This window comes from Nuphar pumila, chromosome 15 (genome assembly GCF_984573655.1).
Source record: "Nuphar pumila chromosome 15, dmNupPumi1.hap1.1, whole genome shotgun sequence".
In the NCBI taxonomy this organism is placed as follows: domain Eukaryota; kingdom Viridiplantae; phylum Streptophyta; class Magnoliopsida; order Nymphaeales; family Nymphaeaceae; genus Nuphar; species Nuphar pumila.
The window spans coordinates 2,981,336-3,118,930 of record NC_143263.1 but is presented as its reverse complement, the minus strand read 5'-3'; the positions used below and the strand labels follow the sequence as shown (position 1 = coordinate 3,118,930).

At 36.3% G+C, this 137,595-nt stretch overlaps 3 protein-coding genes across 6 annotated transcripts; 1 reads left to right on the top strand and 2 right to left on the bottom strand.

Moving 5' to 3' along the window:
* Nucleotides 1-10,393: 10,393 nt before the first annotated feature.
* On the top strand, nucleotides 10,394-11,084 carry LOC149814144 (acyl carrier protein 1, mitochondrial-like). The gene is made up of 2 exons (XM_089989076.1): nucleotides 10,394-10,626; nucleotides 10,728-11,084. Exons 1-2 carry the CDS (start codon nucleotides 10,402-10,404, stop codon nucleotides 10,902-10,904), a joined length of 402 nt encoding a protein of 133 aa, XP_089845202.1. The 5' UTR covers nucleotides 10,394-10,401; the 3' UTR covers nucleotides 10,905-11,084.
* Nucleotides 11,085-16,034: 4,950 nt separating this feature from the next.
* On the bottom strand, nucleotides 16,035-26,093 carry LOC149814143 (microtubule-associated protein 70-1-like). Its single transcript, XM_089989075.1, has 11 exons — nucleotides 25,329-26,093; nucleotides 24,279-24,364; nucleotides 22,951-23,016; nucleotides 22,666-22,836; nucleotides 22,382-22,552; nucleotides 22,107-22,262; nucleotides 21,836-21,982; nucleotides 21,644-21,715; nucleotides 21,020-21,553; nucleotides 20,734-20,921; nucleotides 16,035-16,455 (listed from the first exon to the last, which is right to left on the bottom strand). Exons 1-11 carry the CDS (start codon nucleotides 25,516-25,518, stop codon nucleotides 16,437-16,439), a joined length of 1,800 nt encoding a protein of 599 aa, XP_089845201.1. The 5' UTR covers nucleotides 25,519-26,093; the 3' UTR covers nucleotides 16,035-16,436.
* Nucleotides 26,094-38,027: 11,934 nt separating this feature from the next.
* Nucleotides 38,028-129,265, bottom strand: LOC149814142 (plant/protein (DUF810)). Of its 4 annotated transcripts, none has more exons than XM_089989074.1 (29): nucleotides 129,192-129,264; nucleotides 128,885-128,992; nucleotides 128,722-128,800; nucleotides 128,194-128,284; nucleotides 127,907-128,082; nucleotides 127,725-127,814; nucleotides 126,018-126,312; nucleotides 125,549-125,615; nucleotides 120,502-120,655; nucleotides 117,984-118,151; nucleotides 117,799-117,909; nucleotides 117,397-117,606; nucleotides 117,198-117,299; nucleotides 116,449-116,679; nucleotides 114,686-114,760; nucleotides 92,208-92,285; nucleotides 88,568-88,753; nucleotides 88,279-88,437; nucleotides 72,819-72,911; nucleotides 71,555-71,626; nucleotides 59,033-59,150; nucleotides 53,833-54,011; nucleotides 51,180-51,264; nucleotides 41,244-41,357; nucleotides 41,062-41,168; nucleotides 40,406-40,483; nucleotides 40,234-40,329; nucleotides 39,256-39,351; nucleotides 38,028-38,400 (listed from the first exon to the last, which is right to left on the bottom strand). In XM_089989074.1, the coding sequence occupies exons 5-29, from the start codon at nucleotides 127,961-127,963 to the stop codon at nucleotides 38,236-38,238; spliced, it is 3,186 nt and encodes a 1,061-aa protein (XP_089845200.1). In that variant the 5' UTR covers nucleotides 127,964-128,082; nucleotides 128,194-128,284; nucleotides 128,722-128,800; nucleotides 128,885-128,992; nucleotides 129,192-129,264; the 3' UTR covers nucleotides 38,028-38,235. The 4 variants fall into 4 exon arrangements, with proteins under 4 accessions (XP_089845200.1, XP_089845197.1, XP_089845198.1 ...); XM_089989071.1 differs by having other exon boundaries at nucleotides 127,725-127,789; XM_089989072.1 differs by lacking the exons at nucleotides 128,722-128,800; nucleotides 128,885-128,992 and having other exon boundaries at nucleotides 127,725-127,789; nucleotides 129,192-129,265.
* Nucleotides 129,266-137,595: the final 8,330 nt, after the last annotated feature.

The window sequence follows — 137,595 nt, the reverse complement described above, 5'->3', positions numbered from 1 at the left end:
AACTTTTTTTTTATAGCTTACATAATTTTAAAATGTAATAAATTAAGACCCATAATTTACTTATTTATTTTATTAATAAATAAAATTAATAGATATTAACATTTTATATTAGAGTTGAGACTCTTGTATGTGTTCATCTATAAATAGAGACCCTCATAGAGAGGATTAACAAGGTTAGTTCTCTATATTTCTTCTATTATTTTTTCTTCTTCCTTTTTCCTATTCATTTTTTTCTTTCTCATTTTTCCTTTCTTCCTTCTTAGAGCTTTTTCAGCAGTCATTGAAGCAACTCTAAGGTTTTAATATATAAGACAAAGGTTGGTCTACGTTTGAGAACCCGATTAAGGTATGGAGTTATATATTTTACATATAATTCAAAATTTATGAGTATAAATTCCTTCAACTTTTCATAAGTATAGACCCTAAATCATGTCTTCCACACATGGGTTTTGTTTATGGTTGTCGAATCATGTGGTTGGAAGGGGTTTTCGAAAGAAAACCCCTCTAAAAATAATTTTCTATCAAACTGATTTTCATAAAAAATAAAATCATAAAAACTATAAAAGGTGCATGTTCTTTGTTTTTTTTTAAATATCTTTTTATTTAGGTTAGTATATTATTATAATATTAATGTTTTATAAAAAATTAAAGGATTTTTATGGTCATTCTCATAAGAAATCATGTGTTTTATATTTCAGGTTTCTTAGAAAAGTTTTTTGTATTGTATTTTTGACATGACACTTGACCGGTGAATCGCTCGTATCTTCATCATCTAGAGAAGTTTTAATGAGCGATTTATTGTGTTGGAAAGCTAACAAAATTTTGCACATACTGTAAAATTTTGGACTCTGTTCATGAACTAAGCACGGATCTATTAGTCAAAATAAAAAAGTATAGGTTTGCACTGAAACGTTTGTATATCACTTGTACGGATGAGTTTTTATAAATAGTTTATGGCATCAAAAAGCTAACAAAAATTTCTATGATCTAAAAACATTTTAAGTCTGCCCACAGTACAAAAAACTTTTGATAGCATTTGTAACAGTCAGACAGAGTTGGGGTTTTCGCATAATCCAAAACTTTTTGTTAAGAACCTACTCTCAATATAGGGTTTGGATCGTTCTTGTTTAAGAAAAAATATTTGAGCATATAGGGTAGATTATTTTATCTTTAGCATGATTAAACAACATGTTAATGTATAAAGAATCTATATTTTCATGATTGCTTAAGGTTTATTATGATTCATGCATAGATGTAATCTTATTCGAGTTATTTCTTTATGTTTTACGATTCTTGAATGTTACATGTTATTGTTTTAGCAAGGTTTGCATGGATATGAGCAAATATTCATTGTATGATAATGTAAATATATTTAGATCATAAAAAATCATGATTAGTATGGATCTTTATCTTGAGCCTTGTTCTGTCTTGATGAATCTTGCATGAGTTTGAATCTTGTTCTTTTTTGTCATCATTTTTTATCTCAACTTATTTAAAAAAAAATCAATATCTCAATATTAATGAAGCCAATAAATTCAAATAAAAGTACTGAAATGTTCTACATATCCAGGGCTTGAATTTAGAGTTTTATTTTGCTTCGTTTGGTTCAGTATTAAGGCAAAATATCATTTGTAATAGAGCATAATTTTTCTGCCATGTCTGAAGGACTGTTCTGACCTACAATTTTGAGGGTTATAAAGACCCAACCAAGACTGATCAAAATAAATCAAAACAAAATTTGGGTGATTCTTAACTTATATAAGATGATCCTCTAAAAAGGGTTTTGTGAAAAAATTTATCTGAAAGTCTGGAGAAATTCCCCAACCTAAAAAATAATTTATGTAGAAAACAAGGAATATCTTATATTTTTTCTGAATAGGGTTTAGTACTGAAATTTTCCTGATTTATTTTTAGTTTTGTTTTGGATCGTCTTCTTGAGACATATATGTATTTACAAAAAAATTAAGATAGTGCAATTTATTTTCTGTAATTCCCAGTGGATTTTCCAAAACCGGGTTAATAAAATTCCAAAGGTGCAAATTGTTATATCTATGATTTTCTTATTGAAATTGATGCTATGCATGCAAAAATATGAAAGCTTGTAATGATGATTATGTGCACTTGTTTACTGGTTTAAGAAGTTTGAATCATTGATTAGATGTCTATTCAAAACTTGCAATCAGTGGTCCTAAAATGGTCGAGTATGCTTTCATGAATTTTGTTATGTTACTGCATTAAAGAAATGAATGCAAATAAGTGAAACCATAACACTAAATCATTAGCTTACTAAGAGAGGGTAAGCGGTACATGTTTGGCTTCGTGGAAAATTGTTTTGAGCACAAAAAGTTGCTCCTTCTTCACTCACGAAGACAGGAAAAAACTCTGCATAGGCTGCAACGTAGATAGTATAAAACTCATGAGGGAAATATGATGCATCGAGATAAGTGTTGTTGGGAGTCTCTCTCGCTCTTGTTGTCTCGCACATAGACCGGTGAAAGTATACTCGGCCAGGCCAAAATCACCTTCGTATGAAAACACTCATGCCCCATGTCCTTCACCAGATAACTCCTTGTGTTAATACTCACAGGGCTAACACGTAAAACCTAATTGTATGTCTCTTAGATGGGCATGACATTCATCATATAAGAAAGAAAAGATAATCAAAGATAATAATTGATTCAAGCATAAGAAGAGCTTTTGCATTGGTAAGTTTATACATTTTTATTTGTTTATGCTTTTTTAATAGAATGAATGATGAATAAATGTTAACTGTTGTAATTGTCTGCTTACTTGAGATATTTACAATACTTGTTTAATATTAGCATATTTAAATTATAAATACATGAAAGTCCAAAAAGATTTATACTTATGGATTCTAGATTACTTGTTTAGTATAGCTCGACAATACTGAGACATGTTTGTCTGACCCTATGCATTTATAATATTTTTCAGGAAGTGATTGAATTCATATGCGATAGCTGGAGGTTGCGATGGGAACCAAGCCACACATTTCTCGAACCTCCATAGTTAATGAATAAGAGCATATTAGTTGCTTAAGGCTCTTATGTATAAATTGATTTAATTTTTTATTTTTATTATTAAAGATGGACATGTGAAATCGCTTATTTCAATTATGAATATTTAAAATTTATAAATTCAAATGCTTGTTTGAATGTAAATGTAAAGGAAAGGTAACGTGCCAGCTTTTACTCCTAATTGATTTTACTCTCCTGCAATTTTATAAAGAAGATTTTAAAAGTATTAAAAAATTCATATTTTTTGGGACTTAAAATTTGAAGTGTTATAATAAGAATTGATTTATGAACTATATTAAAAAATAACCTATAAATGGGTTTGGGCCAAGCTGAACTTACCCGCTAAACATTGGTTCATTGGGCAATAGGCTGCACTTAAAACCCAAGCCCATTAAGAACCAAGCCAAAACCCGGCCAGTTAGTAAATGGGACAAGCCATCTTCATGTCAGGCCACACTTAGCATTGACTTGGATGGAGGCCGATCTAGGTGGACATTGGTCCTACATCCAGATTTGCTTCATAGATGGATATATACCCAATCAACATCTTTGATGTATAATTAGTTTGGTACGGATGGAACCTATGAACTTTGGTATGGGTGAATTACTTGTGCTTGCCTTGCAAATGGGCACATGCATTGGATCATTGCCAAACGATGCACATGGAACTCATGAACTGGTCTATATACGGAGGGATGTTGAAGGTTTGAAACTTATCTGATATATATATTTTTAATGATGAGCAACCCTCATCGAAGCAAGGAAAACCCTGAGTGGGGCCCTATGACCACCTAGCCTCATACCTCTGAAAGCTACAAACACACCTGATGCCAATGAGGTTTGATCTAGTGTCTTCATTTCAGCACCCTCACAACCACCCCATTGGCCTTGTCGGCAAGGGAAGTCAGCAAAATAGATATGTAATTTCGGAAAATGGATTGGCATTGAGGACTGGGCACGGGAGTCCCTACTTTGAATCCGTGCAAACTGCTCGAGCTTCTCTTGCAACAAGAACGGCCACTGCATGTCGATTGGGGGATAGATCGGGAACGGCCCTCACCGGGCCTTCCCCAGTCATTGAACAACCAACTCATAACTGGTACATACAAGGAGAATATGACTGTTTAGTTAAAACAAAGCATTGTGATTATCCCTCCTGAACTTATATGGTATTCAACCCAATTAGACTCCATTTTGGATTTTGTAAGCCAATACCATATCTGATTATGGTTGGATACATATACATTTTGAATTTTTGCTACTGAATATGATAAATATTTAGATTCCATGGATATTAAATCTGGATAACACATGACTTGTGTTGTATTTCTAACAAAATATGGACAGTTTTAAGCAGATATAGATCAAAATCAAACTAACAAAACAGTGTTTGATTCCTAATCAAATAATATAGTAACTCAACCTGACGTATCATATTCATCATGAAAATCAATAGATTTTATCCACTTTCAGCTCATCCATGCTCGGGGCAGAGAGGACACTCGCCATGTCTCCTAAGAATGAGTTAATAAGTTCGGGTGGAGTGTGGAACCTGGAGAAAACAACTTTGACATAGTGGAACAGGGTTCATACTATAACCAGATATGAGTTTATAATATATTACATGGAGTAATGTATAGGTTCCATCCCATACCGTTTCAAACCTCTTTAAAAATATGTACTTGCATGTGTTTTTTGCTTAATGCAAACATATAGCTCGTTAAACATTACTTATCTACTAAAAAACATGTTTTGAATCAAATCGATTTACGAATCCTTGACTTTAAGCTAATTAAATTATTCGCTTAATATGAACCATGGTTTTAATGTTGAGCTAAAACCATTCCAAATATAAAAAATATATATTCAAACTAATACATGTTTTTTACCAAATAGAGCATAGAGATCACACTCATGGGTTTAGATTAAGTAAAAACACATGCAAATATGTGTTTTAAAGATATCTAAGACAATATGGAAGATAAATGGTATGAAACTTACACATTACTCATGATATAAAAGTCATACGTGAATATGTAATTACATAAACTCTTCAAAGGTTCGGCACCATGTTGGATCAAGCAAGTCACACCAACAAATGTTGATTCAACCAATCACTTGCTAACATTAATAGATTGTAATCATACAAATTTTACCCTAATCGGCATATGCTTAATGGGATTAGTTCATAGATAGACCTTGATTCAAATAATTGGGTTAAATCTTGTAAAGCCCTGAGATTTTCTAACCCTTGAAAAAATATATGAAAATTATAAATTTTCTTTAACAATTTCAACTTGGTTTCAAAACCTCGGATGGGTTACATCTAAAAAGATCCAATAACCATCTTGATAAAAATACCATATTATTCAAAAAATTCATTTATTTTTTAACAAAGTATTTGATTGAAAACCTTCACAAGATTCTCAATCCATTTACAAAAAGAGCAGTTTGAAGATAGTCATACTCAGGTCAAATGCTCATTAAAAACTAACAAAAGGGTAAACATTAAATTATTAGTATAGTAGAGTTAAATCATTAAATTGTTAAAATAAGCATATGACAAACACTTACTTCGCCAGCCACACCATTTTCCACATCTTGTGTGATTCGAGAGTCAATTGTATTGTCTAAGAAAATATTGTCCAGTGACAGAATTGGAGTTTCCAACACTCAAGAGTTGCTTCTCCTTGAGTCTCAGGTTGTAATGAACATAAACTAGATCATTCAATCGTTTTTGCTGCTACCTATTGCACCTATTTGTATGCACTTCTCAAATGTACTCCGATTGCGCTCGCATCCACTGGAGGAACAAATTTGGCTAAGGTTGCGTATTGCAATTTTTTGCAATTCCAGAGTACATCCCCCATGTTCTTCCCACCATATTGCTGAAAAAATGAATAATTAACTATAAATCAATACTTTTATGAAACATTGAAACAACCATCAAATTACAATCTTACTACTTGGTGGAAATTGAAAAATTAATACCAATATAAAATTACAAACACAATATCTATGCACCTGATAGTTCTTTGTTTACCAAAATTTGAGGTAGCACGTGTAAATTTTTTTTCTAAAGAAAATTATTAAATCAACAAATAATTTTCAGATTCATGTTTTATGAATAATTGAATAAGTTTGAACTTTGAAGTTATATACAAAACCAAAAATGTACTTGAAAGGTTGCAACCGAATGCAGGTTTGCTTACTTGTACATCTTGATGAGAACCGGGTCTCATTTGGACTTTTGATCACTTAGCATTGCCTTACATAGCATAATAATAGCGTAAACAAGTCCAACTCTTCTTTGAGTTTATTCGCTTGAATCCCAAGATTTATTGCTTTTACTCAACATAAAAAAAAACAAGGAACTACCCTTATATGCCAATGAGTCAACTATGTTGGAAGCAAAGGGTTGACTCTAGTGGCAAAGTGTTATAACACATAGAGGAGGATGGACTCTTTGTGTGCAAAGGGTTGATTTATTCAGAAGGGTCGACTCTCCAAATTCTAGGAGTCTTCTAATTGCAGAAGCACATAAGGGTCAGGGTTTTCAACCCAATGAGGGTCAACTCTTTTTTTTTGAGAGTCGACTCTACTGAAGGCAAAGGTCTATAAGCGAAGCGGGTTATATGTTCCCCCCGACCAGGGCATCTGATGCTCGGGGGTCCAAAAAAGCACCACATATTTAAGCATGTGTGTCTCGTATCTCCATGTTTGTCAGCATTAATTAGCGTTTGAGTTTGATGCGATTGCAAAGACTTAAGTACCCTCTCCTCCATTGGTGCAAAAAAAAATGACGATTCTAGAAAAGGAGTGGTTGTTAAGACTTAAGTGCCCCGAAGATGATTATTTAAGAACCAGTCTCTGCAATGCAGGATTATCCAAGAAAGAAATCTCTCCTGGAGGAGGCCATGAACATCAACCCTCTCACTCTCTCTCTCCCTTCTCTTTCTGCTTCTGTGCACATCCAGCAGAAAATCCTACATTGCTCCATCAAGAACCGACTGACCTGCACATTGACTGTTGTGGAGCCTGATTCAGAGTTTTTACCTTTACAGGAGGAGGGTTTGGGAGCTCCTCCCAGTGTGGGTGACATCGTTTAATTAAATGAGTTATGGATCCTGATTCAGAGTTTTTATCCTTACAGGAGAGTGGTCTGGGGGCTCCTCCCAGTGTGGGTAGCATCATTCAAGTTGATGAGTTGTGGAGCCTGATTCATAGTTTTTTGCCCTTACAGAAGAGGGTTTGGGGGCTCCTCCCAGCGTAGGTAGCATCATTCAACTTGATGAGTTGTGGAGCCTGATTTAGAGTTCTTGTCTTTACAGGAGGGGGGGGGGGGTCCGGGGGCTCCCCACGGCGCGATCAACGGGCGGGGGTCCAGGGGGGGCCATGCCCCCAGAACCAAATTTTTTTGGGCCTTGTATAATTTTTTTATTTTCTTTCCCTCTTTTAACTATCGAAAAAGAGCAATAAAGCATTTTGTTTAATCGTGGGGCTCATGTTTTCTTCGGTTGTTTCTTGCTCGAGGTTTTCGTAATACCCCTTCTCACGATTTTTCTATTTTTTTTTTCTGTTTCTTTTCCACGATTTTTTCAATGACTCTGCTACAACGATTTTTAGTGTTGTCGGGTCTCCAACGAACCTCGACAATACTAGAAATCGTTGTTGGAAGACCGAACAACACTATAAATCGCTGTGGGGCTCGTTGAAGACCCGAAAACACTAAAAATTGCTGTAGCAGAGTCATTGAAAAAATCATGGAAAAGAAACAGAAAAAGAAAAATAGAAAAATCGTGAGAAGGGGTGTTACGAAAACCTCGAGCAAGAAACAACCGAAGGAAACATGAGCCCCATGATTAAAAAAAATGCTTTATTGTTTTTTTTCGATAGTTAAAAGAGGGAAAAAAATAAAAAAATTATACAAGGCCCCCAAAAAAATTTGTTCCGGGGGCACGGCCCCCCTGGACCCCTGCCCGCTGACCGCACAATGGGACCCACGCCTGGGGGAGCCCCCGGACCCCCCCCCCCCCTTCCTGTAAGGGCAAAAACTCTAAATCATGCTCAACAACTCATCAAGTTGAATGATGCTACCCACGCTAGGAGGAGTCCCCAAACCCCCTCATGTAAGGGCAAAAAACTATGAATCAGGCTCCACAACTCATCAAGTTGAACGATGCTACAGTCAGTGTGCAAGTCAATCGGTGTTTGATGGAGCAATGTAGGATCATCTGTTGGATGTGCACAGAAGTAGAAAGAGAAGGGAGAGAGAGTGAAAGGGTTGATGTTCTTGACCTTTTTCAGGGGGAACTCTTTGCCTCCCTTGATTTCTTCTCTAGAGATAGAGAGAGAGAGGGTTTTACACTGTTTTACGAAGAAGGAAGAAGAAGAAAATGACGATGAAAAGTTCAAACAAATATTTTTGATGGATCAGGTTCGTTTCGCCGAATGACCATCGGATCGTCGGCTAAGGTTTGTTTCGCTGTGTAGACTTTGAAGAGTCAACATTATCCTCGACTTTCTGGATGAAGGACATGTTTGTCCTTTTTTTGAACCGTTTGTTTTCTTTTTTTAAATGAATGATATTTTTGTCATTTTCTCAAACCGTCATTTTATGGCAAAAATAACAAGAAAGGGTACTTAAGTCTTTGCAACCGCACCAGACTCCAATGTTGAGTGATGTCAACATACACGGGAATACGAGCCCCATGTGCTTATATACGTGGTGCTTTTTGTGACCCCCGAACACAGACGTGGGAGTCAGTGAATCATCGAGGGCGAACATACACCACCCTCCTGTCTATAAGAACCAACCAAGGTTGACTCTTGACAAGGGTTGACTTTTTCATTATGAGAGTCGACTCTCTGTTTAGAAGGTCTACTCTCTATCAGTTTCAAGGTTCCAGGCTTATAAGGGGTTGACTCCTATTTACATGGGTCGACTTCGACTTTCGGGCCTTCTCTGTGGCTTGATTTTGCTAGGGTTAACTTCTGCTAGCATTACGGGCCTAGTTCTTCAAGGACTCAACAAAATTGCTTGATTTCACTATCCGCTGGTTAGGTCAAACCCCAACCGTAAGTCAACTCTTTAAAGGGAGGGTCGATTCTCAGGCTGCTAAGTAGATCTCTTTTAAAACAAATAATGCAAGGGTCGACCCTAGGGTCTCTTTTCCTAAAACAAGGGTTGATCTCTTTTGGGCAAAGGTCCCCAAGACCTTGTTAGGGTGTTCCATTTCAAATTTGTTTTTGATGAAATAAACACCATCCTCTTCAAAATTTTGATATGAACCACAACCATATACTTTGAAAGTTTTAAAATATGCCATAAAAATTTCATTATCTCTAAAAATTCATGAGCATTACATACCTAGTTCTACAACGGGTCAGGTGCTTGACCTATTAGGGTGTACCCAAACTCATTCAAATAACAAAATGTCGGGTTCGAATTTTTCCAGAGTCACGAAAATGAAAATCGTAACCCAAATCTCTATGATTCTCGAAGCTTACTTTTACATAAAATACATATAAACCAGTTGAGTTATGTTTGTACTGGACAAAAATCATAACCCAAACCCCGAATGTTATTTGGTTCAGTACTTTTTTGCCCGCAATAGTAATTCAGGTTGCGTCAGAGGTACCTGATACAAACCTGACCAGATGACAACGCTAGTCGGATCACAATTTTAGTAATTTATTGAAATGTTAGGCATCTATCTTAAATACTTGAAACTTGAGGTGGCTAAACATAAATTTGATATACGTTGTGTGCTTATGATTAAATTACTATTTATCTTAAAGTTGTGTGGATGGTTTTGGTTCTTTTAATAAATGGTGCTTATGTGATGTTACCTGGTGGTACACACTTATTGACATTGATCTAAGCTCTAAATGCAAAATTAAATCTTTGGATCATGTTTAATATGTTCTGTTTATCATTTTCTTGTGTTGATCGAAATAGGTATGTCATAGACCACCCTTAATGTTTTAAAAATAAGATCTTATGATGAAACTTTTAGCATTAGAAAATAAATCATGCTAAACACATTTGTAATGTTAGATCTACCATTTGGTGGCTAGATACATACAAACAAAAACAAGAGTGTGTGAATGATATCAATATCATGGTACCGAATCACCTTACATTTATTTCTTTAATAAATAACGGTAATTCTAACGGTGATTGATTTGGACTTTTGGAAGTCATTTGCTTAACTGAAAAATTGTAAAACCTAGAAGTTTGGGGTACACATGAATTAAACCTGAGCATCTGGTGGGCATTTGAAAAATTCTCATTCATATTTTTTTTAATAATCATTTCCCATTACTCAAATGGTAAACGCCGTTAAAATTTTTCACTGGCCAAATGATAGTGGGTGGAGAGAGAGAGAGAGAGAGAAGCACCGAGAAAATGGCAGCGAGGGCGGCGATTCTCAGGCACCTCCGCGTCCCGATCGCGGCCGTCCACCGGCCGGTGTGGGGCCTCTCGGCTGCCCGATGGTATCACTCCGACGATCATCTCGACAAGCAAGAGGTCATCGACCGCGTGCTCGACGTCGTCAAGTCCTTCCCCAAGCTCGACCCGTCGAAGGTACTCCCCCCAACACCCTAACCCTATCCCTGATTCCAGATGGGAAAAGGGGGAAAAACCCTAAACCCTAATCCTAATTTCGGGTACTGTGCCTGATTTAGGTGACCCCCACGTCCCATTTCCAGAAGGATTTGGGGCTGGACAGCCTGGACGGCGTCGAGATCGTGATGGCGCTGGAGGAGGAATTCAAGCTCGAGATCCCCGACAAGGAGGCCGATAAGATTGATTCGTGCGAGTTCGCGATCGAGTACATCTTCAACCACCCCATGGCCAGTTGACGGAGTCCTCGGGTTCAGAAACTAGGGTTCTCCAGTTTCTCTTCTTTTTTTGTTGGTTTTATGTTCGTGATTTGGTGTTTGACAATGAACCATGGCGAAATTCTCTCCGATCGATGGTGTCGGTGAAATTCGATAAATTGAGTTCGAGGTTTGCTCGGATAAGAGGACCTTTCTGTTTCACAATCGAATGCTGAGGATTCTGAATCGAATGGATGGCTAGTTTTGATGGAATTCGTAGTTTAGACTGAATTTTAGGTACAATTTAGCTGTTTTTTCCCTATGTTGTTCAGAAAGCATGTGAAAGCTTGGTTGATGTCTTATAAATCGAATCGGTTGCTCGAAGTTTAATTGTTTTTTTTTTCGATGCGTGCGTGCGTGCGTTTAAAGCTAAATTTAGGCATGTAATGATTGTTTGCTGTTGGTGATGTTTGAAACATAGGTTGGATACTTGAATTATTTATTCTTTTTCTTAATTTACTTATTAAGTGCAGAAATAAAAGGGAAAAAATTGCATCTGTTTGTGAATGGTCAGTGCGATTGAACCTTGAAATTAAGGTTGTCATTGTTCTCAGTTGTCTTGTGATTTTTGTTTCAATTGGGTTTTCCTTGCTTTCAGGTGAAGTGCAAAACAGAATTCCTCACCTCGTTTCATCATCTACTCAAGTATGAAAAATGTCTAAACCCTTCCAATCAATAATAAGCTTCAACTGTGGTGGATGCTTCAGAGGGCACCGTAGCAATATTTGACTGTCGCTTCACATTTATGCTTAACATTGACCAGCTATTGGTGGAAACTGAAAACCAACCATTAACTGAACACTTGAACTGTTTTTAGTCCATATGAATGCGACTGGAAACATAGATAGGGAGTTCCTACTGGTAGCTGGAGCCCATTCTAGCCCCACAAGATTGGAAAACGGGATGTAAGGGATCTCTCTAACGGACGTGATCTCCTGCAAAATTCAAACAGGCCCTTCCAAATTCTTACTCTTTATCAAATATTAAAATGCATTTAGGAATATAATATCATTTCTTTACAAGTATATTACTAGTTTTTGAAATGTTGCAATGGTGTTCTATTATATATAGGCACATTAATATATTTACTCTTCACGATCCTATTATTTACGTTTTGATAAACACTTCTGTTAGCTGATGTAATTTAGTTCCCCATTTCTGGTTAATTTGGTCTAGTACAACATAATTTTTTGTGGAAGCTTAGTGAAAAAATTCCAAACGTGTTTTCCTTCTTAAGATAGAAGTGTTCTTTCCTTCATTTTCCCATTGAAAACATGCTTATTAAATTAAAAAGGGGCAATTTCATCAATAAACTGAGTATTTCTTAATCATATTTGGCATGGAAAAAGAATGAAGAAAAGCATTCATAAAATGGAAGTGTTTTATCCTCCATTTTCCTTTAAAGATCATCTTATAAAATGGAGGGAAACAAAGTTCGTGGTTAAGATCTCATTTGGAGAGTAACTTTTATGACTTTTTCTTCCCCTACTTAGGAACAGTATCTTCATTAGTCCTCGAGTTTCCTGACCTAGTATTTATGCTTGGAATGGTCTTGACAAGTTGTTTTACTGTACTCACTTATCTTCCATGTAGTGTAAAAACTGCTAAACTGATACTATGACATGATTTTTATGTGTTAACCTAGTTTCCTTTTTATGATGCTGTTACACTAAATTGATTATTATTTTTTTCTTTTCCTCAAGTATTTGGACTGTTCTTGATCTTTTTGTCATTGTGAAGTTGTTTCATATCAATCTTATGTTGGAATTAACAAACACAATGACTTACAGTTTTAGTGTCTTGTAGTCATACATGGTTTTCTATATTATGATGCCAAGTGGATAACTTTGGTAAAACTATTTTATCCAACATTAGCTTGGTAGTTTTAAGTTCTAATATAAATCAGGATCGCCTTATGCTAGAAGAAACTCCTGTGAGTTTTTCATATTTACCAAAATTTCTGCATCAGATGCATGACATGGACCTGCTTGCGCTTCTTTCAGTGTAACACTGGCTTGGCCATGTTGGATCACTCTATGGAAATTGTCCAGTCACTTGATTTTGGGACCAGTAACGCTCTAGGTCAAGTTCTAATTCGGCTTTCTGTGTTTTGTTTGGTTTGTAGCTTTGAAGGGTTGTGTTCTATGTGTGTTATTTTAGCCCATTATCAACTTGTCGCCTGCAAACTTGCTATGAGGTGTAGTAGTTTGGATTTTTCTTTGCTTACCAAATATCCTTTATATATGCTTCAAAGGAAACTAGACATGCCTAGTAACCTATAACACTACACACACAGAGAGAGAGAGAGAGAGAGAGAGAGAGAGAGAGAGAGAGAGAGAGAGAGAGAGGCAGTTGCATGGATAAAATCATGAGATTGTAGTGAATTTTTCGCTCATTATAAAATTACATAACTGCCGATAATCATATTTCAACGCCAACTTCAACCTGCCCCAACAATTTTCAAATAACTACCAATAAAAAGCATATTTCAACCCCAACTTCACCCAGCCCAACAATGTTCAAAAACGAATACAGGAAAAAAAAACGTAGACAATTTACAAAATGCAAGTCAACACCCTATGTTACACATGATCAATGCCTAGTAGCCTATAACACCTGCTCCTCAATGCTAGGAGCAGTTCCAGATGCCACTCAAAACACGACGGAAGTCGAGCATGGTACTGTAGCAACTTTTCTATCCGCAAGCTCAACTTTTTCTGCTAAGGTTGAACTAATGCTTCATTATCTGCACAAGGTGGCTGAGGTTATGGCTGGATACAAAATAAGATGAAAGCGATGTGTCCGTTGCTTTAAGAGGTGGACCACGTAGGGCAGGGTGGTCATGGGCCTCACTCGGGGTTTTCCTCGCTTCAGAGAGGATTCCTCGTCATAAAAAGAAATATTACACTATAATTCTCATCCAAATTTTATGTTCTTAAAAGTTTTAGAATTCTAGTTAACTGGAACACAAATTGCAAAAGTAATACCAGAATAAGCTGATCTCTATCATAAGTGAGTGGCGTCAAAAGTTTTTTCCCATACTATGATCAATTAAGTTACAGCTTTAACAAAATCTTCCCAGTGGAAAGGCGTTGTCATACAGTCTTAGGGAAAAAATACCAAATTTAGATGACTTTGAGAGAGAGAGAGAGAGTACTTAATGTTGAGAGGATTTTTTCTCTAAGCACACGTGTGAAACTGTATGATATAATTTTCACTTCAACACATTGGACTGACAATTTGGTAAAAGAAACCAAGTCAAATATTTTTATAGTAAAGGAAATTGAGAAATGTCAAATTGTCAATAGCCAAAAAATACATAGATTGAACACCAAACACGGAGGCAGGAAGAAGTTGCCTAGCTTTTTCTTTTCAAAACTCCAACTATACTTTCCCACCAATTCCCCAAAAACCATGGACACAATCAGATAGAGAAAAAGGGACTTTCGAATTCAGAAAGAAAGAGGCTACCGTTATCATGGTTTAGACTATTTAAGATGACCAACTTTGGTTCTTCATTGCTGGTTTAAGCTGCCAGAGTGTCTTCTTCTTGTGGCTATGGGCTACTTCGCATTTTTGGCTACTGTATATAGTTTTCTGTTTCTTAGTATGCCAAGAATTTCTTCAGCAACAAAAAGTGCATATAAGTTACCAAAATATCGCATCATAGTTGCATGAATCAGTGGCGTAAAGTGGCTCAGTGGCGTGGACATGAACGATTTCCTCTTGTCTGATCTGCTCATTGTCAACAAATTAGCCAGAAGTTCACCACTCAAAGGTTTTCATGAACTAGAGCTCCATTATCATGGTGTGCTGGTTATCGTTGCTTACAGGTTATCATACAGTATCTCTATGCCTTGAATTGCTTATCACAGGTAGCTTCAGATTTTCTTTCCCCTATAAGTTTGACGGTTTGTTTGACCCCAGGGTGTTGCCTACATGGCCTTGGGCTCATGGATAGGAAGATGGCATATCTTGAGTTCGAGCCCCCTTGTAGGCACTCCCATAAGGCAAAGCTGGAGACTTCCTGGGGGTCAATGTGGGTGTCACGGTTTTAGGCCACCGGTATGGCAGGCAAAACCAGCACAACCAGTTCTCTGATTCCAGAAACAGTTTCTCTATTCTGCATGGAGAAGAGAAAAAGTTTGGGGGTGCATTTGTGTGCTATGAAAGGAAGCTAGAACAGTGTTGAGCCGCCCTGTTGAAACTCCCAGGTTTGTTTATACCACGTGTGGCCTGTTTATGGAGGAACGGCTCCTTTCCAATGCACGCAGATGCGCCCTGAATCACTTGGAACTCGAGGAATTGCTTCAAACAGGATGCTTCAGCATAGATTTGCAAATCCCGTTGCTGCTGCTGCGTACCATGCGCTAAATTTTCACTTGTTACACCAGGGCTTCCATTTTCTAGCTTGGCATATTGACATACTAAAGCAATCCAGTAAGATCGCTTCTTGGGGATTATATGATTTAATCACCCACCTATTGGTGTTTTATCGGAACCATGATACCATATATGGTTCGGTGCACACTCTTGTTTGTATGGATCTAGTCACCAAATGCTAAATGTAACCGTGCAGATGTGTTAAGCATCATTTATTTACTGTGTGGGAAGGCCTCATCATATCTAATACACTATAAGATTATTTTTGGGAGGGTGAAAAATCAATGGCTCACAATTCATGAAGATAAAGGCTGGTTTAAAATATTATGTTTGAATCAACTTTAACACATGAATATAACAAATAAAACATGCTAAACATGATCCAAATGTTAGATTTTATTTTTTGGCGCTTAAATCTATGTAATTATACACATTTCCCATTTCACATGAGCCTAAAAATGTCTTGTTTGTTGTTTCCGTCGCCAGACATTTCCTATTTTGATATTTTCATTACCTTTTATGGCAATCTTGGTTCAAACGCTGGTATGGAGGTTTGCTTCAGGAGTTTTATCCCAGCAGACTCGGCTTGAGGTTTGGCAACCTGGCTCGTGATTGGGAAATCAGATTTTTTTGGTACTGGTTTCTGGTTTAGATGTTTGGCAATCATCCCTTTCCTCTGTGTGTGTGCACTGCGCTCCTGATGATTGACCCTCAAGGTCTCAGAATCACTCAGAAACAACTTCCTACTGATATTAGTACAGCATATTCACAAATAGAACATTTTTACATGCATGTTAGCTGTTTGCATATCAGACCGGTCGGCGGCTAACCAGGCATGCAACCCAAAATAACGAGCAGAAAACACACACACACCACCACCACTACCACCACCAACATTACATACCCGTTACACACCCAAGGAACAGGCCACTATGTCAACCCAAACGAAAGAACAGAACCTAAAAACCTGCCAAACTCGAGCCACCCCGTTTCTTGAAAGCCAGGCAGACGTGAGCGAGTGTGTATAACAAATTAGAGGGAAAAGGAAAAGGAAAAGAAATAATTATGTAAGAATGAAACAAAGCAGCCATTCTGCCCAAATCACAATTGAGCCATGGCCGTGCTTGCTGGTTATGTATTTCTCATGCTCCTGTTAAAATTAAAAAAAGAAAAAGAATTTGAGTAAAATCCCAGTCAGGCAGCTATTACTTGCTAGGAAAAAGGAACTTGAAACAATAATAATAATAATTTTAATAGCTTGTATGAGAATGGGTTCCTCACCATCTTTCTTTTAAATAGCTAGACAGTAATTTATTAAACGATTGATTCAAAGATGCAATCTGTGGTGCTTTGTAACAATCAACTAACACTTCATTTGAAAGGAAAAGGAAAAAGAGGGATATCTTAGCATGATATCCAACCAGTTCAGAAATATCTAGGCTTGAAGTCTTCCACATCAGTTGGCGGGACTGGACGACAGCACACTAATTTCTGGTTGAATTTTTACCAGAATTAAAGTTTAGTTTCTTATCAACCATTGATGTACAACCTGCCAGAAGGATATTCTGTACTGCGGTCCACATTCTATAGCATATCTAATATCTTGGTCATTCTGCATTGCTTGCTCTATTTTTAAAATTTCTTCCTAAAAGGTCTGAGATCTACTTTAAACTTCAAAATTGGATCTGGATAACTTGGATCAGCTGGCCATATCCATTAGAAACTTCCTGATTCTGAAGTTAATTGTGTCTAGACAATGCTAATTGGACATGTGCCTTGGGGATATGTGTTATCCTTTGGTGGTAAAAGCACCTACAACAACAACAACAACTACGCCTTCATCCCAAAACAATTGGGGTCGGCGATATGAACCAAAAAAGAAAATCATTCTGGGTCTTCCACATGAATCCTTCTCCTCCAATCCTTTCTATCCAATGCCATGTCCTCAGTGAGGTTCAAAGTATTCATATCCTTTCCTATCATCTCCATCCAAGTCTTCTTAGGCTTACCCCGACCTCTTTTAACTAATATTTTCCCATTTCTCCATCCTTCTAACTGGAGCATCATTAGGCCTTCTCCAAATATGTCCAAACCACCGTAAACGATTCTCCCTCATCTTATTTTCAATGGATGCAACGCCTACCTTCCTACGTATCTTCTCGTTTCGAATCTTATCTTTTATTGTATTTCCACGCATCCATCTAAGCATACACATCTCAGCTACACTCATTTTTTGAATATGATGTCTCTTAGCAGCCCAAGATTTTGTACCATATAGTAAAGCGAGCCTAATTGTCGTCCTATAAAACTTTTCCTTCAACCGCAATGGCATTCTACGATCGCACAACACTCCAGTTGCACTTTTCCATTTCATCCATCCAACCTTTATCCTATGATTTACATCTCCATCACTTTCTCCATACTTTTGAATGATAGATCCCACATATTTGAAACAGTCATCCACCGGTGTTTCTTGCTCACCAAGCTTCACTACACTCCCATTACTACTTCATTGCTTACTAAACCGACATTCCATATATTCTGCCTTACTCTTACTCAACTTAAAACATCTTGCTTCCAATGTTTGTCTCCATAATTCTAACTTAGCATTAACCCCAACTCTAGACTCATCAATCAAAATCATATCATTAGCAAACAACATACACCACGACACATTTTTTTGAATTGATCTCGTAAGCTCATCCATCACTATAGCAAATAGGAAAGGGCTTAATGCAGCTCCTTGATGTAACCCAACCGTTATAGGAAAATTGGTTGTCACCCCTTCACAAGTGCAGACATTGGTTACTACTCCTTCGTACATATCTTTAATTATACTAATGTACTTGAGAGAAACACCTTTCTTCATCATTGTCCACCAGAAAACATCCCTAAGTACTCTATCGTATGCCTTCTCCAAATCAATAAAAACCGTATGCAAATCTTTGTTCCTCTCTCTATATCTCTTAATAAGTTGTCTAAGAAGATGTATAACTTTCATAGTTGATCTTCCAAGCATAAAACCAAATTGATTCTCCGATATCATGACAACCTTCCTCAACTTATACTCAATCACCCTCTCCCAAAGTTTCATAGTATGACTCATGAGTTTTATACCACGATAGTTTGTGCAATCTTGTATATCACCCTTATTCTTATATAGAGGCACCAAAGTACTATTCCTCCACTCATTAGGCATCTTATTTGTCTGCCAAATCTTGTTAAAAAGATTTGTCAACCATTCTAAACCTTTCTCACCCAAGCATTTCCAAGCCTCGATAGGTATACCATCTGGGCCAACTGCCCTTCTTGATTTCATTTTCTTCAAAGCCTCTGCAATTTCTTTCTTTTGAATCTTGCGCATGAAGTCACGATTCATCTCATGAAAATGAATGAAGAAGTCTCCAAGATCCTGAGCATGACTTCCATTAAATAGCTTATCAAAATAATCTTTTCATCTCTCCTTAATCTCCTCATCTTTGACTAAAACCCTTTGCGTTCCATTTTTGATACATCTAACCATACCCAGATCCCTCGATTTCCTATCTTTCATCTTTGCAAGACTATAAATATCATTCTTGCCCTCTTTGGTATCCAACTTGTCATAAACTTCCTTATATACCTTATCCATCGCGTTTGAAACTACTTTTTTAGCTTCCTTCTTTGCTATCATATACTTCTCCAAATTCTCATTATCATGACTCTTAGATTTCTATAACACTCTATTTTAACCTTAATAGTTAATTTGACATCCTCGTTCCACCATGATGTATCCTTACCTAGCGGTGCACTGCCTTTAGACTCACCCAATACCTCCTTAGCCACCTTTTTCATGCCACCCGCTATCTTACTCCACATTGATTCTTAATCCTCCTCGAGACACCAATCAACTTCCTTAACTACCTGCTCTACAAACATTCTTTGTTTAGCTCCTTACAGTGCCCACCACTTAATTCTAGGATCTATCCTATGTCTATCCCTTTTGCGGCATTTTCTAATTCTAAGATCTAAAATTAAGACTCTATGTTGTGTAGCTACACTTTCTCCCGATATAACCTTACAATCGATGCAACAACCCCTATCTCTCTTTCTAAGTAGGAAAAAATCTATCTGACTCGTATTAACCCTACTTTTAAATGTTACTAGGTGAGACTCGCTCTTCCTAAACCAAGTGTTTGCCAAGATCATATCATAGAACAAACCAAAATCTAAAATCCTTTCTCCACTTTCATTTCTTTCTCCTATACCATAGCCTTCATGGATGCTCTAAAATCCATCTCTGCTAATGCCTACATGTCCATTAAGGTCACCGCCGCTGAAAAGCTTTTCTCCATAAGATATCCCTTGTACTACTCCATCTAAATATTTCCAAAATTGACGCTTAATGAAATCATCTAAACCTACTTGAGGTGCATAAAAACTAATAATATTAATAATATCCATACCTAATACTAATTTAATAAGTAAAATCCTATCACCCTTCCTACGAACCTCAACTACATTATCTATAAACTCATGACTAATAACAATCCCTACTCCATTCCTATTCCTATTTATTCCTGTATACCAAATCTTATATCCCTAAGGTTCTATCACTTTTGCTTTCTCATCTACCCATTTGGTCTCTTGTAGATATAAAATATTCATCTTTCTCCTACACATAACATCTACTAACTCTACCAACTTACCGGTTAAAGACCCTATGTTCCAAGTGGCTAACATAATTTTATGGTCTTGAACTATCTTCTTTACCCCCACCCGTCCAACAAAGTGAGGGAACCCTTGCCTATTTGACACCACACCCAGGCGTCGGAGTGACGCGTCGCTTCTGGGTGACGACCTAGCAACCCTTGCCCATTTATCACTGCTTCCAGGCCTATAGAGTAAAGCACCTAAATATCCTAAAATAAAAACATTAGCTTAGTCAGGGTTTGACTAGATTTTGGTTCAGCTCAGCCATAGACTCGATGGTTAATAAATTAAAAATGGAGCATTAATTTTCACAAAAAAACATGCAAAGTACCATATTTCATCTGAACATTCTGTAAACAATGGGAGACAAGTTAATTGACACCATCATCCAACAAACAATGGGATAAATGTTAAAAGAACAGTATATCTCTTTAGCAGTTCATAAGGACAACTTCAACCTATAATATATGATGATGTAGGTGAATATTTTCAAGACCAGTTATCTCAACAATGAATACCAAACAAGTGAATACCGTCTGATTTCAAAATTTGACATTAACCAACCAGCAATCAATATGAACTTCTAGACTAGATTTAGTCCACACTCTATAATTTTGGAATTCTAGGAGATGACTTCAAAATGAGACTGTAAAAGCTATTCTACCCATAATAGAAAGGATTTCAAACCTACAACGAAGTGAATTATAACAAAGTCAGCATGGATAGTATATTGTACCTCCCAGGAAGCAGTTGGGAGCTATTTACAGGTCCTTTTAAACTCCCAAGGCGATGGGCCCTTAGATCACGTCCCTTCTCAGTTCTAATCGCAGCTACTTCCTTTTCCATGGCAGCTACTTCTCTTCGCATTTTCTTGGCCTCAACCTCCATTGCTTTTGTCAAAGTCTCCACCTTTTTCGCTAGCATCTGTTTGAAGATAAAGTCCAAGAGACTGGCATCAGGGGTAAAGAGACAGCTTATGGAGGGAAAAAAAGAAAGGATTACAATATAAACAAATCAATAACCTCAATCGCATCATCCTTGTCCTTGAGGCTTTGATCCTTCTCATGACTAGACTTCCTCAAAGTTATGACCTCTTTTTGCAACATATCATACAGTAACCCAGGTACATAATCATCAGGATCTGTATTTGCTGTCTCACTTGGTTTCCCATCTGGGTTGTGCTTCCAAGTGGTATGGGTCTCATTATCCCTAACCCCATCAACTTTGTTAACTGGAGAGTTGGACCCTGTACCATTTGACAAAAGCTTGGCTCGGTCCAACGGCCGACTGCCTCCATCAAATGACTTTGAAGAACCCTTGGCATGCTTCAATACTGTGGTGACACTGTTTGAAGTTGCAGAACCATAATGAGCTACAGGGGTTCTCCTTGATGAAAAGCCATTTGAAGATGTTCTCGCCAAATTTTCTGCTCCACCAAGTGACTGTCGTCGTGAAGGACCATTACTCACAGTTCGTCCATCAAATATTCGGGCATTAACGTTTGATGAAGCCCTCAAGCTTTCTTCCAAAACTTTGAGTCGTAATAGATATCTCTCCTTTGCAAATAGCACACAAGAGAAACAGAAAATAATCAGAAAATTTCATGCAGAACAAAATAGAAACACCACTTGCAAAATAATACCCACTTTCAGCTGGGCTTCAGACTTTGCAGTTCTTTCTACTATAGCAAGTTTGTCACGAAGCTGCTGCATTTCCCCCTAAAGAGAAAGAATAAACTTATAATTCACGAGTAAAAAATGAATCCTAAAGGAATTATTTCTTATCAAGGGGGGAAAAGTATTTACAAGGGAAAACTTTTTGAAAATTTCATTTTAGACCTGCATAAATCTTCTTTCTTCAAGCCATTGTTTTACAGGCATTACTTTGTCATTGGAATCTTTCCATTCATTTGCAACTACCACCGCTACCCGATTTGCTGTAACCTTTGCACGAGCCAATTCCCGGTCGAGAGTTTTTCTCTCTTCCTGTAGAAATAGGAGAAAGGGAAAAAGGGGAACTGCTATGACCATTTTCTAATCAACTTCTAATAGTGAAAAAGAAGCGATATTTCACGTGCATAACATTTCAAGAGGAGCAAGACATTCTTACATTCATCTCCTGAACCTTCCGCTGGTAATCACGCACAGCATTTGCAGCTGCACCACCAGAAAGAACAGCCTCCTCAAGCTCTCGAACAGTTTGACTCAGTTTTTCAACCTCTGCAACCTTCTGCCTGAGCAATTTATCCAGAATCTTATTTTCCTCCTGGCACATGGGAGGCCAAGAAGTAAGACAATAATGGACCATAGGTTCAGTATGGATGGACTCTGCTAACCAATGGAATCAATGTATAGATCACACAAAAAGGGAAATAGGAAGAACACCTGGCAAATCTCAATTTGTTTCATCAGTTCTTGGTTCTTGTTTTGCAAATCATCAACCAAAGAGGCCTTTGCCAATGCTATCTGAACAGTTCTCTCTGCTTCAAGCAAAGCTGCTTCTTTTGATTTCGTAAGTCGGTCAAGTGCACGGTTGTCATCCTGCAGCTTGGCAGCCTGGAACGAGGACATTTATTAACCACTACACTAGAACAAATACATTTCTATATGCCAGAATTGGTGGCATACAACACCAAGAAGCAAGAACAATTCAAAGCAATGCAACCCACCTCCAGCCAAGCAAGTTTAAGTTCTGCTTCCAGTGGTGTGATGATGGCCTCAATTGGAGGCATTTCATCATCCTTCTGAGCAGAATGGACTCTTCGAAGAGTTGCTTCCGCCGAAAACTGTGCTGCCAATGCTGCTTTCTTCTCATCATTTAACTTCTTGATCTCAAGATTCTGCAGGAAATGAAATGCATATTATGTAGGATTGAACATAAACTGAAATATTCATCCAAATAGATAACAGACAGTTTCCATCAAGAAACAAACAGAAATCAAAAGATCACTTACCTTGTTTTCAAGAAGAGCTTCAGTTGTCTTCAGCTTATCATCCACCTTTTTCAGCTCATCTGTAAGCTGAAAGCAAAAAATGAGAAGACAAAAACGGGAAATTGTTATGCATATTCAAAGTGAAAAGGTTAAAAGAATCAATGATTCAAGACCTAGAAAAAATCTTGATAATAATCACCTTGAATAACAAAGACTACTCTCACAAGAGAATGTAAAAGATTTTATTGTTGAGGTTGGGGAGAATCAAAGAGACAAGAGATTTAGAAAAACATGATGACTCAAAGCTATAAATCATTAACAAATATCATGAGTCTGTCGCCCTCTCTTTCAGATGTTAATGAATGGTTAAAAACTAAAAAGTATAGCCAAACACGTAGGACATTTTGTGGAAGCTGGCTGTTATTCAAAAGAGGGGACGATGGAGGAAAAGGAATGGAGGGGATGACGGTTGATTTTACAGATTTTTAGCCAAGAGACCAGTATTATGATTGAATCAGAAAGACCAGACCTGGTGCATAAGGTGTGGCGGTTTCTGGAAGGCCAAAACAGGGTAGGAGATATTCCTGTACAGCTAGGTCAAATTTTGTACAGTTACAGAAATGTAAAAATAGCAAAAGGAAACAGTTATACCAATTTTTTGGCCAAGTAGCTAGCGAGATTAGCTAGGACGGGGATGAGGAAAGTCTGGAAGACCATCCCCCTGATTGGTGACCCCATGTAGAGGGTTGATTTCAGTTGTAATGTTAATGATGTTTAAAATTCAATGAACTGGTAGGGGTCTGCCAAACCTCAGCTTGCTTACCGAAAAAATAAAATAAAAAGTATAACCAAACAGCTGAATGAAGAGAAATGTGTGCCTCTAATTGCAATCTGTTATCTAAATGGAAAACTTCCATAGTTTGATTGGTCTGATCCCAGGAATCCAGGGCAACAGTATGTTCCATCTCCCCAACTAACCAATAGTTAATTATTCAAAAATATCATCAATATAAGAAGTCAGATATTTCAGGTAAGATCAATTTGGTTCGGACAAAGAACAACAAAAAGTATTTGATGTTCTAAGAAGTATAGATATCTTGAATATTTTTACAAAAACAGAGGTTTAATGGTTTCTACTTGTAAATCTAGTTCTTTATAAAATGATAATATTAGCAAATAACAAACTACTACAACAAAAGGAAAAATAATGACATTAGTTGGTGATGTTTTCAGTGGTAAGAACTAAGAACAATGGTTGTAGCCATAGTAGTAACAGCAGCAATAATAAAAAATTAACAATGATAATGATGGATAATAACAACAAAATGACTGTAAAAAATAAAACCTACTTCTTCAACAGCTTTTTCCCTTAGACGTTCTGATAATTTCAATGCCCTGATTTCTGCCTGGGCTTCTCCCAACTCCCTATCCTTATCTGCACAGAAAGGAAAGTCGGGGCACAGCATTAAAATCAGATGCAACACACGCACGCACACATGCAAACAACCCAAAATACGTGCAATCTGTGAACTGTGACAAAGAGACAACTAATCTTCGTCATGAAATGTGCCACACGAAATTCGAAGACCCACTGGCCCTAACCTGTGCACAGTTTTCACCCAAAACCTGCGCAACGAATACAAGGCCAAAATATGAAGACCCAGTGACCCTAATCGGTGCAAGTTGATCAAAAAATCTGCGAAACCTGACATGGGACCTATCCATCCAACGTCCACCTACCTGACACTGGAACCTATGAATTCCAATCTATTATTTGGATAAGAAATACCAAAGACAAGGATCCGGTTTTATTTAAAACAAAAAAACAAAATCAGATAATGCAAGTAACCACTAAAAGTCATTTTTTGGAAAAAAAAAACCGAAAAACAGGAAAAGAGAAACCTAGCAACGTCAAGAAATTGAAAAACAAAGAAAACGGCTAAAAATAGCAACAACCTGCGAAAAATCCTTCAAAATAAAGAATTCAGAACTGCAATTAATAATAATAGAAAAAAGATAAATCAAACCTCAAAATAAGAAAATCCCCCTAAAAACTCGACAGTTGAAACCAATTCAAAATAAGATATTGCAAAAATTCGGACCTACCTTGAATTTCAAATCAAGCTCACATCAGAAACCCTAAAATTCGCTCACAGACTGACACTCAATCTCTAACTACACAAAAGGGGGTAGAAGCAGCTGCATTTGGACGAGCAAGGAGGGAAACTATGAAACCCTGAAACTAGATCTATCTAAAAAGTAGAGGAAGTCTAAAAAAAAATCCACAAACCAGACAATGTAATTAGGAAAACAGAAAATGCAAGTAAATTCCTTCAGAAAAACGAAAACAATCGGTTAAAAAATACGTAAGCAGAGCAAGAGCCCAACGAAAATGGCACCTTTAACTTCGTTCTCGAGCCGATTGAGCTCCATCTTCACCGGATCCGAGCCGTGCAGCAAATTGATGAAGTCCTCCGCCTCGGAGCCGGATCGCAGATGCTGAGTCTTCTTCCTGCTCCTGGAAACACTGAGGAACGGCTTCGGCGTCTCGACACCCCGATCGTTCCCTCCGTTCTGCAAGTCCGCCATCGGAAAACCCACACAGAACCACGCGGAAACCCGAAAAAACCCTCGAACCTCACTTAAAGCATCAAAATCGAACCAAAAAACCCTAACAATCCTATTTACAAAAGATGTTCTTTCTAAAGAGATTCGGCAGTACGTAAGAGGAGTTGTATCGATGAAGTAATGCGAAGCTAGCTTATCTAGCTAGCTCGCAGAGCATCCACAGCTGGCGAACCGCCATCTCGATCCACCCGCACGCAGAACTCATCGGAAATCGAAAACCTCCAGAAATCCCGATATAGTACCGGAAGGAACCCCAGAAACCGACGGAGAAGCGGGTCGGGAACCGGAAATCTTAAAGGATCAGAGGGAGGGAGGGGCGAAGAAGAAACCGGCGATCAGATTCGGCATTCTACCGGAGAGACGGAAACCCTAGAAATCCAGAGAAGCCCTAGAAAGGATTACGGTTCGCAGGAGAAACGGAACCCTCTGCAAAAATTTTTACAAACGGAGAGGGTGGGGAAAATGCAGTTTTTTTTTTTGTTATTTTTTCTTTCCCGCAAACAGGAAGAGAGAAAAAGAGCCAGCAAAAATGAAAAGCGTAAGGGAAGAGTGAGTGTTATATTTAGCGGGGAAATTTGAGTGAGTTTAAATCGGCATATATATATATATATATATATATATATATATATATATATATATATATATATATATATATATATATATATATATATAGAGAGAGAGAGAGAGAGAGAGAGAGAGAGAGAGAGTAATGCGATGGTGCTGCACTTTTTGTCGTTCTCCGCTCTTTCAAAACTGTTTTTTTTTGTTTTTTTTGAGTTTTTATCATCAAAGACCATAAATGTGATATATAGGTTTTGTGTAGTGGATACGGATTTTTCCGATGATTCAAAACCAATGCCTACGAAGGCATCAATTTTTCTCGGACACATAAAAATATATTTTTTTGTTGAAAACATGAACCGAGTGTCGATCATGTTAAACACATCTAGCACCTCAGATCTATAATAAGTCTAACGGGAAAAAGGGGCATAATATGTTCAATTCTTTTATATATATATATATATATATATATAGCACACTACAAAGGAGGGTTGTATGCTGCATTCAAGAATCCCATAAAAACTTCATTCGAGGAATGGGACAGACCCCATCATTTCTCAAAGACAATAGCTTAGGGCCTTAATGGTATCACTTGGATTTGGGACAATTGCTTAGGGCCTTAATAGTACCACTTGGATTTGGAATGGCTCACGATTTCGATAGCTATACCAGTGTTTTGGAGGAGATCTCCCGAAAATTATTTAGTGCTCATTTTGGTCAACTATCCATCATCTTTCTTTAGGTGAGTGGCATGTATTTTCATAGAACCCATTTTTCCAATTATGAAGCACGACTCGGCGACCGTACTCACATCAAACCCAATGCCCAGGGTGGTTTGAACAACAATGGGTCAAAAAATATTGAATGGCGATATACAAATAACTTTTGATTTTTTTTTAGATTTGGCGAGCATCAGGAATAACTAGTGAATTACAATTACTAGGATATTAAGATTTTTTTTGTCCAAACATAGTTTGCTGGATAGCATATGGATTTTTGTGGAATGTTTCAAAACTGATGTGCATCCTTCCTTTTTTTTAATAGATTAGACAAAACACTTTTGTTTTCTTTTGATATCTCAAGTACGATGAACCTAATTTTTAAGAATTGGATGGAGGAGAAAAGCCTAAAAATTCAAAATAAAAACATCTGATTATGCGAGCAAAGGGGTAAAAGAGAAAGAACATGAAGAATATAAAAAAAGTATAAAAGACAAGAGGATGAACGGATAACAATAGCAAAAGCTTGGGATACTATTCTATGTGCTCAAGCAGTAAAGAGCTCCCTGTTAGTAACCTACTTGATTATTCAAAAATATATCGTATTACCTTCGTTGATAATAGTTAAACATATTGGTCATATGTTATTATTTCAATTCCCTGAGTGATATGAAGATTTTAAGGAATGGAGTAGGGAAATGCATATCAAATGCACATATAATAGTGTTCAATTATTGAAAACAGAATTTCCAAAAGGCTGGTTAACAAGCTATATATAAGAACGGAACATATTAGACCTTATTTTCTCGTTCTTCCTCGTTAGGCTCTATAGTTTGAAGTGTTTTATGATAAATCTGATCCGTTAGATATGTTTAGCATGCTCTATTTAGTGGGAATTGACTCTTGAATCATGTTTTTTTCGACAAAAAAATATGATCATGTTTTTTCTACTCCCACATAATAAAAACTTTAGATTTTCAAAATTTTAAAATTTTTTATCAGACCCTCTAAATATGATCTATAAACATTATTTAGTAGAAAACAAGTTTTGGATCATGTGATTATAGCATACATGTATGTTTTTTAAGACCTTTAAAAATAAATGACATCAAAATTTTGTGACTTAAAAACATCCTATTTTTATGTCCAAAAAACCTGTTAAATGAACTATGTTGAGTACATTCATAAAGTTTAATTAAGAAGATACAACCATGATTTTAGTACGTGGGAGTAGGTACTCCCTGAGCACCCTAGCATTACTCTCTCTCTCTCTCTCTCTATATATATATATATATATATAGTTATTACTGCTCAATTAAAGACTGGTAAGCAAGCCCAAAAAAGATCAGGTGCAATGTGATTGTGCACTTTTAATGTACTGCTGCAGCTGATCAGGTAGGCTTGTCAGCTGTGCAGCCAAAGAAACGATGGAGGGCAATCAGGTGCAGCGGCACACTAAAAGTGGTTCTTCACATTGCACCTGATTTGTTAGGGGTATACTTAGGCTTGAATAGATATATAATGTATCTATATAGGAGGGCTCACTTACTTAAACGAGCTGACTCATAGATCAGCTCGGCAAGCTCCCAGCTGTGCCAAACAACAAGTTATCGTCTCTTTTCCCAGCACTAAAGCCAGTATAATTGTTTATGGGTGCACATCAAACCGGATATCTGACCCAGATATAGGGATGCAAATTACTCAGATTTGGGTTGAAAATATCCATGTCCAGTTTTACATCCAAATTTGAACCAAAATCCAAATGAAGTTGAATATATATGATAGATATCCAAATCTGGTTACATGTGAAATGTATAACTTATCAACTATTTAAGGCTTTAAGCAGTTCAGATTTGAATTTGGTATTACCCTTTTTTTATCTAAATCCAAATCTGAATAAGCTGAAGCAGCTTGGTTTCATATCAATTTTTGGCCGATACGATGTGGCCGATTCGCAACGACAACATTGGCTCATACCAGATGGTCCAGATCCCGCTTTTGCAAACAGTTATCACTCTAGATTTGAACATACACCACCTGGCTCTTAATACACGAACTCTTGCCCGAGAGGAGAGGGATCGCACTAGAGATCCATGTATGACAGAACCTAGGATCTCATATTCGAGGCAATTGAACACACTAGGATTTTCCTTATCATTAGAATTGTACCATGGTTCCAAAAGTGATTCACCATGGGAAGACAATAGGGAGCCAAGGATAACTTGAATACGTCCTACTGAAGTCAAATCTAAATGGGTAGCCTTGTAATCTCAAGATAACACACTAGCTAACAGGGTGCTAGGAAGATAAGACCCCCCCCATCAATCGTGTGCTTTTTATGTGCATCATAGTTTTAGGAAGCACTTCCTTTCATGCATGGCATGGACCCCCCATCAATCATGATGCTTCTTATGTCTATAGTTTTAAGAAGCAATTCCTACCATAACCGACAGTGCGATCTAGAATAGGTGTTGGACAAACAAAAAAAATGCAAAATTTTGTTGAAAATATGGCACGTGTTTTATCTTTTTATTGTATATTTTTTGAAAGGCAAGCTGGGGTTAGGCAGACCCCTACCAGGTATCTCTTAAGCTCCATGTGGCAGAGGGGTTCGAACCTGAGCCTTCAGCTTGGTACAGGACCCCGTTTACCACATGGGATACCACCTCGGTGGCTTTTATTGTTTTTCATGAAACTTTTACAGATGTGATCTTCATGTAGAAAATCCCGCTACAATGTGCATGCAAGATTTTATAAAGCTTAAAAAATCAATGGCCTATATTGTGGAATATTTTCTTAGGTCATAAAATTGTATATAATTTTTTAAACACAAATCAAAAGCCAATCCCTTCTATTTTGAACATGTTGAATCCATTTCTGAGGTCCAATTAGATCAAAACAACTTTTCAACATGGAAATCTAGAAGCCTTTATAGGTACAAACATTAGTTGAAAACATTTTTTTAGAGAGAGAGAAGGATGTATTCTTCTTGAAGCAAGAGGATTAGACAGATTCTTCATGGAGTCGACAAGATCCAAGTAGTAGATTTCCAGACCAGCTGTTTAGAGCTTTAGGACAATGTTTTGTCTCTTTTGAGTCATTATATTCATTGGTCAGCTTAGATATCATATCTCTGAATGACATACCGGTAGAGATAAATGACTTCCATCTTGGATCAAGATGATTGCTTTTTCCATCTTCAGCAACATCAATCTCACTTCTCTGCTAAGACAAATCTCAATCCAGGAAGAGTTTAATTATGACATAGAAGTTGTAGAAGATCCTCCTACCTCAATAGGAGGAAGTGGCCAGTCTAACATTTTTATTTTATTTTATTTTCCAGTTCTTTTTATAGAATTTGACTATATCGATGTGATCTACATGGTTTACTTAGTAGGATTCAGATTTCAAATCATGAGATTACGTCATGTGAATATGTTTTTATAATGCTTTAAAAATCAACAGCTAAAAATTTTCACCAAAAAGAACAAGATCCAATAATTGTTTCCTAGCAAATAAATCATGTTGAACACATACATGAGGTCTGATTTATAAAAGATTTCCTAGAACATTGAAAATCAGTACTATCCATATCGTATGGGTAGTAAGGACGAACCTATATATATATATATATATATATATATATATATATATATATATATATATATATTGGCTACTAATGAAGGTACAAAACTAATGAGTAGAAATCACTTTTTTTTCAAAAAATTCTAATTTTTTGTAGATCAAATGTTACGGATGTGATCTACATGATTTGTTTAGTAAGAAACTTGCTTTGAATTATTTGATTATGACAAGTAATTAGGTTTTTAAAGGGGTCCAAAAATCAATGGCCTACAATATGCCAAAAATTCTGAACTCAAAAGACATTTTTACATCAGAAAAGCATGATTCAATGCTTGATCCTTAGCAAACAAACCATGTGGAACACATCTATGTGGTTAGATTAAATCGATATGACTTGCACCTATGACTTCTAGCTCATTAGTTCTGTACCTTCGTTAGTAGCCAATTACCCTATATATATATTGATGTGCATGTGTGACCAACATATGGGTGAGAGAAGGGTCTAGGTTGGATCTATGTTTGGTGAATCAACTAGACCCATCAAGGTTGCTCCAAAATTCATATTATCAATATATATGCTAGCACATGGGTTATCCTGTCATTAAAAAGTTAGGTCACTCATCAAGACTTAAAAATTCATAGGTTAATGTGTTTTTTTGCTTGATTTGAACCTGGTAGATAAAAACTACCTTTTGGATCAAATTGAATTAGTGAAAATACTTGAGTATTTATCATCAAATTTTGTTGCAATATGGGCCATACTTTTTTTAAAAACAATATTGGCAAGAAAAATGCCTATCTAACACAGACTGTTTACACACTATACTCTGATAAGCACACATCTACAAGTTTAGATCAAGCAGAAACCCCTCCAATTATGATTTTCAAAGGGCCTAATGAGTGATCTAAATTTTTTGATGATTGGATGATCCTCTCTCTCTCTCTCTCTCTCTATATATATATATATATATATATATATATATATATATATATATATATATATATATATATATATATATATATATATATATATATATATATAGAGAGAGAGAGAGAGAGAGAGAGAGAGAGAGAGAGAGAGAGAGAGAGAGAGAGAGAGAGAGAGAGAGAGAGAAGGGGGGGGGGGGTAACCGTCCAACCAAAAGAAAGTTGCATTTATTATCAATTTCTCTCGTTTTTAGTCTTTTTAACATGCAATAGCTTTTTGAATCTCTCTATCTCTCACACTCCTAATTCTTCACTTGTCCCAAAACTGTCTTCACTCACGAGAAAGGCCAGCAAATGGTAAAACATAAGTGAGAATTTTGTAAACAAAAAAGAATTGGGGCTCATGTCGGCTTCTATAATATATTGATAGACATTTCGATTGCATGTTTAAATCCATGTTATTCTGTTTAAGTAGTTTATTTGTGAAATGATCGATACAGGAGCAGAGCAGTGTACAGACTGGGTCCAAGAGATCCATTTGGGTTAAGTTCTAGTTTAAGGTTTTTATTTGGATTTTATTTAGATTTTGAATTTTTAATGTAATGAATCCATCTCTCATCCGAAATAGGCTTTACTGTTTCTTGTGTTCTCCTATAAATATTCATTATAAGGAATTCTCAATTGGAGTTGTTGGATTGAGTTATTGTTATTTTCCTAAATTCTATGTATTAGTTATTTGATTATTTTCTATTAATCTTGTTTTTGGTAGTATAATTAGTAGGAGTAGAGTAACTTGACTGTTTCTTTGCGAATTAGGCAACCGGTTTGCATCAATAATACTACAAACTAATCTGGTTTTGGTTCAAGATTAAGAGAATCACCCCTAGTCCTGGACTTTGTTGGGTCCATGCCAAGACTGACATTTGGCACTTTTAATCCTTCCATCTAGAGCTATGTTTGAAATGTGTTTTGAGTTAAACCAAGATCTTTGTAAGACATTAACCTAAACTATGTTTGGGTTTTGGATCCTTTTCACTTACTAGTGCTAATCAATGCTTCAAAAATCCAAGCCTAAACAGTTGAGGTGAACGATGTTGTTCAATAGAGATACGGCTCCCAGCTCAACCAGTTTGAGTTGTGATAACATCATGATATCATATTTTTTTGTGGATAACCGAACTAAAACTACTTTAAACTAGTACTCTCCTCATGAGCTCCTTGGTGTAAAAATCCCGAGTCCTCCTTGTCGACAAGGGAGTATACCCAGCTTCGAACCAGACCGGCATTACAATGAGATCACGGTTAAGCCAGTTTAACCAGATTGTTCAATCCGGTTCAATTTCTAGTTTGGCTTTGGGGGGACTTGTGAATCATGCCAAAAATGAGAAAACTATAGCTCACATGCTGATAAGAAGTAGGGATGGCAGTGGACCGGGGGAAAGCGAGGCCCCGCCCCGCCTTGCCCCGTTTGGACCGGGGATGAAGGGTATGAAACGGGGATGGAGGCGGGGACGAAGGTTAAAATCCATCCCTGTCCGGGGATGGAGGCGGGGATGGACGTGCACTTTTTCCCGCCCCGCCCCATCCCCGCCACGATCCCCGCCTCATCCCCGCCCCAACCACTTTTCCCCGCCCCGCCCCCCTCATCCCCGTTTGAACCGGGGATGGAGGACATGAAACGGGGATGAAGGCGGGGGTGGAGGATAAAATCCATCCCCGCCGGGGATGGAGGCGGGGGTGGAGGATAAAATCTTGAGGCCGGGCAGGGGTGGAGACCTTGCCCCCCCCCCCCCCCCCCCCACTGCCATCCCTATTAAGAAGTGATTGTTGTGGGCCAACAATTTTCCAAATCTTGGTTGCTCCTAATTTCAACCAAGCATGATACGTTTGTCCCTTGTAGCCCAATAGCTCCAAGAAGATGCATTTTGGCTATACTACTAGGAAATGAACTAGCCAAATTTGTCTGGTTTGCAACATTATTGGATTTGTGGAAGATTCTTGCCGATTGAGTCGAATGTGATAGCTAGATTGGTAGATTAAGACTATGAGTGGTCTCGTGATAGTAAGTACGATAGGCAGAGCCAGCGCGACTAGGTCTCTGATCCTAGAGTGGTTTCTCCGAGTAAAAAAAAAAAAAACCATGCCTGCTTTTTGCAGCTAGGGAAGATCATGTTGCAAACGGGTTGAGATATGGGCTGGCTCATGCTTGACACCACATTGTATCTATTTTTTTATTAGGTCAGGTATTTTTCAAAGTCGACGTATGGGTCAACTCATGCTTGACATGACACTGTATTTATTTTCATCAAACAAGACCTTTTTTTTTTCAAAATCTGAGATACAATTTGGCTCATGCTTGACCTGACACTATTCTTTTAGATAGGCAAGCTGGGGTTAGGCAGACCCCCACCAGTCATTCAAAGTACCACTGGGTTTTGAACCTGCAACATCCTACCACAAGCTGACGTGCACTGACAGCGTCTACCAACCAATGGGAGCGCCCGTTGGTGACCTGACCTGACACTGTATTTGATTTCATTTAGTAGGGTCCTTTTTTCAATTTCAAAACAGACTTGGGCTTGCAAGTGTTTTGGAAGGATTGCAAATTTGATAATTGAAAAAGTCGATTCAGAGCTAATTGGCCCAAAGACGATTCAAAAGGAGCCGGTTCAATTCATCTTTTTTAATATTTTTAAGGGAGTTAATTGTTCTTAACATTTTCTTAATGACACGTGTCATCCAATGGTAAAAAAAAGGAGCCGATTCAATTCATATTTTTTAATATTTTAAAGGGAGTTAATTGTTCTTAACATTTTCTTAATGACACGTGTCATCCAATGGTAAAAAAGGACCGATTCAAAGATGGAATCGATTCAATTTTTCATTTTTTTAAGAAACCGATTCACTAAGTGAACCAATTTTAACAACATTGGCTGGGGTTCAATCTGACATCCTCAGCATCTTAATGCACCCCCAGCTGGCCAGGTGTACTCAACCCGTGAGAGTTAAATGTATTATCAAAATGTGTATTGGAATTTTTTCTGTTTTTAGGTTATTCTGTGTATCTCAGCCTACCAAAATAGAAAAGCAAGCATATCCAAAGGACCACACCTAACTTTTGCAAACTGATTAAAGCAAACTCTCTCGAGTCCATCCAAACTCGACCCACATCAACAAACAAAGCAGGACAATATGACAAATAATGCACTCACAAGGAAATCTTTGCTGATTGAATCCCTCAATCTTGACCTAGAAAGATATGGTAAAAAGAAAAATAAATACAGGTATCAACGTCCACACAACACACATACACACATAGAAACCCCCCATCATCGACCAGATCAGATCAGGTGATCTGCCAAATCACTTTGGAAAAGTGAATTGACATCCTCACCGTCCATTATGGTGATCAATGGCTACTATTATGATTGCTAATGATGACATCATCCTTAACTTTTTGGTGGGCTCCACAACTTGCACAAGGACCATGGGATTGAAGCAATGGACGGTGAGGATGTTAGATCAATTTCTTAAAGTGATTCGACAGATCATCTGATCAGTTCTCATCACCGAGCTGGGCTCCGGTTGGTAAAACTCTTAAGGCCCCTTGCCCACTGGAGAGTACACCCAGCTTCAACCTTGAGGCAAGGGATGCCACCCGGGTGTTTCGAACTTGTGACATCCCATCAATATGGTAACATTCACAAGTCATGAGCGTAACCATCTTATCTTGTTGAATATTATAGATGTAAGCTGTATCTGCTCAATCTAACACCATAGATGTGATTAGCATGATTCATTGCTAGAGATCATACTTTGAATCATTTTCTCTTTCAATTAAAAAAAAAAGCATGATATTTTGAATTATAAAATTTTGGTACACTAGGAGGCAGTTGATTTTTGAATTTCATGAAAATACCTGTGTGCACGTCACACGTCATCCAAAGCATGTCTTCTACTAAACCAACCATGTAGATCACATCTGTAGAGTCTGTTTCTTACAGTAACTTGATTTTTTTTTTTTAAGTTGGTTCTATTAGCGTGTCCAGTTGATCCAAAACCAGAGAACTGTTGGTCAAGGGAAAACACATGCAGTACTTGGGACCAAGTACTTAGCTAAGTACTTAGCCCAACTGGGTGACATCGAGCATCCTGGAGAGAAGAACCCAGTTGGATCGAGACTCGAGTGCTTTGTGAAGTACTTGGCTCGAGTACTGGATCAGGCCTCCAGCCAAGGTGGACTAGTTCTAACCATTCCAGAGTGGATCTCATTATACCCCAAATGATAGCAAAGAGGATAAAAAACTTCCATCGCTAGCCAGAGTTAAGTCACCCTCTTAAACACTTCAAGCACAAGACTGCAACCCTGCAGATAGCAGTGACACGTCCAACTCCAAGAGAGTCTTGTCATGTTTTGTCCATCAATGCTGTAAAGAAGGGGTCTATCGTATTCTACATCTCTTTCAAACGCTACAAATGCTCCACACTAAACGTAAAGCAGTCAGAGAACATCTTTTGTCTTACTGGAACAGTTGGAAAGTACTGCAAAAACCCATTTTCAGCAGAGGGATTTAAGTTTTATTTCTTTCCTTGCCTAAAAGATAGAGCGAAGCAACAGATAAAAAAAGGAACTGAACGAGCAAAGGAGTTATTTGTTGTTTTACCTTTAAAAAAACTTTAAACAAAGAGGGAGCACATCCAACTTTATAAAGGATAAAAAGGAAAGGCTGTACATTACTTTCAAATATCCCAACGCCCTTCAAGTTTATGGAAATGTGACAACTACTGTCATCCAAAGATGTTTCTCTTTTTCTTTTTTATCCGTAAGAAAGGCAGTTGCCCTAGAAAGTTAAAGAGGGTTTGTGCTTCAATGGCTATTAGGTAACCGACTTTAGGCTTTAATTCACAACTAACTCACAAGGATACTGGTACGACACGATACACGACTTGAGTTCAACATGTGAATTTGAAACTTTTTTGAAGAGTAAGATGCCGGGACCCGGAACTCCAATTTTTTTAAATAAAAAATTCCATATTGGTAAAGATGGGGATGACTGCTAATGGAGGAATAGGAAAATCGTTTTGAATTAAGGGATACTTGAGGCAGTTAGGTCAAATTCTTATGCTTAAATCAAGGCTAATTCAAGTTAAATAATGGAGTTAACGATGGGTATCTTTTTAATATAAAAAGTTAGGCCAAGTTAATGGAATTGACGAAAGAAAATCTGGTACTTCACTTGAAATTTCAGCTAAAAGATGGGTCTTTATATGAAAAATTTCAAAAGATTTGTTGAGAATGTAATTAAAAATTTATAAGGACTTTTGGATAAAGTTTTTATAAAAAAGGAAGTCTTACTTACACGACACATCCTAATTTTTTGAAAAATTAATTACCATTTATAACAAATCTCTCCCTCTCCCCACGTCTTTCACTTCCTTTTTTTAGTTATCAAACATCTTACTTTCTCTACAAAATGACTCCTCCTTAATAGGTATAAAATCTCTCTCTCTCTCTCTCTCTCTCTCTCTCTCTTTGGTCATGACTCTTTCGTGCTCTTTCATTGATCATACAAAGAAACTCATTTATGCATGGGGTTGATATTATTAGCAATTTAGGGGCGAAAAGTGGTGTTCGAGTTAGGTCTTATCAGATCCAACCTGAAATCAAGTCAAAAAGCCGGACCCAAACCTAACTCAATTTAATTAAAGTTCAGGCCCGGATGCAGCTGAAAATTGTGGACTCATATAAGTTAACAGGTTTGGGTATGTATCGGGGCCAGGTTTTCAATTACATGTTTTTTAATCGAAAAATGACCATCCTGTATAAGTAATTTGATGTGTTTTTCCAAAAACATACAATTTTTTACATTCTTCTATGTCCAAAATCGTAAATATCTGAATTTAAAAAAACTTTTTTACCTTTAGTACATCTGTTTGGATCTCTCTCTGATTGAATGCCAAAAACTAGTGTTTAAAATGTTAAAAACAGAGTTATAACTTTCATGTTTTGAGTCAAAACCGAAAACCCCTTTAGGGTTCTCATTTTTGAGTTCCAAAACCGCCCTCTAAGGTTACACATTTTTTGTCTCACCACCACAAAAAAATTGAAAAAACATAATTATAACGTTAGCTTTTCATTGCCATCAAAATCATCTTGATTTGATTAGTAGTTAAAAACAAACCTCATCTAAAAGATAAATTGTACCTCCTAAACATGCAAACAACGATCATAAGCAAGGAGAAAAAAGTCCACATACAAATAAAGGTGAACTTGAACAAATCAACATAAAATGTATGAAAATTTCCTCATTTTGTTCAAGTTTAACGGAAAATTCACATATAATTTTATTCCAACTTCAAGAAGTAAAAAACAAACAATCGTGCAAACCTCATTTTAAGTGTAAGTATGCAATGCAACACTTGAGGAGCAGAGTGATGTGAACTTTATTAGTTCCACGCAAGAGAAAGGTAAAAGAAACATTCCAACACTGGCTATTTGAGATTTTTGACATAATATTGCAAATTGTGGAGTTTTTAGAGAAAAATCATTTTTGCCATATATTACGATCATTTTTTGTTTTTTAATTGAGTCTAAAAGTTAGACCCAAACCCAACCCATCTTGATTCAGAGCGAGTTCAATATATTTAAGATTCCAATTATTTTTACTTCAATCTTGATAAATGCATTTGATATATATACCCTTTTTACCATTAGATGTTATAGGACTCCTCAGACTGTTTAATGGGATGAAAACCAACAGAAAGAAAAACCAATCCTTACATGGAATAAACAAATGAATAAATGGATGGCATTTTATTCCTGCGTTTAAAAAAATCACCGGTTGCTTCTCAGAAATGTATATGTATGTTACAAGTATTCGTGTTTCTAACTGGAAGAACTGGGTATCTTGTACTGCTTTTTCAGGAAGTGAGATGCTTCCGAGTCGGCCCTGTGGCATAAAACTCTCAGCAGTGTTTCTGTGTCGGTCCCCAGTTTGCTCCTGTTACCTTCCATGCTAATGATCTTCAAATCTTCAATCAGTTCACGAGTCTGGATAAAATAAAATGGTAAGAGTACAGATCGTGCCAAGCACACTTAAACCGTGTTAGAGTTTGTGACTGGATTAGGCCAACTTGGGCAGTGGAATGAGCTTTCTTGGGGGTCAATGTACAAACCCAGCTCAAACTGATTTAAGCTAATAGACAGCAGTTGATGCCTCGATCAACTTCAGTCCCTATAGCTTGCAACAATTTGTCTGAGCCATCTTACTTATGAGACCCCAGATGAAGTGGAGCTTCCAGGCTTGATCAAAACTAAAAAAATGGTCTAAATCTAAAGCAAGGAATATGAGTATTCGGTCAACTCCCTAGGCAAATGTGATTTAATAGCCAGAATCCACTGAGGACCAGACTTGGACCAAGTTGGTTTTCTAGTTGGCTTCACAGTTGAAAGGAAGTCGAATTCAGAGCAAGCAATGAAATGCAGCCTGAGCACACTGACAGGTCCAAAATGAAGAAGGGCCAAGACTGGTGGACTTGGGACAACTATGAGGCCTTGGTTCCTGAAGAACCTATACATGACAAATTGAGGAATCGTTTACCAATTCAAGCGTGATCCACTACAGTTCTATTTCGTAATTCACACAAACAGTTGAACTGGGAAGATTGCGAGAAAGAGACTCTGGAAGGAGACTCAAGATCGAGCTTTACAAGTACAAAAAATGAAAAGGTTTCCGTTGATGGTTGAGCTGTCTCAGTGAGCCCTGCGCTCTTAACTGAGTTTGAGTTGACTGGGCCTCTTGACAAGTGAACCAACTGGTGTGTCGGTCCTTCGGACAGTCAACTCATGACTTTAAGGAATTACCAATCCAGAGTTTCCCTAATCACAGTTGATAGAGGAACTAACCTCAAGACCTTGTAGTTTAATGACCAACTGTGCACGCACTGCCAAGTTCTCGACCTTTCCACGTGGCAAACCATCACCACCGGAGATAAAGAATTCCTGCACCGTAGAAACGAATTTAAGAAGAGCTAACACAAATTTACTTTCAAAGGACTTTCTGAGCCACAGAGACTAGGATTAGCTAAAAAACGACCAAGGGACAGTTTTGGATACATTGATTCAACGAGCGAAATCATGAATAAATCATGGAAAAACTAAACAGCATTGAATACTTAGCCTCGATTAGGGCGATGGTTGCACGTAATCAGTAAGGCAGCCCATAATATTAAAAAGAAAACAACAAAAAGGATAGTGTATGAGTAGTAGTCTTTAGTCCAACCAATGAGTTAGACTCTACTAAGCCAAAGAAAAGAGTAGATGGTGAGTCGAAAATCACCCAAACTTATGTTCAAAAACCACTAATATTGACCTGCAGTCAAGTACCAAGACAAGATTAACTTGATACTTCAATGAGATGAGTGTGCCATATCGAGTTCAAGTCTTTGAACAATAATTTTTTTAACCAACTGATCAGTAGAATTCTCACCCATGATAATAACAAAAGAAGCAACTGTCCCAAGTATCACCCCAAAACTCAATGTATGTACGGATACTCGAGAGAAGCCGCAGTATACTCATTTCTAGGCAAGTGTTTGAGAAAGATGCACATATAAATAAAAGCAACCATTTCTGTACATGTTTTAGGGGGTGCTGGCCTAGAAACATGGTTGGCCCAAGCTTGTCTTGTTTGACCCAATGAAAACCAAGATTGTATCAAGCTTAGTTGCAGGGGTTCTCAGTCAATGGGGCACAGCTAGAGACTGAGCACCCTCATGTGACTCATTTCTCACTATATTTTTCACTTCAATTAGCAACTAGAACAGTATAAACACCAATATGCTGGTGCTTCAGGTGAAGCATACTCAGAACGAAAGAAGTTACCTTCAAGATTTCTAGATCTTCTTGCAGAAGTCGAGCATCACTTTGGAAGAATATTTGCGATGGACCGCCATCTAGTAACACTCGAACCAATCCATCCTGACAAAGTGGCACTATTTTATGTGCTATAATTTTGTTAAAAGAATATGAAATATGCACCATATAAATTTCATACCAGTGATGCATGAAGAAGCCCAGAGACAACCCGGTCCCTAAGTGGGTCCACAATAATATCACATAGTTGAATGAGCACCTGCAACAAACAGAAGACAAACATAAACAGAAGAACAGTAAGATGGTACATGATTAGCTAAGGTGATATCAGACACGACTGTGACTTTGAAAAGGGGACAGTACGCATGCATGCACACACACATGCATGGACACACAGACACACAAGGTATCATCATCATCATTGTTATCAAGCTGTGTGACATTTACGTAACACCAATCAGTCTGTAGAGTATGTCCTAAAGGTCTCAATACTAGGGTAGCATTAACCTCCGCTTCATGGATTTTTTGCAACTCTTTTTACAACTTGGGACAAGGAAGACTTGAGAAAACAGTTGATATTATCAACTAACTGAGAATATTGAAAGGTATATTTCTGCAAGTAATTTGGAATAATTTTAGCAGGTATTCTGCAATATGCTAGTATTTTAGGTGGCTTGTTCTAAAACAAAGTTCAACATACTGACTGCTTGTACTGGTAGTAATCTATTCCATAAATTAGTATGGATTTTATCACTTCACTATGGTTTGAAGATGAGAACATGAAAGCTTTATTCTAGGTTGAGGAACTTCTAAGAAATAAGAAAGTGCTTTCCTTACCCCATCAAATGATTCAATCAGGGCTTCTAGCCTGGATTGGGAAGCACTAGGCTTGTACAATCCATCAATGAATGGCTCCCTTAAATCCCAGAAGACAATCTTAGTTCCTGCAAGAAATAATAGATTGATTTGATTGGGAGCAAATAGAACTTATTATAGAATCAACAAGCATGAAAACTTACCAGTGAACTCACAAACTTTATCTATTGCAGCGTTGATGTCTTTCCTTGCACCATCAAATGCATCCATTTGGCTGTTATTGACATTATTTCTTGACAAATCATCAGCTGATCTTCCTAGATCAAAGTAAATAGGAATATCATACATCAGGAAACTAAAATGGAGGAGGCCTACAGATTCCACTCCAACAGAAGCTACAAAGATGTGACCTGGATTCAGATCTTAGATTTTCAAAAATATAACTTTTGGTGGCTTCTCAATGTAACTTAATTATGGGTTGTAATGAAACCAAATGTGCACAAATACAATAACACTAAGGGTTACAAAGAGTGCACAAACACAAAGCCTCTATTGGGAAAAATACAATAAGCCACAAGGGCTAGCACAAATAACTCACAAAAAGTATTAGAGAGAGAGAGAACAAACAAAATATAAAAAATATTTTGTATTGAAATGCTTGAGAGAAGCATAAAATGAGAAGGGGGAGATCCCCCTTTATATACAAGAGAGGGGCTCAAATAGAACCGTTGGGAGCTCCCAACAGCGCTATTTGGTCAAAAGACCAAATAGCCCATTATAAAAAGGAACAAAAAAGAAAAAGAAAAGATAAATGTACCCCTAATGGGTGCAGCCTGTTACAAAGACTGAAATGACAAAATAGCCGTAATGGGTATAACCTATTACAAAAATGTATAAACAATATAATATATATATATTAACACTCACTCAAATTAAGGGTGAGATCACTGAAAGTTTGCCTAAAAGGAAGGAGAAACGGGAACACAACAACGTTTTGGTGAAGAAGTTCGCAAATTGATATTCTGACGTAACATAAAGAAGTTCAATAGTGTCCTTCAAAAATTTGCCGCAAACGTAATGACAATCATTCTCAATATGCTTTGTTCGTTCATGGAAGGTGTGGTTGTTGACAATGTAGATCACACTTTTGTTGTCGCAATACATCTTCGAAGGAGTGGAGATGATGACTCCCATATCTTTAAGTGAACTTTTCATCCATACAATTTCAGTAGTAGTGGTCGCCATCGCTCTATATTAAGCTTCAATGGAAGACAGTGATATATATATATATGTGTGTGTGTGTGTGTCACAGGGATTCTGCCAACAGGGTGCCTCACCCGCGTCGACACGACGCGACTCGAGTGTGAATGTGGGTGCGGCACCTGGTGCGGTCAAGCCGACCCTGGGTGCGGTTAATGCACCCAGAGTCATAAATGTCCAGGCCTGAACAAAAAAAAAATGATGAAAGGGATTGGGCGGGGGATCAGGGCAAAAATTTTACCCCGACGCCTCCCCTTCTCCTCTGACGCTCCTTCAACCCGAGCTCTCCGATGACTCTGGCGACTGCAAGTCTGCTAGGTATGTCTCTCTCTCTCTCAATCTCTCTCTTTGGGTTCTGTGCAAGTTAGCAACCCAACAACTGGGTTATGTGTCATCAAACTCAGTCATGCAGGGCTGGGTTGCTTGCTGTCAAACTCAGCCTACTGGGCTGGGTTCGGCTCCCAACACCCTGGGTTGTTGATAGATAAAGGGAAAGGACTTTTGTTATCCTTATCCCCACATGTAAGTTTTGTTGCTAGTGTTGGTGGTAGTGGTAGTGGTGATTCGAGTTTGTTAGCTGCATGTTATGATGGGGGGCCACTATGGGCACATGTGGATAAGCTTTGTGGTAGAAATAAGAGATTTTGATGCAAGCTTTGTGAGAGAGATTAAGTTGGGTCTTACACAAGAGTTAAGGCTCTTTGTTGAATATACCAGGACATAGCATTTCAGGATGCAAAAGAGTTGATGAGGCAATGCGAAGACAATACAAATAAATACAAGATGAATATGAGAAGAAGAAGACAATGCGTGATTCTTGTGCAATTAGTGTACCCTTTTTAAGCCACCAAGAATATGCAAAAAAAAAGAAAAAGAAAAGGTGGATGTAGGAGTTACAGAAAGATGAACGATATAAGCATCATTCAATAGATATGGAAGGGAGGAAGTTGATAGAAAAACAGGAAGTATTTTTATTCTAATTCACTTCCATTTAATGCAGCTAGAAATCCTTATTGAAAGGATTTAGTTACTTCACTAGCAAATTGTAACTTAAGTGACTATGTATCTCCAAGCTCAGAAAAACTACGAACGACAATTCTTACAGAAGAGAGGACAAATGTTGAGAGATTGCTAGAAATTAAAAAAAAATCATGAAAACAAAATAGAGTTTCCATTGTTTCTGATGGGTGGACAAATATTTAAAGGCGTCCACAGATTGATTTCATTGCTTCCTTGCTTAGTGGCCTAGTATTCCTGAAAGAAGTTATACATCTGGGCAATATAAAAATATTGAGTATTTGAAGAGATTATTTATAAAAGTAATAAAAGAAGTAGGTGATAAGAAAGTAGTGCAAATAATCACAGACAATACTCCAGTTTATAAAATTGCAGTTCTGAGTTTGGAGAGTGAGTATCCTCATATTTTTTGGACTCCCTATGTAGCACATAGTTTGAATCTGACCCTCAAGAGCATCTGAAACCCCAAAGAAGAAAATTCACCAGCATATGCTCTATATTCATGGATAGAAGAATTACAAAAAAAATGTCAAAAACATTAGAAATTTTGTTGTCAACCACCATCATGCTACTGCCATATTTAATAGGCATTCTGATTTGAAATTATTGAAGGTTGCTGAAACACGTTTTACATCCATCATTGTGATGGTGAAAAAAATTAAGAAAGTCAAGAATTGTAACGACCCCAACTCATACCCATAAAAAAATGACAATTTTTTTTTAAGTGCCAAAGCATTCTCAGAGACGCGGGGCCTTTAGAGTTACAACACATCCACCACAAAAGATCTTATACTCATCTTTTAAACCAAACCTTATTTATTAAAGTGCAGAGAGTATGAGACATAAGCAAATAAAATGTAAATAAAGTTAAAAGAAGAGTCACGCAGTCCAAAAGAATTTGCCAAGCAATCGTGTGTTCCCCTTGTAGCCCTCTCGAAAGCAAGTAACCTCACTCAGCTTCTTATGTTGCAAAAGCACAAAAGTAAGGGTGTCAGAATCCAAAAAATTCTATGTACGAATCCCTCTAATGAAACAAATAAGTAAAAAGAACATAAATAAGGTTCATACAATATTTTAGAGGGATGCAATTATGATAAATTCATAACTCAATTAATTATTCAAGCAACAAGGAATAAGTGTTAAACAAGAGAAAACAATTATTATCAATAGGGAACAATCAATTATGCAATAAAGACAAGTATCATGCAATAGAAAACACATATCATGCAATCACCTATATATCACAAGGGAACAAGTAAATATGCATGGTTTTAATACACATGCATGAATAAATTATTATCTTTTATCAAAGTTTTTTTTATATGCATGTCCCTATTAAATGCACACAATTTAAGTTCTTTTTATTACTGTTGCCCGCGGATACTCCAAACGAGTAAAAATTTTCGAAGTCAAGTAAGGTTCCCAGGATAATTTAGCACACAAGTTGTATTTTATTACTGGGTTCCAAACTTAGCCCTTGATCGAAACAACTTTCGGAACATTAGACTTCTACATCTAATGTCGGAACACCAGAGATCTCTACATCCACAAGTACCACTTTCTTGGTATACCAAAACAATAACTGTGTCTACACACCACTGCTAGGTAAAGTGACAGATTCTCCTTAAAACCGTGGCTAGGAGAAGAACCTCAATAGCAGGTTCAGGGGTAACAACAATGTACAAGGAGTTTTAGTATCCTCACGATTTTCCAAAACCGCAACTCTAAGAGTCCCATTTTAAAAACGGGATATCTCAAAACGTATATTACATTATTCTCTTTCTTTATCTTGTTATTAATGCTCATTCATTAATTTGCAATTCGGCATGCAAAATTAGTAACACAAGTTCGCATATTCAAATGCGAGGTTCATCACGAGATCACAACCAGTGAAAAATATAGAATAATATAATATAGTGAAACAATATCAACGTGAATTTTGCGATGCATTAAAACAGGTAAGGAGTAATCTAAGCTTAAGGCTCACATAGCCCACAATGATCTATTATTTGATCATTAATGCATCATATGCAAAAATCATAACATGCCATATATGCAATGATGTCAACATGCTTTCCGATGCCCATTACTATATGCCAATTTAAACATATGCATGAACTACAACATTCATATGCAAGTGTTCACTATTCATGTGCATGCGCTTTCATGTAATCATTTCACATACACGCTTTCATTCATGAACCATTTCAGTTAGAACATGTGAACATTCATGCATTTACGTACATGCAGAAAACACATCCACTTCATGTATGCACATCCACTTGAAACAAACTTGAAATAACATATCGCTTAAGCATGTCATATCAAGTCAAAGCATGTGAAAAATTTCATTCTTAGCATGCATTAAAATCAAAATACATACACTTAACAAAATCTGAAAATTTACATGCATATGAAATTTCGAATTCTAGATTTAAGCAAACATAAGGTGTTAAAATTATTTTTGAAGTAGGCCGATCGAGCCTAGATGACCCCTTCAGCTGGGGTTCAGCCGCGACCCAGCTGAACCCAATCAGCTGGGTGCCGCAGGCCACTCACTAGCCATACAAACAAAACTTTATATATATATATATATATATATATATATATATATATATATATATATTAAAACCATTGTTTCAGTTTTCTTTTTTTGAAAGGTACCCAGGTGCACCCACTCAGCTGGGGCTCGGTGCCAGCCCAATCAGGCTCAGTCGGTTGAGCTTGGCATCCACCACAGAGGCCCAACCCGGGCCTGTGCATTCTGCCAAAGTTTGGCAGTCAGCCCAAAAAAGAATCTGTTTAAAACTTAAAAACCCCGCTTTTCTTTTTATCTCAAGGCTGCCCAGCCGAGCCAGGCTCAGCTGGGCCTGCGGCCTGGCAGGGCATGCCCAGGTCTGGTCACGCCTGGCTGGCCGAGCTGCACTCGACTGGCCTGTTGACCCGGCCTGCCCTGCAGCCCCACTTCGTTAGCCGGTTGCCCAGCCGGGCCCACTCGGCTGGGCCCTGCGGCACTAACCAGGCCTGCTACAAATAGGCCAGCACATGTCTATGAAATTATTTTGCATACGCAAAAAAAAAACATGCTACGAAACTCACATGCATATGCATTTTCAGCATGCATAAATCTACAACTTTCATCTCTTAAATAGACATGATTCTACTAGTTGTGCATGCGTGAATCAACAAATACTTCCAACCTACATGCATGTACTTATTGACAAATCAAGAACACCTGCATATTCAAATTTCTCAAATATGATATGCATGCATAAACAAAATTTTACTCTTAAAATGATCCAACATCCAAAATGCTCTTTCGATAGGATATTAATGAAATATCAAAAATGTAAATGTCATACGACAAGCATATAACAAGCTATATTTATCATGAAATAAATTTGGTTTTAACATGAGAATAGACATGTACATAATTTTATTTTTTGTAAGATGTCTAAAATAAAAAATACATTCATAAAAGAGAATCCATAAATCCTCATCCATGTATTTTAGAGTAAACATCTAGATTTACTCTTTTTTCATGGATTTCCACCAAAATATTGCATGAAAATCCAATCTATATTCAATTTCTCACTTGAATCAAAAGAGGAAACCCGTACCTTGATCGTAGATAAAAAAAGAACAAAAAAACAATGGTGGAAAACGTTGGATGGCTGGAGAAGAAGCTCCCTTCTTCTTCTTCTCTCTCTCTCCCTTTTTTTTTTTGCGGTTTAAATAGGCCAAGAAAGGGTGACGCCCCCCGCCTTCTCCAGCCCCTTCTAGATGGGCTGGAGATGAAGAGTTACCTTTTTTTTTGGGAACTTTCACACCTTTATTTCCAAAATTTTTTGAAATTCCTTTAAGTTGACTTTTCAAAGTTTCTAATTTTTAAAAGTCTTTTCTCAAGCCTTCGTTAGCCTTCTTAGGCATGTACAAGGACTCTATCAAGGACTCCTAAATAACTACAAAAATTAAATTTTGAAATTAATTAATTTTAAATATTAAATAATTAATAATTACCCAGAAGCTTCCAAAAGTTGCCAAATTAACTTAGGAGAGTTGTTAACATTAATTAACTCCAATTTAAAGGTGTCTAATGAATTTAATGTTGAAAAAATAGTTGAACATGGATTTGGATTTGGATCTGGATCCAAGATCCAAATCCATCTCCAAAAATCCAAATGGGTTTTAGGCTCGATCAAATCCAGATTAATATGGATCTTGGATAGAGTCCAAATCAATATTAATTTGGATCAAATCCATCGGATCCAGTCCAATCCAAATCCGCATCTGAACTGACAAACTACTCATTTTTCGAAAAAGCACGATTTTCGATCCAACCATAGCTCGAATCCAAGAAAATAAAATATCGTTATGCTTAAAATTTTGAGACACATCCAACGATATATAACTTGAATTTTACCTCTGAAATTAGTCTAAAAATAACCCGAATTTCGCTTGAATTTAAAGGTTAAAAATAAAACCTTTTCTCACCTTTCGATTGGCTCATCTCGACCTTGTCGATGAGACCTGGGTCAAGCCCAGACTCAAGAGCATCAGCCAAAAATCGAGAATCTACCGATTTTCTTCTATACTTAGCCAAATTTTCAAAAATCTCAAATTTAACTAAGTGTGAAAATAAGCAATATTATAATAATGCTTTGGTTAACATGGTGACTGATGAGAATTGGACATTTTATTGTGCTGATGATGTTGTCAAGGATCAAGAAATTAAGAAATTCATTATTGATGATGAGTTTTAAGATAGAGTCGTATACTTCTTTGAGTTTATGCAGCATATTTGGAAAATACTGAGAGAAGTTGACAAGGATGAGCCCATGCTTTACAAAGCTTATGAAATGTGGGATAATATGATTAAAAAAATATTATGTGGTCTTGATCGTGTGGGAAAATATTATGCAGCATAGTAGCAACACTCATTTGCATTGCATGACACATTCTCTCAATCTCAAATATTATGCAAAGAAGTGGTAGGAAAGTGGTCTTGATCGTGTCCCTCCAAATTAAAACTCAGAGTTATCAAGGCATAAAAACATTCTATCGTATTGATGATGTTGGCAAAACTTTATCGAGAATCACATATTCTAAATCAAATCACACAAGAGTTTGAAAATTTTTCATCTTCGATGTTATATGGACATGCATTAATAGAGGAAAAAAATATAGATCATATCACATAGTGGTCAACATATAGATCAGAAACACCTCTTCTCCAACATCTTGCATTGAGATTGCTATCCTACCCTACTAGTTCATCTTGTTGTGAAAGAAATTGGAACAATATGCTCAAATCCAACATGAAGAGAAACAAACTCACTAGCAAGAGTGCAAAGGATTTAGTCTATGTTCATTCTAATCTTCGATTACTTTCGTGAACCAATGAGGAATACAGGTATTAATTGCTCGCTTATTTATTTGACTATTTCTTAGTTTCTTCGTTTAAATATGCAATTATTTAATATTTTCACATTCGGTTTGTAATGCAGACAAAGATTATCTAAATTTTGGGATGTAAACCCAGAAGAGTGCGACTTAGAGGAAGAGCATGATTTCAACATTACAAACATGGACTTATTTGAGTCTACTCTTCCTTCTTACGATGAATTTGATGATGAAGTAGAAAATTATTAAGATCATTACCTCATCGTCATATACATTGTGTAGGACATACTTTTGGTATGTAATTATGCATTGTTTGTTTCTTTTATTAGTATACTGTATAATTTACTTCTTTTCTGTTTTACTTGTTTGATTGTTTCCATAATATATTGATGTTGATTTAATTATGATGTTAGTTTTTATGATGAAGAATAAAATTGTAGATTGTTAATTTGATTTATTGCATGCATGATGAATTGATGATATGATAATTATTTTGTATTTCATTAGTATTACTGTAAACTGTTAAAAATTATATATATATATATACATATATATATATATATATATACACACACACACACACCCTCCTGCACCCCCATACCCAAGTTTTTTTAAAGTGCCGCATCGCAGCACCCGCACCTATGTGACATATATATATATATATATATATATATATTACTAGGGGTGGCAAAACCTGACACGACCCGCCAACCCAACCCGCCTCTTAGGCGGGTTCGGGTTGGGCAAAAATGAACCCGTTTAATAAACGGGTCGACCCGCCTAACCCATTTATTAAACGGGTCGGGTTCATGTTAGGGGTATGCCAACCCGGCTGACCCATTTAATGAACGGGTTAGGCGGGCGGGTCAACCCGCCGACCCACAAACCCGACCCGCCAACCCGTTTACCCGACCCAACTAGTTTATTAAGCGGGTTAGCGGGTCGTGTCGGGTTACCCGTTTAATAAACAGGTCGGGTTCGTGTTTGCCACAGCCGACGCGTTTAATAAACAGGTCGGGTTCGGGTTGAGGTATGCTGACCCGCCAACCCGACCCAATTGCCACCCCTATATATTACCATACATATATATATATATTTGTTTCATATTTTACATATATATTTATATATGTATATATATATTATTTATAATGATGTAATAAGAAATACCCTCTAGGGGTATTTTTATCATTTTACAACATTGTAATAGGTTGTGCCCATTAAGGGTACTTTAGTTCTTTTATTTTATTTTGTTCTAAGAAACTCAAAATATCATGATATTATTGTGATATATCACAATATTTTTTGTGAAAAAACTCATTTTTTATATTTTAAGCTTACATTTTCTATTTTATAACCATTTAAGACTTGTTTCTTTATATTTTTGCAAGAAAAATAATGCAAGGCTATTATTTTCTCATTTTCTAAATTATTATTTATATATATTTCAAATTTTTAAACTCCCAAGATTTTCCTAAGGAAAAACCAACTTTTGAAAATCTCTTCGAGAAAAACCCTCACCAAGAAATTACCTTGAACAATATAGGTAACTACATATATATAATTTTTGTCTTAGGATGTACTTTAGGTATTCTTACTATATATGTTTTTTTTATTTGTTTTGTGAATTTCTTTGGTCATAAGTTATGTGCACTTTGTTGTATGTAGCTTCTGTATGCATCGGAAACTAGCCATCAAGAATAATTAATGGATGGTTGAATTAAACTAGCCAACTCAGCTAGCCATTAGCTATTCCTAACTGCTTCTTCACCTTGTATAAATAAGGGTCATTGGCCTTTTTGCACAGCAATGAATTTTCTATGGATTTTAAGAGATTAGTAAAATTTAATTGTTTTATTTTGTGTGCTCTTAGTGGCCTTGTATGGTGTGTGCCCTTAGTGGTGGCTTTGTGACTTCTTTGTGACTTTGAGCACCCTTGAATTCACTTTATTACAGCATCCTCGTTCAATACTAGATCGGTTCCAAACTTCCAATAAAACCAAATTGACTTGGTGCAGGACGGAGATAGGTGTCAAAGAGGTTCAGATAGATATGACTAGATATGACTCAGAGCAGTAGCATTAGGTCAGAACCAATATGCAATCAGTTGGCAGTCATGTCCTTGCATAACAACACTAGATGTGGAGATAAATCCAACCCAAATACAAGGTGGTCATCTAGAGCACATTTTTCAAGCTGTCGCATGACTATCCCCTCATTTTTCGATGGTTTATATGATGCCCAATGATGATTAAGATAGATACAATCAGCCAGAGATGAAACACTGTCTACTTGCTGTAGCCTTAGAAATCTTAGTTTTATCCCACTTATACGATTAATACCTGCAGTTATAATGTAGACCCAGTTTGTGAACAATGTTCCACCAAATGACCAGGAATTAGATGCATTATTCAATAACAATGAAGCCATTGTGAGCAAAGGTTAGAAGTTTAGATGATTACTAGCATTCAAATTTTCCTGAGGTGCTTTACTTGACCATCTCTCTCGGATGCTATCTTCCAATTTGTTCAACTCACTGATGGCATACTGTAGTCATCAAAGAAAAAGAATGTCATGAAATTTTTGTAAGAAAAGAAGGGCTAGTGCCTTATATAGTAGATTACTAATTATAGGGCAACTATCAAATGATTGTGCTGATGTCACAACTAACTTTTCGTACAACGTGATATTTCTGTTGCATGCTAAAACACAAAAAAAATAGATTGCTAGACACATCATAGAATATCTAAATGTAAAGTCTCGAATTTCACTCGATTTCTTATAAAAATAGAAACAACATGAATAGAATAATCATCTAATGTCTTCAAACTACAAATTGTCAAAAATGACATGAATTACAAAACTTAAAATCTAGATATTCTAAATTTCCAAGAATTCTAGTTATCATGCTGGGACTTAGATGGCAGTATCTTGATTGACCAACTCTCTCTCTCTCTCTCTCTCTCTCTCTCTCTCTCACACACACACACACACACACACACACACACACACACACACACACACACACACACACGTGTGCATATTGATGCAGATAGAATGTGGTATTTATCCTTCTCACCCAGTTTTTTGCTGGGTTGTACATGACATGATGATACCATAGAGGAATATCTAGGTAATATGGGTGCTTCAGCACCCCCCAAAGCACAAGTCACACTCGCACCTATGTGATAGAGATCCAAAATTTCCAAGTTAAAAAAAACTTAGAAACTTAAAAATACATATGGATGTCTATGCGTACATAGATACATAATTATACACACACACACACACACACACACACACACACATATATATATATACACACACATTAAAAATTAGAAAAAAAAAATGTAAAATAAAAAAATATTTACAGAAATCCATTTTCAGCTGTTAAAAATGTAAATTTTGGATAAATCATGATATTTTAGTTAAACAATAATATTGTGATATTTTGAAAATGTTCACGGTATTTTGGCCATTTAAAATGAAGACAAAATTATCAGTTTTTTGGCAATAACCAGAGATGTTTATCACTATGACTTAGATTACCAAGTATTACTTAGTTATTATTTAATTGTTAATTTTTTATTTTATTAATTTTCTTAATTGAATACAAACATTAGTTTATTGATATTAGTTGCATTTTTTTTCAAAAAATGCTGTGAAAGATTTTGGTCACACCTATTACTATTTTAATATGTAAAATACAAGTTAACAAAACATAGCTGAGTAACTGCATTGACCTAGCCCAGTCCTGAGCTGAAAATGAACAAGCAGAATCAGGAGTCACAGGGTTTTCAAGTTGTGTGACATACATAGATTTTTTGTGCTGTATTTGTTTTCTTGACATGCTAATGAAGAATAAACTTCTTTTACTTCTTTTCTTGACCTGGATTCACTAGCTACACATGGGGCCACTTGGTTTCAACCCAGGTCTTGCCTAGCCCTAGCCCGAAAAGGGAAAAACTCATCCAATACAGATCCAAATTTAGATTATTTCATTTACCTAAAAACCAGATATACAGATTAGTTATGATCTATATCCAACATTGAAAAATTAAGCCAAATTTGAACAAATCAAAAGGTAAAAGCATAGTAAGAAGTGCGAAGGCACAGTGGAAAGCACCATTCAAAAGCGGAAGCTGCTCAATTTCAAAATAAGCAGGAAGCAACTAGAAAACCTGATTCAGACTAATCAATATGGCAATCTCCATATTCAAGAAACTGGATTCTTAAATTAATCATTGCATACATTTATTGGATTTTTGTTTAATAGGAAGTGTTACAGAATTGTATGCACAACATGGTATTCTTTCTACCACTGTATTAGAACAAGATAAGATCATAATGCATAAATAATTTAGTTGGGAATTTATTTGATACAGAACACTCATATAAATAAAATGATTTGCAACATTGTGGGAAAATGAATACTGCACCCTTTCCAGTTTTTATCTAATGTCTCAAAAATTGCATACATGATTAATGTTTTTGATCTCGCATGCATATTTTTATGTTGTTCATTAAACAAAGCGATCTAGGGATGTCTTAATCCTACAGATTATGATACTCATTCCTTTTTTTCTTAACCCACTTTCTCATCACTTGGAACCCAAGGTAATCTTGCTTCACAAATGATTCCCAATGTTTTTTTTTTAGTTCTTGCTTCTTTAATCTTCTTCAAATTTAAATCTCTTGTTTCCTATTTCTGATTCCAAATGCAGATACAATTTCGCTTCACACTGTAGAGAATAACTTATCTATATCCAACCCAGAGTATACTAGTTATCAACACATTTTCATTTATAAATTGTCACTGCAATTTGCTATTCAAAACAATGATTTATGGTTAGTTACTCTTTATAATTAACAGAATGAGATTATTACATTTACACCAACTATTAATAAACATAAAAAATTATAAATACAACCAAACATACATTAGGCAAATGAAACAACATATTCACATAACAAATATTGCACTTGGAAAGGCAATTCTCAAACTCAAATATAAACACTATAAATAGATAAGGTACTAATAGAAAATGAAAAAATTCCATCCAACTTTTGACCAAAAAAAATCTAAGAATAGCTTAGAAAAGAGAACCAACTCACATAAAGAGTGTTCAACTGAACACATAGTTTGGTTGTGGATAGCACATTGATTTGGCTAGATCTCCGATGATCAGGCATTCGAGGATCAATTATTTCTTTTTTTACAAAAGCTTTAATCCCAGATTCTTTTTTATACCGTGTAAGAATAGGCAACGGTGGTATCAGATCATCTTTGCTTCCTGCAATCATACAAAAAGAAGCCATTCAGCCAGAATCTACAGAGAGCATGTTGAGGAATGTAATATGATGAATTATTAGTGTGAATAGTGTGGGTAATACCTATTTATGTATTACTATGTAAGCATAGGGGTAGTTTTGTATTTTATCATTTATCGATAGTAGTCAATCTAAGAGGGCCATTTTGGTCCAAAACCAGTCTTGTTGTCAAGGAAAGGGGGACAACCCCTATGGCACAGTTTGAATGACGGGGTAAAATCTGGTTATGAGAAAACTAGGTTTTGCCTCAAAACCTGGTAAACGTGGTTTAACCTGTTTGGGTGACAAAACCAAGTTTTTTGGTAAAAACAAAAAAAAAGGCTGGTCATTTTCTGGCCGGGAAATGGCAGGATGGTGTCACCAGGCAAGGGCAGCACCATCCCAGCCATTTTCCAGCCGGTGGATGGCCAAAAAAATGGCTGAAATGTCAAAAAATTATAAACAAATGAAAAATAGGAGTATGTTCATTTTTTGGATGGTAGGTGGCCGAAAAATGGCCGAATCTAAAATAAAGAAAAACAAATCGCTAGCCATTTTCTGGCCAACCACCAGTCAAGAAATGGTAGGGATGGTGTCTTTGATCTCCTTGCGTGGCTACTTGGGGAGGTACTATAGGTTGGCCAAATCAACCTCCAAGAAACACGGGAGGTGGATCCAATAGTCTGTGCTATAATATCGTGTGTTTTTCCATGGTTTTAAATTTTGAATTTTTTTATTTTTGGCTAAATGTTTTATAAAGGTGATAAAAATTATAGAAAATATTCTCAATTGTAGGTGACGTCAGCTGGGTTTGGGCGTGGCCCAGGGCCCACTAACAAAACCTAGTTGAGACGAATAATATTTGAGAAACTTTTTGTTTTTAACCTTTAAAATCAAGCAAAAATCGAGCAAAATTCAGGTTAAATTCAGGCGAAATTCAGAGGTGAAAATCAAGTAAGCATATTGTTAGATGCGTCTCGTAATTCTGAGGACATTGATATTTTATTTTTCTAAAATTGGGTTACGGTTGGCTCGAAAATCGTGTTTTCCAAAAATAACCCGCCTTTATTTTTACATTTTCTAGATTGGATCGAATCGAATCCGATCCATTTGATCCGAGTTGATATGGACTCAGTCCAAGACCAAGACCTATATTAACTAGGATCTGGTATAGGTCGGGATCCATATGGATTTTGATCTTAGATCTGAATCTGAAATCCAAGTTCAACCAATTAAAAACTTTAAATTCAATCTAAAGGTTAAATTGAGTAAGAATTCCACGTTGAGAGGACTTCTAGAAGGGGGAGACACCATCTGGAATATTCTAAAAATTAATTATTTAATAATTTAATATTAAATAATTAATAAAAAAATATTAATTAATTAAATTTCAAAATTATATTTATTGGATAAGGTGGAGTTCTACATGGAGTAGAACTCTACCTAGATAGGTGTTCTAGATAGATCTCAAATTAATTAATAATAAAAAATAAATAAAATATAAGAGATAATAAGAGGATAAGTCAGAGTAGTTAGAGAGAGATAGATTTCTACTCTCTAGAGGTGAAAATTAGTTAATAATAAAAACTATATATATATATATATATATATATACGACATAATAAGAGGATAAGTAGCAGTAGTTAGAGAGAGATAGAATTCTACGTTTTGTAGAACTCTATCCTCTGTAGAAAGGACTCTAGAGGGGATGTCACCCTCTCTCTAGAAGACAAAAAAATTATATAAGGGTCTAACTAGTCTCTCTCCCTAGATTTCATTTTCTAGAGAGAGAGAGGGAGAGGGAGAGAGAGAGAAGGAAAAACGGAAAAGAAAGAAAAGAAAGAGAAGAGAGAGGGAAAGAGAGGAGGAAGAAGAAGAAAGGAGAAAGATCCATCATTTTGACCCATTATCCGATGATTTTTATGATCTATTTATGTTTCTTATCTAAGGTATGGGTTTCTCTCTAGGTTCTTACGGGAAGAAATATGTTTAAATTGGGTTCATGTGTAACTTTTGACGAAAAAGAGAATTTTGAATTAAAAATATGTAAGTGTACATGCATTAAATGATGTTTTAATGTACTTGTTTAGTTATCGATTTCAGGAAATCTGATCATGTATTTGTTTAGTTACCGATTTAAGGAAATCTGATCATGTATTTGTTTAGTTGTTGATTTCATGGACAGTGATTTAGACTTATGTATTTTTATGTACTGATATCATGATTCATAAATCTCCCTTGCGTATTTACAGTTATGGAGTCCATGAGCATGAACCATATAAAAATATGTGTTTAAATTTCTGTCTGTTTATTTTACGAGTTGATTCATATATGTGCATGTATATACGATCAGAATGTTAATCATGATTGTAACTTGAATTTATATGCTTATTTGCAAGTCGGTCGATATATATATATCTTTACCAGTCTATTCATGCTTCGAATCTGATAAATATGTATTTCAATTTATATTTTTTTTAATCTAAAAAATGTATATCGATATCATCTGATTCATGTGTTGAATCTTGATACGTATATGTATGTATTTCAAATCATACTTTTGAATCTGAAATAAGTACATATATGTCTGCTGATTCATGTTGTAGATCTGATATAAAAAATATCAGTTTACCGATTTTTCTATTCATGTCTAGCTATGCACTACGTGGCGTGTGTGCAATCTGATCAGATTTGTCTACTGATTTAGCGTGCAAATTTGATCAAATTTGCCCACTGTTTTTTAGTGCAAATCTGATCAGATCTGCCTAGATGTTTAGATGTGCAGATCTGCCCAGATGTTTAGATGTGCAAATGTGATCAGATCTGCCCATTGTTTCGATGTGCAAATCTGATCAAATCTGCCCAGATGTTTCAATGTGCAATCTGATAAGATTTGTCCACTGTTTTGATGTGCAAATCTGATCAGATCTGCCCAGATGTTTCGATGTGCAAACCTGATCAGATTTGCCCAGTTGTTATGATGTGCAAATCTGCCCACTGTTTTGGTGTGTAAATCCGATCAGATCTGCCCAGAGGTTATAATGTATAAATATAATCAGATATGCCCGTTGTTTTGACATGCAATCTGATCAAACTTTCCGATTTATTTGTATATATGCATACGATCCTTCATTTTTCAGCATGTTCTGATATTAGATCACATGATTCAGAATTTGTTTTTGCTCATGCCTATATATATATATATATATATATATATATATATATATATATATACACACACACACACACACCTTTATTTAGATTTGATTGTATGCAAATCTGATTAGACTTGCTTAGCTTGATATGCACGCAAATCTAATCAGACTTGCAGAGTTCTACATATATCCAATTCTGGTCCAGGTTTCACCAAACACATATCACATGATTCAGAATTTGTTTTTGCTCATGCCTATGTATATATATACCTTTGTTTAGATTTGATTGTATGCAAATCTGATCAGACTTGCTTAGCTTGATATGCAGGCAAATCTAATCAGACTTGCAGAGTTCTACATATATCCAATTCTGGTCCAAGTTTCACCAAACACATGTTCTATCAGTCCTTGTTTTCAAACATGTCTTGTTACATGCCTTTGCAACTGAATATCCTTGGTATTGATTTAGACTTTGTTGTTTATGCTTGTGCATCGGAGAGAGGGAGACCACAATAGAGCTGTTGGACTGTTCCAACAGCTATAAATATAGTTGTTGGATTGTTCCAACAACTCTATTGACTAATCAACTCTATGTTACTTGTCAAAAAAGAACCCAACAACTTTATTTGGTATTTGACCTAATAGTTCTTATAAAAATAGAAAATGACAACAAGAAAATAATAAAGTAAAAGTATTAATGTGCCCCTAATGGGCATAGCCTATTACAAGGACTGAAATGAGTGTATTTACCTATTACATCATTATAAATAATATATATATATATATATACAACTTAACTGCAACATGATGCATTTGTTAGATGGTTGCCTTGCATATATGATTCAGTTTTGAGATTAATAGATCAACTGAAATGTTATCTAGTCATCTTTTATTTTGTCAATGATAATATAAATCTTATATTTTGATAAATTATAAAATAATAGATTTTCGCGTTCCTTTCGATTCCTAATCGCTTCCCTCTTTGTTTCCCCATCGAATCCTTATTTGCTTCCTAGGTCGCTTTTGAGACAATTCCTGGTTCGCTTCCCGCTTCCCCGACTGACAACTTTGTTCTCAACAGCTATATCGGGCTTCTTTATCCCCTTTTGAAATGTATATAAAAGGGATCTCTTGTCCCTATTTTTTGTTAATGCTTTTCCTAAGCATTCTACCTCAATAAAGGATTATTTTTTATATTTTTGTGTTCTTTTATTTGTCCCTATATTTTGTTAATGATTTTCCTAAGCATTCTACCTCAATAAAGGATTATTTTTTATGTTTTGTGTTCTTTTGTGTATGCCCATTGGTGCCTATTGTGATCTTATGTATTTGTTATTGATTGGCTTGCCTTTTGTCCCTTTGTGGACTTGTGTTTGTACACATTTAGGCTCTTTGTAGCCATTGTATGCACTTTTGTGCTTGTGTATTGCCTTTGGCATTTGTATTGTCCCTTGTATCACTTGTGCTGCTGCAATTTGTATTTGTATTTCCACATACTTCATTACAACTTCTTCCAGGGTTGCAGTTTCTAATATCTAGTAGTACTCCTAGTATACATAACATCATATACTTGTGTCTGTTGCTATTTTAGTTTCAAAAGGTCATAATAGAGAGCAAACTCAAGTAGCCAGCTGATGGTAAAACCGAATAACAGATAAACTATCAGTCAGAAAAAAACTAACTAAGCATAACAACTAACAAGAGCACATAATATGCAAAGTTTTATAAATTATTATTATTTCCACATTCAGACTTTCCAGGTACATACTGGAGAAATAAACAAAGAAAGAAAGCAAAATGGAGAAATGGAAGCGAGAGAGGAACAGTTTAATGTTAAGAAACATACTCACCTAGCTGGTCAACAACATTGCGTGTATATACTTGGAATGCATTATCAAGACCACGGAAGAGGCAACTCAATTCTGCAAGCCTCATAGGTACTTTCAAGGCAAAAAATTGATCAACGGTCTGTTTATCAGTAAGAAAAAATGTCAATGTCAATGTCAACCATTCAGACAGATGAAAAACATTACCAACTCTTAGAAAGCCTGATGTAGAGACCAGCATGACCAAACGTTTTGATGGTAACAAAGATGCTAATAAAATGTGCCATAAGGTATTTGCTGAATATACCAGTCTACGAATAGTAACAAAGAACAATTCAAAGGAGGTATATCTAATGTGGGAGAAAATGGTTAAACAACTGTTATCTGAGCTCTCAAGTCAAAGGAAAATATGCTGGAAGCTAATTCCTTTAGTTAGAATAGGATGAGTAGAACAATAAACAGATCAAAGCAATCCACATTAAGACATACCAACTGTAAGTATAAGTAAATGTTAGAGCCTCCAAAAGAATATGTCTACACTTGCACGACAACCTCATGCAGCAGTTCTCAAAGGAAAATTGGAAGGGTCTTCAAAACTCACTGGATGTCTTTAAAGTTGTCAAGGAGTAAAGTAGACACATCACCCCTATATTCCAAATCATCTAGAACACATTATGAGAAATACAGATTACATTTGCTGTAACATACCAAATTTTCTAAAATTATTAAATAAATAAAAAGGGAATTTTATAGATGAGGTGACAATTGTTATTTAAGTGTGATATATAGTTAATGTTGTCATTTTCTGGTTAATTATATTTAATTATCAATTATTTATCGACTATATTTAATTGGCAATTACTCATTGATTTTATTTAATTGATATTTATCTGTCAAATATATTAAATTGGCATTCATTAGTGAGTTATAATTTAAATTGGCATTTTAAATTACTAGTTAGATTAAATTAGCATTGTAATTCAAAATAGATTTAATTTAACAATTAACAAACATCTTTGGGTTTCAAAATGCCCATTTGGAATCCGTGCGTCCATGTTGGACTTGGATCCCAAGATGGATCCGTGTAAGGGTCGGTTTGGTGAAGAACCCTCTAGAGAATTCTAGAGGGGTGAGGTGAAAAATATGAAAGAAAAAAATAAACAAAATTAAAAAATAAAGTCAAAAATGTCTTGCAAGTGGATGGGATAGGATATTCTTGGCCAAGTGGCCACATGGGTGGGGGTTGGGGGACACAGGGCCTCCCTCCTCCCTCTTTACAGGGTTTTGCCTTGAGAGGAGTCTCCTCCCTCTTAGCCGACCTCTCTCTTGTTGTTTTGGAAAATGAAACCCTAAAAACTAAATCCTAACAAACCCTATAGTGGCTATTTAATAGTCCTTCATCTCCTTGATTACCAACCCTACATCTCCCTCTCTTCGCCTATAAATAGCCTCACTCTCTTCACCCTCATTTCTCATTTTTGATCTCTCTCTCTCTCACTCTCTCTTGGTGCCAGTTTCCTTGGAGTAAAGGAGCTCATATTTTCATGATTTTGGGAGTGTCCTCTAATTAGGCTCTCCTTAAATCTACGAATTTGAGATAGCTCAAGTGTGAGAACTTACTATTGAAGGAGATATCATTTTGGGTTTTCTTTGCTTCAAACAATGTAGGGGATCCTATGTCGATTTTGGCTTAATAAGCGTGTTTATTATGCCCATGTCAATGTTTGGCTTAATAGGTTTATGTTAATGCCTCTATGAATATTAATTATGCTTATCTCGATTTTGGCCTAAAGCATGTTTTTAAAATGATTTTGCTTATGTCGATTTTGGCTTAGGGTATTTTGGTGTTGATTCCATAAATGCCTATATGCATATTGATTATGCCCATATCTATTTTGACTCAATATACTTGTGTTGATTTTTAAAATGCCTATATGCATATTGATTATGCCCATGTTGATCTTGGCTTAGCATGTTTATGTTGATTTTAATGCCTGAATGCATATTACCCATGTCAATTTTGGCTTAAAGCATGTTTTTAAAATGATTTTGCCTATGCCGATTTTGACACGTAGTATTTTGTTGTTGATTCTAAAATGGCCATATGCATATTCATTATGCCCATGTCGATTTGGCTTAAAGCATGTTTATGTTGATTTTAAAATGTCTTTGCCTATGTCAACTTTGGGTTTATTTTAAATGCTTATATGCTATGTCGATTTTGGCTTATTTTAAATGCCTATATGTTATGTCGATTTTGGCCTATCTTAAATGCCTATATGCTACGGCGATTTTGGCTTATTTAAAAAAATGTCTATATGCATATTATGCCCGAGTCGATTATGGCTTAGGGTATGATTATGTTGGTTTTAAAAAGATGCCTATATGCATATTATGTCCATGTCGATTGTGGCTTAGGGTATGATTATGATGATTCTAAAATGCCTATATGCATATTGTCCATGTTGATTTTGGCTTAATATATTTATTAATTATGCCCATGTCGACTTTGGCTTAATATGTGTGTGTGTGTGTTGATCTTTAAAATACCTATGTATAACAGATGATTTTGGCTTAAAGCATGATTTGAAAATACCTATATGGTTTTTAATATGATTGCCATGATTTTAAAATACCTATATACATGCTTGAATATGATTGTGTTGATTTTAGAATGCCTATATGCATGTTTATGTATATGGTTTTGAATATGATTGTTTTGATTTTAAAATGCTCATACCCATGCTCACACAGTTTTAATATGAACGTGATGATTTTAAAATGCCTATATACATGCTTATGTTTTGGCTTAAAGCATGATTGTGTTAATTTCATAATGCCTATATGCATACTTATGCATATGTCGACTTTGGCTTAAAGAATGATTGAGTTGATATACATGCTTATATATCTTCAGTATGCACATATAGACTTTGGCTTAAAGAATTATTGAGTTGATATGCATGCTTATGTATCTTGAGTATGCACATATCGACTTTGGCTTAAAGAATGATTGAGTTGATATGGATGCTTATGTATCTTGAATATGCACATATCGACTTTGGCTTAAAGAATGATTGAGTTAATATGCATGCTTATGTATATTGACTATGCATATGTCAACTTTGGCTTAAAGAATGACCGAGTTGGTATACATGCTTATGTATCTTGAATATGCACATATGGACTTTGGCTTAAAGAATGAGTGAGTTGATATGCATGCTTATGTATCTTGAGTATGCCTATATCAACAAGCCTAAAGAATGATTGAGTTGATATGAAGGCTTACGAATATTGATTATGCATATGTCGACCTTGGCTTATGATATGATTGGGTTGATTTTAAAATGCCTATGCATGCTTATGATTTTTTGAATTTGAAATGACTATAGAGCTGTAAAATCTGGAAATGCCTATGCTTATGATTTTGCAAATCTAAAATGATCATACACATATCTGTGATTTGAAAACAATATGGGAAGGCCATGTGTATGATAGAATGTCTTTCATGAATATAGAACATATGTGAATTCGAAACTGAATCATGTCTATGATATGAAGCATGATCTTAAATGCTATTATGAAATGTTCAAATACCACATGATGATATTACCTATGAATTCATGGTGTTATAAAGCACAAAATCTATGCCTATACTATTTGATCGCTCATATTGGAGCTTATGTGGTGCCTTAATGTTGAATGCAAACACTTCTAATTGGTTATTTGCACATCTTCAGAACGATTAGTGTCATCCTTATTGAACAAGTAATTGCATATACTGGCTATGGTTGTTTCATTACATAAACATGTATCGGCTATGATTTGGGTGTTATGTATGGCTTGGTTTGTTGCAATTATTGTAGGGTTATGATTAACCTAACAGACTTGATGAGTCTGACCCCTTATATCTTACCATTTTTAGGAGATGATTAAAGGTTGCAGGCGATGGCGGGATGGAATCCGAGAACCACATTTTGTCTTCTTCGTTCTTGGTCTTGCTTCGATGTTTAACAATTTCAATCCAATTATAGTATGAATTGGGTTTGAAACGAATCATATTTGGATTCAGAATTCTCTGTTAGACTCGGTGTGTGTGGATTGGACCCAAGTCCAATAAATTTGGGATCCAAACAGTTACAGTTGTAAGGTTGCCTGTAACCCGCCCAAGATTGGCTAACTTAGATCACCCAAATATTTTCTATTGTGCTATCAATTTGAATTAAAGGAGCATTTGTTATTTACCAAAAAAAATATTTTCAAAGTTTTCAAGTTAGAAATTTTGGGAAGTTACATTTGCTACATTTTGTAGCATTTCCATAAAGGAATTTCACAATTATGTAGAGTATCGGCCATCACCACCATTTTACACTAAATATCCATTTAAAATGCCAAAAAAATCTTAGGAAAAAAACATATGGAATTTTAGGTTACAATAAAAGGTTGAAGAAGTGTTTAGGAAAATATGCTCCAAAATCACTTGGCACTTTTCATGGAAGTCACACACACTATGTCACATAGGTGCGGATGTGGGTGTGGATACGGATGTGGGTGTGGGTGCGGCGATGAGGCGCTTTAAAAAAACTTGGGTGCGGGGGTGTGGGGAGATTGAATCGTTGGGGCTCCAACGGTCATAAATATGACCATTGGAAGGCTCCCAACGACTTTATTGGGAGCCCCTCTTTCTCTCGTACTCTATAAATAGAGACCTTTGGTCCCTATTTGTTTTAATGTTTTTGCTTAAGCATTTAATCAATAAAACATATTTTTTTTTATATTTTTTGTTGTCATTGCTGGCTTTTGTATTGCCCCATAGCGGACTTGTGCATGTACACTTTGTGTTTATGATCTTGTAAGCCCTTACAGACTCTTGTTTTGTATTTACGCATATTTTGTTACATGGTATCAGAGCGAAAGGACCTTGAAGCAAGTTGTTAGTGATGATCTGTGTGCTCCTTCAAGCTTGTGGTGGACGTGTGCTTGCCACCCTTCTCCTTTATATATCCTTTCTTTTCTCTTACTTTTCTCATCTTCATTATGGAGAAAGATGTCAAGATTGATCTCACCTTCAATCTAAGTGGCTCCAACTATATAATGTAGGCATGAAAAATAACCTCAAGGGAAAAAGAACTTTGGGGCTAAGTGATGGGGACAGTTCCCGAACCACAATTAAAGCTAAACAAGCTTGAAAGAGGTCTTGAAAAAGCCCTTGAAGGTGATGACCATGACAAAGCAATTCTTGACCATCAAAACAACGTAGAAGATTGGGAGAGTAGCCATGCAAAAAATCTTGCATGGTTTATGAATAATGTTGACATTAAAATATGTGCCAACATTATGAAATTTCGTAAAACAAATGAGACTTGGTTCTTTTTTAAGGGTATATATACCCAAAAAGATCTTGCAAGGCAATATTTTTTGTAAGAAAATATTAGAACTACCAAACAATGGTACATGAGTGTCCGAGATTTTTTTAGTGTCATATCCAATCTATAGGATGAGTTGGCACTTTTGGAGCCTAAGTGGATTGTCATAGAAGATATGGAACTTAAACGTCAACAAATGGAAAGAAAACAATTTTCAATTTTTGTATGGTCTTCGCCCTAAATATGAACAAGTTAGATATTCTCATTTACATAGATCTACGCCACTTTCCTAGAAGATGTGGTTGCCGAAATATGCCAAGAAGAAATTTGTCTTGGTATGATTAAGAGGGAGAAGAAGTGTTGGCGGTGTTTAAGCCCAGCAACCATGTGAAGACCTACAAGTCTCCACACTTTGAGAGGCAAAACAATTATAGTGGAAACAACAACTATGGTGGTAGCAGAAAAGTTATTTGTTACTATTATAACGAGCCGGGACACATCAAACCTACTTGTCCTAAGCTTAATGAAACTTTCAAGTACAAGGTGGCATTCGCTGAAGAATCTACTTTCAAGAAAGAAGGAAAAAGTGGAGGTAACCTTAAAGATCCACTGGTCAACTTAGTCAAATAACCATAGCACTTAAACAAATTCTCAAGACATCATCTTCTACGTTGAGTGTCGTCATTGCATCTTCTTCCTCTCCCGATATGAATTCTTGGATTATTGATTCAGGAGCTTATTTTACTCTTCTGTTTCTTTTAAGTTTTTGTCTACAAAATCTGAAATTTCATTTATAAAATAAATGAAATCATTTTGTGATATTTGAATTGTACTGGTTTGATTCTAACTATGTGACGTGCATGAGTTTGGGGATAGTTTAGAATTGGTTCAAAAAAGTTCTACGGTGTGTTTAAAAAAATTCCTCGAGATAAGGCGGTGCATTATATAACTCCTCTTTAAATAGGCACGTTGGAACCAATGTAGTCGTTGGGATGCTCCCAACGACTATATAATATAGCAATTGGGGAGATCCCAACAACTATAAATATAGTATTGGGAAGATCCCAACAGCTATATTGGACAAAGTCCAATATGCCCTTACATGAAAAATAAAAGGACAAAAAAGGAGAAAATATACAATAACTAATATGCCCCTAATGTGCAGTACTAATTACCAAGGTTGTAAGTATCATTATTATCGATCAGGCCCAAATTAAGGTTTTATTGTATTGTAAAATATCATAAACATTTAATAAAAAAATTTAAAATCCAAAAAATAAAAATAAAAATAAAATAAAAAAAGTAACAAAAAATCTAAAAAAATCATATCACATTAAACAATAACGAATTACACAAAATACAACCATACATATGAAGCATTTATGTCTCTATGAGCTGCTTAAGATATCATCAAACATCAACTATCTCACAAACATCAACTATCTCACGAGAACAATGCAAAATACTAAATATCTTGAAATTAAGAACATGTAACAAGACTCATACTTTCATATTATATAAAAAAATATTATGGCAATAGTTGCACTCGATTTTCAATCGGTTTTCAGTCCTTCCTTGAGTGCCCCATTGCCATGCCAGATCATTTTATGTCATCTTTGTTAGAGTGTGGAGCCTGATTTCTACCTTGATATAAATCTTTAATTTTTGCAGATCCAAAATGGTGGAAATGCAAAAAAAATTTGGAGAGTAGCTTTGTAATTTTACTCATAATAAAGATTTTTTACCTTAACCCATTTTTTTGAGTGAAAAATGGTGGAAATGCATTTTTTTTTACCTTATCCCACTTCTTTGAGTGGAAAAATGGTGGAAATGCACTTCTAATGGCCTCTAAACAAATGGAGAAGTCAGCCATTAAAAGGTTAAACCCAAAATGAAAAAAGTAACTTTCGACCTTTTTAAGGTGTATCGTACGATACACCCTGTGTCGTACTATACGACACGATACACTTGATACAGGTACGATACACACTCATTGCGAAACAAGTGTGTATCATATCGCAAAACCCAAAAGTAATGATATGTATCGTATGATACAATACGATACATAGACATGTAAAACGACAAAAATATCCCTACATGGGCAAACCTATTACAATGATAAAAAAGCCTAAATAATACATATATGTATTAATACATATGTATGTACAAATATGTATTTTAACACCCCCCTTAAACTTACGGTGTGATCACCAAAAGTTTGTTGAGAAGAAACAAGAACCAAGTTGCAGGAAGAGTTTTTGTAAAGAAGTCTTCAAGTTTAAATTCTGAGATGACGTACGACAACTTAACAGTCTCTCTCAAGAATTCATCATGAACATAGTGGCAGTCCATCTCTATGTGTTTGGTGCGCTCGTGGAAGGTGTGGTTGCTAGCAATGTAGATTGCACTTTTATTGTCGCAGTACATCTTCGAAGGTTTAGAGATGACAATACCCATATCTTTGAGAAGATTTTTCAACCAAACAAGCTCCATGATTGTCGTAGTCATTGCTCTATACTCAGCTTCAGTAAATGATAGGGAAACTTTATGTTGGTTCTTGCATCTCTATGAAATTAATGAGTCTCCTACAAAAACACAAAAACCAGTGGTTGAGACTATATCGTTGGGATTCCCTCCTCAATCTGCATCAGTATAAGCAAGCAAGTCTAAGGATGAAGAAGAGTATAAGAAATCCCTTTATTTATGAAATTCTTGATGTATCTGACGATTCTCAAGCCAACACTTAAGTGAACAATAGTTGGAGCATGCTGGAATTGGTTGGCAAAGTGAACGACATGGGCTATATCGGGTCTGTCGATTGATAAGTGAAAAATCCAATAAGTTGTTTATAAGGTGTGGAGTCTTCGAGAAGAGTCTCATCTTCAAGTCTTAACTTTGCATTGACCACCTCTGGAGTCTCTACTTTCTTATCATCAAATATCTCAGACCTAGCACATATATCAGCAACAAGCTTCATTTGAGACAGAATATACCCTCTATGAGAGTATGCAACCTCAATACCTTAAAAATATCTCAAAAACCTAAGTTAGACATATCAAAACTTTCTTTTAGAATAGATTTAACTAATGCCTTGTTTGTCATTCTCAGTAAAGCAGAAGGATAACATTAGTACATGTACTTTTGACAAAGAGAGCAATGTCAGTATAACAAAAGTGAAAACCCAAATGATTCATTATATTACTAAACTTATCATATCAAGCCTTCAAAGCTTGTTTAAGACTATACAAGGCCATAGTCTTAGTATTTTACCCTTTTCAATATTGAATCCCAGCGAAAGATCTATGTAAACTTCTCCATTTAATTCTTCGTTTAAAAAGGCATTCTTAACATAAAGTTGATATATGGGTCATCATTTAATAGAAGCTACAACTATGAGGACCCTAACACTGGTCATTCTAGCTACGGGGGTGAATGTTTCTTCATGATCTATCTCATATTCCTGGGAATACCCTTTGGCAACTAACCTAGCTTTATATCTTTCTAAGGATCCTACAACCTATTGTTTCCTTTCCTAAGGGCAAAGAAACAATTTCTTATGTTTTGGCATTCTTAAGGACATATAGCTCTAAGTTCATAGCTTCAATCCAATGAGGAAAGGTTTTTGCTTCATTGTAATGTGTTGGCTCATGATATAAATGAATTGTTATTAAGCAAGTTCTATATTTAGGTGATAGAGATTCATAGGACACAAACCTATTAAGTGGGATAGAAACACAACTAGATCTCCTAAGAGAGGTTTCTTCTTAAAACAAGAGTCATGTGAATATTTCTCTAAGGCATTAAGATGGTGAATTTGATCTTGCCGGGTGTAAACTTGAAACTCTTTAGCGGGTGCTTCAACACTATCACTATCATTCTCATTACTTAATGATGGTTCATCATTCTCATCATTAATTTTGTCATTATCATTACTAAGTAATGTTTTATTATCAACACTAGAAAAGTCATTTTCTCTAGGCAATAAATCAAATAAAAAAGAATAATCCACTTCCTCTTTGTTTTTATCAAATCCATTTTTATTTTCTAAAGGCGCATCCTTAGAAAAAATAAAGCTTATTATAACATTTTTTATTTACTCCATATCAAATGAAAACGCATTAAATGGCCTTCAGATATAACTTATCTCTTTTGTGTAAAATAACATAACATTTACACAACCAAAGATCCACAATCTTTTGAATTCTGGTGAAATTTGAAATAAATTTTCATAAGGGAAGGTATTTTGTAACAAGGATGATGACATCCTATTTTTCAAATATGTGGAAGTAAGATTGGCCTCAGGCAAAAAAAATTTGGAATATCCTTAAAAATAAGCAAAGTCTTAGAGGTTTTCATAATGTCTATGTTTTCTTTCCGCTAGCCCATTTTGTTGGGGGTCCGAGGACAAGATTTTTTATGATAAATTTCATTTTGTTTTAAATATCTTTGAAAATCATTGGATAAATATTCGCCCCCTGGAATCGAACCTAAGTATAGAAATATTGCTTTGAAATTGATTTTGAACAATCTTGTGAAATTCTTTAAAGTAAGAAAACATATGACTGATTTAAGATTAAGGAAATAAATTCAAACATATCTTGTATAATCATCAATAGATGTCACATAATAGGCATAACCTCATTTGGATATGACCGGAGAGGGACCCCATAGATCCGAATGCACTATCTCAAAAGGTCTCTTGGAGATAAAAATCCTACTGGGAAAAGGAATAGATTTCATTTTTCTAAGAATACAATATTTGCAAACAATATCTTTTTCATTACCAAAATTTTCACCAAAAGAAAAAAGATACATCTTAGAATAGTTTGGATGATCAAGTCATCTATGCCAAGTAATAATATCTTTTTCTTGGACATAGTTACAAAAAGATTTAAAAGAAAGAAGTAAAGAGTCCATGAAGTAGAGATCTCCCCTCCTATGGTCATGCCCAATCCGCTTCTCGGACTGAACATCATGCACGAAACAACCTTTAGATGAGAAAGAGATTTGGAAAACAAAAAAAAATACTTAAATTTAATTTTGGAACAACTCTAACTTTTGAGACAAAAAAATTGAGAATTGTTAGAAGAAAAGGTTCCAATACTTTGGATTTTTAAAGAAGTACCATCAGCGATAGACACACAAGAAACTTTTCGGTTAGTGCATATGTTGGATAAAGCATTCTCGTGAAGGGTCATATGAAAAGAGGCTCTCGAATCAAGAATCCAAGAACACATACCTAAAGGAGAGGACGAAGCTATAGTGGCACCCGAAGTTGATGAATTCTTTAAAAGTTGTTGGAGTTCCATAGTTAATTGATTTAGGCTTATTGAGCTTTCTCCTTCATCCCTGCTAGCCTTCTTGTTCTTCAGTATGGACTCTTCAACGGAAGTCACTTTGTTTTTGAGTTTGGGGCAAACCGGTTTGATATGTCTTGGCTGATTACAAAAGTGACTCCCTTTCGAAAGCCTCCATTGTTGTATTGATAAGAGCCTCCACTGTGGTATTGCTTCACAAACTAAGGAAGCACATATATCATATATGTCTTGATATTATTATTGAGCCTAGAGACTGCTAACACATCATCACTCCCTTTCGTCATGCCAAGACAAGTTTCTTCTTGACAAACTTGAGCAAGGACTTACTCTATAGGCAAGGGAGTAATCATATGTAGAATAGATGATCTTACTTGTTCGTATTCAGGACTCAACCCATAAAAAAATTGAAAGCAACGTTCTTTCTCTACTTGCTTCCGCCTAAGTTCCACATCATCAGGAGCCACCCACTTAGGTTCCAAAAGTGTCAACTCATCCCATAAAGGAGACAAGGCACTAAAAAAAACCCTAACACTCATATCTCCTTGTTTTGTAGTTCTAATTTTGTCTTACAAGATCCCTTTGGGTATACATGCCTTTCATAAATATCCATGCCTCGTTTGCCTTTTTAAATTTGAGAATATTGGCACAAATCTTAACATCTACATTGTTCATAAACCATGCAAGAATTTTGGCATCGTTGCTCTCTCAATCTTCAACTTTCATTTGAAAATCATAAATGGCTTTCTTTCATCTCCTTCAAGAGGCTTTTGGATATCTCCCTCAAGCTCGGTGAGCATGAGTTGGGGTTCAAAAGTGGTGCCCATTACGTATAACCATAATGTCTTCCCCTTGAGGTGGTTCTCCATTGCGACGGACAACATCATGTAGTTGCTCCCATTAAGCTTGAAAGCAAGCTCAATCTTTGAATCACGATCCATAGAGAAAGAGAATAGAAAGATGGAAGAGAAGAATAGGTGAGAGATCACGAATGCATCCTTAAACACCACGAGCACTTGGTCCCTTAATCAATCACAAACAATATGCTCCAAGGATCCCTTACTCTGATACAATGTTATGAAACAAGTGGAAGTGCAAAAGAGAACCCACTAAAGGCATACAAAACAAAGTGTACACAAGCACTAGTCCACCAAGGGACAATACAAGAACTAAGTAGGAATAATCACAAAAGCACAAACAGTGCAAACAATAGCCACTATGGGCAAGCACAAAAAGTAAAAAATGCATCTCTTTATTACCTTGAATAATGCCTGAGAAAGCATTTGTGAAGAAGGAGTTTAGCCCCTCTTTAAATAGGCACATTGGAGCCAATGTAGCCATTGGGGAGATCCCAACAGCTATATTGGACAAAGTCCAATATGCCTTTACATGAAAAATAAAAGAGAAAAAAAGGAGAAAATATACAATGACTAAACTGCCCCTAATGTGCAGTAATAATTACAGACATGTAAAAAGATAAAAATACCCCTGCATGGACAAACCTATTACAATGATAAAAAAAGCCTAAATAATACATATATATTAATATATACATATGTATGTACAAATATGTATTTTAACATGTGACATATCAGCATTTGCCTTTGTCTTCAACCAACAATAGCACAACTACAACTGCCAGTTCTGTCAAAAGAAAAGATTGAACAACCCACATGCTACTGAGTACACTTCATAAGTGTCCTCATTCCCAAAATCAAATCCATTGCAAGAAAGTAAAACATAATAATAAATATTTAGGATATAATCCAAATAAGAACAGTGCAAGAGCATGATCCAACTAAAGTAGGTGTGGTGGCACACAACATACACACGACTGCTAAAGGATATTATAATAAGCTGTGCACCTCCTCTATTATCCGATAGACTTCAACAATTGAACTCCCATGGCGCAGTTGAGGTGATATAGGTTCCCACTTCTGCAAGTATTGTGACAAATATTTACAAGCAAAAAGAAAACAACAGGGCAACAAATCAAGATGTTAATACAAAACAGGCATGCCACAGTTACTCTGCATTAACAGTAAGAAGCAACCAAAGAAAATACTAATACAAGCATGTGAATAGTATGGTTCTCATAAATCTTTTTTAAATGCAATTTTTGAATGCTTTAAATTAAGCCCAACACAGTTCTGATGATTTCAGGCAAGAGATAAGATGTGCCACTGACAAGATTCAACTGTTAAAATAAATGTGCAAGTGTCGTAGATTATATACACTTCAGGTTTACCTTGTGTAGTGTCATAGATTATATACACTTCAGGTTTACTTTGTGTTGTCTCATAGGAAAAATGCTGTGATATAATAGGTATTTCTTACGTCATAATGTTATGAGCACTCTAGGCTGAGCGTGTACTATATCATGTGCAATGTGCTAGAGTCGCATAGGTTTCCCTTATGTCATGGGTATTGTGCACTTCAGCATAGATAGTTTTTTCTGTCTTCTTCTTTTCCTTACTTTCATTCTTTAAAACAATAATATGTAGCCGTCTCTCTCTCCTTTGTATATAAATGGGGCAAAGCCCTTTTTCAATGTATGCATATTTTGTGCATTGTTTTCATTAATAAAAAATTATATCTTTTACATTGCAAGTGTCCTTAGTAGAGTATGTGCTCTTGCCCATAGTGGCATTATGACTTTGGTGCTCTTGTATACCATTTCATTACATCCACAATGTGTTTGGATGATGCTACAATTTTTTTCGATAATCTGTTCAGATAATGCTACAAATATGCCAACGTAAGGAACAGAAATAGATGACTTCATGACACATAAGAGCTCCAAAGACATGAAACAAGTGAGACATAGCACCTATGCCTCCACTAGACGTGTTGTGGTTAAATATTCAAATTGAAACCGCAATTTATTGCAGGATCTGTTATTACATCTCAATTATGATAAAGCATAATGCAAACCCTAAAGATGCACTTATTATCAAGATACAAACAGGAGGCCACAGTAAAATAGGCATTTATATATAGCTTCATTACTTCATCAACTGACTGCAACTGACAAAAATTGCTGCATTAAGCATAGTTTTTCGCAAGAACAAAAAGAAGAGAGAGAAAACTCCAGGCCATTCATTTCTCCTCTTGAAAATTATATGATACCTCTTGCTTAAATGCTCGTTCAACCCATCCTAAAACCCTTTCTAGTTGTGAGTTCACCCAACGCATTACTAGCATTCCTGATATTGCTTCAACCTGCAAGTGGGGAAAGCAACAAAAAAGGTACATCAGAATGATAACCACAGACAATGGACACCTGAGTGGCAAAGGTGAATCATGCACACAAAAAAAGGAACAGAAAAATAAATGCTAACAGTGTTTAATGAATTACATGCAGAAACATGCAATGTACTTGAGTCACAAGCAGAACTCAAAGAATAGAAAATTCTTATCCAGGCTAGGTGACAAAGGAGGAGATTATTTTAGTTAATTGTAAACTAGCACAATTCTCAAAACCAAAACGGGATCAGCAACTGGCATAACTTCAATAAAGATCAAGCGATTCAAGCGCAAGGACTGTGCAGCAGGAAAGATTTCATGTGAACATGACACTAGTGGTTCATGCATACCTTCAGTAAAATCGGCCATCTAATAATGTTAGAATGTAAATTACAAGGGCATTTTAGTCTTTTGTCCCACCCATAGCATTTTAGTTATTTCTGTAGTTCAAAGGGATATATTTTTCCAGTCTACCCCCTCTTAAAGATGTTAAAGAAATGAATGAAAAGCCTCTCTCTCTCTCTCTCTCTCTCTCTCTCTCTCTCTCTCTCTCTCTCTCTCTCTCTCTCTCTCTCTCTCTCTCTCTCTCTCTCTCTTAATGCATATCAAATCATCCACCATGTGGACCCATACAGGTCAAGATGGTATCAAAGCCTGAAAGGGGGTTTTCCTATCTCCCACTACTGCAGGAGATGCCACAAAGACCTGAAACAATTGAGAAAAGTTAATTGCAATCTAAAGTGGGCCTTATCGCTGCTGCTAAAGGAGGGTTTTAGTAATTGTTCGAAACATTATTTGAGTGGCTTAGAGTAAGAGGCGGGAGAAAAGAATTCTTTGCTTCAGTCACTTACTGAGACTGCTATGATCTTCCGAAGAACAAAAGGTAAAGAGGGGACTCTAGGTGAATCCAATTGTAGGAACCGAGATATTATTTAACTGATTTGTTGTTAACATGTGGGAGAAAAGAATTTTTTTACTTCATTTTCATTGACACTGTCATGATCTTTAGAAGAACAAGAAGTCATGAGGGAACCATAGGCAAATCCATCCTGTAGAAATTGCTTGAATTGAATTTGAAATACTTTTTGGGGCTTGGGGTAGCTTATTCCAAAAGAGGCCATCTTCTAACTCAGCATAAGTATGCGGCAGAAATGATTACAAAGGCTAGTCTAAGGGATGATAAAAAGCATGTTGATACACCTATGGAAGAAAATTGCAAGCTAAAGGCATACAACTAGGGAACTTCATTATCCCATAGTATTCAGGCAGCTGGTTGGTAACTAGATCTACATGACAATCTCCAGACCTGATATTACATTTGTGATTCATGTAGTGAGTCAGTTTATGAGTACTCCCAGGTCTACCCACATAGTAGCAGTGCTTAAAATTATCAGACATGTTAGAGACTGTCACATAGGTGCGGGTGCGGGTGCGGATGCGGCACTTTAAAAAAACTTGGGTGCGGGGAGGATATATATAGATAATTTTTAACAGTTTTAAGTTAACACTGTGTATTTGTGTGTATTTATGTATTTATGTATTTATGTATTTATATATATAATATAGATAAAAATGGACTTGATTAGGGTTAATTGAATCTACTTTTGGAAAGAAATAGACCTCAGTGTGGTTGACTTCACCTAACACAAAGGAAGTTGTGTCCAAGTGTCACACCCGCCTGGGTGCAGGTGCGACACGGGTGCGATGCCCTGTTAGAACAGTCTGTGTGACATAAGTTAGAGATATCATGCATTATGCATTATTTTTCTTTGCTTCTTTTTCATTGAAGTTGAAAGCCTATTGTGATGTTAACTTTGAGGGAGCGTCAGGATAGACATTTTACTACAGTGATGATGCATGAAATGCACATCATTTTAATACAATATTCATGCATTTTCATGTGTTTTTAAGGCTTAGAACCCATGTATTGATGTATTTAAAGGTGAATAGACTACGGTTCGAATTTCGCTTGAATCAGAGTTAAAACAAGAAAAATATCACAATTTTAGGGTTTTGGATTGGATTTCGATGCAAAGCAGATCTAGATCCAACCCAGAAGCTCAAATTTGGATCTTAGACTGGATCCAAACCTTATTTTTACCCAAACCCACGTGATTCAAAGTGATTTTCAAGAATGTTTTCCGAAAAACACCTCTTTCTAACTCGTTTAGTCACCTAGTTGCAAATACTAAGTAGTTTAGCATTTTTTCTGAAAATAACTTTTATAGTAAGTAGTTTTATGAATTAGTTAGAACTTAGAGTATAAAAACTGTAAAAAGAGAGAGAGACGTTTTTGGATGCTCTGAAAAACCGCCCCTCTCTCTCCTCTCTTTCTTCTCTCTCTCCCTCTATCTCACGCCCCTACGAGCGTGAATCTTCTCTTCGTTTTCTTTAGTTCTTCCATGTTTATGTTATTCTTTAATGGTTGTGTTTTTTTGTAGGTGCTGCATACTGGAAAGGAGCTTGGCCTCATGGTGTGTCGTCTACATCAACTTGGTCGGCCGTACTCTTCCCGCTTGCGGGTTCCCTCTTCTTTTTCGTCAACCCTCTATACTAATTGGTTCCCGAACGGGTGCAGCAGTGAAGGACTGGACAACAACCATTGAAAGACGTGTTGGGTGTGTTCTAAGGACTCCATCAACCGCTCTACCTCACCCCCTCCCTCGTCGGACGGCCCTTTGAGGTACGTTCTCTTCTCATCTCCTTCTTCTAGCATAAATCGAGTCAAGCCTAGTCAAGTTGTGTTGTTGGCCCATTCGTGAGTCAATCCAGATTTTAATTTCATCAGTCCAAATCTTTGTTCTTTACAGCAGAATGTATTCTCTTGATCGAATCCTTGTATACACAAGAATCGACCTCGAGTTTGCATCCCTGATTCAAACGGTTAATGTACCCGATCTTTCTCTTTCAATTGCAATCGGCTGAATCGTGTACATGAGATGTTTGTAATTTTTATTTTTGTGTTCTGATAATTAATTTAGGTTTGTACAAATGTATCTAACCTTCGAGTCGTGATCCAGCTGCAGCTAGATCCGACCATTAGCTTTAACAATCACGTTACTTAGGTTAGAGTAGGTTAGCCTTAATTTTCAGTTAATATTAACTGTAGTTAATGTTTTTAATTCTGTTTTAGCAGTCATTTAAGAGTAGATTAACATAGCTATTAGGTTATATTTTATGGCTGTATAATTAGCATTAACATAGTTAAGACGTTAAGCATGAGAGTTAGTTTTTTTAGCACATGTAGTATAAAATTTCATAATTCTTAGTTGTAGAATATCATTCAGTTATCATTAATGCATTTAGGTTAGATTATGTTCAGTACGGTTAGGTTACATTATTTTATTACACTCAGTGTAGTCGAGTAGTTTTTCATTCTTTGTATTTCAATTTTTAGTAAGTGTTGATTATTTTTGGATATGAGCGTGTATTCAGACTCCGCCTGTGTATAACTATTTAGTTATACACTACCGGTCCCAAGCCCGGATAAAGGAGGAGGGTTGTGGTAGGCCAGTGACAGCCAGCATAAAAACTTAGTCATACCCTATGAATATGAACCAATATGAGAATTTCGTTGGGGCGTTCCCTACTAAGCGACGCGTTGTACTCTATAGGCCCGGAGGAAGTGATAAATGGGCAAGGGTTGCTAGGTCATCGTCCAGAAGCGACGCGTCAAACCTACGCCCGGGTGTGGTGTCAAATAGGCAAGGGTTCCCTCACTTTGTTGGATGAGTGGGGGTAAAGAAGTTAGTCCAAGCCCATAAAATTAGGTTAGCCACTTGGAACATAGGGTCTAGATGTTATGTGTAGGAGAAAGATTGATATTTTATGTCTACAAGAGACCAAATGGGTAGATGAGAAAGCAAAAGTGATAGAACATTGGGGATATAAGATTTGGTATACAGGAATAAATAGAAATAGAAATGGAGTAGAGATTGTTATGAGTCGTGAGTTTATAGATAATGTAGTTGAGGTCCGTAGGAAGGATGATAGGATTTTACTTATTAAATTAGTATTAGATACGGATATTATTAATATTATTAGTGTTTATGCACCTCAAGTAGGTTTAGATGATTCCATTAAGCGTCAATTTTGGGAAGATTTAGATGGAGTAGTACAAGGGATATCTTATGGAGAAAAGCTTTTCATCGGTGGTGACCTTAATGGACGGGATGGATTTGAGAGTATCCATGGAGGCTATGGTATAGAAGAAAGAAATCAAAGTGGAGAAAGGATTTTAGATTTTGGTTTGTCCTATGATATGATATTAGCAAACACTTGGTTTAGGAAGACGGAGTCTCACCTAGTAACATTTAAAAGTGGGGTTAATACGAGTCAGATAGATTTTTTCCTACTTAGAAAGAGAGATAGGGGTTGTTGCATCGATTGTAAGGTTATACCAGGAGAAAGTGTAGCTACACAACATAGAGTCTTAATTTTAGATCTTAGAATTAGACAATGCCGCAAAAGGGATAAACATAGGATAGATCCTAGAATTAAGTGGTGGGTGCTGAAAGGAGCTAAACAAGGAATGTTTGTAGAGCAGGTAGTTAAGGAAGCTGATTGGTGTCTCGAGGATGATTCAGAATCAATGTGGAATAAGATAGCGGGTGGCATGAGAAAGGTGGCTAAGGAGGTATTGGGTGAGTCTAAAGGTGGTGCACCGCTAGGTAAGGATACATCATGGTGCAACGAGGATGTCAAATTAGCTATTAAGGTTAAAAGAGAGGGTTATAGAAATCTAAGTAAGAGTCGTGATAATGAGAATTTGGAAAAGTATATGATAACAAAGAAGAAAGCTAAAAAAGTAGTTCGAAACGCGAGGGATAAGGTATATAAGGAGGTTTATGGCAAGTTGGATACCAAAGAGGGCGAGAAGGATATTTATAGGCTTGCAAAGCTGAGAGATAGAAAATCGAGGGATCTGGGTATGGTTAGATGTATCAAAGATGAAACGCAAAGGGTTTTAGTTAAAGATGAGGAGATTAAGGAGAGATGGAAAATTTATTTTGATAAGCTATTTAAGTGAAGTCATGCACAGGATCTTGGAGACTTCTCCATTCTGTTTCACAAGATGAATCGTGACTTCATGCGCAAGATGTAAAAGAAAAAAAATTGCAAAGGCTTTGAAGAAAATGAAATCAAGAAGAGCAGTTGGCCCAGATGGTATACCTATCGAGACTTGGAAATGCTTGGGAGAGAAAGGTTTAGAATGGTTAACAAATCTTTTTAACAAGATTTGGCGGACAAATAAGATGCATAATGAGTGGAGGAAGAGTACTTTGGTGCCTCTATATAAGAATAAGGGTAATATACAAGATTGCACAAACTATCGTGGTATAAAACTCATGAGTCATACTATGAAACTTTGGGAGAGGGTGATTGAGTCTAGGTTGAGGAAGGTTGTCATGATATCGGAGAATCAATTTGGTTTTATGCCTGAAAGCTCTACTATGGAAGCTATACATCTTCTTAGACAACTTATTGAGAGATATAGAGAGAGGAACAAAGATTTGCATATGGTTTTTATTGATTTGGAGAAGGCATACGATAGAGTACCTAGGGACGTTCTCTGGTGGACAATGACGAAGAAAAGTGTTTCTCTCAAGTACAATAGTATAATTAAAGATATGTATGAAGGAGTAGTAACCAATGTCCGCACTTGTGGAGGGGTGACAACCAATTTTCCTATAACGGTTGGGTTACATTAAGGACATGCTTTAAGCCCTTTCCTATTTGCTACAGTGATGGATGAGCTTACGAGATCAATTCAAGAAAATGTGTCGTGGTGTATCTTGTTTGTTGATGATATTGTTTTGATTGATGAGTCTAGAGTTGGCGTTAATGCTAAGTTAGAAATAAAGAGACAGACATTGGAAGCAAGAGGTTTTAAGTTGAGTAAGAGTAAGACAGAATATATGGAATGTCGGTTTAGTAAGCAACGAAGTAGTAATGGGAGTGTAGTGAAGCTTGGTGAGCAAGAAATACCAGTGGATGATTGTTTCAAATATTTGGGATATATCATTCAAAAGTATGGAGAAATTGATGGAGATGTAAATCATAGGATAAAGGTTTGGTGGATGAAATGGAAAAGTGCAACTGGAGTGTTGTGCGATCGTAGAATGCCATTGCGGTTGAAGGGAAAGTTTTATAGGACGACTATTAGGCTTGCTTTACTATATGGTACGGAATGTTGGGCTGCCAAGAGACATCATATTCAAAAAATGAGTGTAGCTGAGATGCGTATGCTTAGACGTATGTGTGGAAATACAATAAAAGATAAGATTCGGAACGAGGAGATACGTAAGAAGGTAGGCGTTGCACCCATTGAAAATAAGATGAGAGAGAATCGTTTACAGTGGTTTGGACATATTCGGCGAAGGCCTAATGATGCTCCAGTTAGAAGGATGGAGAAATGGGAAAATATATTAGTTAAAAGAGGTTGGGGTAGGCCTAAGAAAACTTGGATGGAGATGATAGGAAAGGATATGAATGCTTTGAACCTCACCGAGGACATGGCATTGGATAGAAATGATTCGAGGAGAAGGATTCATGTGGAAGACCCAGAATGATTTTCTTTTTTGGTTCATATCGCGGACCCCAATTGTTTTGGGATGAAGCGTAGTAGTTGTTGTTGTTGTTGTTCATTGGTAGTTATAGGTGTAGGCTTTGACTTTTAGCTAGGATTTCAAATTCGTGAATGGTATTTTAGTTAAGATTTTTTGTTTGCTTGTTTAGCTTTGGGTAATTTCTTTATTTTGAATGGCTAGGTTAATCAATAGATGTTTAGTCTTGGTGTTAACTTGATGAGTAGCAATTTTGGTAGGCTAACATAGGTAAGTTTGCATAGCATTAACTCTTATGGCATTAGGTTTTCAAAATTGTGCATGGGGTTCTATAAAGTAATTACATTATGCCATTGTTTTGATTATGTAATATGATGAGGTTAACTTTATATAAGTAAAGTAGGTTACGTAAGTTAGTGTAATAGTCTGCTAAGTCAGCACTTTAATTAGCATTTCATCCTGTCCTTTATTTTTAGTAACAATTGACTTTAGTTAAGATCTTTAGGAAAATCGTGTGATGTAGTCAATTTGGTAAGTGGGTAGTTTCTTAAAATCGTGCATTTCATTTGGGTAAGGCTATTAAGAGTCCAGCCAAGAGAGAATCCTTCCCTCGTTTTAATTTAGGCAATAGATTTGAGTTTCAAATCTATTTCCAAATTCATTTTTGTAGCGCTTTGGGAAGGATATTGATTTGGCAATCAAGTTTATTATCAATTCAAAAATCATGTGGGCCCAATAGAGCTGGCGATTTTTGACCTTGGAATAGCCAATTCCCTCATTAAGGTAAGTATGTCAGGGGCCCACTCACTTCCCAATTCGTTACTTAGTAGTTTTGCTTTGCCTTCTTTTATGTAAATGCATAGCTTAGCATAATGTTCCACTTTTCATTAAATATTTTTAGGAAGTTTTTACCTTGCAATAGGTGTTCTAGAAATTCGTGGGATATAGTGGTTTAGGCAAGTCCAAATCTTTGCTTATTAGTAACTAACCCTAGTTATGTTAACTAACCCTAGTTAGGTAACTAACCCTAGCTAAGTGGACTAACCATAGTTAGGTTTAGCTAGTTTTTAATACTCTAGTTTAAAGTTAGTTTTAAATTCAATCTTGTTTTTTTAGTTAAGTAGTTGGTTACATTAAACTGAGTATGTTGAGTTAGTTAATCTTTTTAGATAAAACACTCTAACCCTTAGTTATGTTTTAGTTAGGGTACCTTAGTAGTTGTATGTATTTCAATTTTAATTTAGAATTAATTTGTTGATGTTATTGTAGGTTTGTTTAATTAGTTTCATCTAAATATTATTTATTGTAGTTTAGCAATGTTTAGGACTAAGAACGGCGGTATGACATATGCTTAATTTCATAGTGCATAAATGGAATTATTGAAAATGAATAATGCATTGAATTAAAAACCAGATTTTTTGCACCAACTTGAGCTCAGTATTTTATATGCAATTTTTCTGAGTTTTTCCAAAATTCTTGTTCTATTCTCTTCCTCTGTCTGTTCACGGTCAGCAAACCAAAAATCAGCTCATTTCGAGTTGATTTGGTCTGATTTTTAAGTGTTTTGCAAAATCAGGTTTTTCGCGTTTTTAAATTTCAGGACAAACGATTTCCAGAATTTTTCTTGAAACGCTTATATCCAGAGTTTCCGGATGAGTTTTTTAAATCCGTAAAGTCTGACAGATTCTTGAATCTATCAGGAAGAGAACAAAAGAAAAACCAGTAAATTCGGACTTCGTTTGCCCCTTCACACTCACTGTTTTCGAAAACCTATCAGAATTCCATTTTGCTCTGCATTGAAGGCAAAACAGTCATTTGAATAATTAGTTGATTTTCGGTAATTTTTCTTGCTTTTCTGCATAATGTTAGTGTATTACCAGTAGTTAGCTTAGTTAGAATTAATATCAGCAATTAGTCCGATTAGATTCTACATTTTAGTTATTTTTATTCTAATTATAATTTAATTTTAGTAATTAATTATAGAATTAGACTTAATTGTAGTTTGACAATATTTATAGTTATTTCATTTACTAACTTTTTATTTTCTTTTGTTTAGGTTGATAAGTTAGATACAGATCAACAGGTGCATTCAAAATGCGAGTGTGAATGCATGTGTGGTGAAAGGACGAAAATGCCCTTGGCGATCCGTAGAAGACTTAGTTTTTAGTTAATTTTCATTTTTAGTTTGTAATTTAATTAAAATTGTAATGTTAACTTAGTTGTAAATTTTATTGATATTAATGAATTAAGAATTTTAGAAATAATTATGAATGTATCCCGTTCCCTGAGGATTCTACCCATACTTGTCACATTCGTAGAAAGTCGTTTTTTATTATTTTTGGTTGACGATTTTTCAAATGATTTTATTGAAAATAATGTTTTAAAAATACCACTGCAAAAGTTCAACCATACAGGATTTTGTATATTTTTGGGTGATTCTCTAATATCATGAAAAAACAAGCACAAAGAGTCGTCTTGTCACTACCGAAGCTGAGTATACAGTTATGACTCAAGACACTACTGAAACAGTTTGGTTAAGATGGTTGTTAGAAGAGGGGCATAAAATTGGATAATGGAACCCCTTTGCATTGTGACAATTGGAGTGATATGCATATATGCAAAAATCTTGAGTTTCATGAGGGAATGAAGCACATAGAGGTAAATTGTCACTTCACTCAGAGAGCATACTTGGAGGGTGCTATTTCATTATCATATGTTGGTACCGCTCAACAGATCGCCGACTGTTTCACCAAAAGTTTACCTTTAAAAGCACTTCCAACATACATCTCCAAATCTGGAATGGTTGTGACAATATCGTCTTAAGTTTGAGGGGGGGGGGGGGGGGGCTGTTGAGAAATGTAATGTGTATCATTGTTGTGTGTGCTACCCCTCCCTAATGTACATTTTATCATTTATAAGGGTATACTTGTACTTTTCCATTCTTTGTTGTAAAGAAAACAGTTTGTCTTTTAGTGAGGTGTAGTGGAGTTAGTGCCCATATGTTGTAAATCTTTCTTGTTTAGTTTAACGACATGAAGTCTCTCTCTCTCTCTCTCTCTCTCTCTCTCTTTTGCTAGTAGACTCAATGACTCATTCTAGCCATCTGGGAGCATCGTTGTTACTGGGTCAAATGACTCGAACCCCAATTGGCCCAATCCACACGGGGTACAAACACACATACACGTGCACACACAGCCAACATCTTAATGTATGATATTCAAAATTTCAAAACTTTTACCAATTACTATTCTCTACTGCTTTAGCTTTGTGATATTGGTCTTACACTGAAATGTTTGTTTTTTTATGTGTATCATAAGTTCACAATTAGGCTTTTCATGATAGTTGATTTTGAAATTTCTGGTTTTATTAGTTGATTTTAGATGTTTGATAACTGGTCTAGTTGCTCACAAACATCATGCATCTAGATTTGTGATTTACATTTTATGCTTAGATATTAGTTAAAGGGTGTTTTTATGGTGGTACACACTTGATTTACAAAGATCTAAGCTTCAAATGCAAAATCTAACCTTTGGATCAAGTTTAACATGTTCAATTTTCTTTTTCCATGTGTTAATTGACTGAAATATGATATTCTATATCATTTCTAGACCACCTTTGCAATAACCTTATTTTTTTCGATAATTATTTGAATTTTCTTTTTATAATGCGAATTTGTTTGAATTGGGCCTGGGATCCAGGTTTCGGATCCAGGACCCATGAAGGGGTATATATATATAATTTATATCATATATATTTATATGTATATTAAAAAAATAAATAAAATATATAAATATTTAAAATAAAAATACCAATCTAACTCAAGGATCCACAGTTGGATCCATTTGGACCCAACTTATGGGTCCACATCACTTGAATGAGGCGCGGACCCAACTCAGGGTTGGCTTCCAGGTCTCGGGTCAAGACCCGGGCTGCGCCCCGTGCAAAAAAAATATTTAAAATTTTAAAGGTTAAAAGGGTTCAGCCGCTACAGGGTTGAACCCGATAAGGAGCGAGATGGGGGAGGGTGTTAGGGTTCAAAACCCTAACGCTATGCTTTTTCGGGGGAGGGGTTGTGCGAGGTGGTCGGAGGGAAAGGGGGGAAAGCCTATCCCCTCCCTTTTCAGGGGTCACCCTTCTTCAAATAGGGGTCCCGAACCCCTTCTCTTCCACCTTCTCTCTCTCTCTCTCTCTCTCTCTCTCTCTCTCTCTCTCTCTCTCTCTCTCTCTCTCTCTAGTTCTCTATCTCTCCTTCTCGCTCTCCCTTTCGGCCCGTGCTCGACAGCGGAGCAATCGACGCCGGCGGAACCTCCCACTCGCAGCAACCGCCTCCAAAGCACGGATTTTTGAGGTACGGGTTCTCTCTCATGATCTGAGTGAGGTATCGATTGTGGGTGGAGTTTTCATGCACGATTAGACTACCAAGGAAACCCAAATCGAGTTTCTTAGTCACGGTTTTTTTTTCTTGTGGTTGATGCTACAGAAAAACCCCAAATCACCGATTTGGGGGTTTTTCAGATTTTTGTTGCTATGGAATCCATGGTGTAAGCATGCATAACTGGATTAAAAATCTGTAACTGCTCATATTTCACCACCGTTTCTTTTCCTTTTTTTTCCTTTAAAATCATGGCTTCTTATGGATAATATTGAGTATTTTGGTTTTTCTTTTGTCGGGCATTCAGAATTTGGTTGTTTTCCTTTTATTAAGGTTCTTTTAACCCACACACACAGTGAAAATTCGAGGTCTCTAGTGGGTTGTGTAAAACAGGCTGTTGCTAGATTTTTGTTGTTGTTTGGCGAAATGAATTAGGTGATGTAGAAAATGAAAAGATATTGCTGGTGAATTTGTTGGTCAAGAAGGAATCTTGGCTTCTGAGATAATGTACAGAGTACAGGAGTGACCACATTGCTTTGTGCAATCGAGAAATGAATAGGAGATTATGTACAGAAAATGGATTTTTGTAATCTTTAGTTGTAAGCGTGATAGCAGGTCTGAGTTTATTGGTAATATATTGCCAAGATTTGCAAGGCATGGACTGCGAGAGAAAAGAAATGAAGTATCTTCTTATTTCCTCCTTTCAGCCCCACTGATTGATTCCATGTCTGAAGATATTTGGTATGGTGACTGCTGTTTATATGAAATACCTACTGGGGTCATGAGATATGGTGGCGGTGGACCCAACTGCATTCAATGTATGATATGGTTGGTGAGAGTAACTGTCGTGTTCCACCATCTAGTCTTTGTCAACTGCACACAGCTGTTGGTCAAAATCTTTAAATAAAGGTGGCATGATAAACCGTGGGAAAGTGTGCTGTGCTGAGGGTTGTGATAGTGATGAGAATACATAAATCTGCATTACTATGTTATTAGTAATGAACAAAGGGTTAGACCAGTTTACATTCTAACATTAATTTCAAATCATGCTGATTGATAGTGTGCATGCATTGACATGTACAAGATCATATTTAGTTCTATTTTTCCATGGAGTGTTGTTCAAGGATTTTGATTAGGCTCTCCCTTGGGCTACACTCAGTTTAACTCAGCTGATTGTTTGCTAGATTCTAGTTATCGCAAATTAGTAGCAATTTTCAGTTTGTAACCTATTTTCTCTTGTTATGATGATAATGGACATCTCTTTTGTCATTATCTTCTGTCATCCTAACCCATGTTTTGATTTAGTTTCTTTTTGTTTCTGTGTTTTCTACTGCTTTCGTTGTCATGTTTTTTTTTTAATGCTGTTTTCTCAATCACCTCTGGATTGTCCTGGCAAGGGGGATCTCGACACCCTGACAGCCCACACACACAGGCCCGGGCTAGGCCTGTGTATGGGCTGTCAGGCCCAGCCAACAGGGTCGGCTGGGCTGGCTCAACTAGCCCGGCCTGGCAACCCACTGCCAGGCCCGGTCTGGTGTCTGTCCAAATCAGACCCAGTCGGCTAAGGTCGGCTGGGTCTGTTTGAAACCCCAGCCAACTGGGTGTTAACCTCTCTCTCAAAAAAAAAAAAGGGAATAGTACATTAACAGTGCTGTGCATCTAAGGGTGTGTGTTTCATCCAAATGAAGGCATGCGTTGACAGTTACATCTACACGTTCGATGCAAATATGTAATGATGTGTATGAGTAATTTCAAAGAAAGCATTTCAATTACAGCTATATATGCACTTGAAGAAAAATTGTGAATTAATGTTTATTCCAAATAGAAACAGTGCATTGATAGTTATCTACGCACTTGATAAAAATGTGCATGTGATGTTTATTTCAATGAAAGACATGCATTGATAAGTATGTATGCACATGATGGGAACATGTATTGATATGTATATGCAAGTTTATCGATATCATGCAATTGACATGAACATGCACGATTGATGGGAATATGCATTTACATGAGCACCTACATTCAAAGGGAATATGCATTGGCGTGGATATGTGTATGCAAATAAAATAATGCACTTGACATAGTTGCACATGAATTAAGTAAATGCATGCTAATGAATATTTTTGTTTCATACGCATGATAAAGGTTTGCATATATGAATATGCATTTGGAATATGTGATTTGTGTTATAAATGACATATTAGGTTGGTTTTTGCATATGGTGCATCGATGATCAAAATGAATCATTGTGGGCTAGGTGGGCCACGAGCTGTGGTTTGCTCCTTTATTTATTTTAAATGCATCGTAGAAATCACATTAATAGTTTACACTGCACTTCATTACATTGTTTTGTGGTTCCACGGGTGGGAATCCCGTGATGGCTCTCGTAGGGGTAGATGTGAGTTGTTGCCTATGTTTGTGTGCTGAGTTGCAAATGAAAGAAATGGGATAATAATAATCAAAATAATAATAATAAAAGAACAGTGTAATGTACTTTCTAAGATGTCTCGTCGGGAGTACGGGACTCTTAGATATTTGGTTTGGAGGACCAAGAGGATACTAAAACTCTATGTGCTTTACTTTGACCCCTGAACCCAATATTAGGGTTCTTTCTTCTGGCCACGGTTTTAGAAAGAGTTTGTTACTTTACCTGGGGGTGGTGTAGACGTAGTTGTTGTTTTGATATACCAAGAAAAATGACACTTGGGAATGAGTGGTCTCTATTGTCCCCGACATTAGATGGGTGGTCTAATGTTCTGAAGGTTGTTTGGGTCAAGGGCTAAGTTTGGAACCTAGTAATAAAATACAAATTGTGTGCTAAGCTACCCTGAGAACCTAACTTGACCTCGGGGATTTTACCCTTTTGGTGTATCCGCGGGCAACGGTAATTAAAAAGAGAAACTTAAATTGTAGGCATTTAATAGGGCATGCATATGGAAAAGAAAACTCTAACGAAAGATAATACAGTATTGATGCATTGCATATGAATCATGCATATTCCTGCTATGCATTAGATCATGCGCATTTTTCCTGCTCGCTTAATTATTACATGTTGGTGGATGCATAATGCTTGAGTTCTAATGCATGTTAAATGTCTTGCTTACTTAAATTGTAACTCTGTTATTTGTTAAATGTTCCTCCATGCTTAATAAATGCTCCCCATTGCATGAATGCTTACTTGAATTATGTAATTGTCATAATTAGATTCCTCTGAATTATTGTAGGAAATCTTATCTGTATTCTTCATGTTCATTGATTTTATTAGAGGGATTCGTATGCAGAATTTTTTGGATTTTTGACACCCTCTATTTGTGGTTTTTCGCAACTGCATGAGACCAGTGGAGCGACTAGTTTCTGGGGAAGTTACGGTGTCACGCACTTGCTAAACAGATCACAGATGGACAGTGTTGCTCAGCCTTCTTTTATTTCCTTTTCGTTTTATTTAGTTGTTACTGCACTCTGAATTCTTCATTTATGCAGTTGTCTCTAGACTTGTCATTAATTATTCAATAAAAGTTTGGTCTGGTTTGGTATGGATGATAAATGTAAGATCCCTTGTGGTTGGTTGGGTTATCCAATGGTGAATGGAACTGTAAAGGCCTCGGGTCTCTAGGGATGTTTCTGCAATGGGTTTAAAAAAAAAATTACGCATTTTCAAGAGGTATAAGTTGGGGTCGTTACAACCTTTATTTTCATGAATTGTGAATCGATGATTTTCACTGTCTCAAAAATAGGATCTTATGATGTATTAGACATGATAAAACCATCTAATATAGCGAATAAATCATGCACACATCTGTACGGTTAGATCTACCATTTGGTGGCTAGATCCATACAAAAAAGAGTGTATAACAATATGGTACCATGGTACAGAACCACCTTATATTTTCGCTAAGTTAAATAATTATTGTTGTTTAATTGTCTTTTATTCATAGATATTTCTACCTTAACTGCTTTACATATAATTCTTTCTACTATGTGTAGTTTTTTATTATTATCACAAGTTTATGGGTTTTTGAACTATGTCAGCGAAAAAGGTTCTAAAATATCACAGCACAGTAGCATGATAATATGTAGGGTCAACCAAGAACTTTCCATGGTTGCCAAGTATGAAAAAACCTCATAAGCATTCAACAATCTATGAAACAGACACATTAAATCATAAACCATGAACTTTCTTCAAGATGTAGGAATGATGCTCTAACATACTATGTGTTGTCAAACAGTGATTGCAGGTGATATGCTAAAAAAAACTGTAACCAATTTTCAAGCATTTGGGAAACTGTGGAAAATGAACAATAGTTTCAAAAGGAAATAGTTAAGATGAGCACAATCTGCAATAGCAAAATAGCACTCAAGATTTCAAACGCTAAATAAGAAAGATGAAAGATAAGAGATGTACCTGGTATGGAGTTATTTTTTTCTTGTAACATTCATCAATCATTTCATCTTCACATGAAGTCACAACCACTCCCATCATATACCTCTCTAAACCATCAGCTGCTGAAAACACAGACACTACATCTTCAGTAAGGTGCTCAGCTCCATCTAGAAATGGTCTCTGAAAAAATAGAATAAAGACACAAATGATTATTAAACATCATCTAAGTTTTGATGCATCAAACAAACAAACAGGGGGAAGAGTCGAAGACTAATGTGAAGATAAATCTGACAGATAAAAATAATCTTACCAAACGGCTTCCATACAGCCGATGCAGCAGAGAAGCAGATATAGCAACAGCCTGTGGATGCCGGCGAGATAGTACAGGTGAGAATGTGGTTGACTCTTTCCTTAAAAGTTTCCTCAATTCTTCCGCCAATGATGCTAAAGGATGTTCTCTGACTGCTTCAGGTATACCCTCAACACCTTGAAAAAGCTATCAAATAACAAGAAAAAAGTAATTATATTTTCTCTGCCAGATGGAAAACAAGTTAAAAACTTGAAACATGATTTGAAGTTGAGAAAGGCTAGGAGTGTCAGAAATAGACCGGAAGTCACAGAAAGAATATATTCAAATAACATTGATAACAAGAAAATACTATTTCTTGTCATGCTTGTATTATTAAAAAAGTTATATATGCTTCAGTGGACGAGCATTTATATTATACATTTGCCACCACCTAAAAAAGATGCTTTCAAATCCCGCACAACTGATGACACTGGCACTTCAGTGTGCTGGGAGATTCTGTGTAGGACCTGGAAATGAACTGTGTATTGCGTGGCTCAGGCTGATGCAGTTTGTAGAAAGTCTGTTTTGTCTCATAAAACAGGCTCAACGAGCCAAGAGATGAGCCAGCTCATTTGCATTACCAAGTTGAATTTGACAAAGGGTGCTCAGAAGGCTTAGCTCATGTAGGCTCTCATCCATCACATTGTATGGTTGAAGTATTTGGCTATGAGGAAGATTGGTGAGCAGTCGTTGATTCTTTAGATTCTGTCTCCTCTTTTCTCACATAAGTTTGGATTTAAGTTGACCGTGTCATTCCAGGCTGATTAACATTTGGTTTGTTCCCATCAAAGCGTTTGTGGACAACAGGAGAGAGATGGGGAGGAGGAATAGGAATAACACCAAAGGGAAGAGGGAGAAACCTCTGGAGCTTACTCACCTCCTCATTTGCCTCCTTCAAACTTAGACTCTGATCTTCCTATTGCACTCAAAGGGAGACAATCTATCCTACTTTTCATTTCCTATCAAGCATTGTTATCCTCTTATAGGGCCTTTATCTCAGCCATTTCATCCCATGGAGAACTGCCTTATTGAAGTGCTGTCTCATTAGGGACGTAAACGGTTCGAATTCAGATCGGATGTGGCCAATACCATATTTGACTAATCAGATGTTGGCTAAACGGATTCGGATTCGGATTCGGATGGTGAAAAGCTCATACCAGATTCTCTTTTTTTTATATGTAAACAGATTTGAATATCCACAAAATTCAGATATTTGTCGAATTTCATCACAAAAAATCAAAACCATATCTGCGTCTGGTTATAATAGGATATGGTTTTGGCTTACCAAATGCAACTAAATGGAATCAAATTCGGTCAGATATCAGATAAAATCTGATTCATTGACATCCCTATGTCTCATCCTGAATGGATAAAGGCTATGGAAGAAGCGATGGAAGCCCTGAAGAACAAGATCTTGAGGCAACTAGTCCAGTTGGCTGTTGGTATACACCCTCTGTTAAATATTGATGTATATTATATATATAGATATATGTGTGTGTATACATGTATATAATATATATATATATTGTTTTTTGTACTATTTTTCTTTTCTTCTTCTTCTTTTTTGCTTTTTGCTAACTAGTCTAACAGCTAGTTGTGAGGCCATGCCTAGCGGCTAGTCTAACAGCTACTTAGACTAGTGTTAGTTGACTGTTCCTCATCCTCTCTTTGTGTATATATATATGGGCATCTTGCCCACTGTAATGTGTGCTTTTTGTGAGCATTATTCATCAATAAAAATATTTATTTTTTACGTGGTGCTCTCTTGCTCTATGTCTTAGTGCATTTGTATTGCCCTTAGTGGCCTTTGTATTGCCCTTAGTGGTGTGTGTTATTAGCTTATAGCCCTCTTGTATTCCTTGTAAACTTTATCATTATTCAATTACACCCTTAAGTTCAAGGAGATGGGTCGATTGAGAGGTATAAAGCACAACTGGTAGTGATAAGGCTTTCTTTACCTTTACCTATTTTTTTACTAAGACTTATGCTTATGGGAAGATCCCAAAAGTCGATTCCTACTGTTGTCAACCTGTTTTTTTAAAAAGTCCGTGGAGACTTATGTCAACTTGTGGCGAGTTGCACTCCAAGCTAACAAGCCGGAGTCCAAGATGGATCTAAGCCTAAACAACTTGAGCTTGAACAATCTAAGATTGGCTTCTTAGGCTCGTACTACTTCTGAACGCTGCCATATATGCATATATTACATACTGCATATGTATGTGCATGATGTCCTATAGTCTCACCTCATTCTTCACTTTTACTTCTATAATAATATCTTATTTTCCATGGCTAACCAGGAATCTTATGATTCATGGTGTATTGTTTGACTTATGCATGATGGGATCCCTGATCTTACTAGTCGTACTACTTAGAATATAATCTACATCCAACATGCTACCATGGCTTAGAAACATCAGTTCTCCATGATTTAGTGCTGAATTTGCCATATAAGATTGATAATCTTTTATGACTTATTATTTATCTTCTTTTGAAAGTATGGCATTTTTTATCACTTTCCATTTTTATCTTCTTTTGAAAGGATGCCATCATGCCATTTTTTATCACTTCTCATTTTTATCTACTTTTGAAAGGATATCATTTTTTATCACCTCCCATTTCTTCCCGTTCGTGGGAATTTCTGAGGTATGCATCATATGAATGTAATGTCTCACATTTTCAGTCCTCGTAGCATTGAAAGATATCATTGGCCACTAGATTCCACGTGTTGGTTTACTATAATATTTCCATGTAAGTGCCAGGGATCAAAAAATGACAAAATGCCTGATGGTTGAAGACATTTCTTATTCTTGAGGAGGGGTATAGCCCCACAGTGGGGGCCAAACGTGGAATGCTATATGATAAAAGCATCACATTTGTTTTCTCTAAAGCTCATGCAAAAACCAGTATCAATTAAAGGGTGTCACAATCTGATTTAGATCATCATGAGATATCTTCATGTTGCAGTTTAAAGAGGTGCTGATGCCATATATGCGGTCTGAGAAGGAACATTTTCTTGGGCAATCTGCTCCATAAATATAGCATGAGTTGAAGGAACATAGTATAACATATTAGATGATACACTTCACATTATATGATATTATCAACTATTTGAGAGTCCATAATCCTTTTGACTAAACTTATTTTTAGGCATTTAGAATTTAAACAAATGTCTTAACTGGATAAATACTGTCCTAGCTACACCTGAAAGAAATTTCCTTGAAAGCTTTGTCACATGGATGTAGGTATCTGTATGTAAAACATGGATATGGCTGGTGTGACATGGTGTTTTTCATAAAATGGTGTATGAGTATGGCTGTTTTTGTGTGTATGCGTGCGCGCAAGGATGCATGCATATGTATTGCCCATAATGACAAAATATCACGAGATTGATGAAAATCTTGTTGTTTGTGTGAATGCATATGTATGTGCATATATGTGGATGATCAAGTGTGCATGTGTGTGTGTGTGTGAATTTGCAGTTTCATACTAGACATACAATACCTGCTGCTAATGCAGTATGGCAAGTACATGTTATATAAGTGAACTCCAGTAAACATAATCATGAACAACGGTAGGAAAAAGAACAAACACAAACATTTACCCTTGCAAATGCAGCTTTGACAGAAGCAGAGATGTAAGCCTCAATCTGTTCGCGATCTGTGACAGATGACTCTCTCCCCTGCATGCCATGAGGGAATTGAATCAACCATGTGCAAAAACAAGCATTAATACTATATCTCAAAAAACTTCTTTTTCCATGCATTATTTTGTCGCTTGATATCTCATCCCAAACCCATCTATGCATCCCAAACCCATCTATGCACATTTACATTGCATAACAGAATATGTATATGGACATTCCTTCATGCTGAAAATTGCTTATGAAATTCTGATTTAGTAACAATAAAATCACACAGCTTAACTTCGTGAAACAATTAATAATGATTCTTTATTTTGCAAATAAATTCAATGAAAACAATGCATTTTCATAAAGAGATACATAAACCACAAAATAATTTCCTAGTACCTGTTAAAATGCTCTCATGTACGCTCTATGTAAACATATATATATAGAGAGAGAGAGAGACACATACATATATATTATGTATATATGTATATGTATCGCTATATATATATATATATATATATATATATATATATATATATTCTCTTTTGTAAAACCTGATCAAGGGTAATTTAGTCTTTTCCCTTTTGTGAATATTCCCTTTGGAATGTGCATGTAATTTTCCTTTTTCTTTTTACTTTTTCTTTTTCTTTTTACTTTTTCTTTTTCTTTTTTTACTTTTCTTTTTTCATTCTTTTTGATTTGCCATTGGAGGGACCCAATATGATCGTTGGGCCCCTCCAACAGTCACATTTGTGACCGTTGGAGGGGCTCCAACAATCACATTGGAACCTCTCCAAGGCCCCCTTTTTGTGTGTTATATATAGGGGTCTTCTCCCCTTTGTAAACTCCTTCTTTGGAGCTTATGCTCTCCAATTTCTTCAATATAAATTTCTTATATTTTTATGCCTTTGAGCATTTGAGTTTTTTTTTTTTTTATCTTTGTGTACATTTGTCCTAAACGTTCTTGTGCCTTTGTGCACATATCTCTTTGTGGTGTTTGTGCTCATAGTGCACATTATCTCTCTTGAGGTATTCTTTACATGGTATCAGAGCAAGGTTATAGAAGGAGTTTCCGACAATCTTACCTCGAAGTTCGTGCTCACCTCTTTATTTTCTTTGGTGCACCAAGTCTTCATGCAAATATTGAGGAGTGATCAAAGAAAGGAAAGAAGATCTATTTTGGTAATCTCTCTCAATTTTTCCAATATATTTCCTCATTCTTTAAGGCTTCTTCATTGGAGAAAAAGATTCTCACTTCTTTCTTGGGTTTAAGCTCAATGGGTCCAACTATCATGTTTGGGCCGAAAACATAGAAGCCCACATTAAAGGAAAGGGACTTTAGGGGTATGTCCAAGGTACCATTCCCGAACCCGAACCGAAAATCACCATTGTTGAGAAAGGTGAAATCAGTGTTTTAAAACTCGCCGAGTCAACTCGTTGACTCGGCTCAGCTCAGCCCTCCAGCGAGTCAACCCAGTAAGGCAAACTCGGTTAGCCAAAACTCGGGCTTGACTCGTCCTGACTCGGCTTGACTCGGGCGAGTTTTGGGATGTTTGAAATTTGTTTTTTGAGTTTCAAATTACAGTTTTGAAATATATAAGTACATATATTTTAACAAGGGTTACCCCCAGATTTTGTATAAAAAAGAAAATAAAAATCATTTAAAGATAAAAAAGCATTTAAATCCATAGAATAAAATCTCCATGTTGTTCGAACTACTGTTCACCCTGTGTTATCAACTTATTCTAGCAAAATATTTTAAAGAAATGATTCTCACTATATATGGAGGGTCAACTGTGCCTATGAGAAGTCACATTTAGGTTTCACCATCCATTTGTTATGTGAACAAGCATTGTACATATTCAAATATTAGTAGTCTTTTTATAGTTGTGTCATTAATATATTTTCTGCATAGTTTTATACATGAGAAAATTGCTTATTTATGTTGATATTGGGCATTCTGTAAACTTTCAATATGCACATATATCCCTATTTTACATTTATGGATTTGTTAGAGAGGGAATTAAAACTTTTAAAACAAGCTAGCATATATGATTGGCCATTTTAGGAACCTTAGGTAGTAGCAGACTGAACTCATTGTGACCAAATCCTATAATTCAAGTCATGAATTAGTCAAAGTGCTTGTATAGATATCAAATTCAATTATTCAAGCAAACCTCTATAGCTCTTTGCAGTTGTTTTTATATTCTTACAGACATTTGGAGACTATGTTTACTCAAAAACATGGTTTTAGACCAATTATATATTGTTTTTCTTTTAAAATCAAAAGTTAACAAAACCCGGTCCGAGTCACCGAGTTGACCCGCCGAGTCACGAGTCAATAAAGAACGAGTCGAGTTCTGAGTCGCGGGTTTTAAAACCTTGGGTGAAATCAAGGTTCTTCAAAGAGAAGATAGAGAAAAAGCTTTTGAAGATTACAATAGAAAACATGAAGAATGAGAAATGAAGAATTATAAGATTCTCTAATGGATTTTTTCACCGGTAGAAACAAGGATAAATGCCAATATTCTAAAATTCAAAAAGGCATTTCAAGTATGGGATTATCTTGAAAGAATGTATACTTCAAGAGATCTATCCCATAAATATTACCTTCAAAAAAAGGCTCTAACTCTCCAATAAGGAGAGATGTTTATTAGGAAGTACTTTAGGGAATTATCATCCATTTGGGATGAACTTGTAGTCCAAAAACCTAAGTAGAGTGGAGAGGCTATTGAATTAAGACACAAACAACTAGAAGAGAATCATTTCTTTAATTTTTTGAATGAGCTTAGACCCGAATTTGAACAAACTAGACCCTCTGTGTTGTCTTCTTTTACATCTCCACCTCTAGAGGATGTTATTACTAAGTTGAGTGGAGAAGAAACGAGATTGGGAATGAATAAAACCAATCAAAGTGTATTGGCCACTCCTTCCAAGGATGTAGATGAAGGAGCCTATGTTGTATCTAGATGGGGGAACAATATGAAACCTTACAAACCCCCTCATTTCAACAAATTTCAAAATTAATCTCAAGGAGGCCAAAATGAAAGATATCAAGGGAGAGACTATAATAAAATAATTTATCATTTTTGTAAAGAACCGAGGCATATTAAGCCAGTATGGCCCAAGTGGAAGAAGATGGTGGCAATGTCTACAGCATTTCACCCACATAAGGAGAAAGCACCATCTACTTCAAGCAATGGAACGTTATCTCTAAATCAAATTATGGAAACTCTTCAATCTCTCCTCAAAGGATCCGTTTCCGGGGCCGCCATGTCTACCTTCTCTCCTCCTGGTAAGATTCCTTGGCTTTTAGATTCGGGTGCTTCTTTTCATATGACCCCAAGTTTTTTAGCTCTTTCCGAATACACAAAAAATTTATCTCCTTCTTTTGTCTCAATTGTGGATGGTGCTTCTCTTGAAATAAAAGGGATTGGAAGTTTTGAAAAACAAGGTTTTTTATTCCCAAAGTTAGGTTTATCCGTAAATTAAATTTAAATTTGTTTTCGGTCTCTCAACTATCGGACCATGGGTGTGATATCAAATTCTCATAAATAGGTGTTTGATACAGGATCGTCGGTTCGGAAAGTTGATTGGAAAAGGATCTAGGAAAGGAGATCTATACTACTACATGGAGTATCAACAAGTTCCAAAAACCTCTTTTTGTAATGTTGCTCAATATAAAGATATAAATGTTTGGCATAAGCGCCTTGGGCATCCTAATATTGTTAAGTTCTCTTATTTAAATTTTACCAAAAATCTATGTAAAGACAACTTTGTTTGTAATAATTAAATTCTTGAAAAAATGAGAAGCTTACCTTTTGAACAAAGATCTATGTTTTCTACAAAACCTTTTAAAATTGCGCATTCGGACGTGTGGGAACCGGCACCCATTACATCTAAAGGAGAATTCTCTTACTATGTTATCTTCGTTGATGATTATTCTAGATATTGTTGGATATATTTTCTCAAACATAAACATGAGGTTTTTTCGATATTTAAAACATATTATATGATGATAAAAAATCAATTTAATAAAGAACTAAAAAATTCTTAGAACCGATTCCAGAGGTGAATACCTCTCAAATGATTTTAAAAGTTATCTTGAAAATCATGGTGTCGTTCACCAAAGATCTTGTAACAAAACTCCTCAACAGAATGGTCTAGCCGAAAGAAAGCATAGACATATTGTTGAGACTACTCGAACTCTGCTTATTTCACAAAATATTCCAAAATGATTTTGGGCCGAGGCAGTTCTTGCATCTGTTTGTCTCATAAATCGCCTTCCTTCAAAAATCTTAAATAAAACATCTCCTTTTGAAATATTATACCAAAAGGAACCTGATTACAATAGGCTAAGAATCAAATGTTTTGTCCTTACTGATAAAAATGACAAACTTTCACCAAAAGTCATTTCTTGCACTTTTCTTGGCTATTCTGAAACCCAAAAAGGATTCAGATGCTATGAAATTAAGAATGATAAGTTATATGTTTCTAGAAATGTGACTTTTCTAGAAAATGTGAGTGGTTTTAAAGAGATTGAATCTCATAAAGAAAATATGGATTACTCTTTCTTGTTTGAATTGCTATCTAAGGATGATGATACTGGTGAATTTAGTGATGACAAGCGTATTGATGAAAATTATCAATCTATCGATTATCCTATAGAAGAAGGCACATTCAGGTTCAGGGATCCTATTATTAAATTATATTACCAAAATCTTGTAACCTTATATATTATATATATATAAAGGATGATAGATATACATATATGATATACATGTATATGTATCTATCCATTTAAATATATAAAATATATATTTTTCATTATTTTAGTCATAGGGGTAGTTTAGTCATTTCCTCAATTTTACGCACATTCATTTTCGTGAATGTGATTATATTCTTCTTTTCTTTCTTTTTATTTTTATTTTTTGTTTTTTTATTTTGTACCAAAATGTACCTTGGGGGGCACTCAATTAGACGTTGGGCCCCTCAACGGTCACATTTGTGTTGTGACCGTTGGAGGGGCTCCAACGTCTATGAGTGGAGCTCCTCCAAGGCTCCTTTTGGTGACTTATAAATAGGGGTTCTCCCCTTGTAATTTCTCATGGCTTTGGGTCAAAGCCCAAGTGTTCAATAAAGTTTTTATTCTTTAGTGCATTTGTGAGATTGATTGGGTTGTGCTTTTTTGCACAAGTGTTCTTATTGTGCATGTGTGTGTAATGAGATATTGCGGAAATATAAAGAGTGCATACAAGCACATATAACAATGAATAAAAGAGAAAATATCACAAGTCCACGAAGAGACAATACAAGCACAAGCCTTTAAGAAGGCAACAATATACAAAGCCTCTTATTGAAATGAGAGAGGAGCTCTCCAAGATGAAAATACACAAGGGGATCACCCCTATTTATACAAGAGAAGGAGGAGGAAAAAGGAGGGCCAAAGGGCCTCAAAAGGAGAGCCAAAAGGGGGCTCCCATAGAGTCGTTGGGAGCCCCCAACGGTCACATTTGTGACCGTTGGGGGCTCCAACGACTTCTATGTTGGAGCCCCTTTTGGTCCTCAAAAATAATAAAAAGAAAAATAAAATAAAAAAATAAATAATAAAAATTACATTTGATCAAAAAGGAAAAAATAGTTGTTTTCTAAAACAACTGTGAAATTACAAAAATACCCCTATCGGGTATTGATGTAATAAACAGAATATATATATATATATATATATATATATATATATATATATATATATATATATATATATATATATATAATAGGTACATTTTAACACCCCCCCTCAAACTTTACGAGGGAAGGACGGAAAGTTTGCCGAGAAGAAACATGAACCGAGGAGCTGGAAGAGCTTTGGTGAAGAAGTCTGCCAACTGATATTCTGAAGTGACATATGGCAGAGCAATAGTTCCTCGTAAAAATTCGTCACGAACATAGTGGCAATCCATTTCGATATGCTTCGTACGTTCATGAAAAGTATGATTGCTTGCGATATAGATGGCACTCTTATTGTCGCAACACAGCTTGGAGGCTTCAGTAATATCAACTCCCATATCTTTAAGCAAACTGCGAAGCCATACAAGTTCCATTGTTGTGGTTGCCATTGCCCGGTACTCAGCTTCAGTGGATGAGAGTGAAACTTTCTGCTGCTTCTTGCATCGCCAGGCAATTAATGAGTTCCCTAAAAAGACACAAAAACCAGTAGTTGAGACTCGATCATTGGGATTACCTCCCCAATCTGCATCAGTATAAGCAAGAAGATTCAAAGGGGAAGAGGAGGATAGAAATAGCCCTTTATTGATGGTATTCCGAATGTAGCGAATGATTCGGAGAACCGCACTCATATGCACGGTTGTAGGAGCATGCTGAAATTGACTGACTGAGTGAACCGCATGAGTGATATCTGGTCTGGTGATGGTTAAATATGTAAGAGACCCAATGAGTTGTTGGTACGGTGTAGGATCTTCCAGAAGAACCCCATCTTCTAACCGTAACTTGGCATTAATAACCTCGGGAGTCTCTACCTTCTTATCATCAGAAATCCCAGACTTAGAACATATATCTGCAGCAAGCTTCATCTGTGACAAAATATATCCTCTAGGAGAATATGCAACCTCAATTCCAAGAAAATATCTGAGAAAACCTAAATCAGACATATCAAAATTATCTTTTAACATATTTTTAACATTAATAATACTACTTTGATCATTTCCAGTGATAATCATATCATCAACATAAAGCAACAAAATTACGATACTAGAACCTGCATTTTTAACAAAAAGAGCAGTGTCAGTATAACAAGAATGAAATCCTAATTTTATCATGATATCACTAAAACGATCATACCAAGCCTTAGGAGCTTGTTTAAGACCATATAATGCCTTTAAAAGCCGAAGTGTTTGACCTTGCTTAATATTTATTCCGGGTGGTGGATCCATATAAACTTCTTCACTTAAACTTCCATTTAAAAAAGCATTTTTTACGTCAAGTTGATAAATAGGCCATTTTTTGGTTGATGCGACAGCTATTAAGCATCTGACACTTGTCATACGAGCTACGGGGGCGAATGTTTCTTCGTAATCAATACCATATTCTTGGGAGTATCCCTTAGCAACCAATCTTGCTTTATATCGTTCCAACGAGCCATCGCTTTTAGTTTTAACTTTGAAGACCCAACGACAACCAATAGGTTTTTTGTGTGAGGGTAGATCAACTACTTCCCAAGTATTGGCCTTTTTTAAAGCATTTAGTTCAACTTGCATTGCTTCAACCCAATGAGGTATAGATTTAGCTTGATTATAGTGGGTTGGTTCAAAATAAGAGTGTAGAGTTATCAAACATGCCCGATAGTTGGGAGTTAAAGAGTCATAGGAGACAAACTTATTTGGGGGTATTGATATTCTAGAAGAATGCCTAACTTGTGGTTCCTCAATGGATTCGGAAATTTGAGAGTATTTTTCGAGGGCACTAATAGGTTTTTCTTGATTTCTTCTTGAGTAAACATTTATATTGGCATTGCTATCATGAACATTTGTATTTGAATTATTATCATTTGAGAGTGTTATGTCAAGAGGGGATACCTCGTGAGTGTCATCTATGTTTTCAAGAGAATCTTCTTGTATGTCATCAATAAGATCATATAAGAATACATAATCAATTTCATTTGTCTCTTCTATTTTATCAAAACCGTTTTCGTCTTCGAGAAATGTTACATCTTTTGAAACATATAGTTTATCATTCTTAAAATCATAACATCTATACCCTTTTTGATTTTCACCATATCCAAAAAATACACATTCAATTTCTTTGGGAGATAACTTATCCCTTTTATGTAGTAGGACAAAACATTTGCAACCAAAAATACAAAGTCGATTAAAATCGGGTGAAAACTTAAAGAGTTTCTCATAGGGAGAAGCATTTTTTAACTTAGAGGAGGGCATTCTATTGATTAGATAGGTTGAGGTAAGAACGGCTTCCGCCCAAAATTTTTTTGGAATATTTCTAGACACAAGCAATGTTCTAGCGGTTTCTATAATGTGCCTATGTTTCCTTTCCGCTAGGCCATTTTGTTGGGGAGTCCTAGGACATGACTTTTGATGACAAATGCCATTTTGGCTTAAATAATTTTGGAATTCCATTTTGGCTTAACTCCGCCTGTGTAGTTATACACTGCCGGTCCCAAGCCCGGATAAAGGAGGAGGGTTGCGGTAGGCCTGTGACAGCCAGCATAAAAACTTTGTCATATCCTATGAAAATGAACCAATATGAGAATTTCGTTGGGGCGTTCCCTACTGAGCGACGCGCTGTACTCTCTAGGCCCGGAGGCAGTGATAAATGTGCAAGGGTTGCTAGGTCGTCGCCCAGAAGCGACGCGTCACACCGGCGCCCGGGTGTGGTGTCAAATAGGCAAGGGTTCCCTCACTTTGTTGGACGGGTGGGGGTAAAGAAGTTAGTCCAAGACCATAAAATTAGGTTAGCCACTTGGAACATAGGGTCTTTAACTGGTAAGTTGGTAGAGTTAGTAGATGTTATGTGTAGGAGAAAGATTGATATTTTATGTCTTCAAGAGACTAAATGGGTAGGTGAGAAAGCTAAAGTGATAGAACCTTGGGGATATAAGATTTGGTATACAGGAATAAATAGGAATAGGAATGGAGTAGGGATTGCTATGAGTCGTCAGTTTATAGATAATGTAGTTGAGGTCCGTAGGAAGGGTGATAGAATTTTACTTATTAAATTAGTATTAGGTACGGATATTATTAATATTATTAGTGTTTATGCACCTCAAGTAGGTTTAGATGATTCCATTAAGCATCAATTTTGGGAAGATTTAGATGGAGTAGTACAAGAGACATCTTATGGAGAAAAGCTTTTCATCGGCGGTGACCTTAATGGACATGTAGGCATTAGTAGGGATGGATTTGAGAATATCCATGGAGGCTATGGTATAGGAGAAAGAAATGAAAGTGGAGAAAGGATTTTAGATTTTTGTTTGTCCTATGATATGATCTTAGCAAACACTTGGTTTAGGAAGAGGGAGTCTCACCTAGTAACATTTAAAAGTGGGGTTAATACGAGTCAGATAGATTTTTTCCTACTTAGAAAGAGAGATAGGGGTTGTTGCATCGATTGTAAGGTTATACCAGGAGAAAGTGTAGCTACACAACATAGAGTCTTAATTTTAGATCTTAGAATTAGACAAGGCCGCAAAAGGGATAGACATAGGATAGATCCTAGAATTAAGTGGTGGGCACTGAAAGGAGCTAAACAAGGAATGTTTGTAGAGCAGGTAGTTAAGGAAGTTGATTGGTGTCTCGAGGAGGATTCAGAATCAATGTGGAATAAGATAGCGGGTGGTATGAGAAAAGTAGCTAAGGAGGTATTGGGTGAGTCTAAAGGCGGTGCACCACTAGGTAAGGATACATCATGGTGGAACGAGGATGTCAAATTAGCTATTAAGGTTAAAAGAGAGTGTTATAGAAATCTAAGTAAGAGTCGTGATAATGAGAATTTGGAGAAGTATATGATAGCAAAGAAGGAAGCTAAAAAAGTTGTTCGAAACGCGAGGGCTAAGGTATATAAGGAGGTTTATGACAAGTTGGATACCAAAGAAGGCGAGAAGGATATTTATAGGCTTGCAAAGATGAGAGATAGGAAATCGAAGGATTTGGGTATGGTTAGATGTATCAAAGATGAAACGCAAAGGGTTTTAGTCAAAGATGAGGAGATTAAGGAGAGATGGAAAGATTATTTTGATAAGTTATTTAATGATAGTCATGCTCAAGATCTTGGAGACTTCTCCATTCCTTTTCATGAGATAAATCGTGACTTCATGCGCAAGATTCAAAAGAAAGAAATTGCAGAGGCTTTGAAGAAAATGAAATCAAGAAGGGCAGTTGGCCCAGATGGTATACCTATCGAGGCTTGGAAATGCTTGGGAGAGAAAGGTTTAAGATGGTTGACAAATCTTTTTAACTTGATTTGGCGAACAAATAAGATGCCTAATGAGTGGAGGAAGAGTACTTTGGTGCCTTTATATAAGAATAAGGGTGATATACAAGATTGCACAAACTATCGTGGTATAAAACTCATGAGTCATACTATGAAACTTTGGGAGAGGGTGATTGAGTCTAGGTTGAGGAAGGTTGTCATGATATCGGAGAATCAATTTGGTTTTATGCCTGGAAGATCAACTATGGAAGCTATACATCTTCTTAGACAACTTATTGAAAGATATAGAGAGAGGAACAAAGATTTGCATATGGTTTTTATTGATTTAGAGAAGGCATACGATAGAGTACCTAGGGACGTTCTCTGGTGGACAATGATGAAGAAAGGTGTTTCTCTCAAGTACATTAGTATAATTAAAGATATGTATGAAGGAGTAGTAACCAATGTCCGCACTTGTGGAGGGGTGACAACCAATTTTCCGATAACGGTTGGGTTACATCAAGGATCTGCTTTAAGCCCTTTCCTATTTGCGATAGTGATGGATGAGCTTACGAGATCAATTCAAGAAAATGTACCGTGGTGTATCTTGTTTGTTGATGATATTGTTTTGATTGATGAGTCTAGAGCTGGAGTTAATGCTAAGTTAGAATTATGGAGACAGACATTGGAAGCTAGAGGTTTTAAGTTGAGTAAGAGTAAGACTGAATATATGGAATGTCGGTTTAGTAAGCAACGAAGTAGTGATGGGAGTGTAGTGAAGCTTGGTGAGCAAGATATACCGGTGAATTATTATTTCAAATATTTGGGATCCATCATTCAAAAGTATGGAGAAATTGATGGAGATGTAAATCATAGGATAAAGGTTGGGTGGATGAAATGGAAAAGTGCTACTGGAGTGCTGTGCGATCGTAGAATGCCATTGCGGTTGAAGGGAAAGTTTTATAGGACGACTATTAGACCCGCTTTACTATATGGTACGGAATGTTGGGCTGCCAAGAGACATCATATTCAAAAAATGAGTGTAGCTGAGATGCGGATGCTTAGATGGATGTGTGGAAATACAATAAAAGATAAGATTCAGAACGAAGAGATACGTAAGAAGGTAGGTGTTGCACCCATTGAAAATAAGATGCGAGAGAATCGTTTACGGTGGTTTGGACATATTCGGCGAAGGCCTAATGATGCTCCAGTTAGAAGGTTGGAGAAATGGGAAAATATATTAGTTAAAAGAGGTCGGGGTAGGCCTAGGAAGACGTGGATGGAGATGATAGGAAAGGATATGAATGCTTTGAACCTCACCGAGGACATGGCGTTGGATAGAAATGATTGGAGGAAAAGGATTCATGTGGAAGACCCAAAATGAATTTCTTTTTTGGTTCATATCGCTGACCCCAATTGTTTTGGGATGAAGGCGTAGTTGTTGTTGTTGTTGTTGTTTGTTGTTGTGAGATAAGTATTCACCACCGGAATCGAATCTTAAAATAGATATGTTACTTTGAAATTGATTTTGAACCTTTTTATGAAAATCTTTAAAGAAAGTAAATACTTCCGACTTATGACTAAGGAAATAAATCCAAACATACCGAGTAAAGTCATTAACAAACGTAACATAATATGAATAACCCCCTTTAGACATAACCGGAGAAGGACCCCAAACATCCGAATGCACCAATTCAAAAGGCCTTGATGAGAAAAAAGATCTAGTTGGAAAAGGAATAGACTTCATTTTTCCAAAAATGCAATCTTTGCAATTAATTTCTTTTTCCTTACAAAATTTGTTTCCAAAAGGAAAGAGATACATTTTGGAATAACTTGGATGACCAAGTCTTTTATGCCAAGTTTCCATATTTTTTTCTTGGACATAAGAACAAAAAAAATTTGTAGGGAGATCAAGATGGTCCATATAATAGAGGTCTCCCTTTCTATGGCCTTGCCCAAACCGCTTCCCGGACCGGAGATCCTGCACAAAGCAACCATTAGATGAGAAAGATATTTCACATCCATGGTCGGCAATTTGAGAAACCGAAAAAAGGTTTAAATTTAATTTGGGAACAACTCTTACTTTTGGAACACAAAAATTTTGAGAATCTTTAAAAGAGCCAATACTTGAAATTTTCAAAAAAGTTCCATCGGCCGTTGAGACACAAGAGTCCTTTGAATTGATGCAAACATCACTAAGTGCATTCTCATGAGGGGTCATATGAAAAGAAGCTCCGGAATCAAGGATCCAAGAATACGTACCGGGTGATGATGTCGAAGCAATGGCCGCACCCGATGTGGAGGAAGAAACTTTAAGTATTTGTTGGAGAGCCATAGATATTTGTCCAAGAGTTTCTTTAATGTCATTGTTTTTGCCTTCATCTTCTTTGGAGGTGGTTTCTTCAAGAGAGGCTACTTTAGGCTTGAAGGCTCCCATAAGCTTTGGACAAACGGGTCTAATGTGACCCGGCTCATTGCAATAATGACAAACAATCATTTTTCTTCCTCCATTGTAGTTCCCTTGTTTCCCAAAATGAGGAGGCTTATAGGTTCTAACATTGTTACCCGGTTTGGATACGGCAAGGACTTCATCAACATGCTTACTCATGCCAAGCCTTGTCTCCTCTTGAGTGATTTCGGCAATAGCATCCTCAATAGGAGGAAAAATAGATCTATGGAGAAGTGAGGATCTCACTTGCTCAAATTCGGGGCGTAGCCCAAAAAGAAATTGAAACAATCGCTCTTGTTCCATTTGTTTTTGTCTTAAATCAACATCTTCCATAGAAACCCACTTTGGCTCTAAAAGAGCCAATTCATCCCATAGTGGGTTAAGGGCACTATAGTAGTCTTGAATGCTAGAATCACCTTGCTTGGTGGTTCTAACTTTTTCTTGCAAGAAGTATGCTCTTGCAAGATCCTTTTGGGTATACATACCCCTCATAAAGGACCAAGCCTCATTGGCTCGACGAAATTTAGCTATATTAGCACATACCTTAAGCTCCACATTGTTCATAAACCACGCAAGGATTTTTGCGTGATTGCTTTCCCAATCTTCTACTTCCTTTTGATGATTTTCAATGGCCTTGAGACGAGCATCTCCCTCCAGAGCTTTTTCTTGATCTTCTTCCATTTTTGTGAGCATAAGCTTCGGTTCCGGAACGGTCCCCATGACATAACCCCAAAGTTTCTTCCCTTTGAGATTATTCTCCATTGCCGATGCCCACATCATATAGTTCTTTCCATTGAGTTTGAAAGAAAGATCAATCTTTGTCTCCATGATGTTGCCAAGAAGTGAGAAGATGTCCACCAAAATAAGAGATACACGAACCACACCTTTCCTTCAAGAATCGAGTGGCTCTGATACCATGTAATGAGATATTGCGAAAATATAAAGAGTGCATACAAGCACATACAACAATGAATAAAAGAGAAAATATCACAAGTCCACGAAGGGACAATACAAGCACAAGCCTTTAAGAAGGCAACAATATACAAAGCCTCTTATTGAAATGAGAGAGGAGCTCTCCAAGATGAAAATACACAAGGGGATCACCCCTATTTATACAAGAGAAGGAGGAGGAAAAAGGAGGGCCAAAGGGCCTCAAAAGGAGAGCCAAAAGGGGGCTCCCATAGAGTCGTTGGGAGCCCCCAACGGTCACATTTGTGACCGTTGGGGGCTCCAACGACTTCTATGTTGGAGCCCCTTTTGGTCCTCAAAAATAATAAAAAGAAAAATAAAATAAAAAAATAAATAATAAAAATTACATTTGATCAAAAAGGAAAAAATAGTTGTTTTCTAAAACAACTGTGAAATTACAAAAATACCCCTATCGGGTATTGATGTAATAAACAGAATATATATATATATAATAGGTACATTTTAACAGTGTGCACTTGTCTTTCATCAAGAATATTGGGTCTTGATCATAGTATCTTGTTGAAGATACTTTTTCATGGTATCAAAGCAAGGTTGGAGAAAGAAGATCGAGTAGACTCATACTTTTTCGGTGCCTTGAAAAACGCACCCTCAATTTTTTGGCGATTGGAGTGGATTCTCTTATTCAACCAATATTTTGGAGGCCCTTCTATCAAGAAATATCTAAAACACTCTTGTGGTACGTAACTTTTTTCCTTATTTCTCCTCTTTAATGGGTGAAAAAGACTCTTATTTCTCTCTCGGTTTCAAACTTAATGACTTCAATTATCACGTATGGACCAGAAACATGGAGGCTCATATTAAAGGAAAAGGGCTTTGGGGTTATGTTCAAGGCTCAATTCTGGAACCGGAGCCTAAGATCACTTTGATGGAGAGAGGAGAAATAAATATCCTTGAAGGAAAAGAAAGAGCCAAGGCGCTTGAAGACTATAGTAAAAAGTATGAAGAATGGGAGACGAGGAACTTTAAAATCCTCTTATGGATTTTTTCATCCGTTGAGACAAGAATTAATGTCAACATTATAAAGTTCAAGCCTCTCAAGCATGTGAATACCTTGAAAAAATATACACTTCAAGGGATTTGTCCCACAAATATTACCTTCAAAAAAAGACCTTGACCCTTCAACAAAACGAAATGACTATTAGAGAGTATTTCGCGGAGTTGTCTTCCATTTGGGATGAGCTTGTCATTCTTGAGCCCAAATGGAGCGGAGAGGTTATTGAGCTTAGGCATAAACAATTAAAGGAAGATCGTTTCTTTAATTTCTTGAATGAGCTTAGGCCCGAATTTGAACAAATCCGGTCTTCTCTACTATCCGCTTTCACTTCCCCCTCTATTAAAGATGTAATTACTAAACTAAGTGGGGAAGAGACTCGTATGGGCATAAGTAAGAATAACTCAAGTGTTCTAGCAACATCTTCCAATAATGAAGAAAATGAAGGTGTTAATGTCGTCTCAAGACCGGGGAGCAACTTAAGGACCTACAAGCCTCCCGCACTTCAAGAATCAAAACCAAAGTTCAAGTGGTCAAGGTGGAAAGAGAGATTATAGCAAGCTTGTATGTCACTTTTGTAAGGAACCGGGGCTCATCAAGCCGATTTGCCCAAAGTAGAAGAAGTTGCTAGCTATGGCTACTACATCCCAACCTCAAAAGAAAGAGTGCTCATCATTTTCAAATGGAGCTCTCTCACTACAACAAATTGTGGATGCACTTCAACCTCTTCTCAATGGATCTATTTCTGGAGCCGCTATGCCAACCTCTTCTCCTCCTGGTAAGACCTCGTGGCTTTTAGATTCGGGTGCTTCATTTCACATCTCCAAGTATGAGTTCTTTTTCTGAATACTCAAACAGTCTTTTTTCATGCTTTGTTTCAACCGCGGATGGAACATCTCTTGAAGTAAAAGGAATTGAAAATTTTGAAAAACAAGGGTTCTTTATTTCAAAAATTATATTTATACCCAAATTAAACTTAAATTTGCTTTTTGTTTCTCAACTTTCAGATCATGGGTATGATATAAAATTTTCTTCTAACAAATGTTGGATACAGGATCGTCAATCCAGGAGGATGATTGGAGAAGGCTCTAGGAAAGGTGATCTATATTATGTTGATTCCCTTTAAATTCCAAAGAACATGATTTGTAATGTTGTCCAACAAAAGGATATTAATGTATGACATAAGAGACTTGAACATCCAAATGTTGTAAAAAAATCTCATTTACCTTTTGTTAAAAATCTATGTAAAAGTAATTTCACTTGTAAATTACCTTTTTGTCACAGAACTATATTTACAACAAGACCTTTTGAAATTGTTCATTCAGATGTAAGGGGACCGGCACCTGTTTTATCAAAAGGGGGTTTTGCATATTATGTCATTTTTGTTGACAACTACATGAGATATTGTCGGATATTTTTTCTTAAACACAAATATGAAGTTTTTTTTACCTTTAAAACCTATCATATGATCATTAAAAATCAATTTAATGGAAACCTAAAAAAATTTAGAACTGACTTTAGTGGAAAATACCTTTCAAGTGAATTCAAAAATTATCTTGAAAATCATGGTATCCTCTACCAAAGATCTTGTCCGAAGAACACTCAACAAAATGGATTAGCCGAAAGAAAGCATAGACACATAATAGAGACAACTCGAACTCTACTTATTTCTTAAAACATCCCAAAAGGTTTTTGGGCCGAAGATGCCTTAGCATCTGTCTATCTAATAAATCGGCTACCTTCTAAAAATTTGAACAATATCTCGCCTTTTAAAATGTTGTATACCAAAGAACCCGACTATAGTCGGTTGAGAATTTTTGGTTGCAAATGTTTTGTTCTTACTGACAAGAACGACAAGCTTCCACCGAAAGCTATTGAATGTGTCTTTCTTGGATATTCTGAAACCCAAAAAAGGTTTCAGTGTTATGATATCAAGAATGATAAATTATATATTTCTAGAAATGTGAGTTTTCTGGAAAATGTTAACGGTTTTGAGAGGAGTGAACCTTATAAAGAAAACATGGATTACTCCTTTTTATTTGAGTTGTTAGCACAAAATGATGATAGTGATGATGAACTCACTCATAATGATGCTAATGATAAAGAAGAAGAAGAAAATATTTCCTCCCATCCACCTATTTTCCAACATAGTAATGAAGGGGCATCGAGAGATCCTATAACATATACTCATAGAGGCCGGAACAATTTTAGAAGTGTAATTGAAAAATACAGTGAACCTAGTGGCCTCACTTCAATAAATGAAGAAAACCTACGAAGGACTTAGAGAAGTAGAAAGATGCCTTCTAGGTTCATCTCATATGATTCATTTACACCTAAACATAGAGTTTGTCTTAGCATCATTCACTCCTATGTAAAGTTCAGAAACTTCGAAGAAGCCAAAAAGAATGATAAATGGTTAAAAGCAATGGAATGTGAGCTTACGGCTCTCAATAGGGTGAAAACTTGAGAATTTCAAGATCTTCCCAAGGGTAAGAAAACAATAGGGTGTAGATGGGTATTTAAGGTAAAAACTAATCGTGACGGATCTCTTGAGAGATCTAAAGCTCGGCTAGTTGCGAAGGGATATAGTCAAGAATACAAGATTGACTATGAAAAAACATTTGCCCCTGTGGCCCGAATGGTCACTATCAGATGCCTTACCATTGTTGCATCAATTAACAAATGGAACATCTATTAAATGGATGTCAAAAACACATTTTTAAATGGTGATCTGAATGAAGTATATATAGATTCCCCGCTTGGAATGAAGACTCTCAAAGGAAAAGTGTTTCATCTTCAAAAAACATTGTATGGTCTAAAACAAGCCCCCAAGGCTTGGTATGATAGATTTAATTCTTTAATGTTAGAAAATAGTTCCTCATCCTGTTTCACTGACATTGCTCTGTTTGTTAGAAAAACCAATGCAAGGATAGTTATTCTGATTTTGTATGTGGATGATATGTTAATAACTGGAAGTGATACTAAAGGAGTTAAAAGCATAAAATCAATCTTAAAGGATAGATTCGAAATGTCTGATTTGGGATTTCTAACCTATTTTTTGGGTATTGAAGTAGCATACTCTCATAGAGGGTATTTTTTATCTCAAACTAAGTTTGCCTCTAAGATTCTTGACCGGTCAGGTATTATTGATGATAAAGTTTGTGAAACTCGTGCTATAGTAGGAGCCATAATGAAAATCGATGATGGCATTCCTCTTTCTTATCCCACTCCCTATAGGCATCTTGTGGAATCACTGATGTATTTGAGTATTACTAGACCAGATATTTCTCACGCAATTGATACTGCAAGCCAGTTTCAGCATGCACCAACATTTGTTCATATGAGTGCCATTTTGTGGATCATCAGATACATAAAGGGTACATTAAATAAAGGAGTATTTTTATCCTCTTCTTCTGAATTGAAATTTATTGCCTATACTAACTCTGACTAGGGAAGTCACTCAAATAACCATCACTCCACCATTGGTTTTTGTGTGTTTTTAGGAGACTCATTGATCTCATGGAGATGTACGAAGCAGCAGAAAGTGTTGTTATTCTCTACTGAAGTTGAATATCGAGTCATGGCAACGACTACCATGGAAATTGTGCGGATTCATCAGCTATTAGAAGATATGGAGATTAATGTAGAAGGGCCCACCAAGCTTTGTTGTGATAACAATAGTGCAATCTATGGGCATGTTTGATACGCCATTCCCAGCGGGATTCGGACGGAAATCCCGCTGGGAACAGTGATTTTCAATAAACGTTGGACGCAGCAAACAGCGTTCCGCACGTCCCTTGCGTCTATAATTATATGTAATTTTCGTTCCACCTCCCCCCCCCCCGTTACAAAACGAACAGGAGCAGAGGGAACGAAAATAAATGAATCGACGGGCGTGTTGCGCCTCTCTCTCTCTCTCTCTCTCTCTCTCTCTCTCTCTCTCTCTCTCTCTCTCTGCCACCACCGAAAGAGCGACAGAGATGCTCTATTGCTGGAGAGCAGCGGTGACCTCGATTGCGATGAGGTTGAACCCGCCAGAGATCCGATGACCTCAATTGTCGATCGCCAGAAGCTCACAGGCTCCCGATCTCCCCCCTCTTTGTGCCTTCTATCTCGCACCACCACCATCGTCGGCCAACTCAATCACAGGCTCCCAATCTCCCCCCTCTCTCTCAGTCGAGCCCTCTTTGTGGCCTCTATCTCAGGCCACCACCATCACCGGCCACCACCCATCGCCGACCACCATCATCGGTCGCCTCAATCACAGGCTCTCGATCTCCCCCCTCTCTCAATCGAGCCCTCTCTGTGCCCTCTATCTCTGGCCACCACCCATCGCCGACCACCATCGACTTTTTGTGCCCTCTATCTCTGGCCACCACCATCGTCGACCACCATCGACCATTCTCTCTCTAAACCCCTCAAAAAAAAACAAACCACCATCGACCCATTATTCTTGATTGTCCAAGTTGTTCGCACATCGTCATCAAACAACGGACAATTAGAACATAGCATTTGAGTACGGTTCAAATAAACGTTGGACTTAGAACAGTTGTTACAGAACGAACAGAACCAATGCTCTATTCCGTTCTTTTTGTTCATTTCGTTGAACCCTGGACAAGCCATCAAACATACCCTATATTGCCAAAAATCACACATTCCATGAGCGTACCAAACACATTGAGATGGACTGTCACTATGTTCGTGAAGCATATCTCAAAGGGGTCATTAATCTTCCGTATGTAACTTTAGAATATCAGTTGGCAGACTTCTTCACCAAAGCGCTGTGTGCTCCGTGTTTCAACTATCTTCTTGGCAAACTCTCGGTCATCTTGCCCTAAGTTTGGGGGGGAGTGTTAAATTATATTACTGAAATCTTGTAACCTTATATATTTTATATATATAAAGGATGATACATATACATATATGATATGATATATATGTATATGTATCTATCCATTTATATATATATATATATATATAATATTTTTCATTATTTTAGTCATAGGGGTAGTTTAGTCATCTCTTCAATTTTACCCACATTCATTTTCGTGAATGTGATTGTATTCTTCTTTTCTTTCTTTTTTATTTTTAGTTTTTGTTTTTTTATTTTGTACCAAAAAGTACCTTAGGGGGCCCACTCAAATAGACGACCCCTCCAACGGTCACATTTGTGACCGTTGGAGGGGCTCCAACGTCTACGAGTGGAGCCCTTCCAAGGCTCCTTTTGGTGACTTATAAATAGGGGTTCTCCCCTTGTAATTTCTCATGGCTTTGGGTCAAAGCCCAAGTGTTCAGTACAATTTTTATTCTTTAGTGCATTTGTGCACTTGTCTTTCATCAAGAATATTGGGCCTTGATCATAGTATCTTGTTGAAGATACTTTTACACCTATAATCTATACACATAGAGATAGAAACAATTTTAGAAGCGCAATTGAAAAATATAGTGAGTCTAGTGAACCGTCCTCAATAACTAAACCTCGTAGAACCGAGAAAACAAGGAAAAATTCCTCTAGATTTATTTCCTATGAATCATTCTCTCCCAAACATAGAGCATGTCTAAGTGTTAAGATTGGAGAGATGCTATAGATGGTGAACTTAGAGCTCTTAAGAATGCCAAAACCTGGAAAATTCAAGATTTACCTAAAGACAAGAAGTCAATAGGATGTAGATGGGTGTATAAAGTTAAAACCAAGAGTGACGGATCACTTGAAAGATATAAAGTTTGTTTGGTTGTCAAGGGATAGAGTCAAGAATATGGTATAGATTATGATGAAACTTTTGCTCTAGTGGCATGAATGGTCACTGTCATATGTTTAATTACCATTGCTTCAATTAAGAAATGGAATATATATCAAATAGACGTTAAGAATGCCTTCTTAAATGGAGATTTACATGAAGAGGTTTATATGGATGCTCCTCTAGGAATGAATGTGTCATATGGCAAAACTCTTCGTTTACGAAAGGCGCTTTATGGGTTGAAACAAGCTCTTAAGGCTTGGTATGATCAGTTCATCGGAGTAATGAAAAATGGATTTACTTCTTGTCATACTGACACAACTTTATTTGTTAAAAAATCCAATGCAGGAACTGTGATTTTGTTATTATATGTTGACAATATGTTAATCACAGGAGATGACACTATAGGGATTAAAAGTATCAAGTCTACTCTAACAAAAAAATTCAAAATGTCAGACTTAGGATTTCTGACTTATTTTTTAGGTATTGAGGTTGCTTACTCTCACAGAGGATACTTTTTATCTCAAACCAAGCTGGCCTGCGAAGTCATTGACAGGTGAGGTATTATAGATGATAAAATCTGTGAAACTCCAAAAATTGTAGGAACTAAAATGAAGATTGATGATGAGATTCGTCTGGAAGATCCTACCCCTTACAGACAACTCATCGGCTCGCTGATGTATCTTAGCATTATCAGACCAGATATCTCTCATGTTGTACATGTCGCTAGCCAATTTCAACATGCTCCTACATCAATTCACATGAGTGTCATTCTTCGAATTGTCAGATACGTAAAGGGGGCGGTAAACAAGGGAGTATTCTTATCTTCGTCAACGGAATTAAATTTGATTGCTTATACTGACTCTGACTGCGGAGGTGACCCAAATAACCGCCACTCCACCACTGGCTTTTGTATGTTTTTAGGAGAATCTCTAGTCTCTTGGAGATGCAAGAAACAGCAAAAGGTATCCCTTTCCTCGACTGAAGCTGAGTATCGAGTTATGACATCTACAACCATGAAAATTGTATGGATTAAACGTCTACTAGAAGATATGGGAGTCATTGTTATAGGACCAACCAAGTTGTGTTGCGACAATAAAAGTGCAATATATATCGCAAAGAACCACACCCTTTATGAGCGCACAAAGCATATATAGATGGATTGTCATTATGTTAGAGAAGAATACTTAAAGAAGGTCATCGATCTTCCGTACATAACATCAAAATATCAACTGGCTGACTTCTTCACCAAAGCACTCTGCTCTCCTAGATTTAATTTTCTTCTTGGCAAACTTGCGGTCATCACACCAAGGGGGTGTTAAAATGCTCTCATGTACTCTCTATGTAAACATATATATATATATATATATATATATATATATTTATTTATTTATTTATTTATTTATATTTATATATATACATAGAGATACACATACATATATATTATATATATGTATATGTATCTCTACATATATATAGATATATATTATATATTCTCTTTTGTAAAACCCAATGAAGGGTATTTTAGTCTTTTACCTTTTTACGCATATTCCCTTTAGAATGTGTATGTAATTTTCCTTTTTCTTTTTACTTTTTCTTTTTCTTTTTTTACTTACCTTTTTTTATTCTTTTTTGATTTGCCATTGGAGGGCTCCAACAATCACATTGGGGCCTCTCCAAGGCCCCTTTTTGTGTGTTATATATAGGGGTCTTCTCCCCTTTGTAAACTCATTCTTTGGAGCTTATGCTCTCCTATTTCTTCAATATAAATTTCTTATATTTTTATGCCTTTGTGCATTTGAGTTTTTTTTTACCTTTGTGTACATTTGTCCTAAACGTTAGTGCACATATCTCTTTGTGGTGTTTGTGCTCATAGTGCACATTATCTCTCTTGAGGTATTCTTTACCGTACCTAGGCATATACATGAAAAATTAAGAACATTTTCAGCAGCAGGTATATGAAAAAACAATTATAGCACAAATACCCAAGTTTTGTGCATATCAGCAAACATCCAAAGCCGTCAAAGCAATAGATTGCATAACTGGATCTCTTTGTTTTCAAGCATGGACTGTTAATTGTTTTCAAGTTTGTTTACATTTAATAGTTCCTTTCAATTGTACGAAAGTCCCTTTTCAGTTGAACTAAAAAGTGCCAAATATTGAGGAAGCCAGAATTGATGATATCAAAAGCCCAAGTTTTCCACCAAAATACTTCAAAAGAATGCACAGTTCATAACGGCCATGTGAGACTAATTGGTGCTGTTCTTTTCTGTTGGACGTTCAACAAAATATACTGTTAGTAGTGTCGAACAAGGAAAGCAAATTCAACCATCTCCCATACCTGACCTGTTTCTTCTAGTAAAAGCCTCCGAGTAAGCACGGCTACACTTACTATACCCTCCATCACACCAGAGTGCTGCAAAGTTTACAACAGCATTAAACAGATTACATAGAACAAGCATTGAGAAGAAACATCAGCATTTATAACGGCATTGTTAAAGAAAATATGCAGCATTTACATCAATGAAGATTCCTGGTACCACCATAGACAACAACCTCTTGAAAAAGGAGGAGGATTTTAGTTTCAACTAAAGTTTTACCATAGTCAATTGCATCGTTCAAGGCAATTTCTCACCCAGTGTTTTTCTTGGAGTTTTATGCAATAAATGTCTTTTCTCGGGAAAGTCTCTGAAGTTTAAAAATTTGAAAAAGTATAATTAATAATAAAAAAGATAAGAAACCAATAAGATTTGCAATATTTTTCTTGCAAAAACATAAAGAAACAAACTTTAAAAGGTTTTAAATTATAAAAGAAACAAAAATAGAAAATATAGGCTTAAAATATAAAAAATAAGAATTCTCCAAAATATTGTGATATTTTGGAATTATCGAGATATATTGACAACAATTTTGGCTTATCTTAAAATACTACTATTATCACAATATTTTCAAAATATTGGTGATGTTGGTGACTATGAGTTTTACCAATTTCATCATATATGAAATAAATTTAAGAAAATGCCAATGAAGAATCTGACTTGGCCCAAAAAAAAGTCAAAAAGATTGAATATAAATGAAAATGAACAAGCAGTAGAAGCTAACACATTCAATACATGCTAATGGCTACAAAACATACAAAATAATCATAAAAACCCAAATCCAGAATGGGAAAAAATATTACTACATTTTTATATGAATTGTCAGACAGGTAAAAAATGAACTGCTACAAATCCAACAAGAACAAAAGTTTAAAATGATAACCCACTATTATTGCATATTTAAATCTAAAAAGAAATTAAGGCAAAATCCTTTAAAAGCTATATTGTGAAAGTGTGTGTCTTTTATACCATTGAATATACACTAGATTACTGTAGTAGCCCATCGACATGCACAGGCATGAAATAGTTGACACTAAATCCTTGTAGTATGATTATAAATAAGATAAATATAAATGAATAAACACAAAGAAACACCTTCTTAACACTTGGATATGAAGAAGAAAATGTAGTAAGTATTAAAACAATCATCATGTTTAATCTAATCTTCAACCGTCCCTCTAATGGAAGAGCAAAAGAGAGGGGGAGAGAGGGGATTGAATTTTAAATCTGGTCCCTGATAAGAAACATCATGTTGTTTGAGAAGGGTTCAAAGGCATTTTGGGGAAAAAACAGAGGGGGGACATGGCTTCTCATAGCATATTTTGACTATGGTAAGAAACATTTCATAGAACTTAATCTATGTGTAGCTTCATAGGGTCATGCACTTCACTAAACAGTTAAGCAATCTTTAACAGTAAAAATGAGGAAAGTGGATGATTAAGGACATAAATGCCTTTTCAATACCAAAAGTATTTTATTAAATTAAGAGCATCTTTAAAGGAAATCTAGACACTGTTTGGGTAGTAGGGGCGCGAGTGACATTTTTATGCCACAATGATAAAGATCGAATGTCATCTTGAGAAAAGTTATAAAATAAATAATCCGTAGTCACCAATATCCCTCCAACTTTTATATGATGTATGATACATAGACATGCAAGGATATTTCTGTCTAAGTTTGTGGAAGTTAGAAAATAAACTCCAAGTACTTATAAACCAAGACTAACCTCAAAAAAATGGAAATGGTAATCCTCCAAACGCTTATCAACCCAACGCTTTATTGGCCACAACACAGAATACATAAATGTCAATTCTTGATTCCCAGTTTCACCTTCAACTGAAGAACGTAGACCTTTTAAGTATAGTTTTTCCTGCATACTACGTTGCTCTTTCAATGGTATTTTCCTCATCATTTCAGCAGCATGTTGTAGAAGCCGTTGTTCACCAGTTATAACGAACTGTTGATAAAAGAGATCAACATAAAGGCATTGCATTAGTTAGAGAAGCCAAACACACACACGCAGAGAGTGAGAGAGAGAACAAAAAGGAACCGGGAACACTTCTAAATGTTTGCATGTAAGAAATAAGCATGACCATCAAATTGATAAAGGCAACGCAGAACTTTTTACAGAAGTAATCCTCTGCTCCACAAAATTACATCCAGGTTTCTCAAAGATCCAGTTACTTGATCCCTCAGTTTTCTTCAGCACAGATTCAAGGTTATTGAATGTACATGCTACCACAACATAGATGGATAACTAAATTTAAAGAAGCATTCCTCCAATTACATACACAATTTTAGATGACACAAAAAGTATAAAAAAAACTTCTTGGTAAGTTTCATTTGCCACAGATATATCAGTCACTGTATTTGCATGCATATCCAAGAATTCGACTCCTATAAATGCTGCATGCCTGAAACAAGAGAATATAAACCATTTGTAGAGAAGCAAAAATGTGGGTCCCAAAGAGGTACCTGCCGAAATAAGACCCAAGCATAGCATGTACCATGGATAGTTTCTGTGATTCCTAGTATCCGCCAGGTTGATTTCAGAAATTCAAGAATTTCTCCTACTTCCTGTGAAAAATAAGACGAGAACTCAGAGAAGTTTCACAACTAAAGGGTTTGCTAGGGAAGCCATTCCATTATCACCCAATTCAGTGTGAAGGCAAACCTCTGAAAGTTTTCCCTCATCCAGTATGTCAAAAACGCTGCACAGCAGCTTCTCGTATAATCTAACATTGAGATGATAACCGTCTGCCCAGTGACAAACTTCTCCAGTCAGATCACCACGGGCTGGCCTCTCAGCAAGTGCAAGGGCAAGATCTCTCAAAGATCTAAGGTATTCATTCCGTTGTATTTCACCTGCAGCAGATGGAAGAACCTATAATAGCGAAAGTAAAGAAGAATAAGATAAAGATAAAGCAAAAGAAACTGCAAAGGCATAAGCATTTTGAAGAATTAAATGCATAAGACGACAAAATATGAAAAGGAAAAAGAGAAACAATCTAACATTTAAATGTGAGATAGACATGAAAGTGTACTTATATGCTATCAACTGCTTAAAAGATTTTACCTCACATTCTTCAATCCTTGCCAAAAGAACTGTCAAATCGCTTGCTTTATGACCTGACTCAGCATATGCTACAGCAGGATGGTTTAGAAGACCTTCTTCCAGTATATTTAACTAAGACACAAAACAAAGTAAGAATGTATTAAAAAATGACCCTACATAATATAATACTAAGTTGAGACACACACCTGCCTCTTTTGCCATTTCAGATATGACTTCTTGTCAGAAAATTCTGCCTGCGAAATACAGCACAATAGTTCCAGTGGAACCAAGAGTGTATCCATCCTTTTGCCCACTCTGCCATTAAGTGCATGAAGCAATCCTTGTCTTGTTCTTACATCCATGGCATCTGAAATCTGAATAAAACCAAACGTTTAAGAAAAAAAGAAAAGATAGCGATACAATTGTCAAGACAAAAAAGGAGGTCTGTGATATACTTGTTTTGATTCCTGTCCCTAGTTGAGTAGACAGTTCAATAACAGTTAAAGTAGAAGAAACATATCCACCCAAACTTAGCAACTACCTATACACTATGTCACAGGGACACACCATTTTGATGGAGTGTCCCTGGTGACATGAGTGGACACGCTTGGACACCGACATGTACGGTGAATATTTTAATATTATTTAAAAATTTTAATGTTTTCTATTTTGTTTTGATAACAATGCATTTTTTTATGTCAAAATTTACCAAAAATAGTTTTTATTGATTAAAAAATATGTCTTCGTCTCCTGTTTTCCAAAAAAAATCGAACTTTCTAGTTGATTCTGCGTCACACGTCTTTGTGACATAGCCTATACAAACAATAGGGGATAACCAGACAGCACCACTCCACAAGGTATGAAATGTAAATGTCAAGCTATGAAGATCCTAGGGAGGATGTTGTGGCAGTGATTTATGTAAAAAAAGAATAATACAATGAATGAATTTGGTCATGGAAGTGGCCAACAATAACAACAAGCCCTTTTCAGGCAATGCCTTGAAAGATTAAAAATCAAAATCATCTCAAGTGTAGAGGGAGATCATCCAAAACCTTTTTGTTGAGAACCAACTATGCAAAATTTGTTTGTTGTCTAAATTAGGGTTAGGTTATGACAAATATCTACGAAAAGTCCATATTTGTTTGCACAACAGAAGATAGAACAAAACAAAATGTTTGGATTAAAAGTATGGTTGACAAGCTGGTAGACCATGGCTTGTTGGCTCAGGTCATTGACTGTGGACTGCTAGGCACCAAATAATCCTGGCACACTAATCAGGAACCTGTCATAAAGTGCATGTGTATTTTATGAAAGCAAAAATCTTGTTTATAGTTTATTCATTTATTGAAAGTTTCTGCATAGATATCCATATGCATACAAATATGTGTTCCTATGTCATAAACAGACAAGATGCAATGGAACACTATCACTAAAGAGGCCACAACCAGGATGCACTCATACATTGGAGTCCTAATACAGAATAGAGGATTGCAATTTCAGCTTTGTAGATTTAATGTTTAAAAAAAATAGTATGATCAAATGTGAGCTGTTAACTAAAAACTAATAGGGCTGATACCTCCTCTAGCACGTGTGTGCCTGTGCTTTTGTGTGCATATGTAAAGCATATATTTGGTATATCAATATTGCCATATACCATTAAGCAGCCTCATTGATTTTCTAATATTGCACCAAATGTTTTGTGATTATATCATATTGATGTGTTTGCCACACTTTATTTAGGAGAGAACATGTTGGATTAGGAAATTTTGATGTTTAGACAGGCTTTTTCAATCAACTTACAAATCAATGGCCCACATTGTGATGAAATTTCACAAATTAAAAAACAAAAAAAGAATTGATCAAGTTTGACATCAAAACAGGTAAATGCATCTACACGGTCCAACTGAGTAAATACTAAATAGCACCTGCAACTGCAACTGAGACTTTCCATTAGATTTATGGTGCTATTACCAGTGCCAAACATAAGAGTGTGTGTTTGTCACTGTGATGCAAGGAGCTACCTCAAAAATACAACAGCAATCCTCTATGGACCTATAAGGAGTTGGCTTACCCAAGACTTGGCAACTTGTATGACTATAATGGATATTTAACAGCTTGAAGTGCCAATTTTATTATGAACATGTTAAAAGAAGAAAAAATAGCAATTCAATAAAAAAGAATAAAAAGAGGGATGGAAACACAAAAGGAAAATGGAAAATTAAAAAAACTATAGCATGCACAAATGCACATGTGCACACACATAAGTTGAAAAATAACAGCATAAACACATCAAAAGGGAAGCAAAAAATTTACCACCAAAAGATCAATTGAAAATTGGACATAGACACACTTCTCTTGTTCGTGTATGCATGTGTTCATGGTGTATATGTAAATAATTAGTTATTTGTCATATACGCATTTTTTCTTTTACACATTAAGTCATGATTCAAACTTCAAAGACTGTTCTTGTTCAAATACTAGAGCATGAGCTTTTGTTTGGTGGAGAAGGAAAAATTTTATATTAAACTTAAGCAAAGCTTGAACAACCGAGACATATCACGTTTGAGCTCAGCCTGAGCTCAAGCTGTAGCCAAACTCAAAAATGTAACTAGCCTCAGATATACAAAAGAAGACAACACAAGCCCTACACAGCTCCTATAAGGGTCCAAGATGAACCAGACCAAAAACAAAATAAGAGGATGCCAGGGTAAAAAATCTACCAACCTCCAGTTGTACACGTATTGTCTCCAAAAGACCAGTCAATCCTGATTCATGTGAATTTTGGGATGCTACATTCTCACTCTTACTACGAGCAAGCTTCCTTAACAATCTGGACTTTTTCTCCTTCTTCTTTTCCTTAGATGGAAGTGAGAGACCCCTATATAAGGAAATATATAAATAAAAAATATCAAAATATGGCATGCATAGAAGCTAAGGGACCGTTTGGCTGCTGCACAAAAAGACTTTTTGAAAGCTGATTTGGGAGTGTTTGGATGTCAAAGTTTCAAAAACAATACTTTTAAACGTCACTTTGGCTCAAAACTTTTTTTCAACAAGTTGGCTTCGTCATCAGATTCACTCTTTTGACACCACGACAGCTCATTCCCCACTTGAATAAAGACCTGCCAGTGCCACTCTTTCCAGCGCCATTGCCAGACCATAGGCAGAAACCTCCTTTTGAACAAGGGCAACACCTCTGACTAGAGCCCAGCTCTTCCACGTCCATGGCTTCATTCTTTTGGCCAGTCATAGTCAGTGGTTTAATCATCCTCTTTGCTGCCAATGATGCTATGTCTTGCTCAAATCAGTGCTGCTTAGATGGTTCAATGAGGCTTTAGCACACTGACCCAAGGTTGAAGCCCACGCCATCACTAGGGATGACTGCCTGACAGCTTGTAGCCATCACCCACCAAGGACACAAATATGGCTCACAGTGGCCACCGGAGTTTCTGTTGATGAAAGAAATTACAGTAGAGGTGGCAGTGGAATGTAGAAGGGTTGGTGGCAATTTGTGCAGCAGATGCAAAAGGGGGTTGAGTAGAGATGGTTTTTCAATAAAATTAGATAAGTTGTCATCTAAACAGCTTTAAAATGTCAAATGAAAAAAAAACATTTTCCAAAAAATACTCTCTAAAATTCATTTTTTTTTAAATTATCATAATTATTGTTTACAAAGTGTCATCCAAACAGGACGTAACAGTCACAAGAAAAAGGGTCAAACATAGGGCTGCACACAAGCCAAGCCAAGCCAAGCTCGATCCTGTGCCATTCAAGCTCAGCTCAAATATCACACATCCAAGCTAAAGTTGAACCGAGCTGATTCGAGCTCAGCTTTACTGACCTAGAGCCAGCCTAGATATTAAAAAAATATTTTTACTTTTCTGAAGGGCAGTTGGCCCAGATGGTATACCTATCGAGGCTTGGAAATGCTTGGGAGAGAAAGGTTTAGAATGGTTGACAAATCTTTTTAACTTGATTTGGCGAACAAATAAGATGCCTAATGAGTGGAGGAAGAGTACTTTGGTGCCTTTATATAAGAATAAGGGTGATATACAAGATTGCACAAACTATCGTGGTATAAAACTCACGAGTCATACTATGAAACTTTGGGAGAGGGTGATTGAGTCTAGGTTGAGGAAGGTTGTCATGATATCGGAGAATCAATTTGGTTTTATGCCTGAAAGCTCTACTATGGAAGCTATACATCTTCTTAGACAACTTATTGAGAGAAATAGAGAGAGGAACAAAGATTTGCATATGGTTTTTATTGATTTGGAGAAGGCTTACAATAGAGTACCTAGGGACGTTCTCTGGTGAACAATGATGAAAAAAGGTGTTTCTCTCAAGTACATTAGTATAATTAAGGATATGTATGATGGAGTAGTAACCAATGTCCGCACTTGTGGAGGGGTGACAACCAATTTTCCTATAACGGTTGGGTTACATCAAGGATCTGCTTTAAGCCCTTTCCTATTTGCTATAGTGATGGATGAGCTTACGAGATCAATTCAAGAAAATGTGTCGTGGTGTATGTTGTTTGCTGATGATATTGTTTTGATTGATGAGTCTAGAGCTGAGGTTAATGCTAAGTTAGAATTATGGAGACAGACATTGGAAGAAAGAGGTTTTAAGTTGAGTAAGAGTAAGACAGAATACATGGAATGTCAGTTTAGTAAGCAACGAAGTAGTGATGGGAGTCTAGTGAAGCTTGGTGAGCAAGAAATACCGGTGGATGATTGTTTCAAATATTTGGGATCTATCATTCAAAAGTATGGAGAAATTGATGGAGATGTAAATCATAGGATAAAGGTTGGGTGGATGAAATGGAAAAGTGCAACTGGAGTATTGTGCGATCGTAGAATGCCATTGCGGTTGAAGGAAAAGTTTTATAGGACGACTATTAAGCCCGCTTTACTATATGGTACGGAATGTTGGACTGCCAAGAGACATCATATTCAAAAAATGAGTGTAGCTGAGATGCGTATGCTGAGATGGATGTGTGGAAATACAATAAAAGATAAGATTCGGAATGAGGAGATACGTAAGAAGGTAGGCGTTGCACCCATTGAAAATAAGATGAGAGAGAATCGTTTACGGTGGTTTGGACATATTCGGTGAAGGCCTAATGATGCTCCAGTTAGAAGGACGGAGAAATGGGAAAATATATTAGTTAAAAGAGGTCAGGGTAGGCCTAGGAAGACATGGATGGAGGTGATAGGAAAGGATATGAATGCTTTGAACCACGCCGAGGACATGGCATTGGATAGAAATGATTGGAGGAGAAGGATTCATGTGGAAGACCCAGAATGATTTTCTTTTTTGGTTCATATCGCCGACCACAATTGTTTTGGGATGAAGGCGTAGTTGTTGTTGTTGTTTGTTGTTTTTATTTTATTTATTGTCTAGTTTATTTTGAACTAGACATTATATTCTAGTCAAGTCCCAACTTATTGAAAGATATAGAGAGAGGAACAAAGATTTGCATATGGTTTTTATTGATTTAGAGAAGGCATACGATAGAGTACCTAGGGACGTTCTCTGGTGGACAATGATGAAGAAAGGTGTTTCTCTCAAGTACATTAGTATAATTAAAGATATGTATGAAGGAGTAGTAACCAATGTCCGCACTTGTGGAGGGGTGACAACCAATTTTCCGATAACGGTTGGGTTACATCAAGGATCTGCTTTAAGCCCTTTCCTATTTGCGATAGTGATGGATGAGCTTACGAGATCAATTCAAGAAAATGTACCGTGGTGTATGTTGTTTGCTGATGATATTGTTTTGATTGATGAGTCTAGAGCTGGGGTTAATGCTAAGTTAGAATTGTGGAGACAGACATTGGAAGCTAGAGGTTTTAAGTTGAGTAAGAGTAAGACTGAATATATGGAATGTCGGTTTAGTAAGCAACGAAGTAGTGATGGGAGTGTAGTGAAGCTTGGTGAGCAAGATATACCGGTGAATGATTATTTCAAATATTTGGGATCCATCATTCAAAAGTATGGAGAAATTGATGGAGATGTAAATCATAGGATAAAGGTTGGGTGGATGAAATGGAAAAGTGCTACTGGAGTGTTGTGCGATCGTAGAATGCCATTGCGGTTGAAGGGAAAGTTTTATAGGATGACTATTAGGTCCGCTTTACTGTATGGTACGAAATGTTGGGTTGCCAAGAGACATCATATTCAAAAAATGAGTGTAGCTGAGATGCGGATGCTTAGATGGATGTGTGGAAATACAATAAAAGATAAGATTCGGAACGAAGAGATACGTAAGAAGGTAGGTGTTGCACCCATTGAAAATAAGATGCGAGAGAATCGCTTACGGTGGTTTGGACATATTCGGCGAAGGCCTAATGATGCTCCAGTTAGAAGGTTGGAGAAATGGGAAAATATATTAGTTAAAAGAGGTCGGGGTAGGCCTAGGAAGACTTGGATGGAGATGATAGGAAAGGATATGAATGCTTTGAACCTCACCGAGGACATGGCGTTGGATAAAAATGATTGGAGGAAAAGGATTCATGTGGAAGACCCAAAATGAATTTCTTTTTTGGTTCATATCGCTGACCCCAATTGTTTTGGGATGAAGGCGTAGTTGTTGTTGTTGTTGTTGTTGAAGACATGTGAGAGGAGAGTAGGGGCTCAAACTAATAACCTCTCCTCTAAGAGGATAAAGGGACACCGCTACACCAAAAGGCATTTGTTTATGCTAAAGTTGAACCGAACTGATTCGAGCTCAGCTTTACTTACCTAGAGCCAGCCTAGATATTCAAAAAATATTTTTACTTTTCTGAAGACATGTGAGAGGAGAGAAGTAGGGGCTCAAACTAATGACCTCTCCTCTAAGAGGATAAAGGGACAATGCTGCACCAGAAGGCATTTGTTTATGCTTACTTATAAGCATCTCACATATACAAAATAGGCTTGGCTTGGTTTACCTTTTTTTATTTTTTCTGAAAACATGTGAGAGGAAAGAAGTAGGGGATCAAACTGATGATCTCTCCTTTAAGGGTATAAAGGGACACCACAAGGCATTTGTGTATGCTTACTTAAAAACATCTTACATATACAAAATAAATGAGCTTAATCGAGCCTTAACAAGCTTATGCTAGTGTTCAAACTTGAGCTCATCAAGCTTATGTTTAATTATGAGCTCAGCTTGTTTTATATATCAACGAGCTAGAGCAACTCGGCTAATCGTGCTCCCCTAGTCAAAGATCTGTCTATAATAAACACAAAAAAGACAAAAAGGCATTCCATGAGATGTCATGGCTTAAAGAAATGACAGAACATCATCTGATTAATCATTGAACAGTGTTTTGCAAGAAAACTGATGTCATAATCTTAGCTGTGTTCGTTGCTCAAGGATCCAGGTCAGCGTGACCTGTGGATCAGGGGTCAAGAATAGGGGAGAGTGGATTTGATGAAACGCTGGGTGACATTAGCAATGTCACCCAGCATTCACAACCACAAACCCCGCCCCTTTCTCCTGTAGCTCAGTACAAGCGGGACTCACAGAGGGGTGGGGTTTGTGGTTGTGAACGCTCGGTGACGTTGTTAATGTCACCCAGCATTTTATTAAATCCGCTCTCAGAATAGGGTGCCAGGCAGCATCTGACAATGAATTATGAGCCAACGGAACATGCCACCTTCCACCACCACTCAGGTGGATGCACCAAGAAAAGAAATACTGGTTGGCAAGTTTTTAGCCACACCGAGGCTAGAAACTAATAAAAAAAACACAAAACATCGGTAAGGGATGTTGCAAATGTACTTTGTAGCCCCTACAGAAGCCAAAAGAACCGCATATGCTGTCTCGTGAAGATCATCATCTGTTATACCTGTTATCAGATAAAAAAATAATGTATGTTAATAAATGTATAGCAACAAACTAAAGACGAGATTGAAACTATATAAATATCAGTCCGGTCTTCATGCTCAATTGAGTTAGCACATTTTGATTAATATTTTCATGTATGTCCATTCCCATGCACGACAATCACAGACATCCAAAGCAGTTTAATAGAGAAATTTCACATTGTTCAATATTTGTAAGCATTGAATGCATATAGTCAAGTTACTGTCTGGAAAGAGTCCTTCCAACAATTTCATGGAACTCAAACAATTCACAAAGAAATAGCATTAGATAAATCCATTAAATATATTGGACAAGAAAACACTAAGAAACACTAAGAAGTCTTTAAAGTTCCTTCACATCCTAATATATGCCACAGCTGGCATACCTGTTGCAAAAGGAGGCAATTCTAAGAGAAGATCGCTTGCATCATTTCGTTGACGTCTTACAACCTTAAGTCCATCAATTCCCCCATTATCATCTTCATCTTCAAAATCTTCAATATCATCTACAGTTAGCTCCTGCACCTGTGGGGAATGAAGAGAGTGCGACTTTGCTAGATTTGTCACAATAGGTGACGGTGATGTATGGACAGGAACTGGTGGCGGTGCCCGTGTTGGAGGTGATCCTGAAGACTCAGGCCTAGTAACCAAAAAGAATTTCTCCACTGAACCAGCATTAATCTGCAATCATGAGCATAATGGATGACAGGACTATGCAAAACAACCATATCTAGTGACCACTAAAATCATTCAGATTGAAATCTGAGTGGGAAATACTTAAAAACAATAGAGAGAAAGAAACCAGAAAAGATGCACGATCTAATAAAATATTAGTTTTTGACATATTACAAGAGAGAGAGAGAGAGAGAGATTGCATCAAATTCTGAAAAGGAACATACATCTATCAATGGAACAATAACAAAATTTTCATTTTTAATGAAATTCTGTATAGTAGCAAAGAAAAACAAAAATGAAAGGATATCACACAGCAAACAACCATATGGATTCCAGCCCAAATGATGGCCAATTCTTAAAACAACTATCCAGATCTCAAGTTGGAATCAGGACATTTCTGCTTGAGTACATATTAGAACTGTGTTCTGAATACTGTGGTGAAGCTGATTCAGCCCAGAGTGCATACTTTTGAAACTCCACTTATTCCTTTTCAACCAAAAATACTAGCATACAATTGAGTGCCACCATTTCCCAATAAGCATCCATCACCTGCCCTTCACTGTCACCCAAGAACCCAACATGGTCAATCTCATTGATCGGTGGCTTTTGGATAAAAATGTAAGTCCCTTCATGCCATCTCAAATAGAACCTCAAAGTGAAGATAGGTTAAGAACAGATGTAAATCAGTTTCTTCTGTCTATCATCCATGTGATACACAATAGCTTTCCATAAAAGAAGTCTTTCTCCTTCAACTTTTCCTGTACCAGCACCCCTACACCTAAAATCATCCAGGTAAGAATCGTTGCACTTAGGTTCAGGCCACAACTTGTTCTCTAGGAAAAGGTGCTGCTAAGGATTCACAAAGATATTATAGTAGGACTTGGTTGAAATGTGAAATGATTTGGAGCGATTCAACAGCCAGAATCTTCATTAGTTCTAACCATTTTGCAAAAACACTCTCCAAGTTGCTCCTAAATTGACATCCTATGAGCGCTCCTCTGACAATCATTCAGCTACAGATATACCTTATAAATTGTCAAAAGAATGACTGCCAATAAACTACATTAAAAGCTCCAAGAACCATAGAGCAAAGGAATTATACAAGTGGAAATTACACAACTGCATCTGATTCTGAAAAGGAACACACACACATATGCACACACGCATGTACATGCACATACATGCATATATATGCATACATATTTACATACATGCATACATGCGTATAGGGATATAAATATATATATAGAGAGAGAGAGAGATGTAGTATCCATAGATTCCATACCATGTTTGAAAGCTTCACAAGTAAATCATTGAGCAAAGACATTACATATGAAGGTAAAGCTAGTTACCCTCAAGGACAATCTATAAGCTCATAAGAGCTACAACAGGGAAAATGTAAAGTATAATAAGCTCACAGTGGCTGGAAGGACGATTTGTTCATAGTGATCTCTGATGGCTTCTGATAACTCCAGCACTTCTCCTGTACCAAGTGCAAGTTCCCAAAGCTTCAAGAAACAGAAATTGTAACTACATGGGTTTTTTTTTTAATAACATAACTAAATGAATTGATGCAAAGATAAAGTTCTTATCTCATCACCTTTCTTAGCACAGTTAAGAACATAATCAATACTGACTTGATCCAAGTCAACATCATCCAAAGAAACAGCACCTGGAGGCATCACAACTTTCTTGATCAAGTTTCCAGATAAAATGAAGTTCAACAGAACCATTCGATCCCGCCGATAGCGCTGCATAAGCTCAAGATGTGATTGCCTGAATTCACCAACCAATTAGAATAGCTTGTGAAGAGACATGGTTGTGCACACTGCTGGATATTTTTAATTAAAAATTACATTAAAAAAAATGTCAAGCGAAAAGACTTACTCTTCCATCTCCATAGAAAATCAATAGCTCTAAGCAACCTGGTCCTGTGTCTTCAATGTATATTGTTGAATCCACTATGATAATTAGAAACCTAAATTTAGAAGAAACGGGGAATTTTTTGAGAAATATATACAATATAGAGATATAGATATGACAACCATGGACTTCTAGCATCACAAAATTGCAAAATTAAACCCAAATAAACAACTGATGTCCCATATCCTCAATGTATCCTGATCGTGTCCACTGTCATAGACATATATTACAATCCTGGATTTAGAATAAACGAGGATAAATTTGACGAATATATATATATATATATATATATATATATATATATATATATATATATATATATATATATATATATACACCAAATATGAGTTTGCAGAATCATAAACAAACGCAATAAAGGACCGGTGCGCAGATCCATCATGTCAGTATTATACTAAATCCATGGACTCAGACTATAAAAAGAAGGCCTTAATGGAAATCACATCGCTGAGCAATAAAAAGTTAAAAACGCACTTATTATAATCCAACAGTAAACGAATTCAACCCGCCATTCCAAACAACAGCACCAGGTACCGCGCTATGTTCTCCTTCACTAGAAAACACAAGAAAACAATCCTCACTCAGATCCATCACGAAAAAAACCATACTAACATTCAGAGATCCGATCCACACTCACCTAAAAGAGACTGAATTGTGATCCAAGACTATGCAAATTCTCGATCAGAACCTCGCTCGTTCCTCGTCAAAAACCGGCGACGAAAGACCAGAAACTCGAATCCTACCCCTTTTCAATAGACGAAACCCTAATCAGACAAACTGTCTCGGCAAGAAACGCTGGGAAAATTACTACATTCCCACGAAATTTAACAAATTCCTAATCGAGTTCAGATATTGAAACCACAGAATGCCAGACAAATCTAGATGAAAGCAACAAAGAGAGAGAGAGAGAGGGAGAGTAGAGAGTTCTAGGGCGTGGAGAATACCTTGAAAGAGATGAGGGTCTGGCTCCCGCACAGGAGAGGAAAGGGAAGCAGCGAAGCGAAAGTAGACGGAGACGATGATCTAGGGGCGGGGGGGCGCATATTTATAGGCGTTCGGGATTTCGGTGGGAGAGTCTGCCGGAACTACACACTATGCAAAGCTAAATTACACAATTGTAAGCCTCTTCTATTAGAATGACAAAGAAGTACTTTCATGATCCGTCTGTTGGTTTTCGGTTTTCAGACGAGTGCGGACTTTGACCTTCAGTAAAGATATGACGGATTCGGGTAGAATATAATCGGATCTAAGTTAATTGGATGAACCTGGGTGCTGGAACCTTGTGTCCGGTGTCAAAATGGTCAATTGGTGATTACAAACACAAATACGCGTGAGCTCGTATATATAAACAAAATAAAAAGTCCTGAACGAAATAACAAACTTAGGGCTATAAAACTCACTTTTCTACCTAACATTTAGAAGTCGATGAGAATAATACCGCGATCTCGTCAAAATGCAACAAAAGAAAAATGCGACACAAGAAAAGTGAAAAAATACTGAAGTTCTAAAGAAAAATAGGTAATGGTTCATTCTAAAAACAAACCAGCAAAATAAATAAGTGAAAAAAAAAACTTTATATATGAATTAATGAGCATGCAAATTTCATGAAACTTTGTAATGTATTATATGCGCAAATCGCTACTTATTTGCATATATGATCATATATGAACTTCGTACTATATGCAAAATTAGTAAAATATTTATGAAGTTTTTAGGTTTCAGTTATTGAAAGTTTGCATATATGTTTATGCAAACTTTGAACTATATATATGAATTTAGTGAAATATTTATAGGGTTTTTATGTTTGAGTTACAGGAAGCTCGCATATATTGTTATGTGAATTCAAACTATATATGGATTTAGTAAAATATTTGTGAAATTTTGATAGGTTTGAGTTACATAAAGTTCGCAAATATAATTATGTGAACTTCATGAGGTCCGAAAAAAAAATGATCTGAATTTACCTTTTAGTGGGAGGATGTTATACCCACTATGAGAAGGTTAAAATAGTCATTTTAAAGCCAAACATATATGATTTTAGAAATTTTCAAAAACTATAGTTTTTTTCAAAAATTACATCATTTTTTTTATAGTACAGTCATTCTTGCGATAAAAAACATACACATTATTTAACAAATCTTATATTTTTAAATTTATAATACTTTTTTATATATTTCTTTAATGTAAAAGCATTTTTAATCATGTATTCATTGTTTCATGTATTGCTAGTTATGGTCACGAGTGCAAACTTTTGTTTGGGCCGATTAGTTACACGCAGTGTTCATGTGTAATCACTTTCCTTTTTGTGTCCATTTGGCCTCTCATGTATCACGTGTGTTGCAAACTTAATTAGTTGCTAAAATATCAAGTTACACCAAAGGGGTTTGGCATAGTGTGATGGGACATAGGCCGCAAGGCAGGTAGTCTAGGTTCAAATCTCATGGGCATCACTCTATCGGTAAGCCGAAGCATGGTGACTCTATGAGGGTAGGGGTTAAGCCCACATAGTTTTACACTACCAGGGCAATGATCATAATTGAAATATTCAATAATTTGTGCAAATAATTTAATATATTATTGAGGAATGCACCTTTCAAAAACAGTGTACGATGGTAAATTAGCAGTTTATTGTTTACTATGTTTATTTGAACATTTAATTAGAAATTTACGAGGTTTTGAATAAAGTATCTGGAACTAGATCTTAGAAAAGATCCAAATTCATCAATTCATGTGATCGGGATTGGTTCGTGTTGGTGGACCCAATATGACTTTTAACGTGTGAGGAGGGGTCCAAACTCAAACCAATTTGTATTGGTTTACAAGACTTTGATCCACACTATTCGGATCTCCAAATGAGTCGTGTCAACAAAAATGGATTTCACTAAATAAAAAGTATTTTAGATTCATTTGGAAACCCAAATAGATCCCACTAAGAAAATTTGGGTTTTTAGATCCACTTAGAGAACCAAAATGGGTCCCAGTAGAAAATAAAACATTTGATCTACTTGAAGAACCAATTGAATCCTGCTAAACGAATAAAATTTATAGATCCATTTGAGACCCAAATAGATCTCATTATAGTGAAACAATTATTCAGATCCACATAAGACCAAAATAGATCCTCCAATGAAAAAGTGTTTTAGATTCATTTGAAGGCCCAAATAGATTCTACTAAGCAAAATAAGATTTGGAAGATCCGAATGGATTTCTCATTTAATAAAAAAGGATTTGAATCTGTTTAGGGCCCAAATAAATCCAATATATATATATATAAGAAACTGAGTTTGAATTTGATGAGACCCGAATAGGTCATACCAAATTCAACCTAAGAGCCCAAATACATACCCATTTAAGTTGGGTTGGGATCCAATCAGACCCAAACTCAACCTCTCTCATTTTATTTCAAACCATGCAAACCCCCATCAACCCTAATTATTTCTTCTTCTTCTTAACCTGACACCCACCACCACCATTTCGGTGGGCCACCGTCATCACCATTGTGTCGCCACTTCCCCTACGGTGGCTAACAATGATGGTTGTCACCGTTGGGTGACCTTGGTGCAGGGCACCTCGAGCAAGGCCCAAAAGAGGATGGGGGTCGCATCCTTTGCCACCAGTAAGTGTACAGGAAAGGGGTGGGGTCACCTCTCTTGCCACCCTTGACAAGACCCGAAGGGGGGGGGGGGGGGGTCACCTCCCCGCCACCCGCAATATTTACAAGGAGGTGAGGGTCACCTCCCCTACCTCCGGTGAGTCCCTTCCCTGATCCTCTATAAAAGGAAGGGAAAGTTTATCCCTCTTTCGCCATCTCTCACTTCTCTTAGCTCTCTCTTTCTCTTGCCGCCTGAGCACGATAATCGGCAACGCCGACCCCAACTTCCCCCCTCCTACTTTCAGGTGGCAGAAACACCACCCCAGTGCCACAAAGGAGAAAGAGAAAAAAAAAACAAAGAAAAAAAGGCAGCCTGCAAACCAACGCCATTAGATCAGGTGGGCCCTAACAATCGCAACAACCGCATCATTGCCCTTATCACAGCCATCTCGAGAATCATGCCAATGCCACATTCACCATGAGCCCTTTCCATTCCTCGAAAACCTACGTGAATCTTAAGATAATGTTCTTATGTCAATTTTTTGATAATTATATAATATACATAAATATACTCATTTTCATATATATATATATATATATATATATATATATATATATAATGTGAAAAATACAAGGGAAAATATTAGAAACTTTTAAAATATTTATGAGCTTTCAAAATGATTATAAACTCATAAAATTTTATGAGCTTTTAAAATAATTATGAGCTCTTTACAAGCTTTCAAAATATTTACGAGGTTTTAAAATAAATATGAGCATTTGAAACAATTACAAGCTTTTGAAATGATCACGAGATTTTTAAAAGCTTTTGAAATATTTATGAGCTTTTGCATGTTTACGAGCTTCCACAGGCTTTATGAACTTTAATAATGCATGTATAAAATTTCTTATGATTGGATTAACATATGTCAATGATGAAGATTATAATTCACATATAATTGTATTATAATGTTAATGGATATGATTATATGCTTTTAGAAATAATATGGAATGATGCATGCATGAAGTGAATTGTTTAAACTCAAATATTATAATCATGGGTCACATAACCCTGTTAGCTATGCTTGCGTGTGGAAATATTAAATAATAGTGTGACACGATATATTCATGGCTCATGTATGAGTCGGGGGTTCAAAGAACTCATATAGTATCATTGGGCAGGTTGGCGTATGGCAATGTAACATGTGATGTAATAGAAGCTTGCAAGTACTTATGTTGGCTCATATACAAGCATGAGGTTGATATAAACTCATGAGGTGTGAAAGAGGCACCGTACCATAAAAAGTACATGAACATACACACTTATAATATTGTCCTTCATAGGCAGAGTGCTCATTGGAGATAAAATCACCCGAACAATACTGAATGTGTTGGGTACATACGAATGAATCATGATTACCCTAAAGGGGTACTAGGGTTATTGAACCTTGAATTGCCTAATGATATGAGGCACAAAAAATAACAAAATTACACAATAAGAACCCTGAATTCATTCAAATTTATAGTCTACCTGTAGAGGTAGGCTGTAAAACCTAGAAAATTTTAGGATTTTTTTGAAAAAAAACAAAAAGAAAAATTTTCTTCAAAGTGATTAAGATAGTTCAATAGTATATTAAATCTATTGAATCCAAATGAATCATGAATATGAACAGGGTTATATCAAATCCAATATGTGGATTTGGATATAGCAAGTAGATTTGGATCTCAAATAGATCTAAAACCCAATTGAAATTCAATTTGGATCCTACTGGATCCAAATATCATATAACATAATCAAGATCCAAAAACCAACTAGAGGATTCTATGGATTTGTAATATTCAGGAACTCAAATCCGAAAAATTCGAGACCCGTTAGGGAAAAACCCGAATAAAGGTATATTTAAATTAAAGTAGAAAAAGCTTACAATGAAATGACATGTGGTATTCTGGAGAGGTTTGTTGCCTCTTAGAGATTTGACGTAGGTTCAAATCCCACCACACCTATGCGCACGGCGTAATGAAGAAACTTTATATTTTTTTGACAAAAATGCAAAATGGTTATACGTGTATAAGTAAATTAAAGAAGATTCTAATTGCAATAAAATAATTCATAGTGTAATGGAGAGGTTTTGTGTCTCTATGGGGAGTGTCCCAGGTTCAAATCCTCCCATGCACATGGATTTTTATTTTTTCATACTTTGGTTTTTTTTTTTTCAAAAAAAAAATCCGGTATCAAATGATGAGTTACACGTTTCATTTATTCAATAGATCAGCTAGATGTAAATTCTAAAATGAGAAACTCGATTACAATTTTTGTAACGCCCCCAAAATCCTGATCTCCTAACTTTCTAGGAAAAATTTGAAAGCCTTATAAACATTCAATTATCAGAGTTTTAAATAGTAATTCAACATAAAAAAGGTATTTTTGAAATAACAAGTCAACGAACCTTGGTCACATTACTTGCGAAACCTTTCCTTTATACAACGATTTTGAAGCTTCGTATATTCAAAGCCAAATAGATTAAAACATGCAATCTTAATAATTTAAAGTTTATACAAAATAAGATTTTTCAAGAGAATCCTTATGCAAATTTACAAAAATGTTCTCAGGAGTGAAACGTCAAGAAAACAATCTTATTTTGATACTAGCACATCATTGTGCCATCGCTTGTCGTACCGACCTAATCATCACTTGTACCCATAAGACGGGTCAATTTTATAAAAAACTGGTAGGTAAGCACAAGTATAACAATTTAGAACAAAACTAACACATGTTTTGTTTCATTCATAATATGCAATTTAACATAAGTAAAAATAAGCTTGTTAATCTTATTTATGTATCATTCCAATATTATTGGATGTTTCCAAAGAGTGAGCAAAATGAGCATAATTCAGAACCAAACGAACATATAAGTTGTTGTTTTTTTGGTGTGTAAGTCAAAATTAGTAAAATGAACATGATAACTTTGTTTTGATATTAGTTGTCTTGCAGGTATGCACATGAACGAAACGTAGAAACAATTGAGATTGTCTGAGAGTTTGTTATGCTATATATTTTTTATGCCCGAAAGAACTAACTGAGTCCACTCCTAAGGAGACAGTCAGTGATCGAGAGAGGATTCTCCAAAGGTCACTCATTTAAGGGATGCATCCAACTTCTTGAGAAGTTTTATGAAATCTACCACCTATGATAATTTTTGGTAGTCTCATCTCCTAACTCCAATGACTGGTGACGTCGAGTCATTTGCCCGAGGGGTGGTTGTTAATAACATGTTTATCAGAGTTTTTGTACCATCCCATCCTCTCTCTTAACGAAAATAAGTGATGAATGTGTACGTCAAGTTCTATTTAATTGAACACCCATTATATATGCTCTGGTCTTTCAAACCAGCTTGAGTATCTTACCCGTTAAGGCGATCATCACTATTTATGTTATTTCAACAATGTGTATTTTGCACGCTTCGAGGTTACCATAAACTTCTTATCCTATCATCATAGTACTAACATACTATGCATGTTTGATAATACCTCTACAATGAGAGGGGTATAGGTTTCTCAGAAAGAAACCCCCACTCAATTGTTTGGTGAAAGAAACGATGTAACCATTTTAGTTTAGTTTGATATGAATTGATCTTTTAGAATAATTTCATATCATTGCGCACTTTGCATGATACAAGATCGTCACAAATCTCTCATTCATCCAATCATCGTAGTACTAACATGTCGTGTATGTCTGATAGTACCGCTACGATGAGAGCGGTATAGGTTTCTAAAAAAGAAACCACAACTCAATTGTTTCGTGAAAGAAACGATATAACAATTTTTTTTTAATTTGACATGATTTGATCCTTTAAACTACTTGTATATTATTATGCACTTTGCACGATACAAGATTGACATGAAACTCTCATCCAGTTATCGTAGTATCAAACATACAACACAGGCCTTGCGATACCGCTTACGATAAAAGGAGTATGGGTTTTTTTAGAAGAACTCCAATCAAACACTTTCCCATGCTCCCATCCGGAGATATCCGGGTGATGTCGAGTATTAAACCGAAGTTAAAAAATTTTCTCCTATCATGCCGCTTTGGAAAAACCCTAGTTACAATTAGACAACCCCCAATTATTCGAATCTTGTTTTTCAAAACTACGTATTTTTGAAATGTTGGATCCTCACAAGAAAACCTTTTTCTTTAAAGTCATTGTGCTTATATGAAAATTTTCATCTTTTGAAAAAGCGCAAGTTCGATACAAGTTAGAATAGAATACGCACTTGCATGTCTTACGCGGTTGTATCAATGTATGAGTAACACACACACACACACACACACACACACACACACACACACATATATATATATATATATATTACATAATGCAGGCCTGTGTACATTTTAGCATGACGATAAAGTATAAAGCAATGCTCGATATGTGAAACCGCACATCGAGCTAAATAAATGCATAAGCAGTGCACAAAGTACGAAATCATACTCTGACTAATTAAATGTGTAAGTATTGCATGAAGTACAAAACTGTACCTTGATTAAATAAACATGTAAGTAGTATACGAAGTACAAAACTATACTTTGACTAAATAAATAAGTAATGCACGAAGTATGAAATCATACACCGACTAAATAAATATGTAAGAAATGCACGATGTACGAAACCATACTCGAGCTAAATAAATGCATAAGCAGTGCACAAAATATGAAATTGTACACCAGCTAAATAAATGTGTAAGCAATAGTCTGTGCACGTGATAACATGATGACAAAGTAAATAACATAAAGCAATACTCGATATGTAAAACCGTTAAATAAATGCGTAAGCAGAAGCCTATATACGTAAAAGCACGATGACAAAGTAAATGATATAAATCAATGCTCGATATGTAAAACCACATATCAAGCTAAATGAATGCATAAGTAGAAGCATGTGCATGTAAAAGCGTGATGACAAAGTAAATGACATAAAGGAAAAAGAACAAATATCGCAAAACTGCGTCTTTTAATTAAATGCATATATATATATATATATATTTAATTACAAGTTTTAAGATTTGTTCATCCATTGTCCTTTGTGTAACTTTCTCCTACCTTGAAGATTGCCGAATTCATTGACGATTCTGGGTGTAGGTCTTTAAGGACTTGTACCTTGATGCACGTGCTACGTTTGTTGCACCGATGAAATGCACAAATGGTATTTGTCATACTGCAAAAAAAAAAAAAAACAAAGAAAATTCATTTTCTAATTCACACGTTGGTGCCGTATACACGTTGCAGGCCACCTGGCTGAGCTGGGTCTAGAATCGGGGTGAGCCGAGCTGGGACCCGATGTTAGTCGGGCTCAACTCGATTGAGCCCGACTGGCCAAAGACGGGGACCGAGTTGGGTTTTGTAAAGACCAAGCTCAACTCGCTCAAGGCTACAACCGAGCCGGACTCAATTGGACCCCAACCGAGAAAGGCTCGGTTTTGGTTGTAGGAGGAAACAAAATGAAAGGGGGTGGGCTCGGCAGTCAGCCTGGTCCCTTTTTCCTGGACAGGACCGAGCCTAGTCTCTGTCCTCCAGCGTAGAGAACCGGGCTGGGCTTGGTTTAGACCGAGATCAGCTCGGTATGCGCCCTCAGCTGGGCAGACCGAGCTGGGCTCGGTTCAGACCGAGCCCAGCTCGGCTTGTCCCTTCAGCTACAGCTGAAGGGACACAAGGAAAGGAGAAGGGGGAGGGGCAGGACAGCCCCTCCTGCCAACCGAGA

Coding starts and splice junctions, on each gene's coding strand:
- LOC149814144 (XM_089989076.1), top strand. CDS start 10,402: ATGATAGTGGGTGGAGAGAGAGAGAGAGAGAGAAGCACCGAGAAAATG. Junction 10,627..10,727: donor CCAAGCTCGACCCGTCGAAG/GTACTCCCCCCA, acceptor TGCCTGATTTAG/GTGACCCCCACGTCCCATTT.
- LOC149814143 (XM_089989075.1), bottom strand. CDS start 25,518: ATGGCGGACTTGCAGAACGGAGGGAACGATCGGGGTGTCGAGACGCCG. Junction 22,837..22,950: donor AAGCTCTTCTTGAAAACAAG/GTAAGTGATCTT, acceptor CATTTCCTGCAG/AATCTTGAGATCAAGAAGTT. Junction 21,716..21,835: donor AAGAAAGAAGATTTATGCAG/GTCTAAAATGAA, acceptor CTTTCTCTTTAG/GGGGAAATGCAGCAGCTTCG.
- LOC149814142 (XM_089989072.1), bottom strand. Junction 126,313..127,724: donor AAATCGTCCTTCCAGCCACT/GTGAGCTTATTA, acceptor TCATGATTGCAG/ATTAATGCTGGTTCAGTGGA. Junction 118,152..120,501: donor CAATACGTGTACAACTGGAG/GTTGGTAGATTT, acceptor GGTTTTATTCAG/ATTTCAGATGCCATGGATGT.